Source organism: Perognathus longimembris, chromosome 21, assembly GCF_023159225.1.
Source record: "Perognathus longimembris pacificus isolate PPM17 chromosome 21, ASM2315922v1, whole genome shotgun sequence".
Lineage (NCBI taxonomy): Eukaryota > Metazoa > Chordata > Mammalia > Rodentia > Heteromyidae > Perognathus > Perognathus longimembris.
In genome coordinates, this window is record NC_063181.1 from 3,733,641 (window position 1) to 3,871,079 (window position 137,439).

Sequence of the window (137,439 nt, forward strand, 5' to 3'; positions counted from 1 at the left end):
CTCAGGAGGCTGACAACTGAGGATCCTGGTCTAAAGGCAGGAAAGTCCCAGAGACTCTTCTCTCCAATTAACCACCAGAAAACCGGAAGTGGTGCTGTGGCTCAAGTGGAAGAATGAGACCCTTGCTTAAGCTGAAGAGCTGAGGGACAGTGCCCAGGCCCAGAGTTCAAGCCCCATGACCGACAAACAAATAATAACAACCAAAAAACACAGTTATAGTGAGAAAAGTAGTTCTAACATTATAATTTACAAAAGAGTACTTGTAGTAAACAACAGTTCACTACACATCTCAAAAAACTGGAAGAGTAGGGCTGGAAATGAGGCCTAGTGGCAAGAATGCTTGCCTCCTATACATGAAGCCCTGGGTTCGATTCCCCAGCACCACATATATAGGAAAAGCCAGAAGTGACGCTGTGGCTCAAGCGGCAGAGTGCTAGCCTTGAGCAAAAAGAAGCCAGGGACAGTGCTCAGGCCCTGAGTCTGAGGCCCAGGACTGGCAAAAAACAAACAAACAAGCAAAAAAAAAAAAAACTGGAAGAGTGCCAGTTGCCCAGTAGCTCACACCTATAATCCTAGCTGTACAGGAGGCTGAGATCCAAGGATCGTGGTTCAAAGCCAGCCTCAGCAGAAAAGTCCGTGAGACTCCTATCGCTAATAAATTACCACAAAGCTGGAAGTGGAGCTGTGGCTTGAGTGGTAGAGTGCTAGCCTTAATTAAGCACAAAAGCTTAGGGATAGTGCTCAGGTCCTGAGTTCAAGCCCTAGAACCAGCACCAACCCCTCTCAAAAAAAAAAAAAATCCTGGAAAAAAAGTGGAACCTTCCCAAGACAGACCGTGATTACCTGACTTTATCATTCATTACACATTGTATGCACGCACTGCATTATAATACTTTCATTACACCATCTAATGGAAAAGAAAACATAAATAAGAAATTACAACAAGAAAAGTGGCGACTGGTCCTGACCCTTGGAGAAGTCCACAGTGCATAGAAAGAGGAAATGCGTGCCCACTGCTTGCCTGTAATTAGGCCAATTGCTCACCGAGTTTCAGGGCTCCAGAGCTCAGAAGCATTCCAACAGAGGCGGCTCTGCCCTTCTGCCAGTTAAGCCTCACTGCCCAGAGGAGGCGCAGCCCCCCCTCCCCCCAGGGAATAAAAGCCCAGGAGCCCCTGGAGGGTCACTGCCACTGCCTCTGGGCCCTCAACCATGAGGCTCCACCCCCTGCTTTCTGTTCTTCTCTTCTTTGTGACCTTAATACCAAAAGGTAAGTGGGTGACATGAGCTCAGAAGTGGCTTGTGAGGAGCCCTCCCTGGGTGCAGGATTCGTCTCTGAGCATCGAACTCGGGGGTCCCTGCGCACCCCGGTACACAGGTACCTCCCATCTCCTTTAGAACCCAGGAAGCCAAGAGTAAGAGGCGGGGTGGGGAGTCTGCCACATAAAAGGGGTGCAAGAACTCCATGAGTAGGAAAAAGGGGCCTATAGAAGCCTTCGCAGGAGGCTGGAGGCCCAGAATGCAAAGTAACACCCACTGCCAGCACCCCACTGCCCGGAAAAGAGCCACCGAGGAGCTGTTAACTTAGGTTAATGAATGGAAATACAGAGCGGATCCTAGGGGGACATGAGCAATATGTGCGGAAGACGTCAGGAAGAGAACAGGAAAGCAGGGCGCTGAGTTATAAAAGATAAATAGAGGCCAAGAGTGCTTGCCTCATATACACGAAGCCCTGGGTTCGAATCCTCAGCACCACACATATAGAAAAGGCCAGAAGAGGCTCTGTGGCTCAAGTGTCAGAGTGCTGGCCTTCATCAAAAAGAATCCAGGGACAGTGCTCAGGCCCTGAATCCAAGCCCCAGGACTGGCAAAAAAGAGAGAAGACAAATAGAAATTGTGAGCAGGGGAAACTTGAGCAAAGTATCAACAGTAGAATGCGATTTCAATGGGGAAATTACTTAGGAAGCATTTTAAGAATCTGACTTTTCCCATAGGCTCCTAATTTAAACACTTGGATGTCTGTTTCACCCGGGTCCTGGTAAGAACTGATAAAAATTCTTATATGCGAATGGCAGAGGACCATAGCTTTCAAAATGGCTTCTGTGATCATGGAACATCGATTTCCTCCTTTGTTCCTCTCTAAAGTGGCTTTCTATGCAGTCACTTGTTAGATCTTGCTCTAATCTATGCACACTTTGGGCTCTGCACTGACATGGTTGTCTTTTCCTCAATGAATGTAAGTCATGTCTCAACTTATTTCTCAGATTTAGTCAGAAGAGACAACTGTGGTATTGACATACTCTTGCAGCAGCATCTCGTGTACAATGATAATGGTAATTATTTAAACATAAGAAGGCACTCTAGTGGTCAAATGATTTTAGATCAGAACAGTCACAATCTCTTAAAGAATCTTGCTAAGGTCACATAGAGGTGGCAATGCAGCAAACGGAATCAACTCTTTCATCGGTGCCCAGGGTGTGCTCACCAACCCACGGGTGTGGATGCAGCCATACAAATGTTACCTGACTTCCATCACACCTTTGTCTTTTCAAAATCTCCTCATTAGGTATTGAGAAATCGGAAAATGAAATTGCAGAATTCCACTCCTATGGGTTGCCTGAAAATTCCAGAAAGAGACTGAAGTATTAAGGAACTAGAAATGGGAATGATTACAGGATCCTGGGAGGGATGATTTAAAGACGGATATTAAATTTCAGTTATACAAGTTGAATAGGTCTAGGCATCAACTAGACAATGGCCTTGTCTATAGCCTTTACACTTTTGTTAAGAGAATGGATATCATAGTAATTGTTCTTTTTTGCCAGTCCTGGGGCTTGAACTCAAGGCCTGGGCACTGTTCCTGAGCTTCTTTGGCTCAAGGCTGGCACTCTATCACTTGAACCACAGCGCCACTTCTGGCTTTTCCTGTTTTATGTGGTGCTGAGGAATCGAACTCAGGGCTTCACGCATGCTAGGCAAGCACTCTACCACTAAGCCACATTTCTCAGGCCCCGTGCACTCTTTTTGCTCAAAGCTAGTGATCTACCACTTTGAGCCACAGCTCCACTTCTGGTTTTCTGGAGAGTCTCACAGACTTTCCAACCTAGGCTGGCTTTGAACTGTGATCTCCAGATCTCAGCATCCCAAGTAACTAGAATTACAGGCGTGAGCCACCTGTCTGAGGTTTGTCTCTCTGACCCTGGCTCACTTCATTCAACATGATTTGTTCTATGTCCATCTATTTCTCTACAAATGACATGATCGTATGCTTTCTAAGAGATGAGTAAAATTCCTTTGTGTCTGGGTACCACGTGTTTGGGTTCTATTGATTTATCCTAGGGCATCTGGGCCATTTCCACACCTTGTCTGTTGTGAATAGTGCAGCAGTGAGCATGGGTGTGCTCGTGTCTTTACCATAGCTGACTTGTGATGTTCTGGGCAGATGCTCAGGAGTGGTAAGGGCATTATTTCTTAAATAGTCGTGACTTGGGGAGATGAGTGGAGTTGGACTCTGGATGACTGATAGGGATTCTACAGAGGAGATGAAGCTGAAGCTGGTATAAGTTCCGTGGAGAGGTAGAAGGACAGTGATTTCATTCAGAACAGTGCTTCTCAGCGGAGAGCTGCGGGGCATTTGTCACAGGTTGAGATTCACTAGATAAGAAGTTTAGCGCCACCATGCCTTACCTGCTACATTCCAAAACCGCCTCTAGTTCTGGCAACAACCAAGGGCACCTCAGGTGAGGGTGAGACCTCATCTCCGTAATGTTTCAGAAATTGACCTGTTTCTTCCAAGGTGCGTGGAATCCCTGGCCGTCCTGTCTCCACACAGGGCACTGCTTTTGTCTACGAGTATGGCCCTCTCCTGTGGGCAATATGTTTGAATCTTTCTTCAGGGGGAGGGAGGAGAGTATCATTGCTTTATGAATATTTCCAATGTGTAGATAGTGATTTAATCATGTCACATCTCCTCCTGTGCAGGAAATACTGGCCTTATTCCAGGGACAAAGAGATGCGCCATGTTGAAAGGAAGTTGCCTTGAAAAGGCATGCACAACCATAGAACATAAGATTGGTGTGTGCAGTAGCACCAAGGTGTGCTGTCGGAGGTGGTGGATCTATGGGCCCTACCCAACGCCAGTGCCCAAAGCAAAGCCTTCATAGACGGGAGCAAACCAGGGACTTTCCCAACTCCAGAACATGTGGACGGGTTGTGTAGACTTCAGTGAAGCCCAGCTTCCTTTCCTTTGGACTGGAAATAAAAATAGTGTCCTACTAGTCCCTGTGGCGTGTCTGGTTAATGCCCTTTCAAAACCATAAGATTAATCTGAGTCATACGATCACCCTATATCCTGAAGATAAACCTATAAAATACAAGTGCCTAAGAAAAAAGACAAAGACAAAACTTTGTGTAAAAATAATGAGTATGGAAGAACAGTAGATGGTATTGGATTACTTAACATCCTGGAAAAGCACCATGTTAGAGCTGGGAGGATAGCTCAGTGATAAGTCACTCGCCTAGCATGCACAAACCATGAATAAGGCAAAGAAATCGAGGCCATAATTCCCAAACCCACAATCCCAAATCACAGAATTGTACTCGATAAAATCCAAAGAGATAAAAATAAAATATTCCTGCAGGAGGCGCTTATTCTCACACAAGATGGAATTTATTTGGAAAACACAAACGCCTGGCAGAACACCTTAGAGGCCACTGCAGGATCCAATAGGCCAGAGTTCCTTTGCATCTATGTGTCTTTACAGGGCAGCAGCAACAGATCCACTGATGGCAGTGGCGTGGGCGGGCATAGCAATCATGAACAAATGAATAATACTCATCAGGACCAAAAGCCCAAAGCAGAATTTATCACTGTGTATCATCACAGCGGAGCACTGTATGAGACCAACTCTGTAACTGCCGTCATTTGAAATACCGTGAGGGATAACCTAAGTACACCGCTGCCATCACCTGGTGGCAGTCTGCAGTGAGGCCTAGGACAGTGGCCTAGGCCTGTATGCCCAGCTATTCGGGAAGTGGAGGTTGACAGGATCTGGTTCAGGGACAGCCTAAGTAAAAACAAAGTATTTGCGAGACTCCACCCCAACAAATAAACCAGGATTAGCGAGGTGGGGGGGGGGGGGAGAGGGGGGGATTGGCCATCTGTGGTCCCAGCTACCCAGATTTAGGTAGAAGGATCACCATTTGAGGCTAGCCCTACTAGGTACAGACATAAGACCCGAAAGGCTACCTCCCAGCCACGCCAAGGGACCACGCGGAGGAGAAGGTTCACACGGGGTTTATTCGTGGAGCCCTGTCTCCGCGGGAGAGGGAGCCACAGGGCGTTGGCCTTCTGCCCCCAATCCAGGTGATCTGGGTGGCGGCTTCCCTGGGGCTAGTGGGCAAGTAGGGGGGTGTGAATGGCGAGTGGGAGTGGCCCACTATAGCTCTAGGGCTGGGAGGTTGGGTGTGGGTGGACCTGGGGGCTCCTGGGAGGAGCTGAGGACCTAAGGCAGGGGAACAGCTAACAAGACCCACTCTGAAAAGTACCTAAAGGGAAAGCCCTGGGTGGGGCGAGGGGGTGGGCAGCGTGGCTCCCGGGCCGTGGAGGACTTCCCTTTGCAGGAGGAAGGGGAAGCAGCACAATGGGAAGCGTGCCACCGACCTGGGCTCGCCTCCCGGGAAGGGAGCGGGGTCCGCAGGCACGCACACGCGGGTCTCTGCTTCAGAGAAGGCTCTGGGCTTGCCCAGGTCACTGCCCAGGTCCACGCGGGGACAGAACCTCACCAGACCCGGCGTCCCGACTGGGACCCCGGTGCCCAGCCTGGCACGCGGGCCTGCGTGGCGGGAGGCCCGAGGAACCTAAGAATTCCGGCCCCCCAGAGACCTGGAGCTGGCTGCCTTCCCCCCTACCCCGCCTCCCGCCGCTGCCCCCAGCCTCTGCTCAGTCCGCAGGCCCGCCTTTGTCCTAAGCCAGCCCAGGGGAGGATCTGCAAATACATTCCAGGCAAAGGGAGCCCCGGTGCAAGCAGAAGCCACCCCACTTGTGGAAGATAAAACAGATTTAAAAAAAAATTTTATGATTTTTAAAAAAGAGACCCAGGGGCTGGGGATACGGCCTAGTGGTAGAGCGCTTGCCTCCTATACATGAAGCCCTGGGTTCAATTCCTCAGCACCACATATATAGAAAATGGCCAGACGTGGCGCTGTGGCTCAAGTGGCAGAGTGCTAGCCTTGAGCAAAAAGAAGCCAGGGACAGTGCCCAGGCCCTGAGTTCAAGGCCCAGGACTGGCAACAACAACAACAACAAAAAAAACCAAATAAACAACAACAACAAAAAGAGACCCCAAAAGCACTGTATGATCATAAAGTCATCCACTGAGCAAGGGGAAAACACAATGGTATGTATCTACAAGCCCAATTATAGAAAGCAAACATTGTTTGACCTCAAGAGAGAAAAAACTACAAGAAGAGTGGAAATGATCAAAGCAGGTTATATTCATGTATGAAGTTATATGGGAAACACATTAATGTGTCCCATCAGTAGGCATTAGTAATAATTATAATTAATAATAATCTCAAAGTGCCACGCAGGAAGAAAATGATATAGGAAAATAATAGCATGGTATACATAAAATTAAAGCAACAAATGAATTATGAGAGAGAAATATGATAGAGGATACATAAAGCAAAATAGTAATGATCATTTAAGTGGTGAAGTAGTACATTGCACTTATCATGCAGACTTAATGGTTTTCTGATTTTTAAATAAAGTATGTATTTAGAAATAGAAGGAAAAGATTAAGCATACAGTAGGCATATATTTACATATCTATGTCTATTCACATTATACTGATAAAGCTTTATTAGTGATTTAGTGGAAGTATGATTGATGAAAAGATAAAGGAAGTGGTAGAATTAATTGCTGAGTAACCAGGAGGTCCTGGTTCCATCCCCAGCAATACAGTAGACGTAAGGGAGGGAGGGAAGGAGGAAAGGAGGGAGGGAATGGAGAAAGGAGGGAGGGAGGTAAACAACAAATACTTGACTATAAATTATTTGACTATTTGCGGCAAACTAAACTCAATGAAACCCAAAATTCCTAGGTCAAAGTCATTATCTGATGGTCATTGACCTCCTGTCTCCTTCCGCTGTGACAATGTGTACCTAAGCCCTTGATCACTATCTTTCCTCTGTGTTCCTTGAAGCAAAGTCATTGGCTAGAGCATCTTCCCTCTTTGAAGCCAGGTGCAATCTGGGGAGAAGTTCTTCTCAACGCTCACCAGAGGTGCCCACCAGCCCAGCCCAGAGTGCAGTGCCTTCCTCCCACCCTTCTTCCTGTCTCCAACCACGGTCCCCAGGCTTCCGGGAACCCTGGCCGCCTCTCAGGCCTGGGAGCAAATGTTCACAGGTGTCAGAAGGTCCCCAGAGATTCTTCTCTTTGTGGTCCATGAAGGACGTCCCTGATTTTGTCTCAGAAACGTTACTGCTTTGCAATATAAACTACGCTTCCTAAGTTTTCCTATTCATAAAGCTAAGAGCTCACAGGTGCGTGATTAAACACTGGAAACCTCGGCGTTTATCATCAGAGCTGGGGGCAATTCCAGCTCAGTTCTGGTGGCAGGGAATGAAAGGATCTCCAACAGGTTTCACACAGCCGGCAGCCTTCAGATCATCCCTGGGTGGTTTCTAATTTCATCATCGCTTAATTATGTTGCTGCACATTTCCAAGATGAGAGATGCTGTCTCTAGTCCTTCTTCTCCCAGGGGGTGTGGGGGGGGGAGGTAAAGAAATAAATGCTTTGACTCTGTAACCAACGTTCACAGCTCAACAGTTCACAGTTTCAGCAGAACAAATCTCCCTGCCTGCACTTCAGCTGCTGACCTTGGTCCAAACCCTGCCGGCCTGTAGCAAATGTCCTGTGGGTGACTGAGGGTCACGTCTACAGCCTGCTGTCTTCTCACACACAGCCTCGCCGGGACACAGAAATGTTCTTGCTACTGAAGGGTTCAATAGTCATCCGGCGCCCGGTGGGGATTGCGCGGATCAGCTCCGGCTCCGGCTCCAGCTCTGGACAACGTCCTTTCGCCATGAGAGTCCTGCTCTCCTTCCTGGGGCTCCTGGCCTTCTTCTCCATGCTTCCTCCAGGTAAGACAGCGACCTCTCACTCCAGACGTACGAAAATGGAGGCGAGAGAGAGAGAGAGAGAGAGTGCAAGGTCTTCCAAGAGTCTGCAAATCCAGGAGCAAGGGCAGGCTTCCCAGCCGGAAGCAGGGCTTGTGGAAGGCCAGCGAGCTGATGCTAAAGACAGAGTCTAGAAGGCGGTTCTTCTTGTTAATTTAGCACAGGAACTTTAGCTTGAGGTTTCTGGGTGGACCGAAAGATGGCTGAGGATGCACACAGGGTACAGGACATTTGGGGAAACGAGAAGAGTGGAGGTTGGCAATGATAAGGTGGGGGGCGGGGGGAGGGGGGAAGAGGCAGTGAGCACCAACCCCACTGGGGATTGCAGAATCCGTGCCAAGCACACATTCGCGCCTCCGAAAGAACTTCTGCTGAGACTGCAGGGCAGCACAGGCAGATACTCATGGATAGGAGAAGAATACACTAAAGTTCGGTATAGGAGGCGATTGCTACTTCAAGCAATGACAGGTTAAAAAGCATGGCATCGGGACTCCAGTGTAGACCACAAAGCCAGAACAAACATGCATGAAATAATGGCCCATCCAACAGAAAAAAATACGCGTTCTTCTCAAATGCACATAGGTGTTCTCCACAAGTGATCTAAGTTAGTTCATGAAACAAACCACAAAACACAGCACATGTCAGAAGACAGAACTCACACCAAGGGGCTGGGGATATGGCCTAGTGGCAAGAGTGCTTGCCTCGTATACATAAGGCCCTGGATTTGATTCCTCAGCACCACATATACAGAAAATGGCCAGAAGTGGTGCTGTGGCTCAAGTGGCAGAGTGCTAGCCTTGAGCAAAAAAGAAGCCAGGGACAGTGCTCAGGCCCTGAGTTCACAGCCTAGGACTGGCAAAAAAAAAAAAAAAAAAAAGAACTCATACCAAGCATCTTCCCAATCACAGAGGCATGAAGTTGTAAGGCATTCGCAGGGAGACTTTCAGGAAATGGACAAATTCGTGCAAAGTAAGCACCATGCTCTCAAGCAGCTAGTAGGCCAAAGAGAAGTTGAAATAGAAATTATAAAAGATCTTCAGGGATTCCAGCTACTCAGGAGGCTGAGATTCAAAGGATCATATTTTCATGCCATTGCCATTTCTGAAATCGAACTTCTTTCCTGCATCCTGAGTCTCCAACTTCCAACCAAATCTTTAATTTCAGCAGAAATATGCAGTGGCAGTGTTCATTAAAAACTACCCTTCAGCCTGGTGTCAGTGGCTTCAGCCTGGCATCCTAGCTAGTCAGGAGGCTGGGATCTGAGGATACCAGTTCAAAGCCAGCCCAGGCAGGAAAGTCCCCACCAGACCCTGTAGTTAACCATCAGAAAACTGGAAGTGGTGTGGTAGCTTAAAGTGGTAGAGCGTTAAGCCTTGAGCAAAAGAGCTCAAGACAGTGCTCAGGCTGAGTCCAATCACCACAGCCAAGGACAAAAATAACAACAAAAAGACTGTCCCTTCTCAGTATTGCCCCATCCCTCGTTTCTCTTTAAGGAAGAAACCATCACCTATCTTTCCTCAATATCTGCACTTCCTTACATGGGTTTTTGTTACTTTTTTTACCCCCAGTCTGGGGCCTTGAGCTCAGGGCCTGAGCACTGTCCCTGAGCTTCTTTTGCTCAAGGCTAGCACTCTGCCACTTGAGCCACAGCCCCACTTCTGATTTCTTTTCTATTTATATGGTGCTGAGGAATCGAACCCAGGGCTTCATGCATGCTAGGCGAGCACTCTACCACTAAGCCACGTTCCCAGCCCTGAGTTATTTTTTTTTTCCAGGAAAATTCTTTGCTACTGTATTTTCTTGCTGAAGCATCACAGAGATGAAAAATGACAAGCAACATAGCCTAATACAACTTGTCTTCTCTTTTCAAAGCCAGAAGCTTCCTTTTCAAAGCTGGCTGTTCCACAAGATATTACAGCTGCAGGATGAAGTGCAACGCCGATGAATATTCAGTGAGATATTGTGATGACTGGAGCATCTGCTGTAAGACCAAGAAATCGGAAATTAAGAAAAAAAAGAAATGGTGAAAAGACCAACTATGTTCTCTTCGATTCCAAGAAAATAAACAAAAAGTGTGTAAAATGTTATTATCTAGCCAATAATAATTAATAGGCTGGATAAAAGAAATGTCACAGTAACTACATGTCTAGCTGGTCAGGTTAAACACCAACTTTATAAAGCCTCCATTTCCTTCCTCAATTTCTGTGTAGAAGCACACTGTTTCCTGACCTCTCCTACTATCTTCCAGTCAGTCAGCAAAACAAAATCAAAATCCTCGCTGGGGAAGGCTAGGTTGTCCTAGAGACCCGAATCATGTTGGAAATTATCTCTTGACTCATGCAGTATTCAGTGCGAAAAGATGTCACTTTGGTTGATAGGTGGACATTGCTCTTTGCTTTGTGAACACACCAATGGCATACGGACTGTTTAAAACCCAAAGCTAGCAAGGAGAAACGACGACACGGCCAGGGGCAGAAGCGGGCTGGGCTGGAAAGAGGAGCTGGGCCGAATTTGCTTTGGAATCCTACTCCCGTGGTTGCAACTGGAAATGATAAATGAAAAGAAGATTATCTACTACTAGACAATGAAATATGTGAGTTTATCATATTATTCTTTCACGTCTGCGCATCCTGTTAAGTCTTTTTTTTCTGTGTGAATCTCTTTTTTTTATTTTAAAAATAGTGATGGTTCACATTTATAGGGTACACAATGTCGAGCTACATGGTATACGAGGTGCAATCAATGGTCAGGTAACATGAGCTAACCCAGCCACGGGCTCGGCTCCTGTGCTTCTTCACCGAACCCCTTCAGAGCCGGGCCGGGCAGAGGCCCATCTAACTCTGCAGCCTCCTGGAAGTACTTTCAGATCCCGTGACTCCACCCCGGCAATTTAATAAAGAGGACCCAGTCTTCTTGAAGCCGGGACAGAACCGGCTCCCTTGATTCTCAGCACCTCCCCTCTACTGCCTGCCACGGTCTCCTAGCTTGTTGCCAGAGGAACCGAGGCAGGCTTTGGCTTCCCAGAGTCCTCCAGGGCATCTCTGGGCTGCCATCTCCCCAAGGAACCCCACCCAGAAGGCGCAGAGTGCCCGGCCCGAGCGGCGGCCTCCGTCCCCTCGTTAGTAACGCCGGTCCTGCAGGTGGCACTCACCCATGCACTCAGTAATCATTCACTCACGTCACTACGGGCTCACAGACCATTGTACGCCAATCCCGTGACTCGGGACGGAGGTGGACACGGCACAAGCACGTGGACAGCCACTTTTCCTGAGGGTCACTTATCTTCCAGGACTTGCTTCTATGCACAGCCAAATCCTGTGGCCATTTCCTAACACCGTCTCCTAGGTGAAAACAGAGACACTTCCAGAGTTGCTCATTCTGAAGAGGGGCGTGTCTCCAAAACTTGTGAGCTTAACTCAAAGGCCCTGAGCTCCAGTGAGATTCCCCATCCACCTGCACACTCACAAGAGCATTTCATGCTGCAGAGACCTAGTGACACTTGTCTGGTTTCCTCTTCTTGGGGACATTCTGTGCTTCCTCTTTGTTTTTGTCCAGGCTAGAAATTCATTGTGGTTAAGGTCTTTACCATATTCAGATTTATACCTCAGCAGTCTCTGACTCACGGAATTTGTAGAAACCAGCCTGAGGATGAATAAATGAATAATGAAATAAACAATTAAATAGTGAGTGACTGTCTGTAGGCATTGATTGAATTATACTAACTGAACTATTCAGACAAACTTTTGAAGTACTGTCTTAGCCCAGAGTGTGGTCCAAGAAAATTTATATCTTCAAATTGATAGAAATGAGGAAATTCAGTGTCCACTGATTCTACTGATTCCATTTGTGTTTTTAAATTGTTCTTATGAAGGACTTGTACAAAGGAGTTACAGTTCCATAAGTCAGATAATGAAGGTAATGTTTCCTGAACCATGTCACCCCTTGCTTGTCTCTGCCTGTAAGTTGCATGAGCTCCGTTCCTTGAGGTCCTTGAACATTTTAGATATTAAGCCCTTGTCTGATGTCATGCTGGTGATGATGTCACAAAAAAGAACTTGAGGACACATTGAGGCAAAGACCAAGAGAGTGTCAGTGAAGTAAAGAGAAAGCTGAGATCTGAGGAGAGCTGGGTCTGCACAGGGGAAAGGAGCAGAAAGAAGAGAGACGTCTTAGCTGACGGCATTTACCCTGGCAAGGCCCCAGGCAACTGTGGCCAGAACTGATGGTGCTCACTGGTGGCATCGCCAAAGGGCTGTTACCAGACCTTGTGACTGGAGCTGCTTCAGGAACGGGGTCTGGGGGGTGGGGGTGGGGGAGGCCTCGAGGACTGAGCTCATGACTTTGTCACAGTAAAGAATTTGAGGAGACATCAAGGTGGAGACCAAGGGAAAGACAGAGCAACGGGACTCTACCTACACAGGGGTGTGGGTACAGCTGATAGCAGGTGTAGTGTGCAACCCAGCGTAATGGGGACTTGCGGGGAAAAGTGGGCGAGGGTTTGGCTCAGATTCATCTTGGAGAAGTGTTCCCCTTTATTCTAACCCGGGGTACATTTCATTGTTTTTACTGTTGCTTTTTCACATTTAAATAATCAAATGGGCCCAGAGACTTCAAAGTCTTCAAACTTTGACCACCGATGTCTGGATTTTTCCTTTAAACAAAAAATATATTATGTCACATGCTCCCTTCAAAAAGAGTCATCCATCCTGTGTGTGTGGGGGGGGGGGTGTTACAAACACTTTTTGTGCCCAAAGGAGCCACTTTCCCAGAATAAGTATATATCATATTTTTAAGACATTCTTGCTCCATCCCAGAACATGCTAATGGGTTAGATATGCAGGCTAGGTCACAGGGAAAGAACTATTCTTCCTCCTACCCCGCCCTTACTAAATGTTGCAACTGATAAGAGCATGTAAGACTTAAAACAAAAAGAGAGTTTATGTGGTTTTTAATCAAGCTAGTTATTCACACAGCATTTACATAACGACTGTGCACTTAGTAGTCTACATTTTCAGGCTCCACCAGGGGAGGTAAAAAGCCTTTTCTTACACAGCACACATCTACATCATCGCAGAGAATATGAAACAATTCATCTGACAGGCATGTTGTCTTGCAAACTCCCTTTTGCCGCCAGCATGAACTGTACATGACTCTTACTTCGTCATTTATGCCGCTTCTAACTGCCAACAGAAACAAAGGCAAATTCACAGTCAGTGTCCGGGCGGATCCCATGGTCAAGGTTAGGTTAGACTCTGGGCTACACATTAACGACCCATTCAGGATACCCAAAGACATAGTACATCTAGAGTCCTCCTTTCTAATTGCTTCTCTCCGGAAGGGGTGCTCCGTGATGCGCTACGGGCTCACGGCCCACACTTGCACGAATCACAAGTCAATCCTACGCAGGTACCGGGGAGCGGTGGGAGATGGGCCTGCACCCCGTTGTGACAGGCCAGGCTGCCTGTGAGCCTGGGCGTGGGGAAGGACGGCTGGCTGCGCTATCATTCCCCAAGCTCCCGCTTCCAACTGTGTTTGCAGGATGTTTTGCTACTGGCCTCCCTGCTGTGCCTGGCTGGGGAGGGGCCTCCCGCAGAACCCCACAAGCAAAGCCACGTGGAGAGCCCTCGTGCTAGTCAGGGAACTCAGCGCTTGGTTTTGTCAAGTTACTTGCTTCTGTCCAGAGAACAGAAATGCTATCAAGGATGCCTCATCCGATTCCGTGTGCCGGACAGACGTTAGTTCAAAGCTTTGTGTATTCTGCTCAGGACATTTTTCCCTAGGAAAGACTCCGCAGTTAGCTAACCTGAGGAGGGAAAGTCCTAAGAGTCCTCAAGGAAGAGCCTCCCCACCTCAGCCCTACCTGTCTGTAAAAGGTCTTTTTTGTTGTTGTTGTTGTTGCAGTCCTGGGGCTTGAACTCAGGGCCTGGGTGCTGTCCCTGAGCCTCTGAGCTCAAGAGTAGTGTTCTACCACTTGGGCCACAGCTCCGCTTCCTGCTTTTTCTGAGCAGTTCATTGGAGATAAGAGTCTCCCAGACTTTCCTGCCTGGGCTGGCTTCGAACTGCGATCCTCAGGTCCCAGCCTCCTGAGTAGCTTGGATTAGAGGCGTGAGGCCCCGGCACCCAGCTAAAAGGTCTTTTCTTTGTTGTTGTCTGCTTTGCCCCCCCCCCACCCCTTTGCCAATATCGACCTGAGCTTCCCCACAAGCTTAATAGACTCCAGATCAAAATCCAGAGCCAGCTTCCTGTCCGTAGAGAGCCATCTCCCGTTGATGCGTCCTTGGCAAATTGTCTGCCCTGAAGAAGCCCAGAGCCCCACTCTCCCCCAGGGTCCCCGTCTGTGCTGCGTTTGTCTCACCCTCGTAGAACGCTCACACTCTCGTCCCCTTCCCTGTCCCAAACTCCACAGGGAAGGGATCTGCTTTACCTGCCGGAACACAGGAGAGCAAGACAAGGGCCACAAGGACCCGCAGTAGGCTCCTCATGGCCAGGCAGTGGCACAAAGGCAGCTGAGCGGAGGAGGGGAGGCCCCCCGCTATATGTAGCTTTCCCAGGAGGGGGAGCCGCATGGCTAACGGACCTTTGCAAACAATCACACCCATACTCTTCTGTCTCTCTTCCGCAGTTGTCACAACTGGGTTAGAAATTTGAGGAGGAGTAAGATAAGGAAATGGCCGCAGAACCCTGTTCTCGTAGGCAGTCTGGCAGAAGTTAAGAGAGCCTGTCTAAGGGCGTTGGGTGCTTTGGAGAAGGCCATTAAATCTTGAAAGCAAGCACTAAACTCTTTGTTCCAGGGAACAGCCAGGAACCCCAGGCAATTTCTCTTTACAGAATGTCCTCAAGCCTCAAGTGCCATCAAATCTTATCCAAGGCAATAAAAACCACCCACCTGGTTACCCAGCCTCTCAGGCGTGGGGTGTCTTGCTCACTTGGAACAGCCAGGTCTCCCTTCTCCCCACTGAGCCTGCTCAAGCACAGACAGTGGTTTTTCTATTGTTCTTGTGCCCCCCGTGTTCGGCTAGAAGCTCAATCCTTGCTGCTTCAGTTGCGGGGGGGGGGGGGGTTTGAATTTGACTCCATTTTACTGAGTTTGCTTGTACAACTGATTACTGGCTTGAGCTTTCCACGTTTCCAAGGCACGACTGAACAAGGTAAAGCGAAGGAAGGCCTGCACCGACGGCTCACGCAGAGGCCCGGCCGGCTCCGGAAGCCCTCCGCCCTCCGGGCCAGCCCAGTCCCCCGCCATCTCGGGATGGATGGGGGACCCCGGGGAGCCTCTGGCCATGGCTTCGGTGGCCAGTGGTGAGGATCGGATCTGAGCCCCGTCGCAACCAAGTGCAGGCCTCCTGGGACCCTTCCCTCTAGAAGGTTCTTCCTGAGAAGAACGTGAGGTTCCAAGGTCACGTCATGTCTCTCCGGGCCTGTGCCTGCAAATGGAGTATGACCGATGAAACTCACGACAGACTGGCACCCCAGTATTCGTGGGTCAGGGCCAAGCCTGCCTCGAGGGGCAGACGATGGTCCGAGTTACGATGTGCGCTGTGATCCGCTGCCCGGCGCTGCCCACGCAGGCGCTGGGTCTCTGGGGGCCTCGCTCGCCCAGCTCCACCCCTGCAGCTGAGCATCCAGCACGGCACCCACCCGGCTCTCCTGGCCCAAGACAGGCGGCTTTCCAACCACCCACTCTGCACCCGGACCTTTGCCCCCGCGACTCACACCATCCACGTGGAGAAGCAAGCCCCGGGTTTTTCCACCGCCTCCGCCTCTAGCCACGAGAAGAAAGAGATGCCCTTCTCCACTTTCTGAGGGCCTACCTGCTGGCAGTCAGACCCAGCTGGAACACTGACACCTCCTGCTTCTTAAAACCCTGTAAACAGGCCACACCTGTCATCCCAGCTACTCAGGAGGTTGAGATCTGAGGATCCCGGTTCAAAACCTGCCTGGGAAGGAAAGTCCGAGAAACTCCTATCTCCAATTAATCACAGTGCTCAAGTGGTAGAGCACTAGCCTTGAGCAAAAGAGCCCAGGGACAGCGCCCAGAACCAGAGTCCAAGTCCCAGGACCAGCAAAACAAACAACAACAAAAACCCTGCCAACAGTTCTTGCCTACATCTTAGGAAGTCACGCATGAAGCGTCTATTCTGTAACACAGGTTCTCTGGGCTCTGGCGCCTCCCTGAGCCTCTCGAAGAACTTCCCGTGCATTCAGTGAGCAGACACAGGTTCAGGCCTAGCTCTCCAGTCCTGAGTATGGGAAGCTTTTTCTCTTTAGCTAATGGCACAGAGACTCCAGCTGGTCGAATCCTGCAGGAGCTGTGACCTCCCCAGCCTGTCCTTCCAGGCGGAGGCCGGCCTCCAGCCCCACCCAGCCCAGCCCAGCCCAGCTCTATAAAGGGCAGTAAGTCTTCCACACACCCACTGGGGAGAAGCTGAGCCGGTGCCCTCCGCAGCCATGGGCCTGTGTGTGTGGGGCTCAGTCCTCTTCCTGGTGCTCTCCTTGCCCCCAGGTAAGACGGCTGTGCCTTGGAACCTGAAGGGGGACAGGGAGGGGGGCTCTCAAGGGCTGATCCCCAGTCGGGGGGCGGGGGGGGGGCTGCCAACACGAGATGACCCCGCGGGCAAAGGAGGGCACGGGTGGCACGCCAGGATGGCGGTCGGGGGCACGCATCCCATCCGCGTTCGTTCAGCCATCCGGACGCCCGGTTCCTCTCCGCGTCGGTCTCCCAAACAGCCTTAGACTCAGCCAGCTGCGGGTGAGGGCTGGGGGGGACAGCGCGAGTCACCGGGGCTAGGGCACCCCGCCCCCAGGAAGGCCAAGCCCGGGGTGGCGCCCAGCTGCTTGCACACCGCTTCTTCTTTTCCATGTTTTTTCTTTTCTTTTCTTTTCTTTTCTTTTCAGGGAACTGTTTCTACGACAACGAAGGCATTAAAATCCGGACTTGCACAGCCGTGAATGGTCTATGCTTCTTTGGGTGTAGATCAGGATGGACGTGGACGGCCTTCTGTCACAACTTGATGTCTTGTTGTGTAAAACAGAAAACATTTATTCCTCCCCAAGCCTCCTGAGCCCCCCTAAAAGCAGCCGAGGGCTGGCTGGAAACCGGCAGGGGACTCCACTGTCTTGTACTCAATAAACCCATGCTGTGAAAAAAGACAAAAAGGTTATGTGGAAATGAATGAATATCAGGAAGCTGAAATCTGTCACACAAGCGTGGCGGGGGAGAGCCCCGGGAGAGGGGGAAGGACTAATGTGGAGAGGAAGGGTGGACGGACACAGTGGGAATACTCCATGTCCATATGTGAAAATAAAACTAGGACGTTTGGGGGGACGGGTGAGGTTGGGAGAGATGGGGAGGGAAGAATGGCAGAACGGAAGACACTCATCAAGATGCATCCTACGCATAAATTGACATGCTGAACTGGAACCCTTTCCTATAGCCACTTCAAGATCATTAAAAGACACAACTCAATAAAAGTCAACCACCACTAAGAGAAGGGTGTGTAAAACAGACATAATGGCCCACTCTTGTGATCCCAGCATTTGGGAGGAAGAAGTAGGAGGGTTGCAAGTTCAAGGGCAGCTTGAGCTACCTTGTGAGACTTTGCCATACAAATAAACAGAGAAATAGGTAAATAAACTCCCATTTTATGCAAGAGTATAAGAACTCCCTCATGAGCTAGGGGTAGCAGAGGAGGGGCCAGATTCCATCCAATTCACTGTTGTCTGCCTTCTCCTCTCCAGTCACCGATTCCTGTTCCAATCTGGGCTCATCTCATTAATAATACAAGTCCATGGGCCCAAAAATATGCTTATTTTGAGCATTGACAATCATTTGCTGAGGGCTGGTAACAGTTTGCAGTGGTTTGCATTTACGTAAGTAGTAACAGTGACTTAGTGGCGGCTTTAGACCAGTCTGATGCAGCTGCGTTGCTTTTGAGATGTACCACTCCTCGGTGGGTAAGCACAAGAACCTAGCTGCATGAACTGCAGTTTCCGTGAGATCCAACCACAGCTGTAATGCTAACTCCTGAGGAGGCTGAGGTCTGAGGATGGAGGTGCAAAACCAGCCCATGCAGACGCATTTCAGAGGCTTATCTGCAATTAAACCTCAGCACCACAGAAGTAGAGGTGTGACTAAAGTGCTTAGAGCACCAGCCTCTAGAGCAAAAGCTAAGCAAGTGTAAGAGGCCACGAGTTCAAGCCCCAGTACTGGCACGCGCGCGCGCACACACACACACACACACACACACAGAGCAAGATAAAAATCAAGCTGCAATGAGCATTGTTGTTCTTGTATTTTCCTTTTCAATACAAGCACTGACTTCTGAAGAAATACTAAGTTCCAGATTGGTTGTATCAGTTAACCTCTGGCAGTGATAAGTGAGAGTCGTGGCTACTTAGAATCTTCTGGAACACTTGCTCCTGCCAGATTCTCCTGATAAGCACAGTGCAGAGCAGATCCTGAAGATGCCTGTCCATGTATTTTGCCCATTTTTATGCGGGCATTTGTCTCTCGATCTTTGGCTTTTACCGTTGATTTCCACTCTCTCTGAGTCTCCAACTACACACGTGGCAATGAAACTACCTTCATCTGCGTCACCCTCTGTCGTGTTCGCACCTGCTAGATGGCGCCATCTAGCCCCTGGCTAGATGCCCCTGGCTTCCCCAGATCTCTAACACATACAGGGTCCGTGAGCAAGATGGGGAAGGAGCTGGGAGAAAAATGAGGGCCGCAAAGTATGTTTTAGTCACTCAACTTTTAAAAATGTTTGCTCCTGGGGTTTGAACTCAGGGACCTGTGCTTTCTGGGTGGGTACTCTGCCCCTGAGCCACGTCCCTGGTCTCCATCGTTTCTTTAAAGGTGCAAGTGGCTGAGCTGCTGGTTCGGGCTGAGCCATGGCGGGAAAAAGCACTTTTCCGCCACGGCATTGATTAAAGGAATGGGTGAACACTCAGGTCCTGTCGTAAAGACCCAGTCGAAGGGATCGCGAGGCCGACAGAAGCCAATCCTCATGCAGGCAGGCACAAGCTAGTTCTACAGCTGGCCAGTCCCTGGTGCCTGGGCACCGAATAAACGTTATTAGGTGTCCTTTGTGCAGTGCATCTGCCTGGCCACCAGGGGGCACCATTTGCACACTTTATTCCATGCCACTCGATGCCATCCATGGCTGGTAGAATCTTTCTTTCCTAAACTCCCGTTTGACAGCCATTACCTTTTTCTTCAGTGTCCTCCCAGTCAGCACAGTGGAGACTTTCAATGAAGTTGCGGAGACCTGTTGCCTAGCAATGTGTATACATTTAACACCATGATGGATACCACACTCAGAAGGGGAGTAGGACGGTACATTTCAGGCTGTATTTTGTGCCAGGAAAATAAGCACGTCCAAGCTTTCCTTACCCGGGCCCCACTTCCAGGCAACACCCCAGTGTCCCCTTCTGTAACCATTTCCATCAGCAGCAGTGATAGAATGAAAAAGCAAGGCAGACTAGTAAGAAGAGCCAGGCGGCTCTGTGCTATGACCTCTCTAAATGATTGTCCGTCCACCTTGCAGGAGCTGTGTGAAGCGTAGCAAGCATGAGATCCTGAGTTCAGATCTCAGTACCACCAGAAAATAAACACATAAATAGAAATAAACCACATGAGCCAGGTACTGGTGGCATACGCCTCTAATCCTAGCTACTCCGGAGACTGAGATCTGAGGATCACGGTTTGAAGCCAGCCTGGGCAGAAAAGTCCCAGTGAGACTCTTTATATCCAAAAAAGAAAAAAAGAAAAAAAGAAAAACTATGCAGAAAAAGCCAGAAGTGGCGCTGTGACTCAAGCAGTAGAGCACTAGCCTTGAGCACAAAGAGGCTCAGGGACAGTGCTCAGGCCCCGAGTTCAAGTCCCAGGAAACAAAAATAAACAAACAAACAAAAAACCCACACACAACAACAAAGAAATAAACCACAAAACCAGTCAAACCAGGGGCATAATTAAAAAACAGAATAAAAGCAAATTGTTTAGAAGCTAGAATTGAGTTTCCAAAGTAAATAATTACAATAAAACTTGATGATGACCTCTCCGGATGCCAGTTTTCACCTCTGGGGCTCCAAGGTCTCCCCAGTAACAGACCTGCCATGAGAGCCCAGAAATCCTTACAGTGACCCGACTGCCACTCAGGGCCCAGGAACAACACAGGGCCCGAGAAGGATCCAGAAGCCACGCTTTCCCTGGGTCCCCACAGAAAGCGTGCACACTGCGGGGGAGGGGAGATTCCCCAGGTGCCCCGGGGCTCTGCTGGTGTGGAGTTGGGCGCGGTGGGAGGCCGGGGCCTCCCTCCCGAGGGAGGGACCCCTTTCAAAGGCCAGCTAGACGGCCCTGCAGGGGACGCCAACCCACCCCGCTCTCCCGCTCTCTCCCCGGCTCCCGGCCCCGTCCTCTCCCTCCCCTGCGCTGGGAACGCCCCACGAAGGGCTCCTGCTGCCCACCCTGCGGCGCCAGCCTGGCCCTGGCCCCGGCCCCCGACAGCTCCCACGCCCCCCATCCCCACCCACTCCTGTCAGCGCCGGGCTCAGCGGGAGCCAACGCGGGGCTCTGTGAACTGTCAGCCAGAGCCCTGGAAGCCCGGCCAGGGAGCCCCGCTCTGTGCGGCGGTGCCTGCCACCCGGCCACCCCTGCCCTGGCCCGGGGCAGTAGACTCGCGCTGCCCTTGCACACGTGGATTCGCAACTCGCACCCAGTGGTAGTTATACTCTGAAACGAGTTATGATGGGATCACTAGCATCCACCCCCCCCCCCCCCCCCGCACAGGTGAGGACGGAAAGCAGAGCCCCACGTGGCCCCCTGCAGGGTTTCAGAGCCGCTGCCTGGCTCCAGGGTTGCTGAAGAAAAAGGCGGGCACTCCCGATGCTTGCTTGCCACGGCCCCCAGCGCGACCCCGCGCAGCTCACTACTTGTGGTTCACAAGCATCCGAGGCGCTATTCCCACACGTGCACACACTTACACGCCTGGCACGGGCTGACTAGCTGCGGGAGCACGCGCAATCCCGCCGGGGTCCAGCAGATGTCTCTCGAGTCCCGGTGAGCGGGGAATCCGTGCGCGCTGGCCCATCAGGACGCGCTGGAGATGAGGTAGGCAGCCTGAAGGCGGTTCGAGACCCGGCAGGCGGCAGACGCAGCTCAGGGGACGCCCAGGGTTATTGGGACTGTGATCCAGCTCTTCCTGCTTGAACACCCCCAGATCCACGGTGGCCCGGACATGCACACCCCCTTGGCCACCAGCTAGAACTTTCCAGCAGATACGGCAGAAGTGATAAGCACAAGAGACAGTCCGGGAAGGAAGTGGAAGTGGGCCACCTCGCTATGTGGCCGGCACGGCCCCCCACCCCCAGATCTCCTTCTGTCCTAACCGCCTGAGACCGGGCAAGGCCCCCCCACCCCCCAGGCCTCGGGGCCCCCGGCCTGGCGGCGGCCCGGCCTCCCTGCGGGCCTCTGCGCTGGCCCCTCCCTGCCCTGCCCTCGCTCTGGCCTTGGGCCCTGGGGGGAGGCGGGGGGCGTGGGAGTGGAGCCGCCATTATCAGGCCCTTATCTCCGCCAACGTTGGGGCTGACACGGAGCCACTCAGTTCCATGGCTGAGGCCGCGCCCGTCTCCACGGAGCCCAGAGCGCCCCCTGCTATCTCCCTGACCCGCAGCGACCTTGGCATGAGCTCAGGCTTTCTGACGACAGAGGACCCCGGGCGTATCGCTGCCCTGTGACCCCCTCCCCCCGCCCCGGCGTCTGGCCTGAGCCCCACGAAGGCCCCACGGCGCCCCCACCGAAATAGCAACGCTGATAACGGCAGCACAGAAGCACAGTGATGGATTTCCATTGAGAAAAGCACGGCCTCCCACCCCCCCCTTCACTCCCTCCCCACAGATGCAAGCACACAGGCAGAGCCTGGCGCAGACACAGCCCCTCAAAACTCACTTCCCGCACCCCAGCTCCAGGAAGCAATGGTGTGCCCCTACACCCCAGAGGAGAACAGGTACAGATAACTCCTGCTAAAAAGACTCCTCCTGTCAGAAAAAAAAAAAAAAAAACGCCTTTAGTTGTGGCTTTTTTTTTTCTTTTGCCAGTCCTGGGGCTTGAACTCAGGGCCTGAGCACTGTCCCTGGCTTCCTTTTTGCCTAAGAATAACACTCTACCACTTGAGCCCAGCACCACTTCCAGTTTTTTCTGTGTATGTGGTGCTGAGGAATCGAACCCAGGGCTTCACGCATGCAAGGCGAGCTCTCTACCACTAAGCCACGTTCCCAGCCCCAGTCCCCAGCCCCAGTCGCGGCATTTTATTCGTTTATATGTCCCAAAGCTCTGATGACCCCAGACAAGCAGCTCGGCCTGATAAGATGGGTAGGGCGGGATGAGGTGGGTGGGTGGGTGACACGGGAGCGAGGGGTACTCTGGGGGGCGGGGACCACAGGGGTCCCCACGACATCTCTGGCAGCGAACCCGTTGCTAGTCTGCTTCTTTGTGGCTTGCTTCTGGGGACTCCTCCCCACACCTGACTCTCCCCGGACCAGGTCATTTCCTGGTGTGGCACTGGGAAACCATCGGCAGAGATTCTTTCAGATCCAAGACAAAGCTCCCTCCTTCCACGGAGGACTGGCTTTGCTTCTGTTACATTTCAGCAGCCGCCTTCATCTAAGCTTAGAGCTTCCTGTTCCTTGGTGCTCCCAGGCCGTGTGGAGTGACCGACTCCCCCAGGACAACTGGCACACCGCAGGGCACCCCCACTTCAGGGAGGTGGGGGCTTGGGTTTCCCCTTAGACTTGTCCATTTCCATGGGCCTAGGCTTTTATTTCCACTTGCTGTCATCCACAGGCTGTCAGTCATCTGTGGGCTGTCAGTCATCCTCGGGCTGTCAGTCATCTGTGGGCTCAGTCATCCGTGGTCTGTCAGTCATCTGTGGGCTGTCAGTCATCCATGGTCTGTCAGTCATCTGTGGGCTGTCAGTCATCCATGGTCTGTCAGTCATCTGTGGTCTGTCAGTCATCCTCTGACTGTCAGTCATCTGTGAGCTGTCAGTCATCTGTGGGCTGTCAGTCATCCTCCGGCTGTCAGTCATCTATGGGCTGTCAGTCATCCTCTGACTGTCAGTCATCCGTGGGCTGTCAGTCATCCGTGGGCTGTCAGTCATCTGTGGGCTGTCAGTCATCCTCGGGCTGTCAGTCATCTGTGGGCTCAGTCATCCGTGGTCTGTCAGTCATCCGTGAGCTATCAGTCATCTGTGGGCTGTCAGTTATCCTCTGACTGTCAGTCATCTGTGGGCTGTCAGTCATCCTCCGGCTGTCAGTCATCTATGGGCTGTCAGTCATCCTCTGACTGTCAGTCATCCGTGAGCTGTCAGTCATCCTCGGGCTGTCAGTCATCTGTGGGCTGTCAGTCATCCGTGGGCTGTCAGTCATTCGTGGGCTGTCAGTCATCCGTGGTCTGTCAGTCATCCGTGGGCTGTCAGTCATCCGTGGGCTGTCAGTCATCCGTGGTCTGTCAGTCATCCGTGGGCTGTCAGTCATCCGTGGGCTGTCAGTCATCCGTGGTCTGTCAGTCATCCGTGGGCTGTCAGTTATCTGTGGGCTGTCAGTCATCCGTGGGCTGTCAGTCATCCAAAGGAATGTTCATACCTGCTAGGGTCTGTAAATACACGGAAGCGGAGCAGTTTTTCAGTGTTGCTACATCCCTGGTACTGATTCCACCTCCAATTCCGGTCTGATAACATGGCACTGTTAGGGTCATACTTAGTGTCCAGACTTAAATGCTTTGAAGAACTTTCCTTAAATTGGCGATTTGTTGCTTTCCTCGGGGGAATTTGGCCCGATACCCTATCCAGCCACGAGCTAGCTCTCAATCTAAGTTAGCATGTGTTTAAGTAGTAACGGCTTACCTCTGTGGCCCGGTGTGCGGTGCGCATCCATAATCCCGGCACTCGGGAGGTTGGGAATGAGTCCCTCTCATCTCAAGGTCAACCTGAGTGACACCGTGAGGCCCTGTGGAAGGAGGAGGACAAGGACAAGGACAGAGAGGACAAGGAGGGGGAGAAACAGAAGGAGGAACATTCCATCTAGAACATTCTGTCTAGGAGGAACGTTTTAAAGACATGACTGACTATGGTCTTGAAAAGACAGCTTTTGAGACTTTTGTGTTTCAAACTACAAGTACTCCTTTCATCTTTATGTGGACAATAAAACCTCTGGCAATGCTTTAAGTCGATCTGTGCTCCCCCCGCTGTGTGATCAACCCGGGAACTTAGAGACTTGAGATGACTCCCGTTTCCTGTCTCGGTGGGCAGCCTCAGTGGGCCGGGAGTCCTGGTGTGCCTGGCCGGGTCCTCCGCCGGGAGTCTCCCCCAGTCCTGCTGCCAGCCCGGCTGGGGCTCACCTGCAGGCTGGGGGGGGGGAGGAACGCGGTCAAGCCAGGGGTCCCCCCCCCCAGGGATGAGGGCATGGAGGCCTCAGCTGCCCCACCCGCTGCTGACCACCGTTGGCCATCTTAGTTTTCTAAGCTTTCAATGAGAGAAGTGCACGTTCTCAAAGAGTCCATCACCAATGCGTGCGTGTGTGTGCGTGTGCGTGTGTGTGTGTGCGTATGTGTGTGTGTGTGTTGGGGGGGCTCCCAGGCCTCCCCCCCCCCGCCATGGACATGCAGGCGGCCTTGTGCGGAGAGCCCTGGGAGATGCAAACAGGAAGGTGGAGGTGATAAGCAGACTCCGGGGAAGGGGGTCTATTTACGGAAACCGCGAGGCTGGGGAAAGTCCTGGGATGCAGACTCGCAGCCCCTGGCCCTCGGGGTTTACGCTGCGCTGTCCCCCCAAACACCGCTGGCACGGCAGGGGGGAGTGGAGGAGGCACGCGTGGGCTGCCCCGAGTGGGGGCTGTGCACCCCGAGTCTGTTTACAGGCCTGCGAGCCCAGCAGGTCCCCCGTTTCCCGTTCCCCAACAAGCCAGCGCCTCTGCTGCCTCCGGCCCTCCGCACTTGCTCTTCCCCTCGCCTGCGACCCGCAAGGTTTCTCCACGGGTGTCCGCACCTCTGCCCTCCTCCTCCCTCCCCACCCCCTTGGTGCCTTCTCATAAGTGGGTGCCACCCAGCCTGGCTCCCCTACCCCGAGTCCCTGTCCCTGACCTCCTTGCCTCAGCAGGTCCCAGGAGGCCTGCGAGTCGCCGAGGGAGGAGGAGGAGGATTTTCCCCCTGAGGGGTTTGCCCTCCAGCCCCCCCCCCCCCCCGGGAGGCCCCGCCATGTCGGCGGTTCATTTGCTACCGTTCCCCAAACTGTCCGCCGGGTGGCGCTGCGGGACTGAAGGGAACGCGCCCGGTTCCGGGCCGGCGGCCCGGGAGGTCAGGGGTGTGGCCTGGAGCCGCCCAGCCTGCTTCCCGGCCTGAATGGGGGGCAGGTAGAGGGGGAGGAGGGCCTGGCAGACACCTGCGAGGGAGGCCGCTCGGGAAGGAGGGACACCAGGCTCTGCTGCGGTCACAGGAGCCATTTCCCTCGTTCCCTTCCTTGGCTCAGCTGCTTGGGAAGGGCGCCAACGTCAGGCCCAGGGAGATGCTTGGAAAGTGGGGGTTCTCCTCTCTCCCCACACTGTCCACGCTGCCCCCTCCTTCAGAAGCCTTCCCATCTGGAGAAGGGACTGGAAAGGCCAAACTTCGGGTGTGTGGTATGGGTCCAATGAGGGTTTGTAAAGTCTACAGGACCAAATAAATGCTACCCCCAGTGTGAGTGTGTGTGTGTGAGTGTGTGTGTGTGTGAGTTTGTGTGTGAGTGTGTGTGTGTCTGCCTAGCACAGCGGCCCGTCAGTCGGGGAGGGGGGGTCTCTTCCTTCAGCACAGGGGCCACGCCGCTCTGACAGCGCCCTCCCACCCCCGCCCCAGTCAGGCCTGCGCTGTGAGATGCAAAGTCGAAGGTTCAAAGCCGCAGAGAGCATGTGACTAGAGTCAGGAGAGGCCAGGCCACGGTGCGCTGGCCACGGGGGAAGCAAAGCCGGGCAAGAGCCGCAGCGCCTTAGCAATGACTTAGTGGAGAAGTCCAGTTCCGCCGCACTGAGGAGTCGGCGCCCACGCCTGGCCTCTGTGCCGCACCGTCCAGTGTCTCCTTCACGAGGAACACGAGGGGGAAAGGAAAAGGTACAGACGGACTCAATCGTCAACAGGCCAGCGCTGTTTATGGAGGAACAGTGAGGGGCACAGACCCTCCCATGGGATTGGAGGCTGTGCCAGCGACTGGGTTTTGGGGTGAGCTAATAGAGGGCTTAACAAGGAGGCAGAAAATAGAAAATGGGCTTCGGTCTCTTAGGGGCCCAGGGCGATGTCCTTGGGCAGGCCCACAGGGGAATGGGTGCCGTCCCCGAGCTCTCGTGCTCAAGGCTGGTGCTCTACCACTTGAGCCACGGCTCCTGTGGAGCCTCCAGGACCAGCTGTGGTCTTAAAAGCCGGCACTGGGCGGGGCAGTGGTTCTGAAAAGCACACATTGTCATCAAACAGCCACAGCCAGGCCTGCTGGTAGGAGAGGCGATTGAAGGGCTGGGTGCACAGGGCCTAGAATGGAACTGAAAGCTGGACCCAGGCGGCTGCAGGCTTCCATCCAAGTCCTTCTCTGCTCCTCGGCCTCCAGAAGGTCAGCATTCGCTGGTAACCATCTGGTGACAGAAGCCAGCGTCTCCTCAAGTGAGCCAGGCCACCCGTCTTCTTATCACTGTAAAAACAAGCTCGCCACCCCTCCCACTCCCACCCCACCCCACCCCCACCCCCAGACCACCTGTTCCAGTGCTGTGCCTGCGGGAAGCTGCGGTCAGCCCCTGCTGGACGGGAGAGGGTCCGCTTCACCCAAGGGGACCTTCCAAGAGGACCGGCCTGGCCTCGGCTCTGGGCCCGGAGCTCCAGGTTCAGGTGCCAAGAGAGCACTGGAAGCCCGGGGAGCAGGAAAACGCAGGGCGGTGGGAAAGTCCGCAGGCAGGAGCGCCCCCTGCAGGTGAGGTGCCGCAGCCGCGCCTGTGACCCGCACGGCGCATGCGTGCCGGACACGCTCCTACCCATCCGCCCGCTTGCGAAGCCTGCCAGATGCGTCCAGTCTTTCTCTCCCCCAGACACAGGACTTACGAGGGCGTGAGGGCACGGGTGCCCGTGTCAGTGGCATGCGGGAGCCCTAACTTGCCCTGTCTGGCTCATGGAGGACCCTGGGCCTCGGTTTCTGCTCCGGGCTTGCTCGCCAGTGGTTGAGCGGAGTCTATGCCCAGGGGGCCCACAAGCCACCTTCCCCGGTCCCAGCCACGAGGGGATCTTCCACGCTTGACGGAAGGCCAGCGACACGCGGCATTACAAACACGTGCTGGCGAAGGGCTGGAAGCGTGGCTCAGCAAACCACCAACATAAAAAGACAATAAAAATCCATGCTACCTAGCAGCATCGCGTAGACTGACTTGCTACAAAGCAAGTCAGCTGATCTTCCATAATCTCTGCTTCTGAATCCTTGCGTTCATTCCACCCGGGGCTGAGATGATTCCCCCAGCGTGGCGTGGTCACCCCCGGGCACGGTTGCTTCTGTACTGATTGATGCCAGTGTTCCCTACACAACACAGCAGAGCAGCCGTGGGCCCGGCACTGGCACCAGAGCTGGTGTAACCCAGCCGCAGCTCAAAGCGCAGGGCACACGTACAGAGAGGTGAAGATGCACATGGCTTGTATGTGCGAATCCAGCGCCATTTTTATGGAAGACCCTTGTCCGCGCAGGGCTGGGCAAGGGCAGGGGGGTCCTGGGACCGATGCCCTGGGCACCGTGGGAGAGGAATCAATCTGTCTCTCCCGCTGTGCCCAGAGGTAAGAATCTTCTCAGGAGACCTTAGGGCATCACTGAGCCAGGACACACAGTGATCTGAGATGATTCCGCAAAGTAGAAGGAACGCCGGCCATCCTCTCCGAGGCTCAAACCACACACCCAGCTCTTAGAAATCCATTAATTATTTAGAACGCGGCCTCGCTCAGCCAGATTGCCGGAGCCGGCCAGTACTCGTCTAAGCAGGCAGCTATGATTGTCCATCACCGTGGACGGGAGGAGGCGACGGGCGCGCGCCGGCGGTGAGGGAGGCCGTGCTGACGAGCACGCTGCTTCTGGTGGACTCAGCGCCCCGGATTCTCTGCGGGGTGCCATGCCGACCATCGCGCAAGCACTGCTCATTCTAGAAGCAGAGCCACATAGCAAGCAGCCAAGATCACGGGAGGCCTGGCGAGAATCCCAGGAATATCAGTGCACAGACCAAAGCCACAGCCCCTTCCTGACCGGACAGGCCGGCCTCACCCAGCCGAGAGCGACAGCAGAAACCCGAGGGCTCTGGGGGGCTCTGGGCACTGGTGCCTCACGCCCGTAATCCTGGCTACTCGGAAGGCTGAGGTCTGAGGATTGCGGCTTAGAGACAACTCAGTATGAAAGTCTGTGAGACTCCCATCTCCAACTTATCACCAAAAAAGCCGAGTTGTAGAGTGCTAGAGTGCTAGCCTGGAGTGGGAAAGCTTAGGGACAGTTCCCCGATGTGACTTCAAGTCCCAGTAAGGACACACACACACACACACACACACACACACACACACACACACACCCCACAAAGCTAGACTCGCTGGAGACAAGAGCTGAGGTGCAGCAGCTGGATACGCAATTCTGGGATCTACAGCTGTCCGGAGGGAGCGAGCGCCCCGGCACTAAGGCCAGTGGCCACCAGCCCAGGTTTACGTGGCAAAATAAGTCACTATGTGTGGGAAAGCTTTGGGCAACGAATTCTGAGGTGCTGGAGGCCTCTCACTTGCGAGTGAAAATGGAGGCCCAGACAGCAGGGGCTCCACATCCAACCACTCACCCCCAAACACCCACCCACGAGACAAGCAATGGCGAAGGGCAGAGGAGGGAGGTTCGCGGCACAACCCAGGAGCCAGGGCAAGGGGGTTCTCTGGGGTAGAGACACAAGCCTTAGGTAGAGGTGAGCGGCGATCGTCGACGTGCAGGACGGCCGGTGGGCTGGGCCGCTCGCCTTGGCAGGGGTCCAGAGTCCTTATCGGAAGAAGTGACCTCGCAGATGCTGCGCTCAGCGTCTCGTGACCTGCCTGGAAGCCCTCAGCGTTGCGTCTGCGCCCTCTGACCCGAGCTATTCCTGCTGCCGTCCCTTCGCAATCACTTTGTTTCCGGGAGGACGGACCAGATTCCGTTACCTTGTGGGTGGAAGGCGACTGCCCCTCACACAGGCAACCCCTCCTTATTATCCTAAAGCAAACAGCCCACACCCGGAAGGCCCCCTCCTTCCCGCTCCTTCCCAGGAAACAGGTGATAACCGGCTCCAGGATTCTCCCGGGACAAAGACTGAGCCACCGCCAGCCAGGCCACGCCCGCACCTTCCACTGGGGCCTATCTGGGACCCCACTCTGCCCCTGCCCCAATTTCTCCCTATTTAGCCCAAAGCCAATGTCTGAAGCTTGGAAGACCGCCGAGGAAGTACTGAGTTCTGGCTTCTCATGACTTCACCATGTCGCTTTTATTTGGCAGAGGGTGGCGAATGGCCGGACCTACCTCGGGACTCGACCTTGGGCCTGGGGTCACCATGACCCAGGGGAGCACCGATCACTTTGCAGCAGTGTCCTGCCGAGGCCCTGCCCCCCCTCGCCCCTCCTGGGGTACGTGGTCCAGCAGTCCACCAGGTGAGAAGCACAGAGCCAAGACAGGTGAGTGGAGCACGGGACGGCCAGCTGGCCAGCTTCTCTCCCGCGTTCCGTCCCGCGGGTCCGTGGCAGGTAAGGCAGTGCTGACCAAAAGCACTTCACAAACCTGGGACGTAAGCAAGCAGAGAGCCTGTCAGTCTCGCACATAAAAGATCCCCAGGAAGCTGTAGGCGCCTTGCATTTTAACATAATTCCTATTCACTCAAGAACTATAACAAAATAAGAATCATAGGCCAGGCAGCGGTGGCTCACGCCTATGATCCTAGCTACTCAGGAGACCGAGATCTGAGGACCTCGGTTCAAAGCCAGCCCAGGTAAGAAAAGTCCATGAGACTCTTATCTCCGATTAACCAGCAAAAAAAAAAAAGCAAGAAGTAGAAGTGTGACTCAAGTGGTAGAGCAAAAAAGCCAAGTGGGAGACCCCGTGTTCAAGTCCTAGTACTGAAACACACACACAGACGCACAGGAAAGCGCAGTGAGCGGCCAGAGAAGGGCGAGCCCGGAAAGACGAGGGCTCTCCAGATGCCGCCACGCACGTGCAGAGGAGCCGAGCCCTCAGGACTGCGGACAGCGCCCCGGGGGCCGGGGACGGTGGGACTCGGGAGCACTCCACGCTGGACGCAGGCAGGAGGTCAGCAGAGGTGGGAAGGACCAGACAAACTACAGAGAGAGGCGAGGTTTGGCCTGTGGGATCCAGCCCGGCCGGTGTTCAAGGGGCCGCTCCCCGTCCAGGCCCAGGCCTAGCCACCCGGCCCGCCCTTCCCCGAGGCCGCCCGCCCTCCGTGGAGGGTTCTCCCCTGGCCCTGACGCAGGTGTGCGTGGAGACCACACAGGGGGCGGCCCTCACCCCGAGGCCAGGGATGCGGCGGAGACAAGGCGGGACGTCTTCTGAAAGGCACGGGGGCTCCTCACACCCTTCCTGCATCTAAAGACGGGCGCGGGCCCGCGAACCCCTGCAGCCCAGGCAAGGCAAGGGAACAGCACAAAAGGGAGAGGGGCACAGAGCACAGAGATTTGGGGCTTCGATGGTTTCCCGGGCGCTGGAGCCCTTCCTGCCTCCGTTTCCCCCTGAGGCACTGCGAAGGCCGGCTCCCCACCTGGAGCTCGACGCGCCGTGGGGGCCGCACATCCGTCCCGCGCCCCGCAGGCAGGGAGCCCACGGCCCGGGATGGGCTTGCTGACCTGCAGCCCCAGCCAAGCCTCCCCAGGTCCGGTGAGGTTCCACGGGACACTGGAGGAAGGCGGAAAGGCAGCACAGGAAGCTCGGAGGGGAGAGGCCCACCCTGCCCACCCAGCCAGCAGCAGCGGGTGCGAAATTCCCCCACTCGCCGAGTGTTCCTTCCCCGTGACTGATCCACCACCTCCCCCCACACGAAGGGGATGGGCTGACCACGGGAAAATGCTTTATTTGTGCATCAGGAGCACGTGGCAATTAGCGGAAGTCATCTTGCCTACACAGCGCTCAAGATAAACAAACAAGGGTGAAACACCACCGCTCAGGGCACAAACAGCTGGCCAAACAGCTGCTCTCCTGGCTCAGCACGGAGCTCAGGGCTGAAGACAGCCTCCTGCGGGAGCAGAATCTTCTAGGTGCTAGGGATGAACCCCGGGCCTTGCTCCGCTGCTGGGTTCCAGCCCCAGCCCCGCGAGACCAATGAATTCCTGAAAATGACTTATTGGGCAGTTGTGGGGAACATTCCGGTGATGATCCATTTGACATGGAGGGGGGGGTGTTACTGTCCCCCTCCTTACTGTCCCTCAGTCTGACTGTGCAGGCCCGAGGCTGCGAAATGTCTCTCCCATTTGGACCCTGTGCTGAGCCTCAAATGACCAAGAAACCCCAGTGGGGTAGTTCACCCTCACTACCATCCTTGACCACAGAAGCTGTTGACCTGCTATGCAGACAGCCAAGTTAATAGATCTGTGAAGTACCCAGGGCAGAGTCGCTCTAGAACATTCTGTGAGTACCCCAGGTATAGAGGAACAAAGCAGCCGGGCTCAGTTCTTGTCACTCAGCTCTCCCGTGCCAGGTCTCAGTGCTTGGAGCCTGTCCAGGGACCACGTCACGCTAAGGGACTGCCCAAAGCCCTGGGCTGGGCCCGCCCCCTGCCAGCCTGGCTTCCGGTTCTCATCGCTACACGCCCACTTCCCACTGCTGCTACGAGGCGTACATTAGAACAGAGTATGAAGATTACATAGATGAACCGCAGGAGAGTCCTGCAGGAGAGTTTGCGCATCACACGGAGCAGGAGGGGAGGGAAATAGAACAACAGAACCTGCTGAGGTTCTCAGGCAGTAGGGTGGTTCAAGGTGAGTGTAGGGGCGGTTAGGTTGTTGGGGGTACATTAGATGTATGGATGGAAATGTCACCATGAAACTCCCTTTGTACACCTAATGTATGCTAATAAAAATCATAAATTAATAGAGAGAGAGAGAGGGGAAACAAGCCTCACAGAAGGAAGACTTTGTGGAGAATGACACAGACAGCCAAGGGTGGTGGCCTTAGCAGGAGCCACTAGCCTGGACTTCAGCCTCCAGAACGGTGAGAAAAGAAGTTTCTAGCCAGGTGTTGGTGGCGCCTGCCTATAATCCCAGCAACTTGGGAGGCAGAGATCAGGAGGACAGAGGTTCAAAACCAGCCAGGGGGGCTGGGGATATGGCCTAGTGGCAAGAGTGCCTGCCTCAGATACACGAGGCCCTAGGTTCGATTCCCCAGCACCACATATACAGAAAACGGCCAGAAGCGGCGCTGTGGCTCAAGTGGCAGGGTGCTAGCCTTGAGCGGGAAGAAGCCAGGGACAGTGCTCAGGCCCTGGGTCTAAGGCCCAGGACTGGCAAAAAAAAAAAAAAAAAACCAGCCAGGACAAAAGCATTGGTGAGGCAAAACCCTCTCAAGCAGTAACACATGGAGCATAAGAGCAGCACTGTCACGTGGGATTTAGTATGGTCAGCACTCAGTGTCCACAGGTTGCAAATCTGCAGATCCAACACCAGCTCCAGGCCACAAACATTTGAAATAAAGTCGCATCTTACACTGAACACAAACAAAAATTTTCTCCTCATTATTCTCGGAACAATAGAGAATTGCAATGTTACATTGTGTTTACGGTGTTAGGTTACCAGAGACGATTTAAAATATCCACAGCAAGTGTATGGTTACACTGAGCGCCATTTCTAGAGGAGACACGAGTATCCTCGGGTTCTGGTATCTGCCATGGGGTGGGGGGTGCCCTAGAACCAACCTCCAACAGATCTCGAGCCTGCTCATGACCCGGAGCTGCCGGAGTTGCCTAATGCGTGCCCAGCTTGCTGTGCGCCAGGCTCGCGGTTAGGACTGAGATCGGGGGGGGGGCGGGGGTAGAGCCCCTTGCCTAGCGGACATGAAGCCCTGGATTCGACCCCTAGCACCTCAAAAAAAAAAACTCCCCTAAACTGACACCATCCACCAGGCATTGTGACTGTAAATCTGAGTAGAGACCAAGACAGGATTCAGAGTTCAAGGTCATTCTGGGCTACCCAGGGAGATCAGTGTCAACTTGGGCCACATAGTGACACCCTAGCCAAAAGTAAATAAGAGCTGACCCCCTCCCTGAGAGCGCAGCCCGCCATCACCGCTCCTCCGCAGAGGAGGAGATGGAACTGAATGAGCTTGTCCAGGAGACGGGAGGGAAGGGCCGGGCCGGGCCGCGGAGCCCTGGTGCAGATAGCTACGCGCCCATCAAAGCCATTTCTTCTTCCCGAGCCGGCAGCTAAGCCGTGCACCCCGGCCCTGCGACTTCCAGACAGTGTCCATCAACAGAACAAGTGGAAGAGCCGATGGCAGGCCCCAAGGCGGGCCCGGCAGGACAGGGCCTGGACTCCAGCTACAGGAGACGCACAACAACCAGCCTGCATCCCCCAGTGACCCAACAGAGCAGTGCTCGCTGCTCTCCAACCGAAGACGAAATTACCCAGCAGGTAGCTGAGCGGCAGTGACTCACGCCTGTGACCCTAGCTACTCAAGAAGCTGAGATGGCAATCTCCCCGGTAGACATGGAGAACCAGCCAGGCGCCCAGACAGCAGCCCACATAACAAGAATGACAGTATTAAAAGCTGGATGAATACTGTGTATCGTTTTATAAGCCAGGAGCTAACACCAAGATGATACACAGATGCAGGAAAGATCATCTGCTGTTGCCTTGTCTTCAAGGAAATGGAGTGATTGCTAACACACGTGCCCGAATCCCGTGTGGCTGACAGCATGGCGGTCACGGCCGGGGCCCAGGGAGGGCCCGACCCGCCGCCTCTGGCTGCCGTTTGCTCCCATTTTTCTTCCCGCGACTCTCCTAAGACACAATGGCCAGGGGTGCCCCGGGCTGTGTTCCCCTCAGCTCTCCAATGCCCAGGACAGCCCTGTTCTAGAACAGCCCCACCGTGGGCTAGCCTGTGACCCTGTCAGGCCCAGGTCCACCCCCAGCACCTCAGATGGGGCGGTGTGTGAAGAGCGAGGCCTTGGGGAGGCGATGACGATAAGATGAAGTCGTTCAGGTCCGCTTCCGTCTGGCTTCACGGGTGTCCTGGCATCAAGAGGGGAGCTGGGCACACACACAGTGAGACACCAGGGTGGACCGGCACTCAGGGAGCCGGAGAAAGTCAAGCCCGAGGTCTGGGCCATCTTCAGGCGGCAGCCGAGACCAGTAACAGGGCTGGTGTCCCCTGTGCCCTGTGCCCTGTGCCCTCTGTGCCGCTGAGGAGCCGCGCACGTGCAGCAGCCTGGCGCTGGGGCCGTCCGCGGTGCCACCACCCGAGACCCCCGGCCCCCTGCCTCTGCCCAGCTCGGGTCCCCGGAGGCGAATGGCCCCCGACCTCGGAGCCCTGCGACGTGACCCGTGAAGGAGCTGAGCCTGAAAGCCACGCGACCCAGCCCCCTCCCCGCCAGACGCCACCAGCCCGGCTCCTCTCCCGCCTCCTCTCCCCACGGCTCCCCAGGAAGGACCGGCCACCAGCCAGCCACCCCCAAGAAGCAAGGCACAGCCCCGAGCCTTCCTGGGGTGACTCCATTTTTATTTGTTTTCCTTGTACACAAGGCACCGCGTGTTGAGTCAGCCCCTGGCCGCGGGTCAGGGGAGTTCCCTGGGGGTGGGATCAGCAGGGGGTGACTCTCCAGGGTGGGCAGCCGCTGAGTCACCACGGCCCTTCCCCGGGCACCTGGGGGCACAGACTCACTGCAGCCTCCTCTCAGTTGCACGGAGACACAACCCGACAGGTGCACACTCCGCTCAGGAGCCCCGGCTCCCCAACAGCCGTGCGGACCTCACAGGCACCCGCGGGTGCTGGCTTGCTGGTCGCGTGTGAGTGACAAAGTATGGAAGTAGCCCAGGCTGGCTCCCAACACCGCCCCTCAGCCTCGCTGCGGCAGCCGAGTGCCAGGGTTCCAGGCCCGGCAGGAGAGCTGTGTTCTTAAGATTGTAGCTCACAGGGCCGGCCCGGGAACTCGCGATGAGTTCTTCAGAATCACGGAGTCACAACGTGTGGACATGAGTGCCGGGCAGCAGAGCTCACGCCTGTAATCCATGCTGAGAGGCTGCCTCAAAAAAGGCCGACACGCCCGCCCCAAGAGAAGAATCGCCTTGCACGGCGATCACAGATCTGCACATGAAAGGTTGCGGCCTATGGACATAAAATCAGAATTGGATAAGCTCGACAAAGAGGATGCCAGTTCCCGGCCCTCCAAGAGCGTCTAGTCTTGGGGGACTGGACAGGGGCGCCCCTGCTCTCTACCAGGTCACCCTGAAGACGGCGCGGGGGGGGGGGGGACAGGCTCCCACCACAGGGCCTGCGCCTCGGACCTGGGGGCGAGTTCCTGAGGGCTGAGGGCGGGGAGGGGTGATTTCACTGGGGTGATCTTTTTTTTTTTTTTTTTTTTGGCCAGTCCTGGGCCTTGAACTCAGGGCCTGAGCACTGTCCCTGGCTTCCTTTTGCTCAAGGCTAGCACTCTGCCACTTGAGCCACAGCGCCACTTTTGGCCATTTTCTGTATATGTGGTGCTGGGGAATTGAACCCAGGGCCTCATGTATACGAGGCAAGCTCTCTTGCCACTAGGCCCTATCCCCAGCCCTCACTGGGGTGATCTTGTAAGCAGTGGTTTGAGCCTGTGCTTCACGGACAGTGTGTATGGAGCCCGTTTTGCTTTGGACTTGATGGCTCATGCTTGTCAGATGAGACCCTTCTTCGGATGTGCTATTAGGAAATCTGCAAGCTCCCGTGTCCCTCCCTACCCACGGAGGGCTGGCCCCAGGACCCCGCCCCCCCCGCCCCCCCGCACAGATGCTGGGAACCACCGAGGCTGAGGCTCTGGGTGAAAATGGCCGAGTTTGCCCATGCCAAGCTGCTTATCGCACCGAACACAACGGAGGCAGCTTGCTCACTGCATTGCAAAATGCTGCCAGGAAACCAGCCCACGCGTGTTCCGCAAGTGTTTCACATGTCGCGACCACACCTGCGGGAGAACCAGGCAGAACGCACGTGGACACGGAGGTCAGGCCGCACAGCAAGCGGGGAGGAGAGTGGGCTGAACGGGGCCCTGGACACAGGAAGGCTCCGTGGCTTGGTTCTAGTAGAAACATCTTACTGCCTTTACTCTGGCCAGGAGATCTGTCTGCCTCGGCCTCCCTCCTCCCTCTCTCCTTATCCACCTTCCTCTTCATCCATCTCAGAGCAAAGGCAGGGTCCACAGCGCCCAGCATCCTCGCGTGGACCAGCCTGGGATTCACTTAGAGGGGCTTTGATAGATACAAAATGAATCCCTACCGGCAAATACACAAAGCTAAAGTATATGTCTGTCTGTCCTGGTGCTCAGAACCAAACACGGGCTTCTCTCAAGCTGGACGAGCGTGTGCTCTGCCCCGGAGCTGCCCCTGCACCGGGCTGTGTGCTGCTCACTGTCGGCTGAGGAGAGGATGGTTTGTCTCATCTGTGTCTCGGTCTGAAGAAGGAAAGCAGGAAGGCGTAGCCCAGGGTGGTCCTGAACTCGAGCTCCTCCCGCCTCAGCTTCCTGCGTGGCACATTCCTCGAAAGTGAAATCGCATGTGCTTTGTGCTCCCCTCCCCCAATGGGGTGCATTTCGGAATACTTCATATCTTTTCATGGCTGAGTAATATTCCATTCAGTAACTAAATGACATTTTGTTTAGCCACTGCTTCATAAACACGGGTTGCTTCCACCTTCAGGCTACTGTGAATAATACGCTGTGAACGTTTATGTGAGGACATATGTTTTCGTTTCTTTCAGGTGTGTTCAGCAGGCCAGCAGTTTTCACATACGGCTTTTACATAGCCCTCTTGATCATTTCAGGGGTTCCTGACTATGCTTGGCTCCAACTCGGTGGGGTACCTGTGTCCAGAGGCCTCCTCGAAGGGCCAGAGCAGGCTGGGGGGGGGGAGTGGGGGCAGATGCAGGCTTTAACAGGCTGCCCGGGCCTCCCCTCCCCCTCCTCCCCCTGCTCAGTGTGTGCCCGTGTGCCCGTGTGCTGGAACTGGGGCTTACACTCTGGGCTTGGTGCTCTCCTTGGCTTTTTCTTTTTTCCTCGAGGTTCTTCCTCTACCCCTTGAGCCACAGCTCCGCTTCCAGCTTTTCCATGATTACTTCAGAGCCTGCAGACTTTCCAGGGGGTGGGGTGGGGAGGGCCCCCTGGGGTGGGGAGGGCCCCCTGCCCCCTTCAAACTGTGATCCCCAGGTCTCAACCTCTTGGCCTACAACTTTCTTACTGGGACAAGCCGAGATAACATAACCTGGTTTTCCTGAGCCTCTGGAATAAAACTGGGGTCCCCCCCCACCAGGGTGTCTGAGGCGTGGACAGGGCACCACCCCACGGGAGGAGGGTACCCAGCCCTCGTGGAGAGGCCGGAAGGGGCCCAGGAGTATCTCGGGGTGTCTCCGCTGGCTGGCGGGGGAGGGGTTTCGAGGCCCCAGGTCCCTTCCCGGGAAGGAGGAACTGTACTTTCTTGGAGCCCCCCCCCCCTCCCCCCCCCGCCAGGTCAGTCTCCTCCTTCCTACCTTGCAGCGCGTGGAGCCACTGGCTTGGGGACACCGAGTTCTGGGCCCCCAAAGCTGCTCTCCCCTCCCAGGGCCAACTATGGTTTTGGGGTGAATGCAGCCAGCCGTCGCCACCCTCCGCAGGGTCGCCCCAGGATTCTCCCACTTTACGTACCCGCCCCCCCTTCCCGGGGCGGAGCTGGGGCTGGGCGGGGCGCGGTCACGCGGGCGCCGGGCGGGGCGGCGCCGGTAAATAGGGGCGGCCGGGCGGCCACGGGCGGTTCGGGCTCCGCTCCGGCTGCAGACCCAGGCTCTCCTCTCGGCGCTGCGGTCGGTGAGTGCGGCGGGGACGTCGGGTGGGAGACGCCTGGCTGCTGGAGGCCCCTCGGATCGTGCCGGTGTCCGGCGGGGTGGAGGGTGCGAGGCCTTCGGGCCCAGCCAGGCCGGGCTTTGCGGCGGACCCGGGCGGAGCCGGCGGGCGGGGCCTGGCGCGCCCGGCCGCCGGAGACCTCGTCCCCTCCCCGCGGCCTGGGCGCTCTCCCCGCGATCTGGGCGTCCTCCCCGCGATCTGGGCGCCCTCCCCGCGATCTGGGCGTCCTCCCCGCCGCCTGGGCGTCCTCCCCGCCGCCTGGGCGCCCTCCCCGCGATCTGGGCGCCCTCCCCGCGATCTGGGCGCCCTCCCCGCGATCTGGGCCCCCTACCCACGGCCTGGGCCCCATCCCCACGATCTGGGTCCCCTCCCCGAGGTCTCGGCCCCCTCCCCGCGATCTGTGCGCCCTCCCCGCCGCCTGGGCGCCCTCCCCGCGGCCTGGGCCCCCTCCCCGCCGCCTGGGCGCCCTCCCCGCGATCTGTGCGCCCTCCCCGCCGCCTGGGCGCCCTCCCCGCGATCTGGGCCCCCTCCTCGCGATCTGGGCCCCCTCCCCGCGGCCTGGGCCCCATCCCCACGATCTGGGCCCCCTACCCGCGATCTAGGCGCCCTCCCCGAGGTCTCGGCCCCCTCCCCGCGGCCTGGGCCCCATCCCCGCGATCTGGGCGCCCTTCCCGCGATCTAGGCGCCCTCCCCGCGTCTTGGGCCCCCTCCTTGCGATCTGGGTCCGCTCCCGGAGAGCTCCCCCCTCCCCCCCAGCCACCGCGATCTGGGTCTCAGGACGGGGCCGCAGAATCGACCTGCACCGTTTTTTTTAAGGTTATTGATTGTTCTAAAGAGTTGGCCCTGCAACTTCCCACGTAAAACCCGAGGTCATTCCTGGAACCTCGGTGAGAACACAACCGGGGAAGCTGGGGTGGAACCGCAGGAAGAGTTAAACCGAGACCAGAAGAGAACGTTGCCTGGCCGGGGCCGGAGGGGCTGGGAGGCCGGTCCTCTGCTTCCCCGGCTCCTCTCTGAGGGCCCCCCAAGCCAGGACTTTCGCCTCCCGGTCCGCGAGGGCCTCGGCCGACCTGGGCTCCTTAGGTCCGTTGCCAGCCCCTGCCCAGGCTCTGCGGAGCCAGCCGGCTAGGCCCAGGAAACCCTGCGGCCTCCCCTAGCCCCGGCAGCTCTACGGGACCAGACCCCTCGCCAGGGGGCTCCAGGGAGACCTGGCGCTTCCGGTGTCCTGGGAAGCTAGGCCCGGGTGGGTGCCTTCGTGGGAGGAGTGGTGGAGGCGCACTCGAGTTGGTTCTTTGCCTCACCGGGTTGCAGGTGGAGAGGCCGGCTGGGTGTAGTCGCTGGGTGTCGGTGCCCTGCCTCGGGGAGTGGCCTCCCTTAGGCCTGGTGACTGCCATCTAGAGCCCTAGAGCCTTCTAGAGAAAGGAGGGGTGCCCCAGAGTGGGGGCGCCCTGGGGGAAAGTGGCCCAGCCCCTCTTTGGGTGTGTGTTCCTGAGCCTGGGGTACAGCCTCATGGGGTGCAGGCCATCCTGTCGCAGGACAAACTGACTCCATAAGAAGAGGGGGCAGGCAGCCAGGTGGGGGGGGGGGAAGGGGCTACGGCGCCAGGTTGAAATGCCCCCTGGTGCCCAGTCTGCCCTGGGGAAGCAGGCCCACCCGCCCTGCAGGGGGTTTTGAGGATGATCTCCCTTGGGAGTACTGGGAATGGGTGTGGAGGGTTCTGCTGGATGAAATGGCCCCGGGCGTTGGTGAGGGGCTGGCAGGAAGTTGGGCTGGGGAGGTGGGCAGGCAGGAAGGAGTGCGGTGGGGGGTGGGGGGTCCTAGCTCCGGTAGGCTCCCTTCACCTGGTGCACTGTCAGTCAGTGCAGGAGTGACGGGACACAGGCCTTGGGTCCTTGCGTGGCTGTTCTTTGAATGTTGTGCAAGACGCAGGGGCTGAACCCCAACTTTTCTGGGCAAGGGTGCTGGGGATACACTTTGCCAGTGAGTTACACCCCCACCCCCAGCTTCAGCCTACTTCCTTTTTTCTTTTGGCAGTAGGATTCCTGAACTTGCTAGGCCGACAGCCACACCTCCAGCTCTTGTTTGAGTTAGGTCTCCTCACAACCCTGGGCTCTTTCCTCCTGCACCCTACTGTGCCCAGTCATTGGTTAAGAGCCCCCCCCCCCCTTCTAAGCCATGCATCAGTTGTTCATGCTTGTAATCCCAGCTACTCAAGAGGCTGAGATCTGAGGATAAAGGTTTGAAGCCAACCCGGCCTGACAAATCGGAGATGCCAATCTACAATTAACTTCGGAAAGGCAGAAGTGGAACTGAGTGAGGCCCTTGTGGTGGAAAGCTAGCCTTGCATGTCACAGCTAAAGGACAGCAAGCACTCAGACCCTCGGCTTAAGATCCAGTACTGGCACCAAAAATTTAAAAAAAAAAATTACAACTTTTTTTTGCCCTGATTGGCCTTACAACCCCCAGATCTTTACCTACGGAAGTAGTTGGGATTTAGTAGGTAGGATTACAGGAATACGCCACCTCACCTGGCCAATCTTCTCCATTTTTACTTAGAGACTTAACTTCTCCTTCTGCAGGCTCGAGGTCTCCCAAGTTCTGACTACTCTTCTCCGGGGTGGCAGATTTTCTAGCCTCTGCTCCATGGTCACTGAAGCGGCTTCCGGTTTGTCAGAGGGACTTCGGTTTCCCGCTATTCCTCTCCTTGCAATTCCCTGTGCTGTCTTCCTAATGCACTGTATTGATCCACAGTGTTAAAAATGTGTATCATTTCCTTTATCCTGTGTATCTCCTTTCCACTCAGCTTTGTGAGGTTTGTTTATGTTGCTACATCGAATCAATCCACCCGTCCTAAGTGCTCTCTCAAGTGGCCTCTCAAGGGTCACTTAGGTTGTTTCTATTTCTGCAGTTTTCAGGATTGCCACTCACTGGGAGGGCTACAGTAGATATAGTGGCATCTCCCAGGTGCTGGCAGGAGTTTCTTTTGGACCAAAACAGAAGAAGTAATGGCTCACACATCTAGTTTGTTAGATACTGACCAGCTGCCACAGTTTCTCTTCCAGTGGTGAGTGTGGACTTCTGGTCCTCATCTTTACCAACACCGGAAATTGGCACACTTGAACTTTTGCCAATCTGATGGGTTTGATTGATTTAGTAAAGCTCTTCCTGGTTTTGTAGGTGGTCACTGACAGCATGTAATATGTTTAATAATCATCTAGAACTCCATGTGTTTATAAACATCTAGAACTCATTGAAAGCAGGTCCTAGGTATCTGAACTTCACAGCATGTAGTTAGATAGGATATTCCTTTTTGTTGCTGTGGGACTTTGGTTTGTGGTTTGGTCTTGCTGTGCTGCCTAGGCTGGATGCAAACTCACAGTCCCTCTACCTCAGAGGCTCTTAAGTAATGGGATTATAGGAGTGTACCACCACGCCTGGTTTTATAATCTCTTCTTCTTTTTTTAAACTTCTGGAGGCTTGGGAGGTTTAGGGACCGGAAATCGTGTTTTAATTACAGATGTGCAAGCGAGTCACCTGCCAGGTTTCCACCTCGTCCGCTGCCTGGATAACTAAGCATGGTGGAATCTCACCTGGAATTCCATCTCCTGACAGTTATTCATCTCTCCTCACTTCCCGCGCTCTCATCAGACTTGGTTTCCCTCCCCTATGAAACGGAAGCCACGTACAAGCACGCAGGGCCTTTTGTGGCACTGATATTTCTCGGAAGCTGGGTTCTGGGAAGGCCCTGTGGTATATGCCTTGCTGGCTGTACTCTGTCTTTACCAGCGCCTTGGGTCTGCTAGCGATCACCGGGAGAGCCCGGGCTGTGGGGAACTGGGACAGCATTTGCATAGTCTAGATACTCTAAGGCCGGGCTGTGCTGCTCCTGACCCGGACTTGCTGATCTGGTCCAGGCCAGGCCGGCTCACACTCAGCAGAAATCACGCGGTTTCCTGGCTTGCGCAAGTCCGTACGCGGGGCCCTGGGCCCCCAGCTCGAGCTGCTTCTGCCGGCCAGGGTCAGTCAAGCCAGTCAGAAAGCTGGGAGCCCCGCCACCCTCTGTAACTTCTCTAGGGCTTGGGAAATGTTTTGACAGCCAAATGGTAGAAGGCACCGCCAGGTCAGGTAAGGCCAGGTCAGGTAAGGCCGTGTCCATGAGTGTTCACCCCAGCGGAGCTAGTTCTGAGCTAAACGACCCGGCTGGGTGCCAGTGGGCGGTGCCTGTGATCCTCACTGCTCAGGAGGCTGAGGGGTGAGGATGGAGGTTGGAAGCAGCCTCAGCAGACTCTGAGTTCCAATTAACCACCAAAAAGCTGGAAGTCAGGTGTGGCTCAAGTGGTAGAGCACCAGCTTAGGATGAAAATGCTAAGCAAGAGCATGAAGCCCAGAGTTCAAATCCCAGCACACACACACACACACACACACACACACACACACAATGATATTACTCTGGCTCTCTACAAATAAGGAAGTGTATATTCTGCTACCCATGACCAGACAGAGGGTCTTCCTGAGAGCAGCTGCTTCAAGCCCATCAAGAAAGCATTTGTCTCTCTCAGCCTGAGGGGCGTTGTTCCTGTGGTCCCGGCCTTCCACTGGGCAGTGTGCTCTGACCTACATTTGCATTCGAGAGCTCACATGACAGAACACCACTCATTTAAACCTCACAGCGGTGCCCATTTTGGAAAAGTGCCTCTTAAGCCTCCCAGTACTTCACTCATTGAAGCCCAGAGCAAAGCTTGAAAGCAGAAGCTTCTAGAACTTTCCAGAACGTTGGCTGACTAGATGAATCTTTTCTGCTGAGGGCTTGGTACTGGCCACTGCTCCAAGCCCAGGGTGGTGGCTTCGGTGGGCGTGCTGGGGGTGGGATTGCCGGGGGACCTTGACCAGTATGGGCAGCACAGCCATTGTTCCGCGCCCAGGAGAGGCCCTGCCACGCCCGGCGTGATGGACAGGTGGCCACAGGGAACGTGTCTGGGAAGGCTGGAGAGGGAGGAGTGACACGGAGTCGTCTCCGTGGGGCTCCAGCGGGCTACCTGGGCCTCCGTGGCCTGTTTCTGGGTCGCTCCGAGGTTGCCCCACTGGCCTGGCCCGCAGGTCATGTGACGGCCACAGCTGTTCGTAAGGAGAAGATGAAGTCAGGGCTGGGAGGCCTTGGCGTGTTCGTTGCTGCTCGTGGGTTTCTTCTTCCTCCTTCTCTTTTCCACCTGCGGTGCTGGGACATGAACTGGGGCCTTGCACCTGCCAGGCAGGCCTGGGACTGCCCCCCACCCCCGCCCCGGCCTCCCCCTCCCCCCGGGGGTGGGCAGGAGAGGCCTCGGTGGGCAGCTCGGAGCTGGCTTTGTTCCGAAATCCAACATGACAGCCAAGAACCTGCCCAAACCTTGCCTTGGAAGCGGATGTGAAATGGGGAGACCACATCAAGGCCCTGAGCGTCCCGGGCCCCTCGGCTGGCCCAGCCAGAGGCGCGCGTGGGCGACGTCGGGGGAACGGGGTTCTGCATGGTCTTGTTCTGGGGGTGCGCTTGAAGTGGCCGAAACCAGAGGAGCAGCCGCCTTAATGACAGGCAGAGCCAAGGCCAGTTTTTATGGGAGAAACCTATAAAACCCTCCTGCAGGGTCGGGCCACGTCTGCGCCCTCCCTGGTCTCCACTCTGCTGTGGGCTCAGTCCTAGGTGTTGCGAAGGGGTGTGGGCACTTCTTGTCTTGAGTCTTTTAGAGGCAGATGTGGAAGAGCAGAGATTCTGGACGCTTTGCTTTTCCTGCCTCACAGGAGAGGGCCGGCAGCCTGTGCACACGTCCTTTCTCCTGCATCCTCTACAGATTTAGAAGCTAGTCTACTGCCTGAGGGCGCCTGTTACCTCCCTCTCTTCCTTCTCCTCCCTCCCTCCCTCCCTCCTTCCTTCCTTCTTTCCTTTATGGTGGTACTGGGGTTTGAACTCCAGGCCTTGTATTTGCTAGGAAAAGCCCCTACCACTTGAGCTAAAGCCCCCAACCCTTTTGCTTTAGTTGTTTCTCATATATATGATCTCTTGTTTTATGAGGAGATGGATTGGACTGTACTCCTCCTATCTATGCCTTCTTCGCTGGCCCAGCTGGGATTACGGGCACCATTATGCCTAGCTTTTCTGTTTAAATGAATTCTCCCTAACGCATGTACATCTTAGCTTTTTCACTCATAGCTCCACTTCCAGCTTTTTGGTGTTTAATTGGCGATCAAAGTCACCATCTTTCCTGCCTGAGCTGGCTTCAAGCCTCAGCCCTCCCGCGTTACTGGAATTACAGGTGGGAGCCACCAGCACCCAACGGAAAGCCTCATTTATGGGTCTAGCTCAGGCCGGCTTCAGACTTGCTGTGCAGAACAGGTGGGCCTCAAACTTACCACCCTCCTGGCTCAATCTCAAGGGCTGGGATGATAGGTTATGCCATCATTGCCAGCCCTAACCCTATGTTTTTAAGATGCCAGGACATAAGTCTCCCTGCAGCCTGCTTCGGCTCCTTCCCTGGAGGTTCGCTGTGTCTCCCGGAGTTCCGGAAGCTTGAGGATCAGTTTGGCTGTGAGGAATAACGTGGCCTGGCCACACAGCCTTTGTGTGTGTGTGTGTGTGTGTGTGTGTGTGTGTGTGTGTGTGTGTGTGTGTGTGTGTGTTACAGAGTGGAAGGGGGCCTAGGAAATGGAGTCCACACACAGAAATCCCCACCACCCACAACAGGGGCGGCGCAGGTCACAGGGCGTGCCAGGAATACTCGGCCGGTGGCGTCTAGGTGACATCTGGGTGCCGTGGTCTCCGCCACCACAGAATCCAAAGAAATCTTGTTTAAAGATTCAGGTTGCCATGGGAACACTTCTGTTGTGCTCTTGGCTCCTGGGCGAGCATCCCAGGGGTACCCAGCTCCCCAGCAGGCGCCCCCAGACAGGAGTGCCCTCCGAGGCTGGGGCAGTGTTGATGGCAGCCGGTTCCATGCCCCTGTCAGCCTTCTCCAAGCCTCACTTGCTCAGTGGGTGCCCTCTCTCCCCGCTCCCCCTCCAGCCATGTTCTGCACCAGAACCTTCTTTCTCTCGAGAAAAGATTAAATGCCAGTCTAAGAATCTTAAGTCAGGATGTTGATGTCTGCCCAGGAAACACGTTTATTGAACCGTTTGGAGGTCATGTGGTAGCTGATCCCGTGAGACGTGACATGTGACGAGCAGGAAGTGTCTGGAGAGGAAGCCTTTTTCCTGGCGGGGGGTGACTGGCATCTGGAAATGGGGCTCATTGCGGTTCCTCCGTTCCTTTGGTGACGTCAAGATCCTGGGTGACAGCGGTGGGACATTGAGATGCATTAAAACAACAGTAGAATGGAGCAGACCTGTATTGATGTCAGTGCACTTCCATTCCTGTAACCGAACACCTGAGGGTGGGAACGTTAAGTGTTTGTTTAGCTCGAGCTTAGGGAGGCTGAAGGTCAGGCCTGTGACCTTGGGCCCTGGTGAAGGCCGAGTGGCAGGGATCAGCGCTGAATGCCAGCCCACCAGGGGGGATCACTCAGACCACGCCCACCGTGGCAGTACTGAGGGAGAGCACCCCCAGCACGGTCAGCACGGCGGTGCGTTGGTTTCCTGGGGAGGCCCCTGGCTCTGAACAGGGCTGCGTCTGCAGGTTCTGCATCCTGCCTCTGACATCACGGGCCTCTGCCACTTACTTGCCTTTTCACACCTACCCCCGTGATCCGTGGGACGGTGTGACTCCCTTCAACCAGTTCACTCCCGGTGGCGGCTTGAGTTCCGCGTGCCACTTCCCCACGGGCCATGAGAGTCCCCGCGTGGGTAGACTCCCCCTTCCCGGTTGCAGGAGTCAGATTGGGTGGCCACAGACACATGCCTCTGTTTCCTCCCTATGTCTCCTCAGGGCGCGTTCCCCAGTGCCCGTGCCAGCCGTGCCTGCTGGTTTTGCCAGGCTGGCCCCCAAGGCTGTAACTCGCCCCCCCCCTGCCCCCCGATTTTCACTCAACTTTAGCCTCTTTCCCTACAGCCCGGCCTGGGAGAGGTCAAAACCGCCTGACCTTTGGCCATCTGACTCTGCTTCGAGGTCTCGATTTTTATCTGCCTCTCCTGTGAGGTCAGACGGTCTTATGTCAGACACTGGCCACGGGTAGCTTTTCTGCAGTCCCTGTGTGCGCTTTTTCCATTCTTCTGGTGAGTTCTGTCTGTCTGTCTGTCTGTCTGTGTCTCTTAACTTTCCATTTCCTGGAGCTCATTTCCATACCTCTTTCTTGTTGAGGCCCACTCTTGCTGTGCAGCCCAGCCTGGCCCGTCTGCCCAGGAAACCCATGTGCCTAAGTTTGGGGGGGCCACGTGGACGGCTGGCTCACAGTCCTGTGAGACACGGCTTCCTCGGGAGCGACTGGAATGCCAGCTCGAGCTGGGCTGAGCAGAGACTGTCCCCGGGGGGCGAGGACACTGGCGGTCCTCGCAGGTGTGCCCCCCCACCTCCCCGACCTCCCCGAGGGGCTGCGGCGGTGTGAAGACAGCATGCACCCGCATGCCCTGTGGCTGGCACGGAGCCCTGTCTTTGTGGTGGATGACGTCCCCAGCTGTTAGCCAGCTGCACAGGCGCGTTGGTGGCTGTGTCACCTCTGGCCCACGTGTGCTCTGTCCCCACACCAAGAGTGGTGAGCAGGGTGTCAGGTGATAGTTTTGTGGGTGGGGGGGGCCAGGCCAACACCCACCCCCTGGCATGGTAGGATACATTATAACACCCAGGCAGGCCCTTATCAGCACGTCCCAGGACAGTCTTTCTGCCCTTACACATTTGTTCTTTCAGATAGGATTGCTTAACACAGCGGCCCGTGTTCTGCTCTCTGCCGCCTACTGACACGAATGTGTCACTTGAACTGAAGCCATGGCTGTTGGAGTTTCCGCCTGTAGTCCCAGCTCTTGGGAGCCTGAGGCAGGAGGACTGGGAGTTCCATGGGTTTTTGTGTCTGAGGCAGCTTCCTAGGCTCGGATACCTGGGTCCTTCCCCTCACCTCCAGGCGTGTCCCCTGAGGAGGGGAGCTGCAGCCCCCCCCCCCCCCCAAGGTCAGGACAGAGGTCAGGAGGCTGCTTTAGCAGCCCTTTGAGGTGTCAGCAACCAGGAAGCCCTTCTGGCTTTGGGGAGCTGCTTGCCCAAGATGGTGATTCATGGGTCAGGCTTGAAGTCACCGGTCTCCTGACTCCAGCGAGTTCAAAGGCAGAGGCTAAGGCATTCATGTGACGGCTGCCCATCCCAGAAGCAGAGCCTTGGCCAACAGGAAAAACTCGCGAAGTGCCTCGAGCCTGGTGCCGTTGGCACATCCAGCTCGGCTTCCTAGCCGCACCACTCCTGGCACAAACCCAGCCGTTGTGTGCTTGGAACCTATGGAATGGGGTTTGCACTTTGCGCTCCTGTGGCCTTTGCTTCTCCCATTGGGGCCCTTAGGGCGCAACCCCGCCCGTCGGGCTCTATGTTCTTCCGGATCACTAAGGGCAAACGCCTCACAGACTGTGTTCAACAAATCCAGGCTGTTTAGGAACAGCCAGGAGGCTGGGTGCTCGCGGCGCTAGCCTGAGATCTGAGGATTGCAGTTCAAAGCCAGCCCCAGCAGGAAAATCCCAGAGACTCTTCTCTTCAATCAGGAAGTGGCTCTGTGCCTCAAAGTAGTAGAGATGAAGACGCTCACAACCGACCAAAAAAGCCTGTGGCTCACGCCTCTGATCCCAGTGACTCAGGAGCCTGAGATCTGAGGATCAGGGTTTGAAGCCAGCTGGGCTAGGAAAGTCAGTGAGACTCTTATCTCCCGTTAATCACCAAAAGGCTGGAAGTCGAGCTGTGGCCCCGTGGTAGAGCTTCCGCTTTGAGTGGAGAAAGCTAAAGGACGGGCTGGGCGTGTGGCCTAGCGGTAGAGTGCTTGCACGAAGCCCTGGGTTCGATTCCTCAGCACCACATGCACAGAGAATGCTTGAAGTGGCGCTGTGGCTCAAGTGGTACAGTGCCAGCCTTGAGCAGAAGAACCTCAGGGACAGTGCCAGGCCCGGAATTTAAGCCTCAGGAGGACTGGCCAAGAAAAAAAAAACAAAGCTAAAGGACAGAGCCTGGACACTGAGGCTCTGCCCTACCTCCTCCCCCCCCACCCCACCCCCCGCCCCACACAGTCAAGAGGACCCTGGGTGTAATGTGTAATTGAGTCACAGCGTAACCCCTGGGCTGGCCTGGAGGGGACCAGCAGCTGTGGTGTGGGCTGCAGACACCAGGTCCTGTCCCCAAGCGTCTCCTGTGCTCCCAGGCTGCAACAGAAGGGGGCGCTCCAGGATGGGATCTCGACTGCACCTCTGCATCCCTGTGTGCAGGAAGCAGCCTGAGGCCTCCTGTCGTCTCTTGTAGGTGAGTCGGGGACCCAGCGTCCAGGATGTGGCGCCCCGTGGCCTCCTTGTGCTGTCTGCTCGTGCTGGCCGGTGCGCAGAGCCAGCCTCCATTCCACCCGCTGTCCGATGAGCTGGTCAACTACATCAACAAGCAGAACACCACGTGGAAGGTGGGCCGCAGGGCTGCGAGCGTGTGTGTGTACGTGTGTGTGTGTGTGTGTGTGTGTGTGTGTGTGTGTGTCCCCTCCTTGGGACAGCTCTTGTGCATGCTAGCTTCCGAGGGAGATAACTTCAGCTGTGGCCACCGGACATTGTCTCCTGGAAAGAGATGCTCAGGACCATACTCATTTCTCTGTCACATAGACTCGTGTGTGTGTGGTGTGTGTGTGTGTGTGTGTGTGTGTGTGTGCATACATGTGCATAGAGCATACCCATGTCCCCAGCTGGGTGGCCCCATGAGGTGCCCCTGAAGTAGGCAGGCCCCCCCAAGGCTGGCCTGGTGTGGGTGGGGGGGGCCCGGACGCCCTCCGGGGTGGTGATTCGTGGGTGTGGCTCTCCTCCAGGCTGGACACAACTTCTTCAACGTGGAAGTGAGCTACCTGAAGAAGCTGTGTGGCACCATCCTGGGTGGGCCCCGGCTGCCCGAGAGGTGAGTGCTCCCGGGACCGGGGGACGGGGAGGGAAGCCTGCCGGGGTCCCCCGCCTCGCTCCCCAGGGCGGCACGGGGCTGCGTCCACACCCGTGCTTCCTCCCTGCTTCTCCCGGGCACAAACAAGAAAACTCTGCGGGAAAGGGCGTGCTTGCAGAAACCATCCTTGAGGCGCTTGAACAGGCTTTCGTTTTGGGGGAGCGGGTAGGGGAACGAGAGGGCCAGTGGATGGAATTCTTGACAATACTCATTAACCAAGTCTAGGAGGGTTCCTTGAACAAGAAGGATTCTATATTTATTTGCTGCCAGTCCTGGGGCTTGAACTCAGGGCCTGGGCACTGTCCCTGAGCTGCTTTTGCTCAAGGCTAGCACTCTGCCGCTTGAGCCATAGTGTTTTTTCGGCTTTTTCTGTGTATGTGGTCCTGAGGAATCGAACCCAGGGCTTCATGCATGCAAGGCAAGCACTCTACCACTAAGCCACCTTCCCAGCCCTCTGTATGTATGTATGTATTTGTTTTTGGTACTGGGGATCAAATCCAGAGTGTTGCACTTGCTAGGCAAGTGCTTTGCCACTGAGCTGCAGGAAGGAGGCTGGTTCTGAAGGCAACCTCCCTTGCCTCTGCTTGCCCTGCCTGGGTTCCCCTCTGGGGGGGGGGGGGCAGCCCAGTGCTAGGCCGGCTGTAAACGAACGCTTCCTTTTCCCAGAGTTCAGTTCGCCGAGGACATAGATCTGCCTGAAAGCTTCGATGCACGGGAACAGTGGTCCAACTGCCCCACTATCAAGGAGATCAGAGACCAGGGCTCCTGTGGCTCTTGCTGGGTAAGCCCCTGCTGGTCCCGGCCTGCCTCGCGTGTGGGAGGAGTCAGAGCCGGAACCCTGGGGCGAGGAGTCGCGCACTGAGGGCCACACTTGTTCACTGCTTCTGAGTGGCATCGCAGTGCGGCTTTTGAATTGTGCTTATAATGCAGCCTGCTTAACCATTTTTAAAAATCTTACAAGATTATCTATGAGTAGTTGGACAAAGGGGTTTCAATTCAACAAATCAGTTAATGAGCATAGGACATCTCGATCAATGTCGCCTCATCCTTCCATCCTTCGCTATCTTTCCCCACTCTTAGGGGTGTGTGTGCGTGTGTGTGTGTGTGTGTGTGTGGTGTGTGTGTGTTTTCTGTCCATGCCCACATGCGCACGAGTGCACCCATACTATAGCTTGAACTCAGGGCCTGGGTCTTGTCCTTTAGCTTTTTCACTGAAGACTGGTGCTCTACCACGTGAGCCACTCCTCCACTTCTGGCTCTTTGCTGGTTAACTGGAGATAAAAGAGTCAGTAACTTCTGCCTGGGCTGGCTTCAACCCGTGATATCCCCTCAACTCGAAGCCTCCTGAGTAGCCGGATGGGTGGCAGGCATGAGCCGCTGGAACCTACCATCCTAGCCATGTTTGAGTGCCATTGAGAGGCAGTAGTATTTCCCTCGTGATGGACAGCCAGCGCCCCTGTCCATCCACAGAGCTTGTCATCTCCCACGCTGGAACTCGGCGCCCATCCATCCTGATTTCCTCACGCACCCCGGGCAGCTACACGTTTCATACTCCACGAGCTGCGTGGATGTAGACCGAGTCACACTCGGTTCACACGCAGGTGGAGCTCTGGTCGGCTGGGCTCCCTGCCTGCGTGCTCAGCTCGCGCCCCAGGACCCTGGCCCAAGACCCCAGGGGAGGGGACGCCGCTCACTCCGCTGCACTGCCTTCTTCCCGCAGGCCTTTGGAGCCGCGGAAGCCATCTCCGACCGGAACTGCATCCACAGCAACGGGCACGTAAACGTGGAGACGTCTGCGGAGGACCTGCTCACCTGCTGTGGCAGCCAGTGTGGGGACGGGTGAGAGGTTCCCCCCCCAGAGCATCTCCACATGCTGGTCACATTCCCGCCTCCCGATCTGGGTTTTGTCCTCGCTGAGGGAGGCCCTGGCCAGTGGGTTTCTCTAAGTGAGGGAGGCCCTGGCCAGTGGGTTTCTCTAAGTGCGGCCCCCCTGCCCACAGCCGGGAGGCTGCCGGACCCCCAGTGGGTGCCTGAACCCAGGGGTGTGGCCATCACAGGCGTGTGAGAAGCGAGCTTGCTCTCCTCCATGTCGCAGGTCGAGGTCCCCGACACCCCTCAAGTGACCCTGTGGGCCACCGAGTGGGCCAGGTAGTCGGGGGTGTCCTTCTGTAACACTCAGAACATGAGTTGAGGCAACAAAAAGTCCGTGTCACATTTTTGGACTAGTGATGACGTGGGTCACGAAAGCCTCGGAAGCCGGAGCTGTGGACCGGGTGGGGGGGGGGTTACAGTGTGCAGGGGGTGGACCAGGCCCGGCTGAGCCCTGTTGGAGGGGGCTCTCCCCCGGCTGGCTTGTGCAGCTCCTGGGGGGACCGTGCAGGCCTAGGGAAGGCCTTGGGCCTGGGAGCAGCCGGAGCCCTGTGATCAGCGCAGCAAACTTGCTTTTAAGCTGTAATGGTGGCTACCCCTCTGGAGCTTGGAACTTCTGGACCAAGAAAGGCCTGGTTTCCGGCGGCCTGTACAACTCCCATGTGGGTGAGTGTGGGAGGGGGGAAGGGGGGAGGGCTGGGCCTCCCTGTCCTGCGGGGGGGAGGGGGCGGAGCTGCAGGCTGATGGCCTCACCCCGTCCGTTGGTCCGTCTGTCCGTCCGTCAGGCTGCAGGCCGTACTCCATCCCCCCCTGCGAGCACCACGTGAACGGCTCCCGGCCCCCATGCACGGGGGAGGGCGACACCCCCAAGTGCAGCAAGTCCTGCGAGCCTGGCTACTCCCCGTCCTACAGAGAAGACAAGCACTACGGTAAGGAGCCAGGGGCGGGAGGGCCGCCCGGGGTCCCCCCCTCCGGAGCCCCGTGTCCTGCCCTGCCCCAGGCGCCCCCCACCCCGGAAGCGAGCGGGTAGCGGCTGTGGAGGGGGCGCTGTGGCCGACGCCCTCACCCCAGCCGCCGCCTCGGCCCCCAGGGCAAACCTCGTACAGCATCTCCGGGGAGCGCGAGATCATGGCGGAGATCTACAAGAACGGCCCCGTGGAGGGCGCCTTCACCGTCTTCTCGGACTTCCTGATGTACAAATCAGGTGAGCAGGCGTTTGCACCTCCCCCCCCCCCCCCACACACACACACCATGCACCTGCTGTTGCTCGTCCCTTCTTGGGGACGCAGGGCCCGACCCCGGCGTGGTCTCTTCGGCTTCGGCTTCTGTCCCTGGCGCCCGGCGCTGACTCCACGCAGCTGGTGGTGAGTCTACTGGTCATTCTTTTCCACGGGGTGAGCGAGCCCTGCTCCTGGGGCCTGGACTCAGGCCTGGGTGCTGTATCTCTGTTTTGTTTTGTTTTGCTCTACCACTTGAGCCACAGCACCACTTCCAGCTTCGGCTACTTCTGCATTTCATGGTTCTTAATTGGAGGCCAGAGTCTCTGGAGTCGCCTGCCTGGGCTGGCTTTGAACCTCACCCCTCAGGCCTCAGCCTCCTGAGCAGCTAGGATGACAGTGTGTGCCACGGCACGCAGTTGGCAATTCTTCTTGATTTAAGTTCTGAGCGTAGGCAGGTGCTCTGGCACAAAGTCATGCCTTCAATGCTTTTTCCACTGGTTATTTTGAGATAGTCTCGCGTTTTGCCCTCACCCCACACCTAGACCAGAATTGTCTTGTTTTCCACTTCCCACCATAGCTGGAATGACTGGTAGGTACCAGTTCCTGGAGTTTTCGGTTGAGACAGGGTCTCTCAAACTGTTTTCCCAGGTTGGCCCTGCACCCTGATCTGGCTGATCTCAGCCTCCCTAGTAGCTAGGATTACAGGCAGGCGCTACCATGCCCAGATGGTTGACAATTCTTTATTCATGCCCTACCCATATGGCTAAAGGTGCATGTCCAGTTTGACCGTGATTCACCCACCAGGGTAAGGCCTGGTTGAGCAGCTGACCAGTGATGTCCGCCAACCCTGTCTCCTCATCCATCTCTCCAGTCCACCCTCACAGTAGCAAGTTCAGTACCCATCAGTGAACCCCTACATGGAATCCCAGGGTGTATACTTGGCAGTGTTTGTCTGCTGCAAGTACCCCCATGGTGGATCTCACGGCCCTGCTAGGCAGCCTGCGGTCCCATTTTCATAGCTCATCCTCACATCTGAACGCGTTGAGCTTTCAAAACTATTGACCGCTGCGTGTGATGGCCGACACCTTGAATCCCGGCTATCTATCCTCAGGAGGCCGAAGTGAAAATAAAACGCGTGTCAGTCAGATCACCTCCCCGTGTCACCGGAGCCTCCGGGCGCTCGGATGGGGCCGTGGTGTTCCCGTCCTCCCGCCACCCCGGGCTGAGCGTCTCCTGCTAGGGGTCTCACACTGAGCTGGGCCCCGCGCCTCGTGCTCTCCTTGCGGGGGGGGGGGGGGGGAGGCTGTGGTTCCCGGAGCCCGTCTGGGTGTGAGGGGCGGCCAGGCTCGGCCTGCTCCCGACGGCTCTCCTCCCGCAGGCGTGTACAAGCATGTGACCGGAGACATGATGGGTGGCCACGCCATCCGCATCCTGGGCTGGGGAACTGAGGACGGCGTCCCATACTGGCTGGTGGCCAACTCCTGGAACGTTGACTGGGGTGACAACGGTGAGTGGCGGCCCCCTTCCCGCCGGTCTGGCCCTCCTGGCGTCTGCCCCACACGTGGCGCAGCTCCGGGGCCCGGGCCTCGGCTCAGGCCTGACTTCCTGAGTGTCCAGGGGCTTCCTGAAGAGAGGGATGTGCACACACGCAGCCCCGTGGCACAGGGCGGGGGGGGGGGGGCGTACCACCCTAGGGCGGGGGGGGGGGGAAGTACCACCCTATGGCAGGGGGGCGGGGGGGGGGCAGTACCACCCTGTGCTGTGTGCCAGGCCGCTGGGGGCTGCTCGAGGCCGCGCTGAGTCTTGAAAGCACTGCCACGGGTCCGAGCCCAGGCCCTGCGGGCGCGCTGGACAGGCCTGTGAGCCCAGCGCTCGGGACGCCGAGGCAGGAAGACCTGGAGTTCCAGGCCAGCCTGGGGGAGACAGCTGTGCCATATCACAGGACGGACGCACCGCAAGGCATACTCTCAAAGCGCTTCGCTTCTCCCCCCCCCACCCCACCCCCCAGGCTTCTTCAAAATCCTCAGAGGAGAGGACCACTGCGGCATCGAATCCGAGGTTGTGGCTGGAATTCCACGCACTGACCAGTACTGGGGGAAGTTCTAATGGGCTGCAGGCCGGGCTGGCTCTAGGTGGGGCCCCCCGTGTGTAGTCTTCTAGCCGGGAGTGAGATGGGGCAAGGCATAGCTTTTACTCTTTTGAAGTCCCATAAGATGCAGGAGATTTTCCACAAAGCCCAAAGGACTGGGTTGAACCAAACTCGCGCCCGCCCTGAGCGAGGAGCCTCCGGCCTCCCGTCCACACAGTGCTGTTTGCCTGCCTGATTCCAGCTCTGCTGCCCCCCCTCCAGCCCCGGCCTCCTTGGGGGGCACCGCCCTGGCAAGCCGGCCCCCTGCAATCGTCCCCTCCCTGCGAGACCGCGCTCCGCCTCCGCCCCGCCCCCCGGACCTCCAGCCTTGCCCTTGGCTGCGGCTTGTGTGTCACAGGCGTTTGGTTTGCTTTGGGGTTTTGTTCCACGGTGTGCCTCAGCTGATCCGCGGATGAACAGGACTGAGGGCTGGGAGCTTCTTCCCTCGTGGCTGGACACGCGCCAAGCCACTGGACTCAGCTGCCACCGGGCACGGAGTTTGGAGGGAAAAATCACTGCTTCACCCGTGGAATGTTAACGAGGAATGGCGGGTGCCAATAAAGGAGCTCTCCAGCGCGAAGCTGTGCCCCGGCGGGCCGAGGCCCCGCCAGTCTCCCCCTCCCTGGCATCTCTTCCCTGGCTTCCCGGCCCCTTCGGAAGGGCACCCCCAGCCGTGGGAGCCACAGGCCAGGGCCCTGCCGCCCCGCGGGGGGGGGGGGGGCGTGGCACTGGGAGGCCCGATGCCACTGGGTCGACTGGCTGGGACAGCACTGTTTTCTTAGCCCTGGTCAGGAGCCAGGTTCTAAGGGAAGAGAAACCCCAGCGCCCAGGGCTCACCCGCCAGCCTGCTGTGGGTCAGTACTTCCCTCGGTGTGAGCTGGGCAGCCCCTTTCAGAAGCACCGGGAGCCCCAAGCTGGGCACCAGGGCTACATCAAGAAAGCACTTAAGGCCTGGTGAGGCTGGGCGCCGTTCAGGGGACAGAGCGCTTGCCTCGGTTTCCCGGTCCCACAAACCTGGTAGATGAAGTTTCTCATACTCCATTTGTCCACTATACTCGGTTCAAGTGTGCTATAACAGCATTCTATGGTCCTGCCTGCTCCCCAACCGAGTGGAATAGCTACTGTTCCAGCTCACCTTGGGGCCAGCAGCAGGGACTGGGGCACCGTTAACACTGCAGAGAAGCCTGAGGCAGACCTGCCTCCAGCGGTGGCTCACGCCCACGGTCCTAGCAGGAAGCTCAGGAGATGCTATTATCCAATTAAACGCCCAAAGCCACAAGCAGAGCTGTGGCTCACCAGCCTTGAGCTGAAAAGGCGAAGGGACAAACCCCAGGCCCTGAATTCAAGCCTCAGTACCAAGAAATGTTTTGCCTTGTAAGAATGTGTGTCACTTACCCCAGGGATCACCACCTAGCCATCTCCCTCCTTTTCCTGGGTGCTCACGAGGAGGCAGACGCGGCGGGCACCGTGTCTGTAATCCTAGCTACTCAGGAGACAGGTCTGAGGACAGCAGTTGGAAGCCAGCCCATGCAGAAGAGTCCCTGTGAGACTCGTCCCCAGTGAACCCCTCAACAACGGTGCTGGGGGTAGAGCCCCAGCCTTGAGCCAAAGGGCTCAGGGATAGCGTCCAGGCCCTGAGTTCCAGCCCCATGACTGACCAAAAAGAAGGGCAGGCGGCAGGGGGTGCTGCCCGCTCAGTCTCTTGTGACGACTCCCATTTCCCACCACGTTGCACAGACCAAGGCAGGGGAGGTGGCCTCGCCCTACAGCCTGTTAGATGAATGGCACACTCGGCCGCGCGTGTGCATCCCAGCCAGACCGCAGGGATTCCCGGCACCCCTGGGATGTGTGGCCGCGGACCGCGAGCTGGTGTGTCACCTGGGGACAGAAGGGCAGATGTGGGGCACCGCACCAGCCCTGGCTGCTCGCGGCTTCTGTTCCCAGTCACCGGTAGTGGTGGCGCACGGAAGGCTGGGAAGAGCGCGTGAGCGAGGGACTTGCACTGCACTGTTTGGCCTGGTTCCTGTGCTTGCTCCTGGGACGCAGAGACGGAGGAGACCTAGCAGGGAGTTGGAGTGGTAGAGGCCTTGCCCCAGGCGCGATGCCAGTCTTCGGGAGTTAGCACCGCCTGAGGAGGGTGGGGGCAGGGCCTTCGTCCCTCCGTTGACCCAGTCTACCACACGTGCCCATCCCCGACCATTGCTGTGGGGCCCTCACCCCACTGGCCACGCGAATGGACCCTGGGTTTGGACTTCTAGCCCCCCAAACCGACCCTGACCAGAGCTAGATAAACCTTCCTTGGTAAAGTATTAGCCTCAGACATTTTGTTACAATGAGCAGACAAATGCATCTAGCTCTGTAACATTTAATGGCTTCTAGACTGATCTTTGACTCTTCTGGGGAGACTCCCTTCTACAGCAGGGGAGAGGGAAGGGCATGACTGAACCAGGTGGGAGAGACTCAGTTGACTTGCCATTCCATTACCTGAAAACCGTCATCCACCTTTCTCCAGTTTCACACTTGAGTTTGAGAAAGAGGAAGAAAGAAAAAGCTACTACAGTTAATGTAATAAGCTAATGCAGGGCTAGGAAGATGGCCTAGTGGCAAGAGTGCTTGCTTTGTAGACGTGAAGCCCTGGGTTCGATTCCCCAGCACCACTTATATAGAAAAGGCCAGAAGTGACGCTGTGGCTCAAGTGGCAGTGTTAGCCTTGAGCAAAAAGAAGCCAGGGACAGTGCTCAGGCCCTGAGTCCAAGGCCCAGGACTGGCAAAATATACAAATAATATTAAAAAAAAAATAAGCTAATGTAGCTAATGAGCCCAAAGTGCAGGAGGCAGACAGGTCAAGCGACTCCAGCAGCCAAGCCTTGGCCAGCAGGGACGGGGGTGGCCAGCTGCGCCCCCCGCCCCGGGCCCGTGCTGGTACACGGCCTTGTCCTTCAGTCACTCGTCACTCGCCCAAAGCCCAGTGACGGTGACTGGACAAGGGCTTAGTGCACACACAGTGAAAACCTTCCAAGTTCCCAATGCAGAGGCAGCCGGAGCACCCCAACTCTCCTTCCCCTGCCCCCCGGCAGGAGAGGGCTGCACTCCCAGGAAGTGCAGGGATGCAACTTAGCACGGAGCTAGACAGTGACCGGTCAGGACGGCTTCAAATTAAATAGCTTTAATTATGGTACCAGGAGCCGCCGCGAGGGCGCCCCCAGGTGGCCGCCGCCGGGCGTGCAGCGGAGGGGAGGCGCCCTTTCCTTCTCCTCCGGTCATCTCCGGTGCATCTCCGTTTCTAAAGGTCCAAGCACGCGGAGTTTGTTGGAGGGAGAAGGCCAGAGGGGAGCCCGGGGAGTCCGCGGGCCGGGGGCGGGGCGTCAGTGCTCGCCGGTCGGCACGTAGTCTTCCGCGACCTGGGACAGGGCGCTCAGGTACTGCCAGCTCAGGGCTGCCAGAAGCATGACGAACGACAGGTAGATGGGGGAGTAGTGGCTCCGCGACACCAGCTGGCAGTTGGGGAGGTTCTGGGTCCTGATTGTGGAGATGATGTGTCTCGTTTCACTAGAACTTGGGTCCGAGGTGGGGATTCTTTGATGTATCTGTTCAAGGAAACAGAGTCAGGAGGTGAGTCTCACCGACTGTCCTGCCCAGGCCGGCTTCAAACCGCAGTCCTCAGCCTCCCGAGCAGCTCGGGTTGCAGGTGTGAGGCCCGGCGTCTGGCAGCTGCCTCTGTGGGTACCGGGCAGTCCTCCAGGCAGGTAACTGAGGGGCTCAGAGAACGGGCAGTGCCTTGCCACAAGCATGCTGCAGAAATGTCACCCCAGCCTGCGCACTGCGCAAGCGCACCACCCGCCCCCTGGAGAGAGCGGTCAGGCCACGCTGCCCCCAGCTCCCGAAGCTCGGATGCCGGGCTCAGAAGGCGCCCAGCGCACGCTGCCAGGGTTCAGCCAGCGCGGCGCGGAGAAGGAGCATGGTCCCAGAAAGACTGGGCAGGAGCAGCTTAGGCAAGCCAGACTCGGCGTGGGGCCCGAGCCACAGACGCGGGGAGGCCAAAGGGGCCTCCCCGAGTCCTAGCCTGGCCGCCCGCACCTCTGCAGTGACGTCAGAGGCCTGGGAGACCCTGGTGCCCCCCCACCCCCATTCCAGGTGGTTCCCCAGGCACAGCAGGCCCAGAGGGGGCAAAGATGGCCTTGTGGGTGGCAAGCAGCATCTGGGCAGGGCCAGCGCACCCGTGGGCCCGGCCCGAGTCTCCCGCGACCACCCCGTCTGCAGTGTCCCCGTGCTGACGTGGAAACCGCCATCACGTTTTACAGACGGCTCTGAACCGAATCCACACCAGCGCTAGCGTTTCCTTCAGAATACCTGGCCTTTCGCTGGGCTAACTTTAAATCTAGAGACCTAGATCACAGGGCCAAAGTCTATTTTTAGCTTTCTGGGCTACCCTGTCACAGCTATTCAACTCTGCCCTGAAATTGCAAAGCCAACACGGGTGATAAACAAATGGAGGTGGCAATGTTCCAACGAACACACTTCTGAAAACAGGAGGCTGGCCAAGGACAGCTCGTCCTCGCACTCAAATCAAAGCAGGGCTACTTCCTACTAGCTAGGGGAAAATCAGACTTAAACATGAGCTCTCTGAGCTGGGGATATGGCCTAGTGGCAAGAGTGCTTGCCTCATATACATGAAGCCCTGGGTTCAATTCCTCAGCACCACATATACAGAAAACGGCCAGAAGTGGACCTGGCGCTGTGGCTCAAGTGGCAGAGTGCTTGCCTTGAGCAAAAAGAAGCCAGGGACAGTGCTCAGGCCCTGAGTTCAAGGCCCAGGAGTGGAAAAAACAAACAGACCATGAGCTCTCAATGTCCATAGGTTTTGATTTCCTCACGTTGGTGAGAGAATAGCGCGAAACAAAAGCAATCTGAGAATCACGGGGTGCCACGGGCTCGGATCCATCGCCTCCCCCCATGCCTGCAACATTTCCCAAGCAAGACCACCGCTAGTCTCGCTAGACCGTGGTGAGGTGTCAGGGTCATCTAGAAGGCAGACGTGGCCTGTCTCCATCCTCGCCCTATGGGGAACAGCAAAGGAGCTACCCACTGTTGGACAGTCAGGGGCGCTCACCTCTTCTATGTACTGGTATATGATAGCTTTGACGGCCGGCATGTTGGTGGCATCCATCATTAGGGTAACGGCTTGCCCCTTCCGGATCTTCACGACCCCTTTGAACACCTGCTGGTTATTGTAACAGGCAGCCAGCGTGGCAATGGCCATGACCTACAGAAGGCGGGAGGGAGAAACGCAATTCACGCATGCTATTTCCAGCCGAGAGCAGTCACTGGACACTGTGGGGTCTGCATGCCGAGCAACCAATCCGAAGGCCGACTGAGCACGCCAGGACCGCCTTCCCCACCCCCTCCGCCCAGCCACACGGGCTGCAGTGTTCAGTGGTCCTGTGGGACGGGCGGCTCTTGGTGTGTCGCTAACAGCACCCGTCTAAGCTAGAAACGGAGGCACTGGTCTATGGGATCAGGTTGTGTTATCCCAAGTCGAGGACAAGGCTAAGAATAATTTGGTGCTTCGCTTTTTTATGACGACAGCACCAGCCGAGTGAGCGTTAAGACCTAGCTTGGTTGGAACAGGGGATAGGAAAAGATCAGAATCGGAAAGAAGGTTCTAGGTTGAGCCTGGGCTGCGTGCGCTGGTGCCGCTCCGCACCTGTGGGATGGCACAGAAGTTGAACACGCTCTGGTTCCGGAGCCGCGACAGGTAGGTGATGACGTCGGGGATGTGCTGCAGGGCGTTGGTGATGAGCTCGTTCAGGCAGTGCACGGCCACGTCGATGTTCTCGGGCTTGGCGAAATCCCCCAGCTTCTTGACATACCTGCCCCAGACCTAGCGGGCACGCAGAGCGGAGGACGAGTGAGCGTGCGCCCAGAGAACTGCCGGGGGGGGGGGGGGGGCGGCTCGCCGAGGGGCCCGGGCTCCGCCCCGCCACCGCCAGCCCCAGGTGGCCTCTCACCCACACCAAGCTGTTTCAAGTTCTGCGCCCACCCACCAGGTCCAGCCCCCCCCCCCCCCCCAGGAGCCAGGTGCGGGTGTCCCCGTCCCTGAGAGACAACGAGCCCTGGGAGAGGAGCTGCACGGCGGGCTGGGCCCATTGCTGAGACAGAGCCCAGCCACGGACGGAACCGGCTGCAGTGCTGCCAGGGAAACACCGCAACCCAAGGCAGCCGGCCTCCGGTTCCCTACCAACGATCCTCACTTCCTGTTCCCATAAGAAGCCGGCAACACTCAGATTTGGGGGAAATAAGTGGTTATGCACCCCAAGAACATCACCTCCCTGAACCTTAGAACTTGACAGTAAAGTGACGCCCTCGGTTCCAACCGTGCGTTGGGTTTTTTCCTTTTTGTTTTGTTGTTATTTTGTTTAGAACTGGAAACAAGGCATCACCAATCACTACAGGATGGCCTTAAACTCTCAATATTCCAGTCTAAGCCTCCGGACTGCTGGGACTACAAGATGCATACCACCATCCAGCCTGGTTTAATGCCATTAGAGGGTTCCCTGAAGCTAGCAAATAGTGTACTTTTATCCTTAGCTAATTCTTTTTTTTTTTATTCAAAATTTTTATTATCAACCTGATGTACAGAGAGGTTACAGTTTCATACGTTAGGCATTGGATACATTTCTTGTACTGTTTGTTACCTTGTCCCTCATACCCCCCTCCCTCCCCCCTTAGCTAATTCTTAAGCTTCCTAAAAATGCTTGCTTTCTGTAGTTTTACAGACTCTTCAAAATAAATGAGTAGGCCTGAAAGGGCTAGGCTATTCTATTGACTTACTAAAGGTCAAATTTGTTATCCATCTCTAATTTGAATTCAAATACACACAGTTGACGTTACTGGATAGTTCTGCAAAACCTGGAGAAAATTACTTCATGAACTTCAAACCCGTTGACAATGCTGACAATGATCGCTGTATGATCAATGTTCCAAGCTGATTTCCAACAACACGATTACCTTACTAGGAACTGAACTCATGGCTTCCTGCATGCTAGGCAAGTGCTCTACCAGCGGCCTGATTAGTGATAATACTGTATTAACTTTTGGATCACCTCCCACTTCGATGGTACTATGTAACCCAGAATTCTGTGTCCAGCTTTTTACTTCACTTGGAAGAAACTCCTCCTGCTCAGTCTCCACTCCTGCCTTGCTTTTTGTTTGCAGTCACAAGGTCTGATCGTATGTTTTCATAGAACTGAATATATTTGTTTTCTTTAATTGGGAGAGAAAAGGGAAGGGGTGACTTTGTGCAAAAAAAAAAAAAAAAAGAAAAAACTAGGGGCTGGGAACATGGCCTAGTGGCAAGAGTGTTCGCCTCGTATACATGAAGCCCTGGGTTCGATTCCTCAGCACCACATATATAGAAAAGACCAGAAGTGATGCTGTGGCTCAAGTGGTAGAGTGCTACCCTTGAGCAAAAAGAAGCCAGGGACAGTGCTCAGGGACAGTGCTGAGTCCAAGCCCCAGGACTGGCAAAAAAAAAAAAAAAAGTATTCTTTACCTGACTTATGCAACTGTAATCCCTCTGCCCATCACCTTTATAACAATGATAAAAAAAAATTAAAAAGAAATATTGTTCTGTATGGACTCTCCCTCCATATAGCTAATATAAGCCAATAAAAAAAACCAAAATAAATAAAAATAGGTAAATATCTAAATTTGTTTTCTCCCAAATATCCTATTTGTGTTACCTCTTGAGGCCAAAACTCTCTCCCTTCCCTTTGGTCTTCTAGGTAATCACGGATGATGTTTGTCTTCTGCAGGAAGAGGCCCATTGAGTTCGCGCACTCCCAATCTTCACCAACTAAGGGGTCTTCAAACTGGGAGGCGGAAAACAGCTTGGAAAGGCCAATTCCCACCAGCCCGGCGACGTAGTGGCAGTACTGCAAGACATTGTAAAGTACTTCAACAATGACTTTTTCACCAAAATAGAAATGCTATGTATCACTTGTTAACAAAACAAAACCCATAGCTGGGCACTGATGGTTCAAGCCTACAATCCTAGCTACACGGAAGGCTCAGGCTTGTAGTTCAAAGCCAACCCGTGCAGGAAAGTCCATGAGACTCCCTTCTCTAATTAACCACCAAAAAAACTGGAAGTGGTTTGAGCTGTGGCTCAAAGTGGTAGAGCATTAGCCTTGAGCAAAAGAGCTCAGAGATTGCACCTACACCCCAAGTTACTATGGGCACACATGCATACACAGGACCAGAAATGGTACAAATAATAAAGCACATACACAAATATTCCAGAAAGGAAATATTTCTTGTTTTAAATGTGAAAGCTACTAGTGTTTTTATATTATAGGAAACAATCTGGCCATTTACTGACAATTTCACAGCAAGCCAGAGGCCATTTTTGAAGTTCTGTGTCCCTACAATTAAAACAAGTTCAATTTACTTTGGCTTGTTTTGTGGTAAGAGCTCCAGGACATGTGATTTCATTGATAGAGCATTAAACTTTACACACTATTAAAAGTGTATGAGGAGAACCCACCAACCCACCCAAATGTGTAGCAGCACCACCAGACCTAGAACTGAGGGCAGTGCTAGTCTGTTCTGAGCTCCCGGAAGCGCTGTTCAGGCCACTGACCTTATCCCAATCCTGTTTGGAGGTCACATCCTTAGTCAAAAACTCTGCCATGCCAAATCCCATTTTCCGGCAAGCTTCAGCAATCACTGTTTGGTATTTCTCAGCCAGATTTCTAAATTCCAGGGAGATCTGAAATGCAAGCCGTAAAAACAAACAAAAAAACAGGAAGTACGAAATGACGTACATACACGATGTTCCAGATCTCAGAGGGCAGATGGGCCAGACTCCCTCCCTGGAGGCCACAGTCCCCCCTCAGCCAGAACTCCAGCCCCATACCAGGGCTGAAGCTACATTTTCTTTTTTCCTTCCTAAGCCTAAGCTCTGATACAGCAAGGTAGTATTCCTTGGTTCTGAAGCACACTGCCTCTGCAAAGCTATCTCGTTCAAGCTCAAGGAAGTGTTGATCCCTTAAGGAATCTTCAGTATCTGGGATTGCAGGCAGGTGGCAGCACCAGGAAGCTTTGTAAATGAAGTGCTAGGAAACAGACTGCCACATGGACGTGTGTGCGCGCACACGTGTGGGGGGTGCACACGTGGGGGGGGGGGTGCCAGCTGTTGCTGAGCACCCTAACAACCCAGACATCTAAAATCATGACCAGTGAACAACCAATGTGAAGCCCCTCCCCCCACACCGTAAAATCAATCTAGCCCTTCCAGAACAGCTGCGCCAAGTCCAAGCCGAAAGCTGACTGCACTGACACCAAGTGGGGTGCTCCAAATCCTGCCTAGGGGGGCTGGAGCGAGGGCACGAGGAGGCCCCTGAGTTTGAGCTGTTCTCTGGAACTTAGCAAGTATGTAACTCAGGAAAGAGACAGAAGCTCAGCAGGAACAAGTGACCAGGCAGAGGGCTTGGGCTTCCCCAGGACTGGCTGGCTCCTCCCCCAGCAAGCTCCGCCCCACCACACCAGGGTTCTTCCCCATAGATTCCGGGTCCCAGGACTTGCAGGCGCCCAGGGCACTGAAGGGGAGGAGCCAAGGCCTGGGCAAACCCATATGCGCTGCCCCAGGGACCCTTGAGCTCTGGAGGGTGAGGAAGTCAGGGTGAGGCCCTCAGATTGGGGGGGGGGGGGGGGAACGGAGGGACGGACTCTGACGTGGGCCTCCCGGTCTAGTGTACTAGCTTCCCCATTTCCCTCCAGGCAGACTGAGAGGCCTTCGAGCTTGTTTTGTTTGTGTTGGTACTGAGGCTTGAACTCCAGGCCGCTGGCTCAGCTTTCTCCCCCCTCAAGGCTAATGCTGTACCACTCCAGGCACAACTCCATTTCCTGTCTTTTGCTGATTAACTGGAGATAAAAGTCTCATAGGCCTTCCAGCGCGGGCTGGCTTTGAACTGCCACCCTCCGGTCTCAACCTCCTAAGTAGGTAGTAGGGCTGTAGGCAAGAGCCACCGCACCTGGAAGGCCTTCTGCTGTGTGTGAGGAAAACATGAATCCATCCGGAACATAAAGGGTTAACATCTGGCCTGCATTCTTCTTTCTAACCTTCTGCCTTCTAACCGTCCTACTCCAAGCAGGGAAAATGCAAGTTCACGTTCGAATCTGAGACGTTCTGGCCGGGGAGGGTCACCCCTCTCTCCGGCCACCAGGGGCCCGGGGACACTGGCCTGCGGCACCGGCCTCAGTCCCAGCTCTAACTCCTCACTGGGTTCTCCACCAGCTCTGCTGATCCGTGGCTTACTGGATTACACAATGCTGGCTTTGGCTGCGGAGAAGGGTTCTCAGCCACCTAAAATACTTTTGCCCCGAGGGAGCCGTTCTCAAACCTCCCTTCCAAAGGTGTGACTCTCCTGTCCACCCAAATCCCTCCTCACTCTGACTGATACATTTCAACAGCCACCTAGGACAGGCTCTGCTCTAAGACTCAGACTACTGTGGATAGAAAGCAGGGGTTCACACCAGCCACGAGTGGAAAAAGCAAAAGCTCAAGCCCTGGCACCGACGTGAGAACCTGTGACACGGTTAAATCACACGTTCACCGCTAAGCCAGGGAAGCAGGAGAGGGGGGCTGGGCACAAGCACAACATAAACTTAGGGGCCGTGGAGGAGCCACGCTCGTGACTATAAGCCACTTGACTCCCAGAAAAATGGGAAATACTTGCAGAGTATTTGGCATGGACTATTCCAAATAACCTATGTGAAATTATTCAGCCCTCATAATTCTCACTTCAGAGCCACAGTGGCAGACCTCCCGCGCCTCACACCGTGCCACAGGTGTGACCTCGCTGATCTACCACACTCAGCCTCATTACACACCCAACTAAGCTACTGAGCCAGCCTGAGAATCTATTATTTTACAGCGCTGGAATTGGATGCATCCTTCTTTAGGAATCACACTGCACTTCCCAACAGTAAGGGCAGGGCTACTGCTGTGACGAGATCTTTCCCTACACCCGACTCTCAACACACACAAAACTAAGAGGTGAGCTGCGTCCCGCGTCCCTATAGCATCAGGAGAAACTGCGTCCCAACTGCTATATAACTAACCACCAATCCACATGCTGGGAGGCTGCAGCCTAAGCAGTCTGCAGGAGTTCCCAACACACCATGTGCCCCAGACCGTTCACCTGCGGGCTCACACACAAGACCCTGCCCATCTCCACGCGCGTGCACACACCCCAGACCGTTCACCTGCGGGCTCACACACAAGACCCTGCCCATCTCCACGCACGTGCACAGAGGCGCCCTTGGGTCCCTACCGTGGGGAAGTCCTCCAGCACTTGCCGGTCCTTCTCCTTGCTCTCCATGAAGCGCCAGTCTGGTTGGTAAAGGAAGGTGTGAAAGCTCTGCAGCAGAGGAACCTTCTTCTCCACACTGACGCTCATGTCATCCTCCAGCGTGTCCAGAGAGCGGAGGACCAGGTAAAAGATGCACACCGCATGGCTGCAAACACAGGACACTCACTCAGCATCTCTCAGTCGGAGATGTGGGCACAGAGGCCCACGCCTGCAGTCCCGGCACCTGGGGGACTGCGGCCGGAGAACCCTGGGTTCAAAACCACCCTGGGCTTTTAGAAACCAAGAACTTGTCTCCAATTGACCACCAAAAATCTGGAAGTGGAGCTGCGGCTCCGAGCACCAGCCCTGAGTGGACAGCTAAGGGCCAGCACCACAGCCTTGAGTTCCAGCCCAGGACAATACAGACAGACAGACGGACACACAGAGAACCAACCTCCCAGACTTAGGAAACAAGTTGCTTTTCCCATCTTAAACCAGAGTAAATAACTTCGATGACTCAAGAGTAATAATAAAAAACAAACTGGCTCCCAGGACAAAGGGAAAGGCCACAGGGACTTCTCTGTGGCCGTGGGGTCCCCCTGTCCTCCCCCCACCCCCGGGGCTGGGAGGCCCCGTGCTCACTGGGCCCGGCCGGAGCGGGGCGGCTGCCAGGTCTGGCGGTGGGTGAAGTAAACACGGGCTCCCGGGCTCCCCCCCCCCGCGCCCCCCCCCACGGGGCTCGGTCCGTGCGTCCTCGCTCACCGCAGCTCGCCGTCCAGCGCCTGGATGACGGCCGAGAAGCTGCGGCTGGTCTGGTTCAGGTACTTGTAGCAGGTCTTCAGGCCGCTGCTGAGCGAGTCCTGCGGGCAGAGCGGAGGCGGCGCGGTCGGGGCCGGGGCCGGGGCCGGGGCGGCGGGGGCCGAGGCCGCGCGGCGGGGGCGGCGGGGGCGGCCCGGGCTCCGCGGGCCCCGCGCGTCCTTCGGGGGCCAGGCGCGGCCCCGCCGGGGGGCGCCGGGGCTCAGCGCCCACGAGCGCTTCAGCAGGGCCATGGCCTTGGTGCTGCACACGGCGGCGGCCATGGGGAGCGGAGCGGCGGGACCCGGCCGGGCGGGCGGGGCGCTGCGGGGCGCCCGGCACCCGAATCCAGCCAAGCGGAGCGGAGCCCCGGAGCCCCGCCCCGCCCCGCGGCCCCGCCCAGGACGCCCTCCCCACGCGGGCAGGCAGAGGGGGGCGCAGGGGGCGGGGCTCGGCCCTCCACCCCCAGGACGCCCTCCACCGGGCAGGCAGAGGGGGGCGCAGGGGGCGGGGCTCGGCCCTCCACCCCCCGGACGCCCTCCACCGGGCAGGCAGAGGGGGGCGCAGGGGGCTCTCGGCCCTCCACCCCCAGGACGTCCTCCCCACCGGCAGGCAGAGGGGGGCGCAGGGGGCGGGGCTCGGCCCTCCACCCCCCAGGACGCCCTCCCCACCGGCAGGCAGAGGGGGGCGCAGGGGCTCTCGGCCCTCCACCCCCAGGACGCCCTCCCCACCGGGCAGGCACAGCGGGGTGCAGGGGGCGGGGCTCGGGCCTCCACCCCCAGGACGCCCTCCCCACCGGGCAGGCAGAGGGGGGCGCAGGGGGCGGGGCTCGGCCCTCCACCCCCAGGACGCCCTCCCCACCGGGCAGGCACAGCGGGGCGCAGGGGGCTCTCGGCCCTCCACCCCCAGGAGCCCCCCCCACCTCCCCGGCTCACCTCCCCGCCTCGCCCCTCCTCCTCTCCTAGAACAAACTTACTTGGGTCTGCCAAACCGTCCCCCACCAGACCGGACCTCCCTTCGGAGGGGGGGCCGGGGGGAGGGGGGCTGGGCCGGGCCCCTGGTTCCCACCCACCCATGCAGGCCTCAAAGGTTTTTCTCAGCGAGCTAGATGGGCTTTCCGCTCTTCACCTGCTGCGGCTGGGTGCCAGGCCTCCGTCCCGCCCGTTAGCCCGCCACTCCCCAGCTGGAGTTCCTGAGACCCCCTCCACTCGAAGGTGCTTCCCACCATCTCCTTGAAGGAGGCGCCCAAGAACAACGCCCACAAGCCGGGTCCGGGCCAGGAGACTGAGACCTAAAGATCAGGGCTTGAAACCAGCTAGACAAGAAAGTCCATGAGATTTCACCTTATCTCTAATTAGCTACCAAAAAAAGCCAGAAGTGGACCCGTGGCTCAAGTGGTAGAGCACCAGCCTTGAACAAACAGCTAAGGCACACACACAAAGTAAACAGATTACAAACAATTGTGGTTGGTGTATATGCATTTATTTTTTTTTGCCAGTCCTGGGGCTTGGACTCAGGGCCTGAGCACTGTCCCTAAGCTTCTTTTTGCTCAAGGCTAGCACTCTACCTCCACAGCGCCACTTCTGGCTTTTTCTATATATGTCGTGCTGGGGAATTGAACTCATGTATGAGACAAGTGCTCTTGCCACTAGGCCATGCATTTTTATATAAACTCTTTGAGCAGTTTTAGGTTTACAGAAAAACAGCACAAAATGTAGGATTTCTATAGTACACACACACACACACACAACCTCCTCACTCAGGAAGTGAGAAACCTGAAAGATCTAACAATAGGAGACTTTTACTGTTCTTACTAAGGTGCTGTACAGAGGAAACTTTTCAAAACAGCATGCATCGACTAGTAGAAAGTCCTCTAAAGTCCGGCTGGAATGTTAGTGGACCTTGCCCTCCAGGTGGACTATGTCCTTCGTCATTTGTGTATGTTTCCTAAATTTCCTAACACAGAGATACATACTGTCTAAAGAATAAAGATGACAAAAGAAATCACATAATCCTGAGAATTTCACTGCTATCCTATTGCTATCTCCAATAAGAAATATTAGCAAAAACTAATATTTACTGGGCACTATGAAACACACAAAATATCCAGCAAAGATAGATGAATAAATTTATACACAACTCAAAAAGTGCAGACAAGTTCACAGGAAACAAAAAGAAACTAAGTAACAGTGGTGCTTGGAGCTCCAGGAGAACCCTTCCTACCACACCACTCTCTTGCTCTGCCTTCTGCTTTCCGTCCTTCTTTCCTATTTCCCTTCCCTCTTCCTGTCTTTTGTTTTCTTTCTGGGAGGAGACTGGAACTTAACCTCAGGGCTCCACACTGCCTCTTAGCCCTTTCACTCAAGGCTGGTGCTCTACCACTTGAGCCACACCTCCACTTCTAGCTTTTTTGCTCATGGACCTTTCTGTCACCATTAGCTCCAGAACGTGGTTTGAGAACTGGCATTTAACCAGAAGTTTCAATAAAAAGGCATAATCATGTTGGATTTGAAGAGCAACAATCTCAGGAGCTAGTGAATGACACACACACCCCACCCCTGTGAAGAGGGCAAGCTACATAACCTGTATCTCTTACTCTTGCCTATGTCATTCTTTTCCTGAACCTGTTTCAGCGTATCACCTGAACAGTTCCCCCAGGTGATCAGGAATAATAGGTTGTGTCCGTGGAGTGGCTCACGTGGTAGATCACCTGCTACAGCAAGCATGAGCAGCAGCAGCAGCAGCAGCCAGACACGGGTGGCTCACGCCTATAATCCTAGGCACTCAGGAGGCTGAGATCTAAAGTTCATGGTTCAAAGCCAGCCCAGGTAGGGAAGTCCTTGAGACTCTCATTCCCAATGAGTCACCCCCAAACTGGAAGTGGAGCTGGAACTCAAATGGTAGCCTTGAGCAAAAAAAGCCCAGGGACAGTGCTCAGGCCGAGCGAAAGCCCCAGGAGTGACAAAACACAAAGGAAGAATGCTGCACAGGGAAACCTAACTACTGCGTGGAAAACACTACTCACGCTGGGCATTTCCACGCCCACGCAATTCCCCAGTGCCTTATGTGTGAGGGTGGGGAGGCGGGGCTCGGGCCGGCTGCGGTCCCTGGGGTCCCCCTGCCCATCCCTGGGGCTGCCACGGAGGGAGAGACACCAGCCCCAGATCCCCAGGTGAGAAAGCACAGGACGTGGGCCTCTGGAGGGAGGGCGAGCACTACCATGCAGGGGGGGGAAAGGCAGCCCCTTGGGAGGTCACCACCCCCCACACACACTTGTTCTTAATAAAAACAGGTTTGCCTAGCAAGAGAAAACACGAAACCCACCAAGTTCAGAACTGGACTTCAACAACTGGACTAGTCACTACCATCCACGCCTAATACAACACACACGTTACCTTTAGTACCACACTCAACTGTTAAGAAAAGATCTCAGCTGGCCACCGACAGCTCACCCCTCGAATCCTAGCTACGTTGGAGGCTGAGATCTGAGCACCAGCTCAGGCTGCAATCTTGAGACGCCAATCTCCAATTAACCATCAGAAAGCACTAAAACGCATTTTAATTACAAACTATCAAATTATTTAAATACAGATTATTAAGCGATTTAATTACAAACTATTAAAGTGAAAACAACAAACTGCGGGGTAGCTGTGGCCAAGGAAGAGTGTATATCAACTTTTGGTCATATTTGTCTCATTTTCTTTACCTTCAGGAATGAAGTATCCCCAGATACTATTAAAGCCCCTCCCTCTCTGCATCTCTTGCCCTCCTCCCCAACCCCCCAACCCCCCAACCCCCGGGCATTTAGTTCAATCTTATGATATGGGAATTAGAGAGGGCTGGGAATATGGTCTAGTGGTAAGAGTACTTTCCTTGTATACATGAAGGCCTAGGTTCGATTCCTCAGCACCACATATATAGAAAACGGCCAGAAGTGATGCAGTGGCTCAAGTGGTAGAGTGCTAGCCTTGAGCAAAAAGAAGCCAGGGACAGTGCTCAGGCCCTGAGTCCAAGGCCCAAGACTGGCAAAAAAATAAAAATAAAAATAAAAGGGGGGGGGCGCTCTAGCTAAGGGAATTAGAGAAATGACAGCATCCATAAGGAATGTAAGGTGCACAAGTGGGCAGGCCACACGTGAAGAACTGGCTCTAAGGAAGGCCGAGGTCAGCGTAGGTTCTAAAAACTATAACACAGGATAAGTAACTAAAGAAAGGACATAAAACTTTTGGCCTTTTATCAGCTTTCTTAAGAGAGTTTGAGAGCTCACATTCAGGGCACTAAGTGCTGTAAACAAAACAACGATGTCTCCTGGGTTCTGAAGGTTAGAACAAAGAAGAAAGTTCTGCTCACTCTAGGCACATTTCCAGAAAACTCCTGGGGTCAGGATCAAGAGGTTGTGAATTACCAGGGACTAGAGATGTGAGAGCTGGAACTAAACATGAAATGTGTTTGAGATATATATTATATGCATAAAACACACGTAATATATACATGTGTGTACTACAATATTTTCACAGTACCTGCCCGACCTGTCCTATGAGGACAAATGTGGAATTTTCCACTTGTCCTACCATGTCAGTACTCAAAAGGTTTTCTGATTTCGGAGCATTTCAGGTTTCACAATAGGTATGTCCAACCTGTATTGATAAATAATTTCAAGAGAATCCCAAATAAAAATCTTAAGCATTTCAAGTTAAAAAATGATTGAAGCCAGGAACCGGTACCTCACTCTGTAATCCTTTGCTACAAAGAAGGTTGAGGTCTGAGGATCATGGTTCAAAGCCAGACCAGGCAGGACAGTCTGTAGGACTCCAAATTCCAGTTAACTACCAAAAAAAACTAGCAGTGCAGCTGTGGCTCAAATGGTTTGAGCATCAGCCTTGAGTATATACGCCAAGGGCACTCAGGCCCTGAGTTTAAGCCCCAAGACTGGCACTGGCGTGTGCGGGAATGTATACACGCTCGCGCGCGTGTACACACACACACATCAACAATAGTAAAATGTTTCAAGGTACCAAAGCAATTAAGCATGTATTTCCCTCAGGCAACCCTCCAAAGATTAATCCCTACCTGAGCAAGAAGCAACTTCCTCCTGTCTGCTACGTTTTCTTCTGACATTGCCCGTGTGCTGACACATTCTCTCAAGTTGATCTTGCTTAAACTAAGTGAAATTTGTGGAAGGCGGCTTTGTTCATAAAGTCAGCTTCACGTGTATTGACAAGCCAGCTATTGCAATCAAGATTATGACTTTAAGTCACCAATTTATTTTTTCCATGCTATTTCCCCTAGCCTGAGGTGTACAATCAAGAGACTCATATACCTGAGTGGAGTTTCGGGAGCATAAAGTCGGTGCACAATCCAAGACTGAGTGACTGCTTGTTATAAGGTGAGACACAGCTAGAGAAGCAGTGGAGCAAAGTTCACAGCCAGTGAGAAAATACATCAGTGCGGGGCTGCGGTGGCCCAAGCAGCAGAGCACCTGTTTCTGCCTGAGTTCAAACCCCAGTAACCACCTCTCACACACACACATCCCACTCCTTTCATTTTCAAGCTTGTTCAGTCTGCACACACACAGACACACACACACACACACAGACACACACACAATATTTCCTTCCTACATTTTCTTTTTTTGCCGTTGTTTGTTTGGCAGGGTCCCACCATCTAATTCAATCCGGCCTTGAACTTGCTGGGAAACTCAAGACCCTCCTGCCTCCATCTCTTGGATGCTTGGACTACAGTCCTTCCTCAGTTTCCTACCAACAACTACGTACGTAACACCTGGCTGTTCTGACAAGGTGGTGAACTCTGCCTGTCCGCTGCCCACCCTCCACATTGCACTAGCCGGTGAACAGGTGTCACCTGCAGGTTCTGCAGGTGTCAGCTGGATGGGTGCTGGAGGTGGCCTGGGCCGGGGCTAGGCCTGAGAGGATGAGGATTCTGAGTCGTCAGGCTTCCCTCCGGTACCTGGGATCCACCCGTGGACCGGCCCGCGCCCGGCCATCAGTAATTACGTAAGAACGATTTTCGTGGGAGAAGCTCCAGAAGAAGCACCGGGAGTGAGGCGGGTGGGACCTGAGGGGGGCGGGGGCGGCGGGGCCGCTCCGAGGGCGGGGAGGGTCTCACCGGGGGAAGGGAGGGGCCGGGTAGCACCCGCACAGCCCGCGGGGTCGGCAGGGATCCCCGCCCCCCCCCCCCAACACCCACCTTCTCCTCGGATCTAGAACCCCGCATCCGAGCGCGGACCAGGCCACACCACCGGCCAGGCCGAGGGACGGACGCCGCAGAAACCCGGAGGGGTGGGCGCGGCGGGGGGGGGGGGATCTGGGCCCAGCCCGCTCTCCCCCTCCCCCTCCCCCTCCCCCTCCCCCCCCCGCATGCCCCGGGATACAGGGCTGCCCCGCGCACCTGGTCCATCTTGGGAATCACCTTGCGCCCGCCGCCCATGCGGAAGCGCAGCAGGTTGTAGAACTCCTCGGGGTGGCCCAGGCACTTCACGAACTCCATGATGCCGGTGGCACGACCCGGGCCGCTCCCGCCCGCGTCCGGCAGTCTGACGGGGGGGAGGGAGCGGGCGCCGCCGTCCTGGCCGCCGCGGAGGCGGGTCCCACGCAGAGGCGCCCCGCCCACCGCCCGCCCCTCTCAACCGGCGGCCGGCGCTCGCGGGGCCGCCGCGAGCGAGCCGGGTGGAGTGAGGGGCCCTGATTGGCCGGCGCCTCTCGCACCAGGGAGACGCCAGCCAATCGGCGGCGAGGCGGTCCTGGCGTGACAGCCACAACCGAGAAGCCCATTGGCGGGCTGGAGAGAGGCGGGCGGGCGCGATTGGCCCGCTGGCGCAGGCTTTGTTTTCCTCCGCTCGGCTCGCGGGGCCCGGCGGCGGCGGCGGCCGGGGGCCCCTCGGCTACCCGGGGCGCACGGGGCTCCGGGCTCCGTGGCGGCCACGGCTCCCACCGTCCGGAGGGCGCTGCAGTCCTAATCCGGCCTGCGGGACCGCGGCTCTCACCCGGGGCGCGGGCCCAGCAGCTGCCCGGTAACCGAGCTGGGGCAGCAACCAATGGTCAGGTCCTGCCTGAACCCCGAAATTCCTGACCCGAGGGGGAGCGTTCTCCATGGAGAAGTCTCCATGGAGGCTCTCTTCGCCCCCCCTCCCCCCCCCAGGTGACAATGGGGAGGGACCACCTAAACCCCTGGAGGGACCACGTTAGCATTTCCCTAGCCTCGGGTCCTCAGCTCCTCCCCTAGCCCCCAGAGCCACCCATACCTAAGGAGCCACTCCTACTCACCACCTACCTACTCCCCCTTCACCCCCAGAGAGAAGCTGCCACCTGGATAAGGTGCGGGCGCCATGGTGCTCCCTCTCCCGTGGGAACTAGGGCCGCACTAATCAACCTCATGCACCTTCTCCTCCTGCCTGATCATCTCCTCTGGGTCCTCTGGGATGGCCGGGGCAGATCCTTTCAGAACGCCCCTGAAGTCAGCCCCCCCCCCCCCACCGCGGACAGCCCTGTGCCTCTGCTGCCGCCCAACTTCGGATCGCGGTGGAGGCAGCCTACACTGTGGCAGTCGGCACCTTCCTTAGACTCTCCAGATTTCAGGGCTGTTGTTTTTATTCACCATAAAAGGAGGACAGCAAGAAATGAGTATAGCCAGGTTCTAGTGGCTCATGCCTGTGGTCCTGGCCACTCAGGAGGCTGGGCTCTGAGGATGTCAGTTCCCCTGGTGGGAAAGTCCCTGAGACTCTATCTCCTATTAACCACCAAAAATCCAGAAATGGAGCCTGTGGCTCAAGGGGTAGCCTTGAGCAAAAATCGCTCAGACAGTGCTCAGGCCGTGAGTTCAAGCCTCGGGACCAGCATTTAAATTTTTAAAAAGCATGTAGCTGCATGGGTTATTTGGCAGATGACGCTTAAGTGGTAAGCATCCCTCCTAAGGTGAGGTCACGATGTGGGAACACTCAACTCAGGGCAAGCCCCGCGGGGTGAGTCCTCAAAGTGAGACAGGCTCCTAGTGGGGAGCCCTCAGTGCGGGAATGAGCACAGGGTGCAGGGTGGGTCCTAGATTCAGGATCAATCTCCACCCCTCTGGGTGGCGCAGGGTGAGCTCTCCATGCCTAGTGAGTACCAGGCCCAGAGCAGGCAGACGGACGACGGCCACACCAAGAAGCTGTCCACGTGGGGTGCCTGCCACTGTGGGCAACGTCCGTTTCAGAGGGGAGTGTAGGCAAGCCGTGTTTGACTTCCCTCCCGTCAATCCCTCCCTCCTCCCCCCTTCTCCTGCTCCTCCCAGCGGGTGTCACCTGGCCAGCCCGGCCTGCCAGCCCAGATCGCCTGCACAGACAGCCCACCTACCCCGCCTGAAGACCTTGACTGGGCTGGCAGTGGAGCTCAGCGTAGAGCAGCGGCCCGGAAACCAGCGAAGCCACCGGGTCCAGCCCCAGTACTACGAAAAGAGAACACACTTGTGTACACACACCCTCCACTGCCAAGTGAATATGAGAAACACAGAAAATAAGTTTTATTTTCACATCTGTGGTCTGGTTTCAGCTAGGTTTTGCTGGCAGCCAGAGGACCTTTCCGTACATTCCTCGACACTTGAGTCCGAGCTTCAACAGTCAGCAGTCTGCCGGGTTCAGGAGTAACAGGCAACTTCCCTGAAGTAAGCACGCCCGCCGCCGGGCACACCCCGAGCCCGCCGGGGTGGTGAGAGCAGATGGCCAATCCCTGGAGAACCAGGAAGCTGCCTCTGTCCTGAGTCTCCGCACACACCAAACCAACAAAGGTCCTAAAACAATGCACATGGCTGGCAAAGCCACGCGGGGCACACAGCCGTCTGTGTTCGTCTACACCCCGTTGTTTGGGGTGCTTTCCTTCCTCACTGCCAGGATTCTGATACTCGGAAGCCCCGAGGCTCCCAAGAATGGACGGAACCAGAAAAGAAACCCTCTACCTCTATAAAAGCTGTGCCTCCAACTCACCTCCACGACAGGAAGATCAACAACACCCGCCCTCAGGTCAGTCCTTCCCTGACCCAGCCCACCCCACCCCAACCCCCCAGCCCCCCATCTCCGTGCCCCAGGGCAAGTCCCACCCAGTCCTCGAGGGCCTCAGGAGGGCCCCTGCGGCTGTGGCTCTTCAGGGGGAAGCGGCTGGCACTGCGGGCACCACCAGGTGACCCTCTGGAACCCCGCCGGAGGCCCGAGTGCCTCCTTCACGACCAGGTGCCCGGCGGGACACTGCTCCTTCAGGTAGATCTGCCGGCGACAATGCGTGCCCTCCACCTTGTTCCTGAGCCACTCGGAGCTGAACTGCATCACCTGGTCCACGAGGGCCTCCAACTGCGCAGGGGCCAGGCGCGTCCCGGGAGAGAGGGGGTGGATCCCCGCGCGGTGCAAGGCCTCGCTCTTAATGATGTTCCCTGCGACAGACAGAGCAAGCGGACGCTGAGGGGAGGAAAACCGGACACACCGCCGGACGCCACCCCCAAGGAAGCCTCCGGAGTCAAATCCTCGCAGTTGAGAAACTAGGGAAAGCTCAAGAGCGGCAGCGCGGGTGCAGTGTGGGGCGGGGAGCAGCCCAGCCCCTCCCCACGGGTCGTACCTAACCCTGAGAAGAACCTCTGGTCCATCAGCGTGTAACACACGGGCTGGGCCCCCCCCAGAGCCTCCAGGGCCTGTCCTCGATGGAACACTTCCGACAAGATGTCGCAGGTGGGGCTGGCCCCCGGGGGAGGGCTCCAAGCCACCTGGCAACTGTAAAACGCCAGGAAGCCCCCGCCACCGAAGTGCAGGACCAACCTGGAAAGAGTCGGGGCACACTCTCAGTCACACGCGTGTGTGACACCACTGCAGCCAGAGCACACCTTTACACAACCACCGCTGTGCCATCAGGCTCTGTGCACACACAACCACCACCTCGCCGGTCAGGTTACATTCACCCCGAAGGAGAACTCAGAGTCGGACGGCAACACTAAGGGCCGCTGCGTGGTGGGGACACACACACAACCCCCACCACGGCAGCTGCAGGTCACAGGGAGACATCACCGCACCCGTCACGCGCACACACACACACACACAGTGTCACACCACAGGCCTGTACAGCTCCCACTCCACAGTCAGGTCACGCATACATTCAGTTCCTGCACCGTCAGGCCTGGTCAATCTGGGGAAACCGAGGGGACTCCCCAAAGAGAGAAAGAAGGCTCATCAAAAATCAAACTCAAGATCGTGGTAGTGGGGGGGTCGACTGGATTTCACGGGTTTTCCCTGGAAACTTCGAGTCGTGGCTTACAGAAGAGATGAAATGTGGTCTGATGGGCGGTATGACTGTGAAAGGCTCCCAAGAGAAAGAGGGCCGCCTCGGAATCACAACAATGATGCCAATCACCACTGCTAGAAACCTCCACTGCTAGAAACCTCCACTGCTAGCAAAGAGACCACCACTGCTAGGAAAGAGACCACCACTGCTAGCAAAGAGACCTCCACTGCTAGGAAAGAGACCACCACTGCTAGGAAAGAGACCTCCACTGCTAGGAAAGAGACCACCACTGCTAGGAAAGAGACCTCCACTGCTAGGAAAGAGACCTCCACTGCTAGGAAAGAGACCACCACTGCTAGGAAAGAGACCACCACTGCTAGGAAAGAGACCTCCACTGCTACAAAAGAGACCTCCACTGCCAGCAAAGAGACCTCCACTGCTACAAAAGAAACCTCCACTGCTAGACAGACCTGATGAAGGAAGCTACAATAGATATTACAGTCGTGTTCATTACCAAGACTATGACAAGGACCGCAGTTTTTCTTATCATGGAAGGAATGTTCTACCTCACAGAGGAGATGAATCTGGCCATCGATGGAGTAGAGATGATCATTCTGCAAACCGACAGCCCGAGTACAGGGACACGAGATGGTTTTAGAAGTTTCTACTCTTCCCATTATCCGAGGGATCGTTCTCCCCATAAAAGGGAGCCTCCATTTTTCAGAGTCACCTGGAGGTCGAAAGGACTCTCCACACAGCAGAGCTGGCTCCAGTGTCAGCAGCAGAGGCTCCTCTCCAGAACAGAGCAAGCCGTATTCATTCCGCCAGTCTCAGCACAGAAGTAAAGAGAGATCTGCTCAGTCTTTGAAAACATCACGAGACCCTTCACCTTCGAGCTCTTCAGCAGTTCCTTCATCAAAGGTGTTAGACAAACCCACTAGGTTAACCGAAAAGGAACTGGCTGAGGCTGCAAGCCAGTGGGCTGCGGAAAAGTTAGAGAAGTCGGATGAGAGTAACTTGCCTGAAATTTCTGAGTTTGAGACGGTACCTGCTGCACCATTATTCATTGAGCAACCTGGGTCGAACACAACCAGCGGGATAGAATTATTTGAAGACAGTCAGCTAGACAGTCGCTCTAAAGCGATAGCATCAAAAACCAGATTGAACAGGTTCACCGGCAAGACTGTGAAACCTTCGGGAAGGTGGTGAAAATGCTGATTGAAAAAGGTCCTTCATTAGAACAGTCGATACAGTTTGCACTGAGGCAGAATTTACATGAAATAGGTGAGCGGTGTGTTGAAGAACTGAAGCATTTTATGGCAGAGCATGATAATTCTGCTCAAGACTTTGGAGAGCCTTTTTAGAAAAATTAGTGTTCAGGCAAAATGTAACCACCCTCCCTCTACCACCTCTGGATTTGTGTAAATCCTTAATGTATGAAACTTTTGTGATGAAGAGAAATACTTTATTTGGCTACATTTCCAATTCAGTTTAAACATCTAAAATAGTCCTTTAAAGATATTTAATTATATTTTTTTTCTAAACATGAAGCCAGGCCACACCCCCACCTCCCAAAATGGTTAATTTGCTAACCTTTGATAAAGCAGTGTTGGTGAGCAGCTTTTTGTTTACTCCTGTTCTACTGTCTGCCATGGCATGTGGTGATTTGTTTTGTCATGTGAGCGTAATTTATAGGTAGAGATCATTCTACTTAAACACGTGTAGTCTTTTGCATTCTTGTAGCAGAGATTGCCATGTGAAAACCGTTAGCATTTTGAGTTGTGATTTTTTTTTTAACTGACTCTGCATTTGTTAGGCCTTAGGAAGTCGAGGGTACTATCCTAATAAACAGCACCCTGGTATCTTAGTGAATATTTGCTTTGAGAACAGTTCTCATTCAGCAGCAAAATGAATTCAAAACCTTTAATACACACCTTAAAATATTTTTCCCAAAATAAACACTCTTAGGGTGTTCTCTTAAAATATCCATGAAACTTTGGAGTACCCTAACTGATCAAATCTTAAACATCATATAGTAAGAATAAAAGAGCAATTTGAGATGGAAGATGAGTATTTTAAAGATGTGAGTTAGGGAAGAATTCTTGAAACAAAACTGCCCATTTCAATAACATTTAATACTAATTATGTTATTTAAAATAGCCTGGAAATCAAATTCCAAACTAGTATATCAACCTCAGGAACGGGGGTGGATATCACAGAAAAGAAATACCAAATAGAAATGTTTTGTTTGGATTTTCTCTCTCTTTTTTGAGATAAGGTCTCACAAGGTAGCCCAGACTGGCCTCCAACTTGCAATCCTACCTCTACCGGCCAAGAGCTAGAATTACAGGCGCGTGCCCCTGTGCTTGGTGAAGTATCTTACAAGATTCATCTCAGAGGGAGAGGGGAGAAGAGCCAGCAAAAAGAGGCTTAATTTTCTGTTACTGACTCACAGAAAAAATGTAAGTTAGCCACCATAAAACAAAGAAAACAAGGAACTTCATCATTCAACACAATTAAGAAAACTACGTACCTCTGCTCAGTCAGTCAATTTAAGCTTATTTGCATGTATAAAAGTAGAACAATTAAGCCTGCTGAAATTGTTGTAGGAAGGGGAAGAAGCTGGGCGCTAGTGGCTCAAGTCTGTAATCCTGGCTACTCAGGAGGCTGAGACCTGAAGATCAAGGTTCAAAGCCAGCCCAGGCAAGAAAGTCTGTGAGACTCTATCTCTAATCAAGCACCAAAAAAATTGAAGGAGGGGCTGGGGATATGGCCTAGTGGCAAGAGTGCTTGCCTCCTATACATGAGGCCCTAGGTTCGATTCCCCAGCACCACATATACAGAAAACGGCCAGAAGCGGCGCTGTGGCTCAAGTGGCAGAGTGCTAGCCTTGAGCAAAAAAAAAAAAGAAGCCAGGGACAGTGCTCAGGCCCTGAGTTTAAGCCCCAGGACTGGCCAAAAAAAAAAAAAAAAATTGAAGGAGAGCTGTGGCTCAAGTATTAGAGCACTTGTCTGGAGCACAAAAGCTCAGACACAGTACCCAGGCCATGAGTTCAAGCCCAAAGACTAGAACAAATAAAATTATTTTGGAGGGGCAAGGGGAACCAAAAGAATGGAGTACGGAAGGGTGAGCAAATGCAGTCATTATGTTCAATTTTTTTTTGTTGTTATTCAATCGTGAGGTTTGAACTCTGGGCTTGGGTGCTGTCCCTGAGCTCTTCAGCTCAAAGCTAGTGCTCTATCATTTGAGCCACTTCTGGTTTTCTGGTGGTAAACTGGAGATAAGAGTCCCACGGAGTTTCTTGCCCAAGCTGGCTTTGAACCAAGGTCCTCAGATCTCAGCCTCCTGAGCAGCTAGGATTACAGGCTTGAGCCACCAGTGCCTGGTATTGTGTTCAATTTTTTAAGTAGTGTGATAAGAGAAACACTGATAGTTGACTGTATAAAAACTTAAAATCCCAAAGGCCAAGAAGCTTCATGAATCAAAAGACACAAAACAATACTGGTGAGGCTGGGAATGTGGCCTAGTGGCAAGAGTGCTTGTCTCGTATACATGAAGCCCTGGGTTCAATTTCTCAGCACCACGTATACAGAAAAGGCCAGAAGTGGCGCTGTGGCTCAAGTGGCAGAGTGCCAGCCTTGAGCAAAAAGAAGCCAGGGACAGTGCTCAGGCCCTGAGTTCAAGGCCCAGGACTGGAAAAAAAACAAAAACAAAAAAACAATACTGGCAGCACATACCACAAAAAACTACCAAACTGAGTGACAAAAGGCTTCAAGTCAATAGTGTTTGTACATACAACCATATGCTAGTGAGAATTCAATTAAGTCAGCACTTCTGTAAGGCCACAAAAAGGTGTAACCCTGGGCTAGACCCAGTGGGCCACACCTGTATACCCAGCTACTTCAGCTGACAGAGATCTAGAGGACTGTGGCTTGAGGCAAACCCAGGCAAAAAGCAAGAACCCGTTTCAATAAACAAACCAGGCAACGTGGTTCACATTTGTAATCACAGGTAGGAAGAAAACAGTCTGAGGCCGGCCTGGGAAAAACACAAGAACCTATCTGACAAATAAAGCAAAGGGGTTCTGAAGGCATGACCCAAGGGCTAGAGCACCTGCCTGGAAGGTCAAGGCTTTGAGTTCAAACCCCAGAGTCACTAGAGGGTGCAGCTTTAAGAATGTTCGCTCTTGGGCTGGGAATGTGACTCAATGGTAGAGTGCTTGCCCAGCATGCATGAAACCCTGGATTCGATTCCTCAGCACCACATACACAGAAAACACTGGAAGTGGCGCTGTGGCTCAAGTGATAAGAGTGCTAGCCTTAAGCAAAAGCAGCTCAGGGACTGTGCCCAGGCCCTGAGTTCAAGCCCCAGGACTGGCAAAGCAAAGAATGTTCGCTCTCAACCAGCAACTCCCATGGGGAATTGATCCGAAGGAAACGACTGGAAACGTAGGAGAGTTCTATGCACAAGGATACTGCTCTCAACAGTCCTAGATGGAGAACCAGGAACACCCCGTCCCTCCTCCCCCTGCAAAGACCCCAGCAAAACCCCATATGACCTGGGCACAGGGTCCTTCCAGTCGCCTCTCTTGTTGGCCTTCTTTGCTCTGGAGAAGCTGCTCACGCGGACGCTGCCGAACAAACCAAACCTGAGCTGCAGCCACCTCTGGGCACCCGGGGCCGGGCCGTGTCCTCCGGGGCGCTCGGGGCTGCCGGTCCCAGGCTCCGCAGACCCGGAGGCACCGGCACAGGGCCGCTGCTGACTGCCGGTCCCCGAGCCCCGCGAGGGGTCCTCAGGCCCCTCCTCCTCGGCTCCTTTCTGGAGGGACTCGGGCAGCAGGTGGCTGCCAGGCAGCTCCACTTCTTCACTAGGGTCAAATCGAAGGAATAACTGCTTTCCATGCACCTAAGAAAACAGAAACACGGCTCCAAGCCCTGGAGGGGCCCAGAGGGGACCACGGGCTCCGCGGCCTCAGACCCCCTCCTACCCCACAGTTTCGCAGGCTGCCCCCTTGGGCCCTGCCTATTGCTCTCACTTCAGTGCTGGGGCAGCTGGCAACCTGAGGAATCCGATTAGCAATTGGACAGACCTGTTCCAGACAGCACAGCCACCTGACTGGGCGCCTCCCAAACTATCCGGGGACTGGTGGGGCAATTTAACGTATGTCAATGTAATACACGCTCTACGCAGGCACTGATTAATCAGCACGCGCACACGTGAACTGACTACACCCAAAGACAACACACAGTAAAACCCAGTGCGTTGCCTGGCTCTGGCGGCTCATGCCTGCCATCTTACCCGGGCATCGAGGAGCCACAGAGACTGAAGGACGGCAGGGGGGAGCTTCTTACTGCTGCCCCCGGTCTTGATCACCTGCTGGCCCACAAAGGGGGAGACCAGGTGGTGAAATTTCCTCACAGATGGTCCTTCGGGCATCTCTGTGGGCAGAAACATGAAAGAGGCCTCTGATTTCGTCTCTCCCCCCCCCCCCCCTTCCTTTCCTCCCTCCACACACATTCACTTTTCTTGGCGCTGAGCTCCAAGCAGCTGGTCTTTGCTATCAACTCCAAGAATATATATGGCCAAAAGAGAGCATGGCTGAGGGCAAGGGTCAGACCACAGGATGGCCAGCTTCCTGTGAATGGCTTTCCCTTCCCAGCCCCGTCCTGTCGCCAGTGTGCTCAGCAGATCGACAGCACCGTCCACTCCAAAGGCTTCCTTACTAGGACTTGAACTCAGGGCCTGGGCGCTGGCCCTTAGCTTTTTCACTCAAGCCTAGTGCTCTAGACTTGTGCCACAGTTCCACTACGAGCTCTTCGGAGACCAGAGGTTAACAATCCCAGGAAGGTTCCCACCTGGGCTGGCTTTGAACTTCGATCCTCAGATCTCAGCCACCTAGTAGCTAGGATTACATGACTAGCTGTGCGCTGGTGGCTCACACAAGTAACTTTGTGAGTGGATCTTGGACCGCCAACTCATCTTCTCCAGGCTATGTCTGTGCTCTCGGTTTCACTGCCACCCCTTCTCCCCGCCCCCCGCCCCCCGCAGTCATTCCAGTCCTGGCTGCTGACTTATTCCGCCAGACAAGGACCTGGCCCTCCCAGGACCACCCACAGGTAGGGGAGATGCACGAGGTGCCCTCCACAAAGTCAGGGCTGACAGACGGACAAGCGCAGAGCCAATCAGGCCTCTCAGTTCGGAGCCGAGGCTGTCCCGTGGTAACTGTGGGTGGTCATCCCTGTCTTTCGGAGCCCTGCAGGGGTTATCTGTGGCCCCCTCCCCCAAGGTCTCTGAGGGTCTGAGCTGTCCACACCCGGGTGGTCTTCCCCGGGCGTAGCCAGGCCTACCTCGTCCGGATCTTTCTCTCCAGCACCAGCCCCTGTGTGTTCAGGGGGAAATCACGGGAGGAGGCAGCTGCTGGTCCTACAAGGGACACATCTTAAAGTGGCTTTTGCCATCGCAGCGGCAGGGATGCCGGCGAGGCCTGGCACCTGTGGTTCCCAGCCCCGCTCCTTCAACTCCAAGTCCCAGCCCAGGGCCCATTTCCCCACTGAGACGGGAACCCGCGGGGCTGGAAGCAGGGCAAGCGCGGGCCAACCAAGTGACTCGGGGTCTGAGCCTGGGAACGCCCACTGAGAACGTTCTGGAAAAGACGGGAAAGTTCTGAGGAGCGCCGGCCCTTGCGGGGCGGCCCCCATGCAGGCCTCCGGGCTCGGGGGCGCTGGGGTGAGGGGAGGGGGCCCAGGCTGCGGGACGGCGGGGCCGGAGCGGGCTGGGGGACCCCGGGGGGGCGGGGGGGGCCCAGGAGAGTGCTCGCCGGAGGGCCTCGGGCACCCGCGGAGCGGGGAGGCGCGGAGGGGCTGCAGGTCGGCGGAAGGGCCCCCTGGGCCCCGGGAAGGGCGGGCGGGGCGCCCCGGCTAATGCAAGTGACGGCCCGGGCGGCGAGACGCGGCGTGTCTCCCCACGGCGGAAACACGTGGGGCCCCGGGCCGTGCGCGCGGGGGGCGGAGCCGCCGCCGGGAGCTTCCCTCCGCGCGCGCGGGGCAGAGGGCCCGGGGCCCCGGGGCCTACGGGGGGGGTGGGGGGACTCACCAGATCCGAGCTCCAGGGACGCACGCACGCACGGGGAACCGGGAGAGCGGGGCGGGCGGGGGCGGAGGTGCCAACCCGCCCACCGGGATGCCGGGGGCGGGGCTCCAGGGTGGGTGGGGCAGAGGGGCGGGGCCGTGTGTTAGCCCCGCCCATGGGGGCGCCGGGGCGGGGCTCTCAGTGGGTGGTCCTGGGGGGCGTGCCCTGCGTGCTAGCCCCGCCCACGGGGGCGCCGGGGGGCGGGGCCCTCGTGGGTGGTAAAGAGGGGCGGGGTCTGCGGTGTCAATCCCGCCCACCCGGCGAAGGCTAATGGCCGCCCCCCCCACCCCCACCCCTCACCCACCCACCTGGCCCCGGGGTCGTGCTGGAAGCTGAGCCCGGCTCCGTTTGCCCGGGCAATTCATGGAGTGAGATCACTTCCGCCTCCGCCTCTCCAGTACCGGGATGATAGTTGGGTGCCACCACGCCCAGAAAAGTTTCCAGGAGAGACAGGAATGGGGCGCACAGGCCCCTCTCCGGAGCCCAGTGGGCAGGCCTGCCTTCTGATCCCGCACCCATCGGCCTCGCCACCAGCAGCAGGACCTCTGAAGCCCAGGGCAGTATCTTGGTGTGGAAAGTGTGGTGTGGAGATACATGAGCGTTATGGCAGCTCAATCTCCAGCAGGGTCTGATGTGCTCGGTAGGCAGCGTGTGTTTTTGTTGGAACTTTGGGGCTGATCTCAGATTAATAGCTGGAAAACTCAGGCTGTGGTGGAGATGGAAAGGGAGAGGATGCGGGCGCCCTCACCCGGTGAGTGCATTCACTGCAAGCCTCGTGCCTGTGTCAGTACCCGGATCTACGGCCAGCTGTGTGTGGCTGGACCAGGTCCCTGGATGGCAGGATTTGTACCCTCAGGCAAGACCCCCATGATCTGTCAATGGGTCAGCAAGTCAACCAGGTCAGACTGCCTTTCCTTGACAGGACTGTGTTCATTCCGCTCCATTCAACTCTCTCAGGCCCGCTGTGGAGATCTCGGTGACACCCACTTTGCAAGTCCTGTCCTTGAAGGACAGTGCTAACAGCTGGATTTTCAGCTGTGCGACCTCCCTGGAGCCAACCATAGCTTCAGAGGCCTTGACAGCTGCCCCAAGCCAGCTCGAGGCTTGGCCTCGCAGCTAAAGAGGAAAATAACTCTGCGTCCAACATGTCCCGCCAAGTGCCAGAACACTGAAGACAGTCGAACTGGTCAGCTGGTTAAGCCCAGCCTCAGCCCTGGGACTACACCAGGGTGGCAGAGCCAGGGTTCTTAATTAGAGACATACAGAGAAGCTTTCGGAGCTCATAAAAGCCCTATTCTGGGCCATAACCCGCAGCCCCTCCTGCTAAGCCTGTCAGCCCAGCAGGGCTAAGAGGAGGCCACGGTCACTGGGTACATTTAAGGAAACAGCTGAGCAAAGGGCACCGGTGCTCTCCTCTCCATGCAGCAACCACGGGCCTGAAACACCCCCTCAATGCCACCTTAGCCCCCTTCCTCTTCTTCAGAAGCTCCTTAGTAATGGATATGATTAAAATCATATGATTCTGTTTAGGGTCTCCAACTACATGTGGCTATGAAACAGGAGGCCTGGCTCGCTAGGACTACTTATAAGCAGGCTCAGGACAGCATCTGAAAGGAATGACGGTGTTTTGTTTTGCTTTGCAGCGGCTACAACACTAACATAAGGTGATTTTCAAGGTGGTTGTGCTGACGGACTGCGTTCCCTGGTGTGCAGTTCCAGAATCACCTGTCGGCCTCATTATGCGGATCACAGGAAAGCTTCTACTTTCCACATCAAGGAATCAGTCAGGGGCTGGGGATATGGCCTAGTGGCAAGAGTGCTTGCCTCCTATACATGAAGCCCTGGGTTCGGTTCCCCAGCACCACATATATGGAAAACGGCCAGAAGTGGCGCTGTGGCTCAAGTGGCAGAGTGCTAGCCTTGAGCAAAAAGAAACCAGGGACAGCGCCCAGGCCCTGAGTCCAAGCTCCAGGACTGGCCAAAAAAAAAAGGAATCAGTCAAAGCTTGGACCCTGAGATTTCCTCTCTACCAACAAGATTGGGTGGGACCTAGAGGAGCAAGCCACCTTCCTGCCGCTTGTGACATCTTAAGTGTGGCTGCTACATCTAACCCAGTGTAATTCTGGTGGATATTGCTCACAACATAACGGGTATCCAAAGAAGAAGGAGGGATACAGATAAATTTATTAGTTAAATACTGATTTTACAGCCATTTTTACCTTAAGACAATGTTACCAGGTTTGCAGGGTCAGGAAGGGATGGGAAGGCGGCCTTCAGGGAGGAGAGAGTGTAAATGGTGATTAAAACAGAATCTTGGTTCAAAGGTATTCTCTGCTATGGCCGGGAGGCTCGGGTGGGGGAGGGGTGGAGTAATGCCACAGCCACTGTGGAGGATGGGCAGGGGAGTCTTCGCAGGGACATGGCCAGTTCCAGGACCCTCGGTGGCCCCGGAGGCCCCCCGTGCCGTCTGGTATCCGTTACCGTAGTTCTTCCCACGGGTTTCCTTTGGCTCCGACGTTATCTTTGCGCGCTCTCAAGGGCTTGGCCTTCGGGAGGAAGACTCTGCGCACACAGGTGCGGTGGGGCGGCGGCGGGTGCGAGCCCCCGTCTGCCCCGTCCGCCCCGTCCAGCGGCCGCAGCCCCGCAGGCTCCTAGAGCGAGTACGCCAGGATCCTGGGAGCAGACCGCAGCCCACAGATGCCCTCGGGGGGGCGAGGGGGGGCTCCCAGGCGGAGATGAGCATCACCCACGTTGCTCTAGCAGCAGGCTCGGTGCCTCCTCGGGGGGCCCTTGGCGTGTGGTGTGGGGCAGCCCGGAGGGGAGGGGGGGATGGGGGGGGCGCGCTGCCGGGCTCTCCCTTGGCCGGGGGAGGGGCGTGCTCGGGGAAGGCCGAGCTCAGTCACTGGAGAGCGCAGGCCCCGGGGAGGGCACGGCGGCCGGGCCGCGTGCGTGGTCGTGGAGTGGTCCCGCGTGCCCGCGTGGGGGGCGCTCGGTGATGGCGCTGACCCGCCAAGGGGCACGCGGGCGGGCGCCGTGCCTGGGGAGTGTTGGGCCGGGCCAGGGCTGCCCGGAGGGGCGGGGCAGGCGCGTCGGCTCCCGGCCGAGGCGGAGGCTGTGTTCGGCCTGCCGTGGGGGTCCCGGAGCCCCGGGCCATCCGGCTGTCCTCAGGTCTGCAGTACGGGAACGTGATGGAAAGCCACCACCTTGGGTCACAGTGTCGTGTCAGAAGGTAGAGGAGTAGCACCCCCGTCTCTGTTCGGGGCCGTTGGGGAGCATGGGAAAGGAGGCCAGCCCCAGGGCTGCGGCCCGGCGGGCTTAGCGGGAAGGGGGCTCCCGGAAGAGGCCTCTGAGGACGGCCATTGCTTCCCAGGGTTCCTCCAGAGCCATCCCCAGACGGCAGGGGGAGGCTGGGAGCCCCCCCTCGGCCCCTGCGGCCCCAGGTCCCGCATCTGAGCAGGAATTAGAGGAGAGGAGGAGGGAGATTATGCGGTGATTATGTCCCCGTGACTGTCGGTCAATACCAGGCTGTTCCAAGAGTCCTGCTTGGCGCTGGCCTGGGGCGACTGGCTGACGGGAGACGCGTAGCCTTGCGGGGAGAGCTTCAGCGCGGAGAGGACCGGGTGGATGGAGGGCCCGTGGCCGGACACGGCACTGACGGAGAACGTCTGAAAGGCAGAAAGCGGAGTGAGGCCAGTGGGGGGCCGGGGCAGGGGGCAGGGAGCCGGGGCAGGGGCGGCAGGCACTGCGGCTGGGGTGCAGGGGCCCTGGCTTGTCAGGAGGGTCTGAGGGCCACAGGAGACGTTTGCCACAGTCTTATCGCCATGGCCTCGTCACAGAAGGGGCTCCCCGGAACTATGGCTCTGTGGGGCCAGGTCCTCTCAGGCTCACCCCGTTAGGAGACGGCGAGGCCTAACTACGGGCAGAGAAGAGACCCGAGAGGCAGGAGGGACCAGAGAACAGGGAGGAGGGGACATCCCAACCCCCAACGAGGCAGAAACACCGGGGTGTCTTCATCACCTGCCGGGGGCGCCTGGGGCTACCTGCCTTCCGACTCCCATGAGGCTGGGCCTCAGGAAATGGTACCCCCCACCCCCCACTGCCCTCTGCCGCGTCCAAGCCTGCATCCATGTCTAGCCTCCTGCTAAGACCCGGCAAGGCCAAGGTCAGAGCAAGAGTCAAGGTCACTGCGCAGAGCCGCCCTCCCCACCCCCCCAGACTGCAGGGGGTACGTGGTCTCGCTCCCCTCCGCCCCACGTGCCAGGCCCGGGGCCCCGCTCCTTGTCTCTGAAGGCCACGGCATGGAGTAGCTCCCGCGCCCCTGCACCCCCTAATTGCAGCTGGATCAGAGGTGCCGAGGGCACTGAGCAGCTCAGGGGCTGGTTCGTCTAGAGGGGGCCTCTCCCCTCGCCATGTTCAGCTCCTCCTCCTCCAGTGCTGGGGGAGCTGGCGGGGGGAGGGGGGCTGCCTCCCCAGCAGTTCTGTGTCCCCCCCCTCCCGCCCCCGCCCCCGCACGTACCTGGGACATGGAGCTGCTGTGGCCGTAGTGGGCTGACAGCCCGGGCTCCGTCTTGATGGGGCGCAGCTCCTCGCTGCTGCTGCTGCTGCTGCTGCTGGTGGCGCTGCTGGAGGTGCTGGAGGCGGGCGGAGGGAGGCTCTCGCTGCCCGAGGGACCTGGAGGGAGGCTGGAGTCAGGACGCTGCCACCCCCGCCCCCCCCCCCCGGGCAGGGACGGGGGGGGGGCGACTCCAAGGGCACTTTTCAAAAGGAGGAGCAGTATACAGGTGAGTTACAGTGACAGTGACAGGCGTCAGGGAAGGAGTACATTTCTCCGCCAGCTGTGTAGTTCACTTTTCACACGGCACTTGCTGAGTGCCAGGGCCGCATGTGTTCACCTTGCGCCCCTCCCTTTCTTCCTAGGACACTTGTTCAAATGACCTGCGCCACCCTTCCTGCTCCCCAGTATCCCAATACTGAGGCCCCATAGGTCTCAGGATCCAAAACCCGAGATTCCAAGAAGTGCAGATCGTGTGTGCTGTAAGTGCACAGAGCGTGGGACAACACGCCCACAGTGAAATTCACCGGTGTCTTTGCAACACAGTGTGAACGGTAACGGTAGTGGGGAGCCGTGGGGGACTTAGGGGGCCTGGGTTCGTTCACCACAACTTCCTTCTCTCTCCATCTGTCCCTGCGACGGCGTGGGGGGGGGGGGGGCTCTGCCGTACTGTGGAGAAGTAGGGGGAACCCAGCAGGACAACAGGAGTCAGGATATTCTAGGAGGAAATGTCTCCCCCGGGAGGAGCAAGCCACGGTGCGAATCTAGAAAGTGTGATCTTGACCATGACTTTGGTTGTGGAAACGGGCGATGTATCGGGCTCTGTCATGCCTTGGATGGAAAGATAACCTTTTCATCCCATCAGCCCGCTGGGTCGCGGGGCAGAGCGGGGCTGCTCTGGGTTGTGGGAGGCGTGAGCAGCCCTCTTCTTCATCTTCCTGGTAAGAAGACAGAGTGACCATAGGGGCATGCGGGAAGGGAAGGGGACATCACGATGGCGGGACACTGGGTGAAAGGCAAACCAATGCAACCGCAACACTTACAAGACAGTGTGTTTTAAACTAACTGTACGTCTGGGGTGGGGGATTGGGGAGGAGGGGAGGAGGGAGAAAAACGAGGGAGAGGGTAACAAGTCGGACGAGAAATGTACTCACTAACTAATGTATGTAACTGTAACCCCTCTGTGCTTCACCTGGACAATAAAAATTTAAAATTAAAAAAAAGAAGACAGAGTGACATAGAAAATGGACTATTGACCTTGGAGCATCAAACCTTGGGTTTTCACTCCAGGTCTTCTGATCGACAGCTTTGTGGCTGTGGTTGAGTCAGTGCCTTCTTTGGGCCTTGGTTTGCTCATTAGAAAGATGGAGACAACCGTGGGAAGCTAGCACACGCCATCGCACTCAGCCAGTGAGGACATGGGAGGGGGGGGCCTTAACACGAGGCAATAACTGCATGCTGTAATTGCCCTGGGTGCACTTGACTGCCAGACACCTGATCTGTAAAACCACCACTGCCAGAGAGGGAGGGAAGGAAGGAGGGAGAGGAGGAGGAGGGAGGGAGGGAGGGAGGGAGGAGAGAACAGACAACAGACTGTTTCTCATAAGAGATTGGGTCTTGCAAGGATCCTGGACTATGAGACACTAGTTCTGAAGTTTCTAGAGTACAAAACACCACATAGTGGTGGTGATGCCTTGGTTGCAGACCGGTCTGTTGGGAACATGGGACCCTGTCCTCCAAAGAGAAGAGAAAGACACTGAGTTTCTGGGTGGCAGCCGCAGCGGACAGGCCAATCAATGTTCATCTCTCCTCCAGACGCTGCCCTGGTCTGTGGCATGGGCCAGCCGCCACAGCACAGCTGCTCAAGCTGGGCCTGCTTCAAAGGTCTCGCTCCACAGTGCTGGTATTATTATGATTATTATTATTAAACTGGCGGTTCATTCTGTCCTGAGAGCCAAGGGTGGACCTTGGTAACCTGGGCTGGCCACCTACCCAAGAAGCCCCTCTGCTCACCCCCGCCCGGGGCTACGGACGGCCCAGCTCCTCACACACAGATCTCCTCACCTGCTGCGGTCTTAGCTTTATTCAAGTTCTTGGGCTTCCGTTTCCTGGTTTGAATTCCTTCTTTCCTCATTGCAAGAGGCCTAGGGACCTAGAAGAGAGGGTCAGAGGTCAGTGGGCTTCCCACTTGTACTATCTGTCAGAGTACACCCCCCCACACACACACACACAGAGTGAGAGCCCCCCACATCTAAGCAATCCTCTACAGACCTAGGACCTGGGACTAGGTGTGCAGTCTCCTGCTAAGAAAGGAATCAAAGCTGTTTCGGGAGAATCAGGCCCGGAAGGTCGTAGGTGTCGCGGATGGAAGGGAGCTGGCCAGGCAGGCGAGATGCCTGCTCCAGGTTTGATCCCCAGTGCTGAATGTAAGTATTACTGCACACCTATACTACATGGCATCCATCTGTCCTGAAGAAGTGGACTTTCTTCCCACCACACGTGAGGTTTAGTGAGAAAGACAGATGAGTAGCAATAACCATACGGACTGAGGGGGCGCTACACGCAAACAAGGGAGAGCGGGTGGGAGCCGCCGGGGCGAGGCTGCGGAGGAAGGCTTCCCGAAGGGTGTCGGGGAGCCGCACGACGCTGCGGTGCCCAAGACGGGGCCACTCAGCTTAGACAGCAGGAACCGCGTGTGCGGAAACCTTCCCCTCCGCACCTGGAGAGCAAGGCGAGCGGCTGGAGCAGCTGCCTGTCTGCGTTTTCCTACATAACCGCCCGGGTGTAGAATATATACAGTGGAATAGGATGGCTTTTCCTGCATGATTGAAGAGAGTCAAAAACTTGCCTCAGAAGTTCTTTTTACCATTCCCAAGATCACATACATATTTTACCTTACATTTTCTCTGTGTGTGTGTGTGCGTGCGTGCGCGCGTGCGTGCGCCCGTACTGGAGCTTGAACTCGTGGCCTGGGCACTGTTTCCCTCATGGCTGGCGGTCTCCCGCTTGAGCCACACCTCTACTTCCAGCTTTTGGGTGGTTAATTGCTACTAAGAGACTTAGACTTTGCCGTCTGAGCTGGCTTTGAGCCTTGATCTTCAGAGCTCAGTCTCCTCAATGAGTTGAGATCACAGGCCTGAGCCACGGGCAATCCGAGTTCCTTCGCCCTGTTATCACCTGGCGTTTTAATGGAATGTTGCAGCATTTGACTGTCCAGGGCTTTCAGCTTGTTGTATTTCAAGCGCAGCTTCCATTTTGGGCCTTCAATCCACCTGAAGTTATTTTTGTTTACGACAGAGGTGAAGGTCCTGCCTTGCTTTTCCAGATGAGCGGGTCCGTGCACCCACTTGATTACTCTCGACAAGCCACGGCTGTACCCACTGACCAGCGATGCCACCGTGTCCCAGGTCAAGCCCCCGGGAGGGCGCGCCGTCCTACAGTCTCCCTGCCTCAGGACACAGGGCGGGCGGGCGGGCGGGCGGGCACTCACCCCGTGGAGCTTCATGTAGAGGCCGCAGGCGTTGCACACCGGCTCACCCTCGGCGTTGCGGCGCCACAGCGTGGTGGTGGTGGTCTGACAGTTGGCACAGGACAGGCCCACGCGGCGGGAGGCGGACTGCAACACAGGAAGCAAACCCTTGTGACGGGCGGAAGACAGGCGTGGCAGGGTTAGGTCTCGAGGCCCTGGGGGGGGGCCCTCAGACCAGTTGTAGCACCTGAGTGGTGGCCTAGGCCAGGCTTGGGGGTGGGGGGGACGGGGACAATAAGGCCCCCGCCTGTGATCATCACACAAATGGCCCGGCAAAGCCGGGACTCGGTAGGCAGAGGGCTCCTCCGAGAGCCGTGGTTCCCTCGGGCGCCCGGGGCCCGTGGCGTGAGCACCTGCATGGGCCGCGGGGGGGGGGGGGGGGGGGGGATCAGGGCTCTGCCTCTCCTCTCCTCCCTGGGCCGTGGGTTTCATGAACGGATGGACTGAAGATGGACCGGCCCCTGGCCCTCCTTTGCTGATCGAGAGCTTCCAGACCACACCATCTGAGCCCCAGGGAGCCGGGGCTCCATCCACTGCGGTGCGCGCGAGGGTCAGACCAAGCCCCTGCGTAGCACACCCTGGAGCCCGAGCCCGCCGCCAGGTCTGCGGTGCCACCCTCTGGCTCCCACCCACCCGGCTCCTCAGCCACACCCCCACGCCCCCAAATCCCTGAGCCAGGCGCAGAGCGGAGCGGCGGGGAGAGGCTGGCAGCCCCAGGCTGTCCAGGGGGCCCGCTTACGTACCAGCCGGCGCTGGGGTTTGATGAGGGGCCGGTTGATGCCGTTCATCTTGTGGTAGAGGCCACAGGCATTGCACAGGTAGTGTCCCGTCCCGTCCCGCCTCCACAGCGGGGTGGACATGGCCCCACAGTTGACGCACTCTCTCCCTTCCGAGAAGTCGTCGAACATGTCTACTGGGGGAGGGGACAGAGAGGTCAAGGTTCGTGCTACGCCATCCGCCCCCCACCTGAAGATCTAGAAGGCCCACGCATCAAGAGCGTTCACCGGTGTCTCCAGGGACCTGGGCCGGAGGGGACACTTTGATTTCAGCCCCAGGCCCACCTCCAGTCGTGACCTCTGAGATTCTCACCTAACACGGCACTCCGCTCACACCTTTCTTGTCTCTTTTGAAATGAAGGTTACTTTTTCCACTGAATCAAAGTACGATAAATATTTACATAAGAAAAGTAGAAAGCACTGAGATGTGTAACTATAGATCATTCCCAGGACTGCGCAATTGTGTTCTGTGTGTGTGTGTGTGTGTGTGTGTGTGTGTGTGTGTGTGTTGGGGCTTGAACTCGGGGCCTGAGCACTACCCTTGAGCTTTTTCTGCACAAGGCTAGACCCACCACTTTGAGTTACAGCCCCACTTCTGGCTTTCCGGTGGTTAATTACAGATATGGGTCTCATGGACTTTCCTGCCCAGGCTGGTTCTGAACCATGACCGCAGTAGCCAGGATTACAGGCATGAGCACCGGTGCCCAGCGCACATTTTGTTTTATTGTAGCCTTTGCAAGGCTTTTTGTGTGGACAACTTTCTGCCTCGTTAAGATCAAGCTACATAACATTGAGCCTTGTTTTGTTCGTGTACTGCCAAAGCATTTTCCCACATAAGACCTTTATAAACTCATTCTAGCGCAGTGTAATATTCTAGCATCAAAAATAGTGCCCTCTTCTGACTCTTCGTTCAATAATTAGGTAATCTTCATCTAATTTCTGGTGTTTCTTTCATGAATACTGATTGTTTGGTATGCCGATCTGAAAGCTTCCGGCTGTTCTTTGGGGCACTCTCCTAGAAATAGAATCTCTAGCTCAAAGGGCCCAGGTTTCTACTTAGAGTCTTGAAATTTCCACATTGCCCTGGGAAAGGCCTTATGGCCTCCGTCCTCCCACTTTAATGCATCTTCCTCCGGCTTTGCTTATCCAGCAGTGGCGGACGGTCCCCCTGACACAAAGCTGTGGGTATTAAGTCCATCTTAGAGTGGGCCCAAGATGGCCACTCCGGACGCGTGCTGACCTGCCTTTCCCAGCGTCACCCAGTCACTCTCTCACGGGGGGAATTTCACAACTGACAAACGCCTTGCAGCCTTTCTCTTTGCCTGGGCCAGAGAGGTGAGGCCGGTTTCAGATTCCTCATGACTTGATATATCACGCCTGGCTCAGAACTTCCAGAATTCGCTCTGACTCTGGGTCATCCAAGTTTTCCTGCCCCTCACTCCTGTCCTGCTGTCGCCGTCGAGCTAGATCCCCTCCCCTTGCCCATCCCCGTGGCTGGGGCGTGCTCTGGAGAGGGGGTTCCAGCGCTTTCTCTCCCCAGGGCCCAGCCCTGGGTTTAGGGCTGTATGTTGAGGTGGGTCTGTGGCCCGGCTCTAAGGGAATGCAAGCGGGAGCAGCAGGGGAGCCTCCCCCTGTCGCTGGGTGCTGGGTGCGCAAACAGTCATCTGCACCTGCAAACAGGTAGCTGGCGCGTGAGTGCCAAGTCAACAATCTGCAGGTGTGCGGGGCTGTTTGCTCAGGCCAGGAGCGGAGCCCAGCAGGCACAGACGCTATTTTTATTCTCGGGTCACACGGAGGCCCCTTCACCAAGGTCACCCATTTCCAGAACCTGCACCACCAACATCAACACCATCATCATCATCAACATCACAGTCCTCGCCCATGGCCAGGCCCAGCCTGGACCAGCCCCTTTCCCCCAGGTCCTCCCAGGGGGGACAAACCACAGAGACCATGGCCCAGAGGGGCCCACGGGTGATGTCATCGTTCTACTTTCAACAAACACTAGATGGCACTCCCTCCTCAAAATTGGACCACAGCTGAGCCGTCACGGAAGCCATGCCTGAGGACGCAGGATTTTCTAGATATTTCCAGTGGACTGGTATGAAATGTCCGGTTTTTTTTTTTTTTCCCTAAAACACTATATTCAGAAGAGGACCGAATATGAAATCCCCATCACCCAGCTTTCAACAATTGGTAACCAAAGCTAATCTTTTCTCATCTCTACTTCTACCCACTTTCCTCCCCCGTCATTTACTAGCAAAGAAAATGTAAGATACCCTGTCGTTTTTTTTTTCTCGTGGGTCTCGGTGTGGTTCTCCTACGGGTAAGACTTGTTTGTATTCTTCTGCTGCGAGAGCTAAGCAGGCCACCTGTTTTCTCCCAAACCTCATCTGCTCCTCTGGGGAAGCAAGGGCGAAACACAGAACTTTACCCTGCCTCAGAGAACGAGGCGTTCAACTACTCCCCTGGCCATGTCACTGACCGTTGGCAAACGTGTTTTTGTCGGTGAGAAATACGCATCGAACTCCTGCTGTTTAGGCGGCATCGGAGCTGAGAGGATGCCTTGTTCTAGAATGCTAGTGATGTAGCTGGCAAATGGAGCCTGAGTTATCATAGACTCAGAAGTTACAGGGTCAATCTATTCTCAGAGCTGACACCCCCCACGGAGGCCGGGACTGGGGGCAGACCCTATGCTGCTCATAGTATAGTGTACCATACATCCCAGACAGAAGGGTCAGCGCTTACACCGCAGCAACAAGGAGGAGCTGGACGGGAAATGGTGCTTCATCCAACACCCGGTCAGACAGGTCTGTCTCACCACAATAACCCCACAGCTCCAAAGCTATAGAAGTTTCCACCAAAAAATGTTGCCATCCAGCCTGCTCGGCAACATTACATACCAAAACTTCAGATGCCTATGGCAAAGGCAAGGTTATCATAGAGGAAAATAGAGCACATGAATTCTATAGGTGGCGGTGACAGCAAAGACCACCGGAGGGGTCGATGACTTTGAAGAGATGTCATAGATCACATTTGTTAGGTTTTTTTAAAGTAGGTAGCCGGTAAAGGAGAACATCACGTGGCATTAAGACAGGAGAGAAAGCTTATTACCAAATGGCTGGCCTGTGGCGGAGATGATCTGACCTGAGTATCTTTTCTCTCGCCTCCCTTGGGCTGAAGAATGAAAAGAACAAAGGTCTGCTGTTTAGCATCATCTCTGGGGGAAGACAGGTAACAGAAAGAAACGCCGAAGCCGGGCAGGTGGCTTGCTAACAGCCACTGGCATTCCATCCCAGGAAGGGCGCGGGGCGGGACTTCCGGGACAGCCCCAACACCGGCGCACCCCGGCGCCTGCATTGGGGGCTCTGCCCCACCCGCCGCCCCCTTGGGAGCAGTGGGAACCTCACCCCGGGAAGTGGGTCAGCCCTCCCCACTTGGAGAGGACAGGGTTGTAATAATAGTTGTAAAGTACTTTGCAAACAAGAGGAAAAAGTTGACCACAATGGCCGAGGAGTGCTTTGCAAACACCGAAGGAGATAACGGTGATGGATTATAGTTAGGGGCTGGGGCGGAGGGCTGGAGCCGCCGGGGCCAAACCTTGGCGCAGGTCTTGCCGAGGGGAGAGGACAGATAAAAGAGCTGGGAGATTTGGGAATCTGACCTCTTCTCTAACCCGGGGGGCGGGGGGGGGCACATGGTGGAGGACGGGCTCACAGGCAAGCATCACACAGGCTTGGCCCAGCTTTGAGACTGCGGGTTGGGAACCGGCAGAAGCAAGGCCCGGAGATCTCAGCGTTCCTGATGGGGGGAGGGAGGGGGCGGGGAGGGGGGAACGGGGGGGGGGGGAGGGGGGGGGGCGATGACTTCTATTGATCATTAATTTTGTAACCAGAAACTTTTTGAAGCCAAAAACAAACTATGTCCTAGTCCCAAAATTGAGGCTCTAATTCCTCCCTGCCAACCAGGTCATACAGCCTTCCATGGGCGGCGGGGGGGGGGGGGGGGGGGTCGTCCTAGGAAGCATGGCGACTGGCCTGACTTATGCAGCAGGTGGGGTCTTCCAAGGCCCAACCCTCCTTCCCTCCCTCCCTCCCTCCCTCCCTCCCTCCCTCCCTCCCTCCCTCCCTCCCTCCCTCCGGCTCCCTGACTGACCTGGCTCCCCCAGTGCTGGACTCCAGGAGGGGCACGGCAGGGTGGAGGAGGGGAGGGGGGATGGCAGGGGAGGCTGGCTGGTGCCACGTGCCCGGGCTCTCCCCCCCCCCCCCCCCCGCCGCAGGCCCCGCTGCCCTGACCACCGTGGGCCCTGCGCTTGCTGGGGGGAAGCTGGGCCTGGAGCCAGCGCCCACGCTGGAGGGCCTGGCTGGGCTGTGGAATGGGCGGGTGTGCTTCCCGCCAGGGAACCACAGCGCCCGGATCCACGGCAGGGCGCCCTCCCCTCGCTGGGCGCACAGGCGCGTTACACAAGTAGCCAGGTCTAGCTGTGGCCAGCCCCCCCCCCCCGCAGCAGTCCTGAGTGCGAGTCTCTCCCCTCGGCCTCCCAGCCCCGCGCATCGCATTCCGCCCTCTGTGCAGGGAGGGAACTCGACGCCAGCCAGCCACTTCCAAGCGGCCGCTCCCCAGGCTTCACAAGGCTGGCCAAGGAGAGGGGGGTCGCCTGCCCACAGGCCTCTCCCCCCCCCCCCCCGAGAGGGGCTTTGAGAACAAAGTCCCAACCCCACCCAGTGTCCCTGGTTGAACCCCAGCCCCACGCTGCATCCAAAGTTCACCAGAGCTCGGGCCTGGGCTCCCGCCGGGCCGATCGGCCCTGCGGCGGAGGCCTGCCCGGCAGCCCACGCTGGCAGCTGCCTGTGACGGGCTCCACGGCACCCGGGCAGGGTTAAAGCACCTAGTCTGGAAGCTTCCTGGGCTGCAGAAAGAGGGGGCTGTGCCACCCGGGCCCTGTGGGCACGCCCAGCACCGCTGGGGCCTCAGCGGCCGCCCTGTCAATAAACAGTGCTCACCGCACAGTGCTCACCCAGGACGGCCTCACCCACACAGACGACGTGACTGGGGTCATCAAAGAGCAGTCAAGCCGGGCGTTCTTGAGGAAGGAAAGAGAAACACCAGGAACAAGATGGCAGTAAAGAAGAAAGGGAAGGAGGAGGGAGAAAGAGACAGAGGGAGGGAGGGAGGGAGGGAGGGAGGGAGGGAGGGAGGGAGGGAGGAAGGAAGGAAGGAAGGAAGGCAGCACTGGCCACACACCGCCCCTCATAGTCAAAGGCACTCTGGGGGTGACGGGGAGGGGGAGGTCCGTGGGAGACCCCAGCAGGCGTCCTCAGGGAAGCCTTCACAGAAGCCACATTGGCCGCGTCCCGGCGCGCGGAGCATCCTCTTTCCTCGGTGGCCCCCCTGCTCCCGGCCTGGGCAGAGGTGGATGCCTCACGCACGCACCCCCTCGCTATGTCTGCAGGGCTAAGGTTTGCAAGCGTGCAGCGGCACACACGCGTGTGTATATGGAGGGTGCACCACAGACAGTGTATAAAAAGAGCAGCACACCCTGACCAGAGCACAGTCACACCAAGAATCCACCAGAACACATTCTTTCCTAGTTGGCTTTTGTCACTGAGAGGTCTGGTTGGTTGGTTTTCAGTGCTGGTACTGGGGTTTGAACTCAGGACCAGAGAGGGCTCCTTAGCTGCCCCCTCAGGGCTGTAGCACTTGAGCGACAGCTCCACTTAGGGATGCTTGGTGGCTTTGTGGAGATAGGGATCCACTGGCTTTCCCCACAAGACAGGCCTCACGCAGCCTGGGGTTACAGGCCTGAGCCCTCCGTGCTGGGCTATAGTTGCTTACAGAGGGGATCTCTGTAGCCTTAGGCTGGCCTCGCACTCTTCAGCTTCCGGTTGCTTCTGGGATTTAAAATGTGTCTTTTTAGATCTGTATGTAAAAAAATCCCAGAAGCAACTGGAATGCTCAAGGATAGAGGAACTAGTACCTGCACTATCACTGTATCTTATCTGAGTACATTGGAAACTGTATATAACGGTATTAGAACTAGGAAAGTGAAAGAACTAGGAAAATCGAGAGACACAGGATAAAAAGACAAACGACTGCAAAAGCAATACTTGCCAAACTGTTCGGTGTAAACCAACTGAACAACTCATGGTGGGAGAGGGGATAGGGAAGGGGGAAGGGGGAATGAGGGAGGAGGTAACAAACAGTACAAGAAATGTACCCAAGGCCTAACCTATGAAACTGTAACCTCTCTGTACATCACTTTGACAAAAAGGAAAGGAAAAAAAAAAGATGACATTTGATTTTTTTATTTTTACTTTTTGCTGGTCTTTGGGCTTCCACTCTGGGCCTGGGCGTTGTCCTGAGCCTCTTTGTGCTCCAGGCTAGCACTCTACCACCTGGAACATGAGCACCACTCCTGGCTTTTTCTAAGTGGTTTTGGGGAGATGAGAGCCCCTTGGACTTCCCTGCCTAGGCTGGCTTCAAACTGCTATCTTCAGAACTTAGCCTCTTGCGTAGCTGGGATTACAGGCATGAACCACCAGCACCCGGCTAGGAATTTGAGTTTTTGAATCATCACAATATTAGACTATGTTAAGATTTTTTTCTAAAGCATTTTATTTATTTATTTATTTATTTATTTATTTATTTATTTATTTATTTATTTATTTATTTATTTATTTATTTGGCCAGTCCTGGGCCTTGGACTCAGGGCCTGAGCACTGTCCCTGGCTTCTTTTTGCTCAAGGCTAGCACTCTGCCACTTGAGCCACAGCGCCACTTCTGGCCATTTTCTGTATATGTGGTGCTGGGGAATCGAACCTAGGGCCTCATGTATACGAGGCAAGCACTCTTGCCACTAGGCCATATCCCCAGCCCATAAAGCATTTTAAATTAAATAACTAGTTAATATAACAAGAATCTTAACCTAGGACTTGGAACATTAGAGATGTTTATCTCCCCTTTCAGTTTACTGACATCAGTTCAGTTCCAAATAGCCCCAAAGGCTCCACGAAACACCTCTTCCCTAGGTCCCGGTGCCCCCCCCCCTCCAGCCACCCCATCTGGCATGGTGACCTCAGAAGGAGAGGGAAGCCCCGCCCCTCGGGTGCAAAAGCTCCTGCCAACCACCCCGTGGGCGAAGTCCAGCCCCGTCCTTGCTCCTCCTGTCACCGGGCCCCGGGCATCCTCTCGGGGCCACCTTCCCGGCCCACCTCCGTGGGGTCTCTATGCCCAGGGTCGGGGTGGGAATCAAGGACCCCCCCCCCCCGGGCGGGAGGAGTGTGACACAGCACCGCTCACGGGAGAGGCAACCTGGTACCATCTCACCCAACGTCCACATGCCCGAGACGACGGGCAGGAAGTTCCCCCGCCATGCCTCCGCAGAGGGACATCTGCCGGGACCCTGCGTGCGCTAGCAGAAGCCTGCGGGAGCGGCGGGAAGCTTCTTCAGAGTGAACCTGCAGATCCCGCCGGGGTGTACCTCATAGCCGTGAGCAGTGGCGGTTGCTAGCACGAACGCCTTCCCAACGGATGCTATGAAACACGTGGAGCAAAGTGAGCAACAAGGCGGGTGAGACCCCTTACCAAACAAAAAAAGAAGGGGGGAAGAGTGGGTGTGTGGGGTCCTTCGCGTAGAAAGTAAGCGTTTCTAGGAAGACGGGCGGCTAATACTACTGCTTCCTGAGAGACATTCTGGAAGACACAGCTGGGGGGCATTTTTCACTACCTACCTTTTGGTAACCCTTGTGCTACTACTTGGATCATTTCTCATGGACCACTGTCAACTGTTTCATGTAGTGAAAGCTCCAACCTAAAGCCAGGCAGGTGTTAGTTGAATGTCGTACGTAGCGCATGCCTGCCGTCTCAGCCGCTTGAGAGGCAGAGGCGGGAGGATCTTGAGTTCTGGGCTGGCCCGGGTGGAGTCTGCGGGACTCCCTATCAGACACAAAATACAAAGCCTACGACAGTTCAAGTGGCAGCGCGCCTGCCCGCAAGCGTGCCAGCCTCACAGCCAAACACTGAACTATCGAACCAATAGACGGCTGGGCGGCCTCGTCTTCTGAGTTTTCCCCAAGAGCATCTGGCTTCACCGCTCGCCCATTCCACAGCAGCAGCCCGTCTCCCAGGGGAGGAGAGGCACCCCGTCTGCCAAGGGGTCCACTGCCCCAGGCCAGCACCGCCATCCTTCCCCATGCCCTGCCTGCACCCCAGAGAGCCCTGTGCTGGCTCTGCCTGGCCTCTTGCGCCCAGCCACACGCCTGTCACAGACCTAGCTTCTTTTCTTTACTGGGCCCCAAAAAGGGACTTAGCCAGGGGCGGTTTTGGCCAGGCCAGGGTGCTCGTTGGCCTCCGCATGCCCGTCCAGCAGGCCGCGGGCTGGCAGGGTGGACGGAAACATTGAACAAATTGCCAGGGCAGCTCCCTGGGGGCCGAGACAATGGGTCTGGGGAGAGGCTTTTCCTCGTGGGCCCGTAGCCAGGGTCACAGGAAAGCAATTTCCCCTTCGCCGAGGGAAAGGCAGCAACCAGCCAGCCCGCCGGCAGGGAGATTTATGGAGATATAATGTGACCTCTTTATTGCCCTGAACACTGGGGAAGTGGTTCAGGGGAGATTTACGCCTTTCGGGAGGGGAGGGGAGCAGGGGTGTAGAAATGCATCCTCGGGAAGGGCTTCCCCTCTAGGGCTTTCACTAGGATTACTTAATCAATCGGGGTTAAGCTCCAATCGCCAGCTCTTAACATCGTCTTCTCCTGTTAATCCACTCGGTAACCTTGCCGTCCTGCAAGCTTTCTGCATGAAATGCGGTGTCTGGGGCAAGCTGCCATGTAGCTCTGAATGTACTTGGCAGAAAACAAGAGATGAGAATGGGGCCGCAATGCGCAGGGCCGGGAGGCGGTCCTCCTGGCGTGGACTCCGGGCTGTTCACCGTCCACCTGCCCGGGCCTGGAAACTGCTCTGTGCCACACTAGAGGACTAAGAGTCTCCCTGGCTTGAACACTATCCACATCGGTATCCGATCAAAGTGAAATCTACCCATAGTGCTTGCACCAGTGATTTTTAATGTCACCTGTTTTGTTCTTATAACTTGTAGGATCTTTCCTTAAAAGGTTTTATCTGACAAGTCCCGTGTAAAAAGACAGGTGTGCAGCTAACTGGTAAAACGAGAACCAAGCTGTCCGTGTTGGCATGCACACAGCCCTGAGGAAGGTTGGGGAAGGTCCTCCAGTCCCTAGAGGGCGCCATTAGCAGCAAAGTGTCCTTGAGGACTTTCACTTCTCAGACTGCAGGGCAAAGATTGTAGGAATCAATTCCAGAAGTGATCAGGGAGGAAAATGTTCGTTCTTGGTCTGTTCTCCACAACCTGGACATGAACTACTTAGGCCTATAATCCCAGCGTTGGGAGGCAGAAATCAGGAGGATAACGAAAGGTTCAAGGCTAGTCTCAACAAAAAGTTAGCAAGACGCATCTAAACCAACAAGCAGGGCGTGGTGGTCACGCCTGCTATCCCAACTGCGTGGAAGGCAGACATAGGAGGTCCATAGTCCAAGGTGGGTCCCGGGCAAAAACACAAGACCCTATCTGTAAACACAAGCAGAAAGGACTGAGGATGTGGCTCAAGTACTCGAGGTCCTGCCCAGCAAGCACCAGGCCTCGACCGCGGAGCCTTTGGAAAAGTTAATGTCTAGCTTCCTACTGCCAGCAGAGTCAGCTCCACCCAGGCAACCCACCATCCAGACCTTCTATCGCCCATGATTATTTCTGAGTTATAAGGGTGACCTACTCTATCCCATCACGTTTTACACACATGTTGCCTGATCGTGAGAGACGGAATATCTGTGTGCCACCCACACCTTCCCTGCCATTGACATCCTAGGGCCAGATCACCAAGTGCAAACGAGGACGAGGCCTTCACCAGACTCTGAACGTGCTGGCCTTGATGCTGGACTTTCTAGGTTCCGTAACTGTGAGAACTAAAGATGTGCTGCTCTTCAGGCATCTGTAGGATTCTCTTACAGCAATTAAACTAAGATACTTGCTGGTGTGTGCTCTGGTTGCATTCAGTTTTTGCTGTAATATCCACGCTTTAAAAGGCACTGTGGATGCAGGGGAACGTCCCCCGAGGATGTCCTGGATTTGGTACGGCCTTGTTCAAAGCACATGCCTGGCTTGGCCGTAACACACATCCCCCAAATCTCAGTGACTTACAACAGTAAGGATTTCTTTATCTGCCCTGTGTGTGTGCTTCGTTCTGGGATTCAGGTTGGATGGGAGCCTCTTGGCAGGGGACAAAGTCAAAGTCATGGTGGAACCATGCAGCAGCTCTTCAGGCCTCTGCTTGCAGGTTGCTGGTGACTTCAAGTCACATGTCACAAAGAAGTCCCCTGTGTCTCAAGGACAGGGATATGGTCTCTCCAGAGAGGGGAAGGAAGAGTACAAAGCAATGTGGGGGGGGGGCGTACCACATGTATTCCAATGCAGCGTCATTTCTTCGTGGAAACATCGCTATCTAGATTTTTTTTCCCATGTCTGCACAGATCTATTTCCATCTTTTAAGAGGATTTATTAGTTGTACAAGGTAAAGGAACAACATTTACATTCTACTCCATAATTCCCACAGTTGTTTAGCCGTTCTTGCTATCTGAAAGGATCCAGCACGCATGCCAGTCTTTTTATGCCCTGGCTTCGCGGCTGCAGTGCCTTGGCTCGGTTCCAGGCGGTCATTTTTCACTTCTCCACACAACTGCGCTGCGGGGACCAGCGCTGCGTCTGTTTCTGCGCCAGCGCCTCTTTAGTTTGTTTTGATTTCTGATAAGGTGAGTTCCCTTTTCTTAAATCTTCTCTTTAAAACTTATCTTGGCTATTCTTGCACAGTAATGTTTCCATGTAAATTCTATAATCAACTTGACAAGTTGCACTTAAGAAATCCTGTTGAGATGTTTTCCTTTGCCCGCATTAAAGGTATAGATTTGTTTGGGAGATTTTTGGAATAAAGAATAAAGACTTTCCAATCCCAGAATACAGCATCTTTTTTCCATTCATGGGTTCCTTTTTTTTCTTTCTTCAGGAAAGTTTGTTTTTTTTCATTTTTTGGGGGGGGGGGCTTAGACTCGGCACCTTGGCGCTGTTCCTTAGCTTTTCACTCACTGTTGGTGCTCTACCACTTGAACCACACAGCTACCCTTCTGGCTTTTTGCTGGTTATTTGGAGATGGAAGCCTCAGAAACTTTCCTGCTGAGGCTAGCTCCAAACCTGGATCCGCAGATCTTAGTCTCTTGTGTAGCTAGGATTATAGGAGTGAAGCACCAGCCCCAGGCAGGAATGTTTCATTTATACTTTCTCCATAAAGGTCTGGACATATTTGCTTACTGAGTTAACTATCTTTCACTTGCTTCATGCATGCTAGGCAAGCACTCTACCACTAAGCTACATTCCCTGCCTACAAACCTCACTCTCTCAACATCTGTAATCCCAATTAGCTTCTTATACAGTGTGCCCTTAGGAGGAAGACTTGTAGGCCATAACTTGTCCGGGGAGGGCTGTTCCTACTGTGCACTGCTGTTAAGCCAGAGGGTACACTGTAACTCGCACGTTCACTAAGCCACCATCTCCCAGTGGAACTCAAGATGTCCTATTTTAAGGAATCACTCTTCTACCGGACAATAGCTAGCTTTTTAAAAATGAGACACATTCTTGATATGTAGTCCAAGGTGGCCTTGAACTCCACATCCTCCTGCCTCAGCCTCCAAAGTGCTGGGATTGCAAGTGTGAGCCACATGTCTGGTCCAAAAGGTAACGTTTTTAACTGGGTGACCAATGGCTCATGTTTATGGATAGCACACACCAAGCACCATGCTTTAGGAACGTAACTTCTCTGTTGTTGTTGTTGTTGTTCATGCTTACCCCGAGGGCCTAAATGCAATGACTTGGCTTTTCCACTCAAGGCTAATATCAGCTCTACTACTTGAACCACAGCTCCATTTCTGGCTTCGTGCTGGCTGATTTGCGGTAAGAGTCTCGTGGACTTTTCTGTCGGGGCTGGCTTTGAACCGAGATCCTCAGATCTCAGCCTCCAGAGTAGTTAGAATTATAGGCGTGACCTACCAGTGCCCAGCAGGTAGCTTCTCCTTGACTTTTTTCCTATGCTGGGGATGGAAGGCGGAGCTCGGTGCAGGCCGGGTGAGTTCTCTGCACCTTCCTCCAGCCCTTTACTCAAATCTACGGCATGAATACCAGGCGTGTTATAAAGAGTGGGGCCAGGATTTTCAGGTCGGGTACCCGCCTCCAGATCAGCTCTTGGCCACGTCGGGTCTGCGTGGGGACTGGAGGAGGAGGTCAGCCGCCGAGGTCTCAGTGAGGAGCACAGGCGGGAGGGAAAAGGATGGCACGAAGTCTGCTAAAGGCTTGCCCTTCGCGCTCACGGCCGCTTCTGGGGCCCATGTGGCCAGCTCTCCCTTCTTCATCTTCCTGCTCTCCCTTCTACCCCTCTTCCCTGTCTGGAGCGGAAGGGTCCCCATTACTAATGCCATTCCTGGAGAGGTGTTTATACCCAGCAGGAAACCTAATATCAACACTGCTGGAAGGACAGTGTCTTCTCACTCGGGTGAGGGCTTCTCCTCCCACGTCCACAGCGGGCGCTTGGGCGCTTTCGACAGTCTGGCAGGGAGCGTCCGTCCACCGAGAACCGGTGAGCCAAGAGAGGCGGTGACCCCAGGGCACAGAACCCTCTCCTGGCCCCTCCAGAAGCCGCTGGGAAGGCCCACGTGGGTCACATGGACTTGCAGAAGATGAGCTGGATGGGTGAAAACCCCAGGACTCTCGAGACCAGCGGAAAAGACGGGAGCCGGGTGCCAAGCCCAGAACCCCGACAGGAGGCGAAGGCTTCGGGGAGCCCTCGAAAGCCTACGAGCGCCAGGACTCGTGGCAATGTGCCGGGCTTCACGAGGCAGTCGGCCCTTCGCGAGGCACTGCCTTCTCTGCCAGCGGAGACCCTCCCACGGTCCCTGGGGAGGGGGTCTCCTGTCTTGGGGCTTCAGCCTGAGGTCACCCTCGCCCGCCCTGGCCTCAGCCCTCACTCCGCAGGCCCTGACCCCCTTGGCGAGTGTCCCTCGGAGGCTCCCACGCGTCCCCCGCCTGCTAGGTTTGAGCAGAATTCTCACAGTTCCCTCAATCTGCCCCTGGGTCCCTCTCAGTCCCTGTCCCTGTCAAGCCAGGCACCGAACACAGACAGGCTCCAGTCCGGACTTGGGCCACCCAGGCCCCTTTTACAAAGACCGACGGTCCCTCCCCTCCCTGGGGATGTCTGGGCAGCGCCGTCACGCAGGCGTGAACGTGGGGCCAAGGCGGCCTCCCTTTCGGGGGCGCAGGCCACGCTTTATCTCCTCCTTTAATAACACCGTCTGGCATTTTCTTGGCTGTTGTATGACAGATCCCCAAATGACACGAGGGGCTGCTCTGGTCCCAGAAACACTATCAGTATCAAGCCAGTAGATAATAGTAAGTAGAGAACGGCAAGTAGAACAAGCAGCCGGCGTGAGATTGCAGCCTGGGGAGACACGGCCCCCAGCCCGCAGCCTTCCTGCTCCCTTTGAACTTGAGCTCTCGTGGGCTCTTCGCAGTCAGGTGACACAGAACAAATACAAGGAGCGTCTGCGCGCCACGTCACTGCGACACTACCAGGGCAGGAAGAAACAATGGCTCCGCAGAGTCCAGTGCTGCCGGGTTGTCGGCGCCCTCAACCACAAAACCTGACGTCCACCATCACCAGCTAGGGGCAACAAACGTCCACGCAGTCTCACAGGGACCGAGGCGTCCCTGAACCCGGGGCTCTCCAGAAGCAAGGTTCATTAAAGAGGCCGTGGGTCTCTGGGCAGCAGGGGACAACGCTCCGCCCGCTCCCCCCCCCCCCCCCCCCCCGGGCCCTGGCGGAGGCAGACGCTGGAGTGGGAGTGAAAAGCTCTTTTGTCATTTCTACAGTCTATTCACATTTACCTAACTCCCTGTCCAAAGGTCTTCCAGAACTCTTTAGCCCAGCAAGGTAGGCTGCTGGGGGGCAGGGTCTGAGGTGCTGGGTGGAACCCCTCAGAAGCAAGGTGCTAATGGCCCATGTCACGTGACCATCAGCCTCCAGTCCAGGAAACCTGCTCCCCTCTCTCCACCTCCACACCACAGGGAGCGTGTACCCCCACCCCCCATCAGGGGGCTCCCAGTGCCTCCCTCCGTCAACAGGGAAGGCAGCCTAGGAGCCAAAGGAGAGGAATCAAATACACATGCCAGGCAGGTAACGTCGTAGGACAAGCACGCGCCGCCTAAACAGGGCCGTGAGGCATGGGGAAGGGTGCTACACAGGCCCCCCAGAGCTCCGTCACCCACACTGTGGCTGCAGGGCCCCAAGAGAAAGACCATGACCGGCACCCTCACCCCTGGGTGAGGTCCCTGCCCAATGGGTCTTGGAAAGTCCCCTTACCCTTCCTCAACTTCCAGCTCTGTCTCTCACTCACCGCCAAGGTCAGAGGGCGTTTCCCCACACACACACGGGGGGCTCCTCGCCGAACCCCTGCCTTCACCCTCCAAGCAAGCAATCACCTTCCCCCCCACACACCGCCGTGCTCACATTCCCACAGGGCCTTGGCCACCTCTCCCCCTCCGCACCAAGCCGCAGACGCCTCCTGCCCGATCTCCAAGGCCCTTCTTGTCTGCTGCGACAGTGGAAGCCACCTTGCTGAGTCTAAAGGGGAACCAGGCTGCTGGGGAGGGGGTGCAGGGGGTGGAGAAGGGGGGATGAGAGACAGGGATGCTGCCATCTGTGAAACACACCCGGGGCTGCAGAGGAGCCTGGAGCCAAGAGCACACGCTAGGTAAACCCAGAGGCAAAGGCCAGGAAAGAGCTGGACGGTGGCCCAGAGGCAGCAAGCTAGCTTAGCCTGCGGGAAGACCTAGGTTTGATCCCCGCCACTACAAAAGTGAAAACAAAACAAAACAAACCACACCATGAAAATAAAGACAAGGAACCACTGAAAGCAGGCACCAACGGGCTTCGGTACGCTTGCCCTCGGTGCGGGTGCTGGCGTAACTCCGGGGCTTCAGGGGGGGGAAGGACTACTCGCAGGGGAGCTGCCAAGAACGAGATTTGGGGTGTGCACACAACCGGTAGGAGTTTGGCAAGACACCATAAAGGATATAAAATGGCTGCTGCTGCTATGGAGAAAGTAAGGTGGGCCCTCGAGGCCGCGCAGAGCCAGCGTGGCCGTCCTGGGGGGGGGGGGGGAGGGCGTGCTGGGTTCAAAGGGCAGCTCTGCTCACAGCGTTCGGGGGCAGACGGAGCTCAAGTGCCCGCGGGTGGGTGGGTGAGCAGATGAACAAACGTGGCCGTCCATTCTGGGAGGAGATTCCGGCACGTCGGCGCGGGAAGGGAGCTTTGAGTGACCTGAGCCTGGGACAGAAGGACATCGGCGTAGGCTGCCACGTAGTGAATTCACACAGCTGTGGGGAGCGGGGGTGGGGGGGTCCCCAGGGCTGGAGAGAAGGGGATGTGAAGTAGTGGAGGAGGAAAGGCTGTGGCCGCCCGTGCCGGCGATGGCTGGCGCTGGGTGGATGAACACCGGGCCCTGCACTTAGTAACGACGTCTCCACGCCCCTCTTCCACCCCCACGGCGGGGATCCCGGGTGGGCCTGGGCTCTTGCTCCCTTCCTGCCCGGCGCCTAGCTAGGGTAGCACATTGAACAGCGGAGGTGCCGTGGCGCTGCCGAAACCCACGGGCCTCGGCCTCGGGAATGGTGCTTCCACCTCTAAGACCTCGAGTTCTACCAGGCCAGGCCCAAACGCGCGCGGCCTCTGCTGCTCCTCCAGCTCCCGGGCCCCAGCGCCCTTCCCCAACTAACATCCACTCAGCCTTCAGGACCCCACTGACCAGGCCTTTCTCCTGCAAGCTTCCGCTTGCTCCCAGGCAGGGCTGACTGTCCTAAGGGCTCCCGGAGAATAGCACTCTTTCTTTTTGTTTGTTTGTTGTCAGTTGTGGGGCTTGAACTCGGGGCCTGGGTGCTGCCCCTGAGCTCTTTTTGCTCAAGACTCCCACCCCACCACTTAGAGCCACAGCTACTTCTGGCTTTCTGGTGGTTAACTGAGGATAAGAGTCTCCTGGACTTTCCTAGGCTGGCCTTGAACTACTGTCCTCGGATCTCAACCTCCTGAGGAGTTAGGATGACAGGTGTGACCCACTGGCACCACGTTTACTTTTCATCTGCTCCAGTCTGTGAGCTGCTGGAATTCAGAAGCCATCTTGCTCAGACATGTGACTGTCTCACAGGGTGGGAAGAAATGCTTCTTGGCCTGGCCAGTGAGGGAAGAACGGGTCTGGTACCGGTGTGTACGCCAGCGCTACCCTCTGGTTCTCCTCAGCTCCCCAGATCCTCCAGCACCGAATGGGGTTACCCATAACCCCAAGGAAGGAGACACTGCCACCGCTCGAGGACACACCTCCTGGCTTCCCGACCTCTTCATGGGTGTAAGAGAAAACCAAATGGGTGCATCAGGTGGAAGACTGCACGGACGCAGTTGCTTCAGAAGGCGCGTAGCCATGGAAACCAGCTCGGTGAAGGCAGTGTGGATGCAAATCTGCTGTCTGGGTGGGCTCAGGAAGGTCAGTGCTCCTGCCACAGCTCCGGTCTTCCTGAGCCACTCTCCTAGGGGATGCTGGAAGTTTCGGCATCCCCAGTGGGTTCTCACCACAGAGGGGTCTATTTCTGTCGTGGATATGCAGACTGGGGGGCCTACTAAGAGAGCACGCACAGACCCCAGGACCCCTGCACCTCCTTGTCTCTGCTGGGCTCCGGGACCCTCCTTAGCTACAGGTGGACAGCAGTCAGCACAGCCCAGTCAATCAACGCCCCAGGCCACGGTGGCGCCTGTTTAAACCTGCCGCAGGCCAGGTACATGCTCTCTCATTAAGCCATGGCCCACCCAGTGTGAAAAACACCTTCATGCACACAAACCCCCACTCCACTCCCATTCATTCCTGCCCATTCTTGCTTTCTTTAAAACACAAGCAGTCTTTGCAAGCCAGTGGGCACCAGCTGCTCACGCCTGTAATCCTAGCTACTCAGACAACTGAGATCTCAAGATCCAGTTAAACAGCCCAGGCAAGAAAGAACATGAGACTCTTATCTCCAATTAAGCACCAAAAAGCCAAGGCGAGGCTTTGGCTCAAGTGGTAGAACACCAGCCTTGAGCAAAAAAACCCCAAAACCCAAAAAATTAAGTGATAGTGTCCAGGCCCTGAGTTCAAGCCCCAGTACCAGCACAAAAAGAAATTATTATCAGCGCCAAGTGACTTTAAACAGTAACGTTTATGTTTTATGACTGCTTAAAACTGTAGACACACACACATTCAAGGATTAACGCTCTGCAGTGGTTATCATCTCGGGATGGTAAGATCACCAATTATTTTTCCATCTGTGCGTCTGAGGCTTTCATCTGGACATATTAAACATAAACTGAGTTTAATAGGATAACTAAAACTTTACTGATACCACTTGGAAAAAAAAAAAAAAACAAGACAACTTCCGAAACCTAGAAAATATTTTCTTGAAGAGTAAGCAGCATTCCCCTGCGAGCTGTGCCGTGGGATCCACATTCTTTCTCAGGGTCAAGTCAAGTTCTCCCCACGGGCTGGGGAAGGGTTTTATTTGTTGTTTGTTTTTCTCCACCTACTCAATTTTGAGGGGCAACTTGTATTATCTATCACCTCTCTTTACTTGGTTTGATTTATGATCTTGGAAGTCAGGTCATTCTTTCCTAGGTCGAAGAAAGAAAACTAAAAAAAAAAAAGTCCACCTAATACCTGATAAAGTATCAGGAAAGGTCACAACCACCTCGACAGAGCCAGGCTTAGCTTCAGTCCAATCTCATGAAACAACCTGAACACTTTTATCAGAAGAAAATATAACTTGCCATTTCCCAGCTCAATTGATGGACCTTTCAAAATAACTAGACATCGTAAGATAGGAAAAGCTACAGATAAGAAAACAAATTGAGTTGTCCTAAATCAGATGGGATTGTCTGCCCCCTGTTCAAACTCCCCCGCCTGCCTCCAACGGGCCCAGGAGAGCCTCTTGGGTCCCCCTAGGGTTTGAAAACATTGCAAAAGTGGTGAACTTTGAGACAGCACAGTTTATTCTGTGATTATAATTAACCTGCTCACTAGTTGCTATCGATCAGTTCTAAATGAAGGTGATAAAGTTTGACTGGATTTCTGGAAGTAGAAATGAAGATTTAAACCGGAAGAGGGGGGCAGGACGTTTATGAAATAAAAGACTGAATTCAGTTTTAAGAAGCAAAACTTGACCTGGGACCGAGGGGGTTCCCAGACCTTGTGGTTTCAATCTTGAAAGATTAACACCAAATATGAGTGGTAATTTTAGATTTCTCATCCCCCCCCCCCCCAATAAAGTATATGAGTGATCATTCAGTATGGAGGGAAGGGCAGTCTCTAATTCCACAGGCAGAAGCTTTGCAATAATGGCCGTAACCCAGGTTTACCTGCCTGGGTAGCCTTGCCTTTCGTGTGCAAAAGAATTACCTACAACATCAACTCATTCATTGAGCGCCTGCAAAATGCCAAAGGCCAGAAAACCAAACTCTCCTCATTCAGATAAGCTTGACTATCCAGGCCCACTTCTGATTAGAGAGCCAAAAGAGATAAAACAGCAGGCCACCTGCCAGGAACAAGAGGGCTGCTAGCTGCTCTGGTCAGCACGGAACTCGTCCCTACTCCTTTGCCCAGAGTCTACGAGCCCTGCCTCAGCAACGCCTTTATTAAAATCCCAAGTAGTGTCCCCTGCCCCCCCTCCCGTCTCAGCTCCCCAGGGACAAGCGAAGATGGAGCCTTCCTGCTCTCTCTCAGGAGAAGGAATTCTTAGAGAGAGGTAGGGTCCCCCCCCCCCGGCCCCCGTAAGCAGCCCGCAGCCTTGGGGGAGGCAGGAGCATGCTACAGTTGGGTGGGTGTGAGTTCCGGGGTGCTCTTTCACTCCCTGCATGCAGGAGGAAGGGACAGGAGTGGCCTGAGGACACGGCAGAGCCTCTGGCTGGTGGCAGGGGTCCACCGGAGAGAAGCCAGTGGGGTGGAGTGGCGGGAAGCCGGGGTTCTGGCGGCCACTCACCTGGTGGCGCCCTCAGCGTGGCAAATGCGGAAGGTGGAAGGCAGGGCAGCTGATGGACCCAGAGCCTGAGGTTCCTTGCATTCCACGGCAGAGCAGCTTGCTTCACCTTTCTCCATCTGTTTTCTGTTTCCTTCTAGCAAAGCGGAGATCTCCCCTCCCCCCCTTTCTTGTTCTTTTCTCTTTCTCTCTTTCCTTTCTGCCAGTACTGGGGCTTGAACTCGGCCTGGGTTCTGTCCTTCAGCTTTGTCCCTCAAGGCTATCACTCTACTACTGGAGCCACAGCTCCACTTCCAGCATTTTGGTGGTTAATTGGAGATAAGGGTCTCATGGACTTCCCTGCCCTAGCTGGCTTTGAACTGCGATCCTCAGATCTCAGCCTCTGAGTCGCTAGGATTCCAGGCCTGAGCCCCCAGCAACACCCAGCGAACACTCAAAGGAGCCAACATACCACAAGGAGATACTGTACAAGCCATCCCAGCTACTATCCCTGCAAAGTCATTCGTTTGGGGTACATCAGTGTACCCCAAACATAATGACATCATCAACAATTAACAGATCGAGGTTATTCCTATTACGATCGCATTCGAATTATCTTCCTGTCTTTAGATGATGAAAAAGGAGCAGCTCAGGGCTGGGAATATGGCCTAGTGGCAAGAGTGCTTGCCTCCTATACATGAGGCCCTGGGTGCGATTCCCCAGCACCACATAGATAGAAAATGGCCAGAAGTGGCGCTGTGGCTCAAGTGGCAGAGTGCTAGCCTTGAGCAAAAAGAAGCCAGGGACAGTGCTCAGGCCCTGAGTCCAAGGCCCAGGACTGGCCAAAAAAAAAAAAAGGAGCAGCTCTATAGACAGCCAATAAAATGTCAGAGGAACGCACTGCCAGCAGTCCTTCGTCCCTCTCTCACGCAAGGGGTCACTGGACCTTCCCAATGGGCTGCAGCTTTACATTCAGACCACCCTGTCATTGAAGAACCACCTTGCATCCTGGAGAAAGGTAAGTGGTTTAGTGGTTTTCCAGCAGGTTCTAGTCCCAGTGTAACCTGAGGAAGAGCCCTCCAGGAAAGGGCTCCGGCTACAGCGAGGTGGGCGTCGGTGCCCGTGAAGGGACAGTGGGGGGCTCACCCGCCTCAGAGTAGGCACGCCTGGCAACTCCAGACAAGGAGATGGGGCGGGACAGTGCCCTGGGGAAAGCAGCCACCTATCGGCTGAGCCAAATCAAAAACCAAAGTCGGGATTTCTGGTAAAGATGGTGTTGTTCTGCCTGGCTGGATCGTACAGTAGCTTCCAGACCATGTACAGCTACAAAAAAATTAAGTCCAATAAACAATGGTTTCTATGTTAAAACACTTCTCCTGTGTATCCAGAAACATTAAATACGGGATCGCTGAATTCAAAACAACCAAGAGGAGCCGTTCAGGAAGCTGATTCGTGATATATGTATATATATGTATATATATATATACATATATCACGAATATATATATATATACATATTTCTGTTTTGAAAACATTTAATTGGTTTAATATGCATTTTTAAGATCTACTTTTTTTTTTTTTTTTTGGCCTGTCCTGGGGCTTGGACTCAGGGCCTGAGCACTGTCCCTGGCTTCTTCCCGCTCAAGGCTAGCACTCTGCCACCTGAGCCACAGCGCCCCTTCTGGCCGTTTTCCATATATGTGGTGCTGGGGAATCGAACCGAGAGCTTCATGTCTAGGAGGCAAGCACTCTTGCCACTAGGCCACATTCCCAGCCCAAGATCTACATTTTTTTTTTAATTCAAAAGGTCGTGTCTGCACTCATGCGTACAGCAGCATGAATCCCAACGCCAGTGGCTGTTCAGTGAGCACCTAAGGGCGAATGGGCAAACACAATGTGGTCTGTCCACACGATGGAATACTATGCAGCGAAACAAAGGAAAGAGGTGGACGCGTGCTACAGGGTAGACGGCCCACGGAGGCACACTGCGGAGTGGAATAAACACTGTGTAGATCCACTGACCTTAGGCCCTGGGGTCAATCAAGTTCAGGGGACCGGAAGTAGAGTGAGGGCCAGCTCAGCACAGGGCTGGGGAGCTGGGTTTTTAGTAGAGAGTTTCTGTTTTAGAAGATAAAGTGCTGAACATCTGTTCTACAACAGTGTGACCACACATAACACTACTGAGTTCTTCCTCTAATAATTCAGGTAAGAAGAATATTCAAACCAAACTTCAACACCCCCATACTTCAAGTACATTTTCTTATTCAACGGATTAATAAGGAAGCACATACGTGACTATACATCATAGTTAAGATGGTGAATGTTTTTAAGTTCCAAGCATCTAGCGTTCTACCACCTGTATCTCTCCCTTATCTGTCATCACCCCCTCTCTCCCAGCCATCGGCAACAAATTCCAAATGAGAATTTATATTTTAAAAGTCGTCACACAGGTGGCTCTGATAGCTCCTGCCTAGAATCTAGCTACTCAGAGGTCTGAGCTCTGAGGAGCCTGGTTCGTAGCCAGCCTTTGCAGGGACGTCTGTGAGATTCTCTTTTCCAACTAACCAGTAAAAAAGCCAGAAGTAGAGGTATGGCTCAAGTGGTAGAGCACCAGCCTTGAGCAACAAAAGCTAGGAGAGAGTACTCAGCCCCTGGCACCGGCACGCACACACACACACACACACCACACACACGCTAACAAATTGTGTGAACACAAACGTCTTGGGAGAGATACCACCCCACTCCACAGAGACCTTCATCTGTCTATGCCCACGCGAGGGCTTTGTACCACGAGTGTCCAAACACGCCCTGACAGGGGAATGTTGAAGTCATTTCCAATTTGGGTTTTAATTTCCCATTTTTGTTTTCTGATGTTAATTAGTACGTGCAGCAGTGAAGTTAATATGCAGCCCCGAACGAGTTCACAAGAAGTCAAGCATCCTGCACCGCAGCCATCGACTTCCCCATCCGGCCGACTTTACCCAAGCTGTGCGTGAAGGCAGGGCGCGAGCGCGCCCTCCCCACCGCGCGCAGCAGAGGCCCTGCTGCCCTACACCTTACGGGCGGTTTGTTTCCTTAGCAGCGTTCAAGGGAGGAAAAAGAGAAACCAAGGCGGTGATGGACCCGGAGGAAAGTGTTATCGAACACCATCCCCTGAGCGCGGCTCCGGTGAGGCGGTGGAAAGTGCCTAGCAAATGGGGCCTGACCTTTTCTGGGGATACAGTTGGGCAAGTGACAGGTGTCACCAGAGGCAGTGACACACCCCAGGCCGCCCCAGCACACCTTCCGTACTTAATGGCTTCTCCGCTTGGCACGGCAGTTCCCTGCCAGCTCTGACTGGCCTGCCCAGGGTGGTAACCGGAAAGTTAAACAACTCTGGTTTTCCTGAAGACTGACAAATTGTTCTCTGGCTACTTCAGAGTTGGCCTGACGGGGTTGGTTCACTGCACACATGAGCTGGCTCTGAAAGCAGCTGGCTTCATCGATAAGCAGTCCCCCAAAGAGCCAGCAAATACGGCAGTATTTTCCACTGACCTCCCCCCTAAACTGTGAACGTCTTGTGCCCCACACACACCTAAGGGGGCACAAGTGATTCAAGGTGAATGCCTCGGACAGGACTGAGTGACACACACTGCGTTGTGTGGCCGCTTTCACAGGACCTACAAATGGCTCATGACTGGGGAGGAGCTCGGAGAACACGGCAATTGCTTCTTTCTCCATGATAAAAGAATGACTATTCCTGACTAAAAGATATTTCGTAGCCTTTCCAGCAGCATGGATCGTCAAGCTGCGCCCTCTGAGGCATATTTACACCTAATTGCCATGGCAGTCTCCCTCTGAGCCTTACTCACGCACAAGCACGAACTGATACAAAAATAAACTGTACTGCAGTGTGATATATGTAAATAAAAGGCTTCTTTTAAGAGTGTGCCTCCAGCCAAGCACTGGTAGCTCAAGCCTGCAAGGCCAGCTACTCTGAGGACGTGGCTTGAAGCCCTCTCCTGGGCAGGAGAGTCTTAATGAATCACCAAAAAGCCAGACGTGGAGCTGTGGCTCAAGTGGTAGAGCAAATAAGCTCAGGGACAGTGCCCTAAACCTGCAAAACAGCAAACCAAACCACACCAAACCAGACCACAACAGTCTATCTCCCTCCTGGTGCAGCGCGGTTCAAGTCAAATCCTAGCTACTTGAGGGGCAGACATTGGGAGCTCACGGTTCAAGTCTAGCTTGGGTAAAAAGCACTTGGGGAGGTTCCATCTCAGCTAACAGCTGGGCGCAGTGGCAAGGAAGTGCCTGTCACCTCTAGTGACAAAGGGAAGTACAAGTAGGAGGACCGAAGCCCAGGCTGGCACAGTAATAAAGCAAGAAGCCTTGAGCTCAATCGCCAGTACTGCAAGAGAAAAACCGGAGGACATCCCCACGGGTTTTGCCCAATGGATAGCTTCACAGCGTTGGATTCTTTAAGAGAAGACTGTCTGACTCTGCTGCAGGCATTTCATAACACACGGTTCTGCACAGCTCCCAGCGCAGATGGGAGTTCTCCAACGTCCAGCTAATCACAGAGGACAGCTGACCGCACCAACTGCATTTAGCAGCCAGTTCAGTCAAGCACAGCGCCATTCTTCCTAGGACCTGCTCACCTAGAGTCACACACTGGAGCTGAGCCCTACTTCCCGCAGCAGTTCCCAAGGACCTACGCCCTCCCATCCTGCCCACTCTTACCTTGCGCTTTGTTGTTGCTGGTTTTTGTTTGGTTGGGTTTGAGAAACAGCATTTTGCTTTGTTGCTCAGGTTGGCCTGGAACTCACTATGTAGCCCAGACTGGCCTCAAACACAATCATCCTGCCTTGGCATCTGAAATGCCGGGATTACAGGCATGCACCACCACGCCCTGCCCTAGTTTGCCTCTCAAAGGACTCAGGCAGCCACTCTGTGCGGTTTGAACAGGGCAGGGCAGAATACTGAGGCAATTGCCTCCTAGACCTTTGCTCAAATATTTGCTAAATGTCCAGCATGTGGCAGGCACTTAAATAGGAGTAAGATTCTGCACCTGCCCTCAGTAAGGTCACAGAATTCCATTAATGAGCCTAATTAATGGTTTCCACAATTGTCTCAGGGTAGCAGCTCTTACTGGACGTGGAATGAATTATTAAAGGGCACACGCGTTATTGCAGTTGGGAACAAATCATTTCCAACCTAAGCAGAGAGTTCTACAGATATTCTTGTTGGCTTTCACCACTTTGATTTTTGCCTTTTTCCAGTATCAGAACTCTGGCAATATGTTGACTCTTCCTACTAAACAAGATAACACTTCACAGAAAAATAAAAGTGTTCTCTTACTTCACCTCACTGAAAATGAGTTAAGGCTGGAGAGTCTATGTGGTTTTACCCACTACAGAAAATACACCATTTTAGCAAAAGGCAGTCTGAGTTCCATTATTTCATGGCTGCACACACTTCATCTAGTAGATGAGAGCTTATCTTTCTTTTCTTTCTTCTTTATGTGTAGGTTCTTCCTCTGACAAACTCCTGTTCACCCTTCAAGATCCAAAGAAAATGTTCCACGTGGGTAAAGAACCTGAAGAGTCTCAGATGGAAGGAAAAACCTCCTTTACTTTCTCATTGCCCTCTACGACAATGCTACTTCATTTGCTCATTTTTGGGTCTAGTTAGGGGAGATCAAGGAGCCCTGCTTATGGGGCAGTTCTAGGTTTAGCACTAAAAGTCCTAAGTCCTGGCAAAAAAAAAAAAGGAGTTCACAATACAGGACATCATGATGACTTAAAGTAAAGTTGCCATCATTTCTGAAGGGCCAACACCAAATATTTAAACTTCCCGGATCTCTAAGTTCAGCCAACACTAAGAGAATTTATGGTCCCATTTTGCAGGGAAAGAGGCTCCGTGGAGAGGTGTAAGCAACTTGGGTCCCAGGTCACACGGGCACCTGGCAATGAGGCAGGTTTGCCCGGCTTTGCAGCAGCCACCTCATCCTAGGGTAGCAGGAACTCCCCACAGGACCGGCCTTCTATCTCGATTCTGGAATTGGCTCTGTTGTGTGCCGTCCTGGGTCTCCTCTTAGAGGAGCTCAGGGTTGGGGGGTGCAAAGCCCTGGGTTTAAATCCCCAGCAATAGCCAACAAGCAACCGTCCGTAGAAAACAGCAGGACTTGCTGAAGACCCAAGTGCTCCCACACCGCTCTGGCTCCCTCCCAGGAAGGGCGAGGGGCAGGCGCCAGGGGAAATCTGGGGCTTCCAGGGGGGACTGGCTGGGTAGAGCCCAGATCCCGGGGCTCTGGGGCTGCTGTTCTGGCAGGAGGTGCTCCTCCTGGGTTGACACTGGAATTTGGGGACCTTATTGATTTTAGCACCCACTAAGAAGGGCTTCCCCTGAGAACTCTAAACACCTACTGTGCGCTCACACCCTGCCTGCCCTTCCTTTGGCTTTTACAGTCAGAGACCTAAAAGTCTCCTCCATCTTCCATTTGGAATATCTCTCCCCAGCCTCTCTTCTTTCTCTTTCTCTTTCTCTTTCTCTTTCTCTCTCTCTTTCTCTCCCTCCCTCTCTCTCTCCCTCCCTCCCTCCCCCCTCCCTCCCTCCACCATACACCAAATGAATTCTCAGCCTGGAATGTCAAGCGCTACAAAGCAAAAATGCCCAGAACTCTGCCCTGAGTTAGAAAGAGGTAGAACAACGGGAGCCCGTTCCTTATTTGTTCTTGTGTTTGTGTTCGTTTTTGGTGGTTTGAAACAGTCTAGTGGTGTAGCCCAGATTGGCCTGGGACTCCAGGTCCTCCACCCGGTGCCTCCCACAGGTCACAGGCCTGCAGTACCACTTCGGGGCTCAAACCAGAGACCCGGAGAGAGTGGGGAGAATGCAGGAACTGGGCAGCAGCCACGCCAGGGTGGGGCTGGGCCTCAGCACTGGGTCTCCTGGGAGGGGACACTGGGAGCCACTGACCCGGCCCCCACCGCTGCCGCTCCCCCCCCCCCCCCCGTTAATCCCTAGACCTGCGCTGTGCATTTGGGGGGGGGGGGGTCCCTTTTGATGACCTTCCCAGGCCACCTAGGGGCAGGGAAGAGTTTAAAAATTCTTCAACACCCGGCCCCTTGGCGCAGCCCCCCTAACGCAGGAAACACGAAGGGCAGATTTTACCCTTCCAAGGGGGAGGGCAGAAGGAGGCAGCTCTTGGTAGGCAGTCAATAAACGGTCACTTAGATCCCCCAGGCGAGGCTTCCCTTCCCCACGGGAGCCCGCGCCATCCACACCCTCTCCATGTCCCCATGCGCATTCTGCGCCCCCCCCACCCGCCGGCTTCTCGGAGCGCGGGGCTCCGTTTAGCTTGGCCCTGAGGAAGAACCGCGAGCCGCTGCAGTTCCAGGCCTGGGCCCGCGCGTGCCCAGACCCTGCCCGCCGCCGTCTCCGGGCGGCCTCGGAGGCGGGTCCCCCTCGGTTCCCGGTGTGGAGCCCCCCCCATCATCTGCCCCCCCAGGGCCCCCCAGCGCCCGCCCCGCGCCCCCCGCCGCGGCCCCGTACTCACCGAGGTTGGGGTGTCGGGCGGGGTTGGCCCGTCCGGGCAGGCTGTGCAGGACCGGGCCGTCGAAGGGGCCGGCGGAGGCGGCGGCGGCGGCGGCCCAGGAGGCGCCCACGTCGGCCATGTAGGCCGGGTAGGGGCTGGAGTAGGAGCCCGCGAAGCCCGCGCGCCCGTACTGCTCGCGGCCCGCCAGCCCCGCGCCCGCCGCCCCGCCGCCACTGCCGTAGGCCGCGGCTTCCCGGGCGGCGGCGGCGGCGGCGGCGGCGGCCGCCAGCGACCCCGTGGTCCCCGGGAAGGAGAAGCGCGGCGACACGGGCGGCGGGGTGTAGGCCGCGCCCTCGGCGCCCGCCTGGCTCCAGCCCGGGCTGCCCTGCTGCGTCCCGGGCCCCGCGCCCGACGGCGCGCCCCCGGGGCCGGCCCCCGCCGCCGCCGCCCCCGCCGCGCCGCCGCCCTGCAGGTAGGACAGGCCGAGCACCGAGGAGGGCACGCGCGGCGTGGGCACGTAGACGGGCGGGGACGCCGCGCCCGCGCCCGGCACGAAGGCGCCCGCGCCGCCCGCCTCGTAGGCCCCGGGCGGCGGGCCGTGGTTGGCGGCCATGGCCAGGCTCTGGTACATGGCCCCGGCGGCGCGCCCTGGGAGCCCGAGTGCTCCCTTCCCACGCGGGGAGAGGACGCGGAGGAGCGGGGGGCGGCCGGGCACCCCCCGAACAACGGGAAACCAAAACACAAGACGAAGCGGGGCGCGCGCGGGGCTCAGGCCCGCAGCCCCGGCCCGGGGGGTGGGGGGCGGCTCCGCGGGGCCACGCGGGGCACGGCCGCTCGTGGAGGGGGCTCGAGCGGCGAGGAGGCCCCGGGAGAGCGGCGCCCAGCCGCGGGCTCAAGCCCCGGAACCGGCCCGAAAAAAGGAAACCGGGAGAAAACCGGGCCAAGTCAAACGCCGCCGCTCAAGGAAGCAGCCCGGATGGAGGCAGATGCAGCGCCCCGGGGGGCCTCCGTCCCGCACCCCGCGGCTCCCGCCACGATCGAACGAAGGCCAGGCCACGGTCCTAGAGGGGGAAAGACAAAAACGACAGGGGGGTCAGCGCCAAGCTTTCAGAGCCCCCCCCCACACACACCCTGCCCGCCCACCCGCTGCTGCTCCACGGCCAACGAGATCGGCCCTTTGTTGTGTCCGGGGAGTGAGGTCCCCACGCCCCCCCACCCCGTGATAGGAAGGAGGAAGGACCCTCCTTTCATCTTTGCCCTCGAGCCTATGTCTGTGGCGACGGGATTTTGCAGGTGCAGGGGTTTCCGTGTCTCTGGAATGGGGGGGACCCCGCGCGCCCCTCTCCCGGGCCTCCTTCTCCCCAGCGTTCCCCACCGAGAAAGCCGTTTGCCCTCCGAGGAAGGGGGGGGGGGCCCGAGGCGGTGACAATCTTTATAAAAACCAGCAACCTGAGAAAGTTTTGTTTGTAATCCTTTAAAAAAAAAAAAGACACCCCACTAGAGGTAGAGTCTAAATGTTTATAAACGAGCAAGTGTCTGCTAAACCTCGTAAAAAGGGTCGTGAGGCCTCTTCATCATTCGCTGTGCCTCGGGGTGTCAAACCCGACAGGCTCTGAGTGGCTCCCCAAGAGCTACGCGGTAGACATTTTGCAGATGGGGACCCGGAGAGGAGGAATGCACAAGGTCACTTTATGGAAGAACTGGGGGGACTACTCCAAGCCGCAGAGCCTTTCTTTTCTTTTTCTCCTGTGGAGTCACAGAGACTGCTTGCCGGGAAAGGAGAGTTTCTTGAACTTGGTTCTAGGCTTCCTAGCATGGTCTGTTTTGGTATGACCAGGGAGGGTTTTTTTTTTTTAATAATAAATAATAATATCTTCACTTTCTAACATACCCGTGTGTCATCAGTCTCTATCTCCATTAAGTAAAAGTATCTTTCCACATTTTACCCAAATAAAAAGAGGAGGGGGATTAAAGCATGTACGTTTTGAGACCTAAAATCAAAGTGCAAATAACGCCCCCCCCCCACAGAGTTCCAGATGGTTCATGACACACACATTTTCCCTTGAGAAGAGGCAACGACTTCTGACACTGGTTTGTTTTTGACTGCAACAGTACACTCACAAGAATATTAACAGAACTACACACTGAATCCAAGCTCTGCCCACCCCCCCCCCTGCAAATGAGTAACTTCAGACAAATCTCTAACCCTTCTTGGTGCCTCAGTTTCCTCATCGGCCAAGTGCAAATATTTAAGGTGTCTACTGCAGAGAATCTTTGAGAATTAAGAGTGGGGTTATAAATTAATGTCCATAAGGCACCTATAGCAAGCCTTTTTAGACTGTTTTATTAGGCATGTACAAAAAAAAAAAACCAAAAACCCGGTTGTATGCAAAGGTCAGCTATTCTTACAGATTTCTTTTGTACCATAGGAAAGTACCTGGGATGTGACAAGGTCCTAATAAATCATCTCCTTTATTGTTGTAAAAATTATGAAACAGAGTATTTAATACATATACACTATTTAACACTTTGCCATTTTGCAATGTCACTACTAATAATAGTAAAATGAATCACTTGTATTATATATCACATGGTAACTACTAAATGCTTTATCGTTTGCTTCCAAGCATACAATAAATTTTTGGTTTGGTGAACATTTCCTTCCAGCAAGTATAGAGGAAGGACTTAAGAAAACTGACCTGACACCACCAAATCTTCTCTATGAAAATAAAGGGAAAAAAAACCCAAACAAAACAAACAAACAAAAAACGCCTAGTAATCTCTGGCCTTCAGTAAGCAAATACGTACGTTTGCCTTAATGAAATATTCAGTATTTGACTTTTGAATCAAGGAGCTGACCCATTTCATTTCTTTTCTGTGGTACTTCTGTGGTTCGAAAGGAAGGAGACTTCCAGTTTTGCCACCTAGCTGCCAGTTACACAGCAGGTGCTAACCTGGCAGGCTTGGAAACGCAATCGCTAAGAACAGGAACAAATCCCACCCAGGTCTGGAGTACCTTCTCGGCCTTTCCAAAGGGCAGCTGCATGGCCGGCAGTGGGCCGCGGCAGCCGGGGCGGCCCTCGATGCTTTTTGGGGAAGGCTAGAACCGGTTCCCGGTGACTGGGCCGTGGTCCTGCCTTGGTGCGTGCCACCGGGAGCGAAGTCACCCCAGCCAGGAAGCCCCCTCCGCTCACCCCAACCTCCCTCGCCCCACCTCACCCCATCTTCTCAAGCAAGAAGGAAAGACTTTTCCCTTGCATAGATGGAGCCACCAATTGTACTCCGATCTGCTTTGGGGCGTGGGAGAATCGAAAGCGCCCCAATCATTCGGTCCCTGGGCGGGCCGGGCCTTCTCGCCCCGTCGGCTGGGGCCCTCGCTCTAGGCCTGCGGCGGGCAGAAAACTAGAAAACTGTCACCAACGAACGCACGAAATCTCCGGCCCTTTGCGCCCTTTCTTTCTCTAAACGCCCCTAAATCTGCTCCTGGCCGCCCCGCTTTCCTAGAAGCCTGGGGAATGCTTCCCCCGAAGCGCCTCGCGCCCGCCTCCGGCAGCCCGGCCCGCGGCCTCGGCCCCGCGGCCTGGGCCTGGTGCACTCGCCGGCCGAAGGCTCGCCACCCCTCTCTCCCCAACCCAAGCCCCTTCTCCCGCAACCCCGGGAAGTTCACCACCGGGCCGCCCTCTCGCCTTCGGCGGACCGACTCCCACGTCCCGGCCACCGCGGAGAACCCAATCTCGTGGATCCGTGGCCCGCGGGGAGCGTCGCGGCTCTCCTCCCGGACTGTGGCCCCCGCCAGTGACACCCCGGGGCGCCGTGGGTGGCCGAGATGGCTCGCCGGGGGGGGGGGTCACAGAGCTCCCAGGGCTTCGATCCGCCCGGCCAGGAGGCTGGCTGGAAAGGAAAGTAGTCCCAAGTCCAGCGACTCCGCGGCCGTCCGACGAGGGGGTGCTCGCAGCCCGCCCCCAGGTCCTGCGCCCCCGTCCCCGCCGCCCCTCGGGGTGCCAGGCGCCAGGCGGTCCGGCGGCCCGGGTGCACCGCGCAGGGCCCGGCCCGGGTGCAAGCCGGAGCCCGCGAGTCCACACTCGGAGACGGATCCACAGTGCACCGGCCCGCGGGGGCCGAGCCGGGCGCCTACCGGGCCCCGCCGAGGGGTCGAGAGGGCGCCGCGCCGGCGTCCGCAGCGCAGCCGGCTCCGGACAATTTGGGGTCCCGGAGTGCCCGGCGCCTCCTTCCCCACCTCGGCCGCGGGACTCCCGGGCCAACCCGGGCGGGGGGCGCCAGGCCCGGCCGAGGGGGGAAAGCACCCGGAGGGGGAGGGTGTTTTGCTCGAAGCCTTACCTGCTGGGCCTTGAGCGTCCTGGCGAGGGGCGCACGGGTCCCGGCGCCCCCGACGCTGCGGCTGAGGCGGCGCCACCGGCGGCCCCAGTGCCGGCCCCGGGCGAGTCCCCCCGCAGCCCGCGCCCGGCCCCGCGCCCCTGCGCTCGGGCGCGCGCCGCTGAGTGGCCCGGGCGAGTCACGTGCGGAGAGGGGGCGGGGCGGGGCGGGGGCCCCGCGGCCCGGGCTCGGCGGCCGAGCGCCCGCCCACAGGGCTGCTCACCCCGCACCCCCGACAGGCAAAGTCCAGGCGCGGGGTCTCCTCCGAAAACGCAGCCGTGCGGGGGTCCGGGCCGGGTCGGTGCCCGCCCGTCTGCGGGAGCCCGGGGCGGCTGGCTCGCGGAACGAACTCCGCCCTTCCCTCCCCACCCCACCCCACCCGAGCCGCGGGGGGCGAGGGCCGGGGCGGGCCCGGGAAGGTGACCTCCTCCGCTCGGCTCCCCGTCCCCACCGGGGCTCGGGGTCACCGGGCCGCCCCAGCCTTCCGGGCGGGAGTCTCGGGGACACCCTAGTCGGCCTTAAAGTCCGGCGGAGGCCGAAGCCCGGGGAGGCCGAGCCTGCGGCTCCCGGCACGTATGCAAAACCTGCACCCCGCCCGGGCACGCAGCCATTGCCCGCGGCCTCCCCGCCGTCCCCCCCCCCCCGGCCCGCGGGGCCGCGACCCCGGAGGAGGCGCGCGGTGGGGGCCCGGGCTCGCCCCCCCTCCGGGGTGGGGGCAGGGAGGGCGTCCGCGCCGCGAGCCGGAGAGTCCCTCCGACAGGTCTAAAGGTTAATGGAGCAATCACAGGGCCCGATTACCGCGTAAAAATACCCCATCGATTACCGCAGCCTGCAGCCCAGATAACAGCCCGCCCGCCCGCCCGAGCCTCTCACGCCCTCGCCCCCGCGCGCGTGTGTGTGCGCGCGCGTGTGCGCGTGTGTGGGTCCGCGTGCCGGCCTCTCCGCTCCGGGTGTGCGTCTCCCGGTCTCTCTCTCTCAGGGTAGAATTTCTCTCCCCGAGCACTCTTTTCCCCATCCAGGTTGGGGGGCTGGGCTGGGGCGGGGGTGTCGCCACGCACGAGCCCCGTCGGCTCCCGCACTAGCACGGCACCCGCTTGGGCGGTGGAAACCTCCCGCCCGTGCCTGGAACACCGGCGCGCTGGGGACCGAGAGAGGACCGAGCGGGTCCCCCCACGGGATCGCGGCCAGCTCCCGGAGCTTTCCAGGAAAAGCCCACAGGAGGAACGGGGCGAGCCGCAGCGGGGGAGTCTCCTCCCCGGGCAGAGGTGTGGGGGTTCAGAGCTGCCCGGGTGGAGGGGAGAACCCGGAGGCCACGGGGCCGCCAAGGCCCCCGCCCGGCCCGCAAGGCTGCCAGGCCCCGCCGTCCGCACCCCGGCCCCCGGAGGCGGTGTGATCAGGGTCCCCTCGCGCTCCCCCCACCCCTAGGCAGCGCCCAGGCAGAACGGGGCGCCGCGCACGTTATTCCTCGACGCTGGGCAAGAGCGACCTGGCGCCAGCACCCCCCATCTGCGCGCCTCGAGGTTCAGCGGACGGAATGGTGCCGTCCCCGTCCTACTCGCGTCCTCGTTCTTGTGGGGGGGTCATCCAGCCGCACAAGACGCCTGCTAGCTGAACCCCTAATCTGCCCCAACCTCCACGGCCTAAGGTCCCCGCCGCGCGTCTCCCGAGAGACCTCCAGGGAATAAGGAGGGGAGCGCCTCGCGACTTGGCGGGTGGGGGTTACTGTCCTCCCGCCCTCCAGAGCCTCGGAGTCGCGGGTGGGAGTCGGCCAGCATCGGGGCGCCCCTCACTCCGGTACGGTACCAGCCCCCCTCCCCAGGGTGAGAGCAGTAATAGACGAGATCCCCGGGTGGAAGAGCAGCTGTGGCTAAGCTTGCGGACTACAAACCCCCGGGATTCGACCCCCGGGCCGCGGGCTCTAGCCACCCCCTCCCCCCAGTCCTTTACCCCCGCCTCCTAATTGCAAGCTCCCGCTGGGCTGAAAGCCCCGAGCCGAAGCTTGACAAGTATTTTCTGCCCCGAAAGGCGCCTGGGACGGAGACATTTGTTTCTATTTCCTGTGGCTTTTTCCCCTGGGTCTAGATCACCAAATTTCTCTCCCAAGGCTCAAAGACCTACCCGAGGTGGTGGGCAAATGCCTGTGCTTTGGGGGGCGGGCTCCCCTCCCCCCTCCGCGCCCCCTTCCTCTCCTGCGCGCGCAGAGGGCGCCGGCGCGGCGTTGCCGGGAGCGGGGGGCGCGTCAAGGCCTCGCGGGCCTCCCGGGAGGGGGGTTGTCGCCGGTTCCCAGGACACCCCGGTGCCCCAGAGACCACGGAGGCGCAGAGGGGGCGCCGATTCAGGCTCCTGGCAATGGTTAAGGAGGTTATTTTCCCCCGGCTGACCCAATCCCGCCCGGCTTTCCCATACTCTGTCCAGAAAAATTAACACTCCCAACATGGCCAAGCTCTTCCCCCATTTGATCTCTTTCTCCCCCCCCCCCACTCTCTCTCTCAGGGCCAGGGTTTAAGGAGCCCACATCAAATCGTGAGACTTTTGATAAATGAGATTTACTAAGGTATGCTGTCCTCTTAAGGAGAAATTCTTTTCCCCCCTCCCCTCCAGAACGCAAGAAAAAACTGCATTTCCCGGCCGCACCGAAGTCCATCTGCTCCAGGTAGAGAGGAAACTGGAGTCTGAACACCGGTACAGAGACATCGGAGCTGTGGTTCCCTCTGTCCAGATCAGCTGGACAGACCGACAGATGGATGGATGGAGGGACGATGAGAGAGAGAGAGAGAGAGAGAGAGAGAGAGAGAGAGAGAGAGAGAGAGAGGCCAGCGGAGGTCTCTGGCTTCCTGGGCCTGGTTCTAACGAGACTCCATCAGGTTTGCCTTAAACCAAGTGCAACGCGGGGCCACGCAAGTTCAAGTTTTAGGAAGCAAGATCCCCCCTCCGCCTTAGCACTCGAGCGAAGCGGCCTCAGAGGCCACGGCGCCCCGAGAAAAAGGAAGCCCGAAACCCTCTGCCCCCGCGCCCCCCGCTGCTCCGGGCCTCCGCCGTCCCCACCCGGACTCTCCCGAGAAGCCCCGAACCCCGACTGTGCGCCCACCCTCCTCCCGGGACGGAATTCCTACCCAAGGGGCCGACGCGCCCCGCGCGTGGAGACCCGCGATGGACGAAGGCCGCGTCCCGTCCTCCCGGGCACCAACCTCGTTCCCGGGGCGCCGGCGCGGGGCACAGGCCCCGGGGGAGGGGCCGGGCGCGAGGGCGCGACGACACTGCGGGAGAACGAGTTAAAGGGCTCCGGGAGGACCGACACCCTTCTGTCCTTTGGGCAACCCGGGATCCTTGAGCGGAGAGCTGGGGAGAGTCGCCCGCCCGGGCCCCACCGGGAGCCCACGGCAGCCAGGCCAGGAGGAAGTAACACGTTTAATTGTCTCGCTCTAAAACCGACGTCATGCGGGGCAAAGCCAAGCCTCGCTCCCCCCTCGGCCAGAGCTCCTGGCAGCTCCTACCCGGGGCCAGAATTTGAGGCACACCTTTTCAGTTTAGTCCTTTCCAGATTACAGGCCACGAGCAACCTTTAGTTCCATTTTTCTCTAGAAAACATCCCCGTCGGGCTAGAAGAGGGAGAAGAACCACCCTCCCGTGACAAAGGGCCCCGCAGAGGCCCAGAGAGGGTGGCAAAGCCGCGCCTAATATAGACTCCAGCCTCACCTCTTTCCTCCATTCTATTTAATGCCCGCCTTCTGCTGGAAAAAGACTTTTTGTAGCTGTAGTCATATGTTTAATCTCCAAATCTCCTTTAATGAGCACGTCAGACATTTAATGTTGAAGATCGATTTAAAATAAGTTTGTGTCTTGTGACCTCAGAGTCCGTGGGAAGAGAATGAGAACTGGAAAACAGTGTCTGGACGTGTTCGGCCCTTTCTGGAAGGACGCCAGAGCCTTGTGGAACGGGGAAGGCAGTCTGTGTCCGGGGCAGTGGAGGCCAGGAGGAGACCGAGTCTCCAGAACCCCGGAGTCCAGCAAAAGACACCCCCCCACCCTCGGCACCGCAGCAGCCCCGAGGCCCAGTGCGTGGGGCCCCTCGTGTAGCTCGGACACGGAGCCTCACACTTCCTCTGGGAAGAACCCCTGGGAAACAGCAACGAATGGGAGCAACCACCACCTGTCCCCAGACTCCCAGCCGGCTCCTACGCTCTGGCTCTGCCGCGACCCTTCTCCACCAAAGCAGCCCGGTCAGCACCTCTCTTGGTGATGGGAGCCCCAATCCTTTCTTTGTGGGAACCCCTCCCCTTCCCAGTCAGACTTCTGAAGTTGTTGTTCCGCCCAGCGTAAAGCCCAGAAAATTAACAGAAATTATATATTTTTAAAAATCCACTTGCTTTATTTGTGTCTTTTGTCTCCAATGATTCAGTGCCCAGACTCTCGTTCCCCAAGGAATGAATCCTCAGCGGGCAGCCACCAGCGCTGGCACCGAGGGGCTGTTCAATCGGGGTTCGTTGATTGACCTTGTGATATTTGTGGTTGAACTTTGTGAGAGGAGTTGCTAATTGCACTCTCAAGGGGGTGAGGAGGGTGGAGAAGAAGGATGAAGGCATCCCATCACCGAGGGCTCTGCTTCCAGGGGGCTGGAAGGCTCTGTGGAGGACTCTGGGGATCGGAACACATGGATCACATTGATCAACTCTCCGTCTTCACACACCAGCTACTGAAGGGAACATGGGGTGGGGGTGGGGGTCTGGGCACAGGCAGGATTTGAGAAGTTGGCCTCAACTGGAGAAGGAGGCAGAGGGGACACTCGGGGTGCTGGTGGCAGAGGAATTCAAGCACCGATCTCCAACATCTGCGAGGGCCCAGACCCACAAATCCTGGAACCACTGAGGGACTGAGTCACACAGGAGGACAGAGAAATGAAAGGAAGAAGAGGAAAGGAGAGAGAGAAAGCTGCAGGAGTCAAGGCCAGAGAGGAAAGAGCCCCTGGGGTGGGAGAGGGCAATGAACTCAGAAGGAGAAGCCAAAGAGGATTCATTCATTTGCCCATTCATTCCATTCTGTGCCAGCACGGTTCCAAGTGTGGGGGGGGGGGACCGCCAGGAAGTAAACAGACAACACGTCTGCCCTCGAGGAGTGAATATTCCACAAAATAACAGCAAACAATAGGTTTGATCATTGACATGCGGTGTTAAACTGTGGGGAAATAAAGCAAGGTGTGAGTAGAGAGAGCAGAGGCTAATGGAGACAGAGGAGACACGGACAGACAGACAGACACACACACACTGAGACTTAGAGTCAAGGAGGTGGTCATCCCAGAGGGAGGGCTCTCCTGGCCTGTTTCCAGGCAGGACAACGGTCAGCAATGGTTACTAGAGAGCCCTGGACTAGAGAGACCAGGACATTGGGGGACTCTGGGACCCTGGGGCCCTGGCTTTGCTGGGGTCGGCTCCGTCCAGCACCCGCGTGTCTCGCCCCCAAGGCGGGCGGGCCACCAGCTCAGCACCCTTGGCCTCCGCGCGGAGCCCTGGGTGACCTGGAGCCGGGAAGACGCCCCGGCAGGCGCCACGGCTCGGCGCGGCCCAGTGCGAGACAGGAAAAAGTCTAGGAAGTGCGAAGGGCAAGTGCAAAACACGGCGTCTCCCCGGCCAGCGTGTGGAGGGCCCCCCACCTCTGGGTTCCGTCCTGGCGGAGGCAGGGTAGGAGGTCCTGGTGTCCCGGCAGAAAGAAGAGGCAGCTCCAGTTGGGCCGGCTTCTCCGGCTGGACTGCGGGGCCGCCGGCCCGGGCCGCAGCAGGTGCCCGCAGAGCTCCTGCCTCGCCCTGCCCACCTCGCCCGCACTTGGTGCGGGCGGCACTTGAAGGAGGACGAGAATCAATGTTATGTTTTAATCTAAAAAAAGAATCCAACCTATTCCTAGGATCTTCAAAACCAACCGCGTTGCTCATCATCGTCCCAGATTGGGAAACACACAGATAGATGATCCCCCAAAAGGGTAAACAAGTCTAGGCTCGCTCTGACAACAGAATATCACTTATTCAGCAACAGAAAAGCATGAAGCCACTACACTTAGAGACACAGATAGATGCATCACAAATGCACTCTGGTGTCCAATGGAAAACTCAAAGGACTACATGCAGAAGCCGTGCGTGACATCCTGGAGAAGGCAAAACCAAGGGGACTGAAAATAGATCCGACAGGATGCCTGGAAGAGCCGAATACAAAAGGAGAAAGTCAGAATGTGTGAGGGACTGCCAGGTCTGTTCTGATACCGTCACTAACCTTGCCAGTTATACTATGTGTGTCTTGTCTCTCAGAATGCACGAAACTGTGCACCGAGAGGAGGGCTTACTGTGTGTAAATCTGACTGTGTAAAAAGCAGGGGCAAGGTGAGATTGTTCAGCCCTCTTCCTCCACTCCGCCCTCTCTTGGGGAAACTCTCCATTCCTGGTACTGGTGTTGAAAATGCTTCAGAACAGTGCCTTCTCTGCAAAAGACACCTTTGCCTTTTTGTTTAAGGGTCCACTGCCAAGGTTGGTCTCCCCCACCTTGCGGTGCTCACCCACGCCCCACGGGAATGGCTGCGGTGTCTAGTGAAGCACAAACAACAGGATCCCACCTGGTCGGCAGACTCTGTGGAGGGCAGCTTGGGAGGGAGCAAGATCATTCGGCAATCGGGGAAGTGCCAAATCACTCAGTAACTCCGCTGCCCCCCGGCAACCAGCTGGCTGCTGGGGAGAAGGTTCTGGGACCGGGTACTGGTCAGCCACCCAGGTGGTCCGCAGTGTTCAGGCGTCTGGCCCCCGAGAAGCAAGTGTGAGCCAGAGTCCCCGCTTGAGGTGGCACGGGTTTGCCCCTGAGAATGGGATTGAACCAATGAAGGGGGAAACATTTGGTGGACTGCTGCATTTCCCGCACAATGTATTATTCCACCCTTATGATAGCTCTGCAGAAGAAGTTGCTATGGGGCTGATCCTTACTTCAGTTTTCATTACTCTCAGGTGCAGTTTATGGGGCTCACATGGATGGGGTGCCCAACGGGTAAAATATGCAGGAAGAAAGTGTAAAAGTGCTCTGCACCAGATAAAGCCCAGGTTGCCCCTGAATGTACAGATTTTATCATCTGATGGGCATCACATGGGAGCTCGGAAGCTGACTACCAGGGCCACGAGGTGGCTTTTTCTGCTTGGGTTGGACAGCAAACCCAACCCATGACCTGTACGTGCAAACTGCTGGGCCCTGGAGCTGTGTCCCTAGCCCCCCAGGAAGGCATTGCAACCTTGCCTCCTCCGCAAGGGTGCAGGGGGAGGGAGAAGGGCAGGGAGTGCTAAGGTTAACATACTAGCCCTCAGTAGTTTTAATTTCAACTTTTACACTGGAATTTAAAAAAAAAACAGCAGCAGAGACACTTAAAAAACAAACAAATAGCACCATAACAAAAACCAGAAACAAAGCAGTTTGGTGACAAAACAGGGCTCATCTCAACCCCTGGAGAGCTTGCTAAATGCTGCAGCCAGGGAACAAAAGGTGAGAAAGGAAAGGCCAAGCCGCGGCCCCCCGAACTAAGGGAACGGGGCTGACTGGGGCACCCCGGAAGGCCTAGGTAAGTCCGACCATCGCTGAGAGTCTCTGTCCCCTTCGAATGAACTTGGCCTCTGTGATCTGTGGTTTCTTTCAGCCGCAATGTCCTTGGAAGCTGAATTACTTGAATTCCCTTCCAATAGCTGAGATTCGCGAGGTCCCAGGGCCTCAGTTCCAACTCCAGTGCGGCCAGAAAAGAAAAAAAAATGCGATTCACGCTATTCGTGTGCCAGGCAGCACGCACAGCCCGATGGTGCCAGGGCGAACCCGGGCTTCCAGCTCCGAGCGGTGCCGAGCGGAGCGGAGCGGAGTCCCGGGGCCCGGCCGGGAGGAGGCGCCGAGCAGACCCCGCGGGGAGAGGCCAGGGCCCCTCCGGAGAGAAGGTGAGCGAGGCCGGAAGTGCGGTGCGGAAGAAGGAAACGCAGCCCACTCGGCTAGGTTTTTCCTCCTGTCACCCTCTCTTCCGTCTCTCCGCGTGGCTGTGCACGCGCAAATACGCACACACCGGCGGCCCGAGTTCCGGGCAGGAATGGTGTGGACTCTGCGTTGTTCCACACGCGTCTGGAATCCACGACACGCACGACTCCGCGCGTGGAACACAATTGGCGCCAACACGCGCGCCACCCGCGGGTCGCGCCCGGTGCCCGGCGTGCCCGCCACTCCCCGATCCCGAGGCCCCGGGCGCGCCCGGTTCCTCGCGCGCTAAGGGTACGGCGTGTGCGCGCGGATCCCGACCACCGTCGGGGCCACGCCGACCGCCTCGCTCGCGGCACCCCGCCTGGCCCAGCGCGCGAGCCCCGGACGCGCGGGCCGCTGGGGAGGGGCCCCGCGGGCCACCCCCGGGGTGGGGGCGCCGGCTCCCGGGCCCCGCGTGCCCAGCTCCGCCCGCCGCCCGCCGGCCGCGCCGCCCGGGGTGATGGATGGCCGAGGGGCCGGCGGCCTGTCAGGCCTTATTGATGGGGTGCGCGCCGACGGCTGCCCGTAGCCCGGGGCGGCGGGAGGCGGGCGCGGGGCGGCGGGCGGGCGCAGACTCCGCGGCGCTCGGGGTCAGCCCCCGGCCGGCCGCCCCCGCCCCGCGGGCGCGCCCCGATCCCGGCTCCACCGAGGCACGCACGCGGCGCCGGCCCCGCGGCCTTCCCCGCCCTGCGCGCGCGCGTCCCGGCGCGGACCGCCCCCCCCCACCTCTCCCGACCTTGCTCCCCAGGCCGGTCCGCGCGCCCGAGGCCCACGCTCGTCCCCGCCGCGGTGCCCGCGTCCCCAGGGCCCAGCCCCGGGCCGGGGAGAGCGCCGCGGCGGCGCGAGTGCAGAGCCGCCACCCCCGGTCGCTCCGCCGGGCACTGGGGCCGCGCGCGGCGGGCGCGATCCGGGCACCGAGACCGTTCGTCCTCCGGGAGTGGACGCGCGTGTTCACGCGGGGCGGATGAGGTCGACCTGGGCAGGAAAGCGAGTGCGTGCACGGGCGAGGGCGGCGGGGTCCCGCGCGCCCCGGGGGGCCACTCCGAATTGCCTCTCCACGGCCCGGTCCTCTCCGAGCGATCGCTCCGCCCGAAAGGGGGTGAAGGCGCTTCGTTCCCGCTCAGCCCCGGCGCCTTTCCTCCCACCTCCGCCTTCCTCCATCTTGGTTCCGCCTCGTGTTGGCCGCCCAGGTCCCGGTTGGAAGTAGGAGAAAGCCGGCCTGACCGCGGCTATCTGAGGCCTGGCGGGCCCGAGAGGGAGAGGCCCTGGCTCCCGCCGGCCGGGCCCGCCTCTCCCGTTCTCCTCCAAGGCCCCCCAAGGCCCCCTTCCCGGCGGTGGTGCGGGGCTCGGGCTCCGGCAAAGCCTTCGCTTTGGAGAAAACTGGAGGGAGCGTTTTCCCACGTTGCCCAAAGGGTCAGATGTGGACGCAGAGGCCCCTAACTCTTCCTGCTGTGGGACCTAAGAACCGGGAAACAGACATTGTGTGGGACCTTCTGTCGGGAGAGGAGAGTGGGTCCCCTGTCACAGTGACCCCCTGTGCTGAGCGTTCATTGACCTGGGAATCTGGATTGGTGGCCCGGCTCCAAGCGGCTCCAAGCAAGGAGCTTGACTTATCTGGGCCTTCCTTCCGGTTTTGTCTGTAAAATGAAGGGGCTGGGCTGTGTGCAGGGTCCCTTCCTCTACCAATGTCTTGTGGCTCTGAGTGAGGGTTAAGTGGTCCTCTTCCACAGGGTTCATTCGTGGCCCCACATAATAGAATCTGGGAACACGGGCCTCTAGATGGGATCTCCATCTTAGCCTTAGATAAGAAATGTGCTCCATGAGGAACTCAAAATGGGAGACCCATTTGGGTACGTATGATAAAGGCTTGGATTGCAGGCGAACACCTCAATCCACTCCCTAGACAGTTACTGAGTAATGCCTAACACTGGGCATTACCATTTGTTAAGCATGGTGCCAAGCATGGTGCATGAATTATCTCATTTATCTACACAACTTGTCTCCCATTTTGCAGGTGAAGAAACTAAGGCAGACCTACTAACTACCTGTCCAGCTTAATCAGCAGTGGGGGCAACCTCTCAAGTGCCTTGATTACAGAACTCAAGAACTACCCCTCTCAGCCAGCTGCTGGCCTACAATCCTAGCTACCCAAGAGCCTGAGATCTGAGGATCCTGATTTGAAGCCAGCCAGGGCAGGACATCAACCAGCCAAAAGTAAAGCTGTGACTCAAGTGGTAAAAGCATGTTAGCCTTGGGCAATAGAGCTAAGGGACAGCACACGGATCTTGAGTTCAAACACCAGTATTGGAACAAAATAAATAAAACAAAAAACCCAGGCACGCTCACACCTATAGTTGTAGCTACTTGGGAGGCTGAGATCTAAGGATTGCAGTTCAAAGTCTGGACAGGAAAGTGTATGAGACTCATATCTCTAATAAACTACTCAGAAAAAGCTGGAAGTGGAGCTGTGGCTTAATGGTAGAGCACTAGGTTTGAGCAGAAATGCTCAGGGACAGTGCTCAGGCCCTGAGTTCAAGCTCCAGGACTGGAACAAAGGAAGGAAGGAAGGAAAGGAGAGAGGGAGGGAGGGAGGGAGGAAGGATGGAAGGAAGGAACTGCCTCTCTGAGTCTGGCATTGGTGCTATGGGGAATAAAGGGAAGAAGATGGGAACTTTCTAACGTGCCTTTTTATTTTGGAAAAAATATCTTACATATTCATTCCAGTGCCCCCCCATATTGCTCTGGCTCTAATGCATTAGATTTCAATTTAATCTCTGTGTCTATACCTCTCTCCCCCAAATATCAGTACCCTTGAGGACAGAAACCCTGCCCGATATCTTTGTATTTTCTGTGGTTTCTGACATGGTCGAGATGTTTTGTAAAAGTTCACTGACTTAAATTCAGAAAATTGGGCTTCCAGCTTGTGGTATACTATCTAAGCCCTACCTTACATCGCTGAGATGTGGTTGGGACTCACAGGCCCATTCCTTTCACTGGCTGCAGGCACTGAGAGGTTCACATGCAGAAGATGCCGCCAGGCGGTGGTGCATTGGCCCTTAGCCGAGTCCCCTGTTGGTAGGGTGTGCAGGGGCCCAACTACCTGCCTTTGGCCCACTTATCCCTTGGCCATCAGGGGCAACCTCCTTCTGACACACAACTCTGGAGCTGCACCCAACCCATAGGATTCTGGTCCAGTCCAGATGAAGCAATTAGCACACAAAATAGACAGCAGACATCTCCCAAAGTCAAAGAGCCCTTGAGGGGCAGAGCCCAGTGTGTGTAGCTGGCCAATACTAGGTGTCCTGAGTGGTCATATACAGCCTGCTTTTCCACTTCAACCTACTGCTGGGGTACTGGTATCTCTCGCCATAAATCTGAATCCCAAGGCCAAACTTTCCTCACTGCAATGCAATCAGAGTGCAAGAGGATTAGCAATTTGTGATAAGGCAGCTCTGGACTCTGGGGTAAATCCTGGGGGCCTGGGAACCTGGTTTAGCTCCCACCCTTTGCAGAAATGGTGATCACGGCCCCGCCAGTGGTGGTAGTGATGGGTAGAGGCTGGAGGCCCGCGGTGGAGGGAGAGGGAGCCAGAGATCACAGGCACAGAGCACTCTCTCTAGACTGGGGAGCGGCCTCACCACAGAGACTCGGAGCACATGTTAGATTCCAGACTCAGTCTCTCCCTGATATCCCGGGGATGCATAAACATGCCAGCCTTCAAAATAAACCCCAAAAGCCAGTTGGAGGGGTGGAGGAAACATAGCAGCTCTGACTTGGGTCTTATTTCTAGTCTCCTTGTATAGGGTCCTTGGCATGCTGGCTCACCCGTGACACAACAAGTGAATGTCTGCCACCCCGTGTCACAACATTCTTAGTGTCACAGGCAAAGGCTCCTCCTTTACCCAGGCTGGATGGTGAAATCACTGAGCTTCCATGTCTCTGGGGACCAAGTAAAGCGTTTTGAATAAATATCCTCTGTGGTCTCTTTGCACTGGCCCATGAATCTACCTTATGGAGACAGAGCCCGGAGATGAGGGCAGCACGCTGCAAGGCCCAGGCCAGCACTGGGGAGAGAAGGGAGGAGAGGCCATGGGCTTCTCCCAAGAGGGTCTCAAGGCTTCTTGCGTGGGCAGCTGAGAGCAAAGTCACTTTTAAGATTTGCGGCTGCTCCGTACGACATTGAACTTCAGGCCTGAGATCCGTTAGTAAATTTGACCTGATAAAAATAAAATAAAAAGAAGCCAGCTCACTAGACAACACCTGAAAATTCATCAGGGCCTCCCCCCCTAAGCAAAATTGTCTGTGCAGGTATTTCCAACATATCTTACAAATATATAGCAACAGGTGGATGGACGCTTTCCATTTCTCCACCGGGGTGGTCTGGGCTTCTTGGGGATGTTAGATTGAGTTCTTAATTGGGACCATGGATTCACACTCTTCTATGCTCACCCCATTCCCGTTGCTGGGGACAGGGATAAAGCAAAGCCACCTCCTTCTGAAGCTCTGTCGTGGCTATTCCAGCCCGTACTCAAGACTTCTCAAAGTCCCAGGAAGCTGAGATTCAAGTAGGGTTGTGTGATTTAAACGCAAAAGCTTCTTGATGGCTGGAATGGTATGCAATAATGCTATAATTGCCCACAGTGCCCTGCAAATGGCGGGTGCCCCGTGCTTATTCAGAAGAAAGAACTGGCGATTGAATGCATCTGAAGACCAAATGTAGAGTTCTACATAAGCAACGTACCTCTGGGTACCAGTGGCCTGTAATCCTAGCTACCCAGGAGGTGGAGATGTGAGGACCCCTCCTTGAAGCCTGCCCAAGCAGAATTGTCCAGGAAACTTGTATCTCCAATTAACCACCAAAAGAAAAAGAAAAAAAAGCTTGAAGTGGAGGTGCGGCTAAGGGATCGAAGGACAGCTTTGAGTGGGAAAAGCTAAGGGACAGGCTCTGAGTTCAAGCCCCAGGAATAGCACAAACAAAAATGTATCTACTTGTGAAATGCAGATAAGTTCCCCCAATATTCTCCCTTTTCACATCTCAGGGAATCTCGGGCAGACACGCATTATAAATGGGTAATTTTATTTCCAGCGTTTTGATCTCAGGTGTGGGAGTTTTGAACTGCTATTAACTTCTCTTTATAACTTGCATGTTGGAGGGGCTGGATGATAAATAAGGGATGAATAACTCCTTATTACTTCTTATCAACCCAATCTATAAACTAGTGTCAGCATTTACTCACTTAGGTTTAAACCTGTGCCTGGTATATTTATTGACTTGTTTAAAATAAGCCATAAAAGTGGGCTTGGTTGGCAGTTCTTTTAACTAATTTTTAAAAATGGCATTGGTCATTTTCTACTAACTCGTGGGGTGACCTTTGGTAAGTCATGTAACCTCCATGCGCCACACCCAAGAAAGGCAAGAGGGACGGGTCAGGCTCTGCCAACTCTAAACCTGGTAGCTGAGTCATTCCTTGATTTTCAGAT

At 56.1% G+C, this 137,439-nt stretch overlaps 7 protein-coding genes, 1 long non-coding RNA gene and 1 pseudogene across 12 annotated transcripts; 4 read left to right on the forward strand and 5 right to left on the reverse strand.

The window, feature by feature from the left end:
• Positions 1-1,209: 1,209 nt before the first annotated feature.
• On the forward strand, positions 1,210-4,160 carry Defb130b (defensin beta 130B). The gene is made up of 2 exons (XM_048330971.1): positions 1,210-1,267; positions 3,979-4,160. The coding sequence occupies exons 1-2, from the start codon at positions 1,210-1,212 to the stop codon at positions 4,158-4,160; spliced, it is 240 nt and encodes a 79-aa protein (XP_048186928.1).
• A 3,925-nt stretch (positions 4,161-8,085) lies between these two features.
• On the forward strand, positions 8,086-10,206 carry LOC125339679 (beta-defensin 43-like). The gene is made up of 2 exons (XM_048330929.1): positions 8,086-8,143; positions 10,052-10,206. Exons 1-2 carry the CDS (start codon positions 8,086-8,088, stop codon positions 10,204-10,206), a joined length of 213 nt encoding a protein of 70 aa, XP_048186886.1.
• A 2,968-nt stretch (positions 10,207-13,174) lies between these two features.
• Defb135 (defensin beta 135) lies at positions 13,175-14,661 on the reverse strand. Its single transcript, XM_048330972.1, has 2 exons — positions 14,604-14,661; positions 13,175-13,359 (listed from the first exon to the last, which is right to left on the reverse strand). Exons 1-2 carry the CDS (start codon positions 14,659-14,661, stop codon positions 13,175-13,177), a joined length of 243 nt encoding a protein of 80 aa, XP_048186929.1.
• A 14,139-nt stretch (positions 14,662-28,800) lies between these two features.
• On the reverse strand, positions 28,801-48,634 carry LOC125339476. The gene is made up of 3 exons (XR_007208540.1): positions 48,470-48,634; positions 44,448-44,453; positions 28,801-28,811 (listed from the first exon to the last, which is right to left on the reverse strand). It is a non-coding gene; the product is annotated as an uncharacterized LOC125339476 (long non-coding RNA).
• Positions 38,128-55,119, forward strand: Ctsb (cathepsin B). 2 transcript variants are annotated; one of them, XM_048330644.1, is made up of 10 exons: positions 38,128-38,236; positions 48,654-48,804; positions 49,198-49,283; positions 49,989-50,103; positions 51,043-51,161; positions 51,772-51,857; positions 51,977-52,120; positions 52,282-52,395; positions 53,790-53,918; positions 54,420-55,119. In XM_048330644.1, the coding sequence occupies exons 2-10, from the start codon at positions 48,679-48,681 to the stop codon at positions 54,515-54,517; spliced, it is 1,017 nt and encodes a 338-aa protein (XP_048186601.1). In that variant the 5' UTR covers positions 38,128-38,236; positions 48,654-48,678; the 3' UTR covers positions 54,518-55,119. The 2 variants fall into 2 exon arrangements, with proteins under 2 accessions (XP_048186601.1, XP_048186602.1); XM_048330645.1 differs by lacking the exons at positions 38,128-38,236; positions 48,654-48,804; positions 49,198-49,283; positions 51,043-51,161 and having other exon boundaries at positions 50,030-50,103.
• A 2,567-nt stretch (positions 55,120-57,686) lies between these two features.
• On the reverse strand, positions 57,687-73,232 carry Fdft1 (farnesyl-diphosphate farnesyltransferase 1). Of its 2 annotated transcripts, XM_048330621.1 has the most exons (8): positions 73,097-73,232; positions 66,656-66,753; positions 65,876-66,059; positions 63,181-63,309; positions 62,282-62,473; positions 60,244-60,420; positions 59,650-59,802; positions 57,687-58,126 (listed from the first exon to the last, which is right to left on the reverse strand). In XM_048330621.1, the coding sequence occupies exons 1-8, from the start codon at positions 73,193-73,195 to the stop codon at positions 57,905-57,907; spliced, it is 1,254 nt and encodes a 417-aa protein (XP_048186578.1). In that variant the 5' UTR covers positions 73,196-73,232; the 3' UTR covers positions 57,687-57,904. The 2 variants fall into 2 exon arrangements, with proteins under 2 accessions (XP_048186578.1, XP_048186577.1); XM_048330620.1 differs by lacking the exon at positions 73,097-73,232 and having other exon boundaries at positions 66,656-67,027.
• Positions 73,233-75,763: 2,531 nt separating this feature from the next.
• On the reverse strand, positions 75,764-83,322 carry Neil2 (nei like DNA glycosylase 2). Its single transcript, XM_048330622.1, has 5 exons — positions 83,290-83,322; positions 82,241-82,380; positions 81,501-81,847; positions 76,285-76,481; positions 75,764-76,102 (listed from the first exon to the last, which is right to left on the reverse strand). The coding sequence occupies exons 2-5, from the start codon at positions 82,376-82,378 to the stop codon at positions 75,792-75,794; spliced, it is 993 nt and encodes a 330-aa protein (XP_048186579.1). The 5' UTR covers positions 82,379-82,380; positions 83,290-83,322; the 3' UTR covers positions 75,764-75,791.
• LOC125339463 lies at positions 76,933-78,327 on the forward strand (annotated as a pseudogene).
• Positions 83,323-87,552: 4,230 nt separating the features above from the next.
• On the reverse strand, positions 87,553-120,203 carry Gata4 (GATA binding protein 4). 3 transcript variants are annotated; one of them, XM_048330727.1, is made up of 6 exons: positions 119,594-120,203; positions 92,895-93,061; positions 92,113-92,238; positions 90,687-90,774; positions 88,587-88,741; positions 87,553-87,735 (listed from the first exon to the last, which is right to left on the reverse strand). In XM_048330727.1, the coding sequence occupies exons 1-6, from the start codon at positions 120,201-120,203 to the stop codon at positions 87,553-87,555; spliced, it is 1,329 nt and encodes a 442-aa protein (XP_048186684.1). The 3 variants fall into 3 exon arrangements, with proteins under 3 accessions (XP_048186684.1, XP_048186683.1, XP_048186685.1); XM_048330726.1 differs by having other exon boundaries at positions 92,895-93,064; XM_048330728.1 differs by lacking the exons at positions 92,113-92,238; positions 119,594-120,203 and having other exon boundaries at positions 92,895-93,059.
• Positions 120,204-137,439: the final 17,236 nt, after the last annotated feature.

Bases quoted from the DNA above. Each gene is read 5' to 3' on its own strand.
- Defb130b (XM_048330971.1), top strand. From the start codon at position 1,210: ATGAGGCTCCACCCCCTGCTTTCTGTTCTTCTCTTCTTTGTGACCTTA. The intron at 1,268-3,978 runs GTAAGTGGGTGA...CCTCCTGTGCAG, and splicing joins TGTGACCTTAATACCAAAAG to GAAATACTGGCCTTATTCCA.
- LOC125339679 (XM_048330929.1), top strand. From the start codon at position 8,086: ATGAGAGTCCTGCTCTCCTTCCTGGGGCTCCTGGCCTTCTTCTCCATG. The intron at 8,144-10,051 runs GTAAGACAGCGA...CTCTTTTCAAAG, and splicing joins CTTCTCCATGCTTCCTCCAG to CCAGAAGCTTCCTTTTCAAA.
- Defb135 (XM_048330972.1), bottom strand. From the start codon at position 14,661: ATGAGGAGCCTACTGCGGGTCCTTGTGGCCCTTGTCTTGCTCTCCTGT. The intron at 13,360-14,603 runs GTAAAGCAGATC...TTCTGTTGGCAG, and splicing joins GCTCTCCTGTGTTCCGGCAG to TTAGAAGCGGCATAAATGAC.
- Ctsb (XM_048330644.1), top strand. From the start codon at position 48,679: ATGTGGCGCCCCGTGGCCTCCTTGTGCTGTCTGCTCGTGCTGGCCGGT. The intron at 52,396-53,789 runs GTGAGCAGGCGT...CTCCTCCCGCAG, and splicing joins CTTCCTGATGTACAAATCAG to GCGTGTACAAGCATGTGACC. The intron at 53,919-54,419 runs GTGAGTGGCGGC...CCCACCCCCCAG, and splicing joins CGTTGACTGGGGTGACAACG to GCTTCTTCAAAATCCTCAGA.
- Fdft1 (XM_048330620.1), bottom strand. From the start codon at position 66,972: ATGGCCGCCGCCGTGTGCAGCACCAAGGCCATGGCCCTGCTGAAGCGC. The intron at 66,060-66,655 runs GTGAGCGAGGAC...CTGTGTTTGCAG, and splicing joins GCGCTGGACGGCGAGCTGCG to CCATGCGGTGTGCATCTTTT. The intron at 58,127-59,649 runs GTGAGCGCCCCT...TTCCTTGAACAG, and splicing joins TATACCAGTACATAGAAGAG to ATACATCAAAGAATCCCCAC.
- Neil2 (XM_048330622.1), bottom strand. From the start codon at position 82,378: ATGCCCGAAGGACCATCTGTGAGGAAATTTCACCACCTGGTCTCCCCC. The intron at 81,848-82,240 runs GTAAGATGGCAG...CTGTTTTCTTAG, and splicing joins TGTGGCTCCTCGATGCCCGG to GTGCATGGAAAGCAGTTATT. The intron at 76,482-81,500 runs GTCATATGGGGT...GACTCTTTCCAG, and splicing joins TGGAAGGACCCTGTGCCCAG to GTTGGTCCTGCACTTCGGTG.
- Gata4 (XM_048330726.1), bottom strand. From the start codon at position 120,203: ATGTACCAGAGCCTGGCCATGGCCGCCAACCACGGCCCGCCGCCCGGG. The intron at 92,239-92,894 runs GTACGTAAGCGG...CCTGTGTTGCAG, and splicing joins TCAAACCCCAGCGCCGGCTG to TCCGCCTCCCGCCGCGTGGG. The intron at 90,775-92,112 runs GTGAGTGCCCGC...CCTCTCTTCTAG, and splicing joins TCTACATGAAGCTCCACGGG to GTCCCTAGGCCTCTTGCAAT.